This window comes from Podarcis melisellensis (assembly GCF_964234715.1).
Source record: "Podarcis melisellensis genome assembly, chromosome: 13".
Taxonomy (NCBI): Eukaryota; Metazoa; Chordata; class Lepidosauria; order Squamata; family Lacertidae; genus Podarcis; species Podarcis melisellensis.
In genome coordinates, this window is record NC_138545.1 from 4521063 (window position 1) to 4661761 (window position 140699).

A 140699-nucleotide genomic window follows, 5' to 3' on the forward strand; every position below is an offset into this window, starting at 1 on the left:
GAGGTGGACAAAGTCTTGGAGCCTCAGCTTCAGGATCTGTCCTTCCAGTGAGCATTCAGGGCTGATTTCCTCAAGAATGGAGAGGTTTAATCTTCTTGCAGTCCATGGGACTCTCCAGAGTCTCCTCCAGCACCAGAATTCAAAAGCATCCATTCTTCAGCGATCAGCCTTCTTTATGGTCCAGCTCTCACCTCCATACATCACTCCTGGGAAAACCAGAGCTTTAACTATACGGACCTTTGTTGGCAAGGTAATGTCTCTGCTCGTTTTACTCGTGAACAATCCCCATTGAAACCAAATGGCACTCCCGCCCTCCCCGGGGAAACATGCAAGGCCTCTAAGAGCACAAACTAAAAACAGGCGATCTATCGATTTGGCAAAGGCGAACAGCCAGCCAATTCACCCAACGCCTTTTATCTCTTTCTCCCCCCCCCTTTTACTCAATTGGTATGGCCGCACCCCCACCAATTGCGGCGCCTCCCTGCTCGCTTTTCCCTTCTCCCAACCCCTTCGCTCTAGCCACGCCCCCTTCCGCCTCTCCTCCGCTCGGAGGGGGACGCAGGCCGCGGCGCCGCCCACTTCCGCGTCCTCGCCCTTGCCGTTCTGCTCCTGTAGCCCCGTGCAGGGGGGAGAGTCTATATAAGGCGGCGCCGGAGAGCCTGCTGGCTCAGTCGCGCTTTAGAGCGCGGAGGGAGAAGAAGGGAGGGAAGGGGATAGGCGGCCGGACGTGGTCGCGAGGGCGCGCGCGCGGGAGTGGGGCGGAGTTTGGGGGACGCGGCTGAGTCTGCCGGCACCTCCCCGACTCGCGGTCCGCGGGGCGGCGAGGGAGACCCAGTCCCTGAACCCCTCGGCGAGCTCGGTAGGCCTCGGTGGAAACCGGAGCGTGTGGGGGAGGGGCCGCGGCTGCTTCCTGGCTGAGGCGGAGGCGGCGCCGCGGCTGCGTCACGTGACACCCCAAAAGGCGGAGAGAGGCGGAAAAAAAAAAAGTGTGCAAAGATGCACGGGGGAGCGCCGTCCGGGGACAGCGCGTGCCCGCTGCGCACCATCAAGCGCGTGCAATTCGGCATCCTGAGCCCGGATGAGATGGTGGGTTCGCGCGCCGCTCTGTTTTAATCTCATTTTTTAAAAATGATTTAAAAGAAGGTGTGGTGGTGCGAAAAATAAGAGTGCCGGGTGGGTGGGTGGTGGGGTCTTTCAAAGAACTTTCTCCAGACTTCTCATCGCATTGGGATTTTGGAAGGGCAATTTTCCTGTGGGAGAAAGGGAGATGGGTTGCACCTTCCTGGGGGAGGGGGGAGCACAGTGTTCTCTCCCCCTACCCCCAAAAAATGCTGGTTTGCAAGAAGGCAGCCAGAAGCGTGCTCGCTCCTGCAAGACAAAATTTCCCCACCAGTTTGCAGATGTTAAAAGTGCCACAAAACTCTATTCTTTGGACACCCCCCGGGGTACGTAAGTGGGTTTCCTCCTCATTTTTTTCTTAATAATTGAATAATTCTGCTGCTGGGACTCTTATTACTAACTTGATTTTTATGCCACCTTTTAGCAAAAGATCCCGATTTGTTTTCAAAGGAATGGCAGCACAGTCCATGTTGGCATCTTTATGCTGAAGAATAGTACATGCATGCACACATTTGCTCCACTGACTCCAAAACTGCATTTTGATAGAACTTTGTGGTTTTTATTTGTTTCCATATCAAACACACAGCAAGAAAGTTTCGGTTGAGCTGGCCTTAGGCTCTCTCTCCTTCAAACTGGCTCACGGATCCTGCATTTTAAGTAGCATTTGTTGCTGGTCTCCCATTAAAATCTCAGAAAGCCCCTTCTGTGTGGGGAGAGAAAATCAATAAAATGGGTCTTGCTGTACGTAGTAGAGCTTTGCTGCCGTCTTTCATTTTTGCCTGTAATCTTGTTGATGTGGAGGGCTAGAGCAGGCTGTAAAGTTTGCGAAGCTGTTTTATCCCCGCAGTAAATTCTCTCCTGAATGGAAGGTGTCCTTCTGATAGTCTTCACTCACTTAAAAACGCTTTGTTTTCCTAGTAATCGTTTTTAGAGCACCATTAGGGAAGTGACATAACAATAATAAAACTCCCTTTGCGCTCCTGTTCCTTGTATCTCCCAACCTAGATATCATTTTTTTCTTCTTCTTCTAGAACTTCTGATGCTGTTTGGGTCCCCATTCTTGACGTCTGCCTTCCCCACACCCTGAAGACTTGGCTGATACTGATTCTGCTTTCATTTTTTTCTTCTAGAAACGGATGTCGGTGACAGAAGGGGGGATCAAATACCCTGAGACAACAGAAGGGGGCCGCCCCAAGCTGGGGGGCCTGATGGACCCTCGACAGGGTGTCATTGAAAGGACAGGACGGTGCCAGACCTGTGCAGGTGCGTTCTTAGGGCCATGCGCCAGGCGTTTCATACTACAACTCCCAGCAGCCCCAGCCACACGGTACCAGGCTGGGGGAGACTATCCTGGGGCCTCGCTAGGAAGACTGGTTCTTGGGAAGGGGGCTAGGGGGCCAGTCTCAGAATCCGGGAGTCGGAGGGGGTCATGATTTCCCCATCCTTCTGTTCTCTGGCAGGCAACATGACAGAATGCCCCGGCCATTTCGGACACATTGAGCTGGCCAAGCCTGTCTTCCACGTCGGCTTCTTGGGCAAGACGATGAAGGTTCTCCGCTGCGTCTGCTTTTTCTGCTCCAAGCTGCTGGTTGACTCTGTGAGTAATGGCTGAAGCTATTGGCTTTTCACTAAGTCCCCCGTGATATTCTCACAAGGAAGCTGGTGGAATGTGGGCTGGACGAGGGAACTGTAAAGTGGATTTGTAGCCTTTGGGTGACGGAACCCAAAGAGTACTCATTAATGGTCATTTCCTGGTCATTCTTGGGGGGTGGGGGAGTGGCAAGTGGGGTGCTGCAGGGTTCTGTCCCAGACCTGTTGTTGTTCATCATCAATATAAATGATGAAGGAATTGAGGGGATGCTCATCAGATTTGCAGATGACACTACACTAGTAGCTAACGTTGCAGAAGGCTGAATCAGATTGGAGAACTGCGCCCAAAGTAACAAAATGAATTTCAGCTGGAAACATTTCAGGTTATGCACTTAGGAAAAACTAGCTTCACACATATAGGATGGGGGGGGGACACCTGGCTTACTAGCGGTACATGTGAAAAGGATCCAGGGGTCTGATTGGACCGCAAACTAAACATGAGTCCACTGTGTGATGCAGCAGCAAAAAAAGCTAACGCTATTCCAGGCTGCATCAACAGAAGTCTAGTCCAAATGAAGGGAAGTAATAGTCCCACTCTATTCTGCTTTGGTCAGACCACACTGGGAATACTTTGTCCAGTTCTGGGCACCACAGCTTTCCTGGCTGTGCTCCCCTGTGGCTTTTCAAAGAAGAGAAATAATCTAATTTTCTGTCCACAATTTCCTGTCTTGTTGGCTCTTGGTTACCTGCCACAGGTGACCAGGTGAGTGCCTGTTGACAAGCCTGTATGTTGACCAATATATTTTTCTTCTAACTCTACATTCTGCTCTTAGCGATACCTGCCTGTGAGTCAAAGCCTTGTGTGGCTTCTTTGTGGGCAATCATCCATTTTTGTTTTTAATCTCACCTTTCAGTGTATAATTCTTAAGCTGCCTCACAGCACCAACCTACAATTCAAAAAGCAATTCCATCAGCTACCGAAATCTTAAGGGTTACTTGAAATAATCAGTTTTAGTAGCCAACGAGAACCAGAACTAGGGGGGAATAAAAACATTTTTTACTTAGTTCTGAAAAATGAGCCATTATGGCACAAAGTGAATAGGTGCCACCCCCAAGAAGGCCCTGTTTGTGTCAGCCCTCTGCTCCCCTTTGTTCAGCTTGAGTTCAAAGGTCTTGTTTCCCCCGATTCTGACTCCAAACACTTTGGGTGTACGAACCCCCACACTGAACTGCTCAGGAAACCAGAATAATATGGGTTCATCCTAAGAGAACAGAATACTGGTATCTGTGGAGTGTTCTTGTCATTGCAGCAAGAAAGGCCCATAGCATCCCTTCCCAGCCTGCCCATGTCCCCTCCGATGTGAGGCCTACTTCCCAAGAGCTATAGTGAATAGTGGGATATTCTCACATTTGCTGGTAGTCGTGGATAATGGGAGTTATAGTCCAATTTACAATTTCACTAGGTATAAAATGACTTTTTCTGTTGCCCCGTAGTATTGAGGATGTTGGGGGTGGGGTGGTCAAATCTGGCACAGTTAATCACACCCTTTATTATTTGGGGGGAATGCCCCGTTCTTCTTTTCGCCGCAGAACAACCCGAAGATCAAAGACATCCTGGCCAAATCCAAAGGGCAACCGAAGAAGCGTTTGACCCACGTCTACGACCTTTGCAAAGGCAAGAACATCTGCGAAGGTGGGGAGGAGATGGACAACAAGTTTGGAGTGGAGCAGGCCGAAGGCGACGAGGACATCACGAAGGAAAAGGTCAGGACCGCAAATCGGTTGCGCAAGCCCAGTGGGGTTATAATAATAATAATAATAATAATAATAATTTATTACTTATACCCCGCCCATCTGGCTGGGCTTCCCCAGCCACTCTGGGCGGCTTCCAACAAAATATTAAAATACAGTAATACATCAAACATTAAGAGCTTCCCTAAACAGGGCTGCCTTCAGATGTCTTCTAAAAGTCTGGTAGTTGTTGTTCTCTTTGACATCTGGTGAGAAGGTGTTCCACAGGGAGGGCACCACCACCGAGAAGGCCCTCTGCCTGGTTCCCTATAACCTCACATCTCGCAGCGAGGGAACCGCCAGAAGGCCCTCGGTGCTGGACCTCAGTGTCCGGGTAAAACGATAGGGGTGGAGACGCTCCTTCAGATATCCTGGACCAAGGCCGTTTAGGGCTTTAAAAGTCAGCACCAACAGTTTGGTTGGTTGAGTTTGTAAGATGTTGCATCTTATCTTAACGCTCGCTGTTCTTCTCTGCCTTCTGGACCATTGTGGACGCTCTCCCAGATCATAGAATCCCAGAACTGTAGAGTCGGAAGGGACCACCTCCGACAGTTCCTTAAGAGTTTCAAATGTGCCACTAGGGCAGTGGGTCTCCTGCTGTTGTTCAACTACAGCTCCCAGCACCCCTGACCACTAGTCCTGCTAGCCAGGGATGATGGGAGTTCTGGTCCGACAACGGCAAGAGACCCAGTTTTGAGGAATACTGCCCTAGGCCCACGGCAGTTGGAGGGGACCCCTGTTCGACCTGACAGCCTTGCCGCGTTGCTGCCTCTTTATCCAGGGTCATGGCGGCTGCGGGCGCTACCAGCCGAGGATCCGGCGCTCGGGCCTGGAGCTCTACGCCGAGTGGAAGCACGTGAACGAGGACTCTCAGGAGAAGAAGATCCTGCTCAGCCCGGAGCGGGTGCACGAGATCTTCAAGCGCATCTCGGACGAGGAGTGCTTCATCCTGGGCATGGACCCCAAGTTCGCAAGGCCCGAGTGGATGATCTGCACGGTGCTCCCGGTCCCGCCACTGTCTGTCCGCCCCGCTGTCGTCATGCAGGGCTCTGCCAGGAATCAGGTATGGGCCAAGGGTGGACTTGTTCCAACTCAAAACTCACACCGCTAGAGGCAGAAATGCAACGTTTCCCAAACTTTGGGTCCTCAGCTCTTCCTCCCATCATCCCTGATGACTGGTCCCGCTAGCTAGGCATTAGGGGATATGTGGTCCAGCAATAGCTGGGGACCTAAGTTTGGGAAATCTGCAGTAATTCTTCCAAATACTGCTTGCCCGAAACCACAGGAGCGGGAGAGGGCTCCTGTGTTCGAATCCTGCATGCAGGTCTCTCACAGGCATCTGGCAATTGAAAGAACAGGATGCTGGACTAGATAGGCCATTGGCCTGATCCTGCAGGGTTCCTTTTTCGTATGTCATATGCAGCCATTCAAATGACAATTTGCCAGTGGCTTGCAACGAGAACGTATCAAAGGGCCAGCTTCCCTCTGCTTTCGTCTTTGCCAATTATTAGTTACTCTTTTTTTAAACGAAGTAGCTCTTAAGCAATGTGAAATGTTAGCAAACAAAAACAGCCAGATTTATTAAAACTGGGGGAAAGAAAAGAAAAAGACAATTCTATTGTTTAAAAAGCTGGATTAAAACATCCAACTCACTTATAAGAGACTGTATACGAAAGCCAAAGGTCTAGCACAAAGAAATGTTTTTGCCGGGCACCTGCAGATAACGTAATGATCACGCTGGGTGAGCCTCCCTGGGGGAGAGCGTTCAATAAGCAGGGCGCCACCACTGAAAAGGCCTGCTGTTGTGTGGCCACCTTCCAGAATTCCTGTGGAGGGAGCACACGATTGCAGGGTCCAGGTAGGCTGATTTTGTCTGCCCTGACAGGCTGCTTCCTTCCTCTCCCCACTCAGGACGACTTGACTCACAAGCTGGCCGACATTGTGAAGATCAACAACCAGCTGCGGAGGAACGAGCAGAATGGAGCAGCCGCCCACGTCATCGCCGAAGACGTCAAGCTGCTGCAGTTCCACGTGGCCACCATGGTGGACAACGAGCTGCCCGGGCTGCCCCGCGTAAGTGCTCAGGGGGCCTCTGTCTGTCCCTAGCAGGGTAGAAATCTGCAGCCGCCCTCTTTCGCAGAGGAGTCAGCGAGCCATAGGTAGGCTGCGACGCCTCCTCCCTCCACGGGAAAACCCCTCTAGGTGAGTGGAGGCAGTTAAGTTTCTCTTGGAGGAGGTCTCCCCAAGTCTGTTGGTCTGGAGTGATATTTGCCTTCATTCTGGTTACAAGAGACTTTCTGCCCCCACCCCTTCCGTGGTTTGGACCAAAATGGGCAGTGGGAACCCCAAAGTCGTCTTAATTTGGTGGTTGTTACTGATTCACATTTATAAGAAGCAAATAGTCTCTGTTAGAGCAGCCGTCACCTGATTGGCTGCCCTCCTAGCACTCCGGACTACAACTCCCATCAGCCCCGACGACACAGTTGTGCTGAGTGTGGCTGATGGGAGTTCTTGTCCAAAGCAGCTGGAGGGCAGCCCGGTTGATGATCGTTGACGTGGAATATATGTAGCGCATAAGCCAGGGATGGCCCATGCAGACTACAGCTCTCATCAGCCCCTGTCGGCATGGAGTTGCAGCTCAGCAGCGCTGTAACTCTCCAAAGGTTTGTCTTCACCCCTGGAGGCAGAACCCTTCCATTGTCTCCTGTGACACAAAGACACATAGAGTGGGCTTGGAGAGATATTGATACACACACGCAAAATCACATTTCTATTGGACAGGATAGCAGAGTTTCACTCGGCTCTTAATCCATCGGATTGTCCTGCCTTGAATTAGATTAGAAAGTCGACCAGTTTCCCTTACTTAGGCGTCTTTAAGAGCGCTTGCCCGATAATAAATGTTGGAAATGTAAAGAAAATGAAGCTACATTCTTTCACCTTTGGTGGACGTGCCCAAGGATCAAGGCTTTCTGGGAAATGATCTATAATGAAATGAAAAAGGTATTTAAATATACCTTTCTGAAGAAACCAGAGGCCTTTCTTCTGGGCATTGTCGGCCAATTGGTGTCAAAGAAGGATAGAAGTATTCTTGCTACAACAGCAGCAAGAATACTTATTGCAAAGTATTGGAAGACACAAGATCTACCCACTTTGGAAGAATGGCAGACGAAGGTGATGGACTATATGTGATTGGCAGAAATGACTGGCAGAATCCGAGACCAGGGAGAAGAGTCGGTGGAAGAAGATTGGAAGAAATTTAAAGACTATCTACAGAAATATTGTAAAATTAATGAATGTTAGAATGATGTTGGATAGAAATTAAGTGGTCTCCAGCTGTAATGCTTTAAGAGAATATGAAAAAAGGTTTTGAAACAGGTAAATATCTAATGGTAAGGATTTGCTGAACCAACAAGTTGAAGTGGAATACAAAAAAGGGAGGTATGGGGAGGTCCGGGAAATAAGCTAAAGGAAAATTAGCAATGGAAAATTTGTGTGTTTTTAACTATTTTTATTTTGTATTTTTGTTTTTTTTTTTTTTCTTTTTCATTTTTATTGTAATACTATAAAAAATCTTAATAAATATTCTATTAAAAAAAAAAGTGCTTCCCAGTCGGCGGAGGGCGAATGTCCAGAATGGGACGCTCCTCCTTGCTCCATAGGCAAAAGCAAGCCATTCTTTGCACTTTCGTGTTCCCCACCAGCATTTGCAAGAGAGTAATGCTTTGCTTCCTCCAACCTCTTGATTTCCAGGCCATGCAGAAATCGGGGAGGCCTCTGAAGTCCCTGAAGCAGAGGCTGAAGGGGAAAGAGGGGCGCGTGCGAGGGAACCTGATGGGCAAGCGAGTGGACTTCTCGGCCCGGACGGTCATCACCCCGGACCCCAACCTCTCCATCGACCAGGTGGGCGTGCCCCGCTCCATCGCGGCCAACATGACCTTCGCCGAGATAGTGACGCCCTTCAACATCGACAGGTGAGTCCCCTTTCCCCACCCCGCGTCTGGTGTGCTCAGGTGCCTTGCGCCCCGAATGCTGGCTAACCCCTCTCCGCCTCCGCTAGGCTGCAGGAGCTGGTGCGCAGAGGGAACAGCCAGTACCCCGGAGCCAAGTACATTATCCGGGACAACGGCGACAGGATTGACCTCCGCTTCCACCCAAAGCCCAGCGACCTCCACCTGCAGATAGGGTACAAGGTCAGTTCCGCTGGGGGCGGGACAGGACACAAAGTTGGGTAGGAGAATCACAGCCCCTTCCCACCCTGGAGTAAGCACACAGTGGTGCTGTACCAAAGGAGCATTTGGGGAGCCCTCTTCCTTGTTCCAGGACGCGGGTGGCGCTGTGGGTTAAACCACAGAGCCTAGGACTTGCCGAGAAAGACGTTTGGCAGCAGCTTGGCTTGGAGTTGCCGGAAGGAGGTGTACAAGGCCTCATCCAACCGCCTTAGGGACTCCGCTTTGGATTTGTGTAGGGTTTGCTTTACGTGGGTGATGCTGTGGTCTAAACCACAGCCTAGGGCTTGCCGATCGGAAGGTCGGTGGTTCAAATCCCCACAACGGGGTGAGCTCCCGTTGCTCGGTCCCAGCCCCTGCCAACCTAGCAGTTCAAAAGCACGTCAAAGTGCAAGTAGATAAATAGGTACCGCTCCGGCGGGAAGGTAAACGGCGTTTCCGTGCGCTGCTCTGGTTTGCCAGAAGCGGCTTAGTCCTGCTGGCCACATGACCCGGAAGCTGTACGCCGGCTCCCTCGGCCAGTAAAGCGAGATGAGCGCCGCAACCCCAGAGTCGTCCACGACTGGACCTAATGGTCAGGGGTCCTTTTACCTTGCTTGTTCCGCCAGCAGAACCCTAGAATTCCTTGATTCATCCACTAGCATTAAAAGGAAGGCCTTGTGTGAGCTTCAGGTCTTGTAGCCTCTTCCATTCCAGTAGACTCCGGTGGCCTTTTTTGTAAGTGACCATGCCAAGCGTTCCTTTAAAGTTGGGCAAATTTGAGCAAATGGGACAGCTGGGAAATGCCAGAGGAAGAGGAAGAGAGAGACCAAAGGTTTGGTGGGGGGCGTATCGCTCTTTGCAAACCTTCCCACGTGGGGCAGGCCGGGTAAGATAATGCTCCCCCCTAGGGAGGCTCATCTGGTGACTTAATTAACATTAAGCGCCTGGCAAAAACATCCCTTTTCAACCAGACCTTTGGCTGATTAACATCCGATGCCCTTTTAAATGAGAGGGGGGGTTACTGGTTTTTGTTACCTTTTGGTCATTATGAACGTTGTGTTTTTATTTTGTTAGTTTGTTTGTACCCCACCCATCTGGCTGGGTCTCCCCAGCCACTCTGGGCGGCTTCCAACAAAAATAAAAAATACGTTAAAATGTCACACACTTAAAAGCTTCCCTGAACAGGGCTGCCTCCAGATGTCTTCTAAATGTCAGGTAGTTGTTTATCTCTTTGACATCTGATATTGTATTTTTATGTTTTGCAAACCACCCTGCGGTCTACGCATAGTAGCCAACTCCCAGGAGCTGATATTCCTTTGGCCCCTTCTCTAATAAAATATTAGACCCCCCCCCCCAAAAAGCTGATATAGGGCTTGCCATTCAAATGGTGCTGTGATCAGTTATGCAGGGCGGGGCTTCCCTGGGCCCTCCCAATATTATATTCAGGTTTGCACTCCTGGATCTACTTATTAAAGGCGGAATGCAAATTATTACTGTTCTTGTTGGTTGTTGTTGTTATTTTATTAATAAGCATTGGTTGGATACTATGAGAACAGACTGCTCAGCTGGGGTGGTACTTGGCCTGATCCAGAATCCCGGCTTTCCTTAACATTATTACGTAGTAAGCTAGAAATCATTGCAGCAAGCAGAGCGGGCATTCAGGTGTCTCGCACTCGGGACTCTGCACAGGCCACCCCTGTCACTGACCTTCCGTCTCACACTTCTTGGGTCTTTTTGCCTTGCTGGGATGCTGCCCTTGAGCTCTGATAATGCCTCTTTCTTGCCTGGAGAGAGGATAAAGAGGGATGAGTGAGTGAGCATAGAAACTAGCATAGCCTAAAAGAGATAAATACTTAAATTTGTTGCCTTGCCAGCTTTTCTCTGGCCCTGCCTGCCCCGGCATGCGGCCCCTGGGAGTTTCCCCTAAAGGAATATGGCCCTCAGTCTGAAAAAATATCTTCCCTTCGCTCCATTATATAATAAATATGCAGGCTTCTTGAAGCTGGGTTGTGTCCTATTTCACTGGTGCGTCAACGTGCATCTGTGCAAACGATAAAAGTTTTCAGAATTGGTGCTGATGCGGATTCAGTACTTGAATAAGTTTGGCTGCGGAAAATTCCACGTGCATTTTGCAGTCTTCCTTCCCCGGCTCCCTCCAGTCTTCCTGCCCATCCTTCGAGGCAGCAAACCAACAGCTCTCCTGCTTGATCTCCCCTTCCAGGTGGAACGGCACATGTGCGACGGCGACATCGTCATTTTCAATCGACAGCCGACCCTGCACAAGATGTCCATGATGGGGCACAGAGTGCGAATCCTGCCGTGGTCCACCTTTCGCCTCAATCTCAGGTGAGGAAGAAGGCGCTGTTCTCTGTGTGCGTTTGACTGAGAGTGTGGGTAAGGGGCAGGCTTGAAAAAGAGGGGAAGAGGTTCGGCTTACTTTTTGGAAAGAGATATTATTATTATTATTATTATTATTATTATTATTATTATTATTATTATTATTGTTTTATTATTATTATTATTTATACCCCGCCCATCTGGCTGGGTCCCCCCAGCCACTCTGGGCAGCTTCCAACAAAACGCTAAAATACAATAACCTATTAAACATTAAAAGTTTCCCTAAACAGGGCTGCCTTCAGATGTCTTCTAAAAGTTTGGTAGTTATTTTTCTCTTTGACATCTGGTGGGAGAGCGTTCCACAGGGCGGGCGCCACCACCGAGAAGGCCCTCTGCCTGGTTCCCTGTAACTTGGCTTCTCGCAGTGAGGGAACCGCCAGGAGGCCCTCGGTGCTGGACCTCAGTGTCTGGGCAGAACGATGGAGATGGAGGTGCTCTTTCAGGTATACTGGACCGAGGCTGTTTAGGGCTTTCATGGTCAGCACCAACACTTTGAATTGTGCTCAGAAATGTATTGGGAGCCAGTGTAGGTCTTTCAAGACCTGTGTTATATGGTCTCAGCGGCTTCAACCAGTCACCAGTCCAGCTGCCGCATTCTGGATTAGTTGCAGTTTCCAGATCACCTTCAAAGGTAGCCCCACGTAGAGTGCATTGCAGTGCTCCAAGCAGGAGATAACCCGAGCATGCACCACTCTGGCGAGACAGTCTGCAGGCAGATAGGGTCTCAGCCTGCGTACCAGATGGAGCTGATAAACAGCTGCCCTGAACACAGAACTGACCTGTGCCTCCACGAACAGCTGTGAGTCCAGAATGACTCCCAGGCTGCGCACCTGGTCCTTCAGGGACACAGTTGCCCCATTCAGGACCAGGGAGTCCCCCACACCTGCCCACCTCCTGTCCCCCCAAAACAGTACTTCTGTCTTGTCAGGATTCAACCTCAATTCCCAGCATCGCTGTCAACTTTCCCCTTGTGAGGAATCCTATTTGGAACAAGGGAATTTCCCTTTAAAAAGGGGAAACGTTGACAGCTATGATTCCAAGGCCGCCTGACCCAGCTGCTCCCCATCCCTGGTTTTTCCTCTCTCCAAACTCAGGCAGGCATCTTACAGTTTCCTTCCTGGCACTCGGCCTGAGCGCTGCCCTCCGTTGTTCTCAATCTCTCTCTCTCTCTTCCTCTCCACCAGTGTGACCACCCCATACAATGCCGACTTTGACGGCGATGAGATGAACCTGCACCTTCCCCAGTCCCTGGAGACGCGGGCTGAGATCCAAGAGCTGGCTATGGTGCCCCGTATGATTGTCACGCCTCAGTCCAACAGGCCCGTCATGGGCATCGTGCAGGACACCCTCACGGCCGTCCGCAAGTTCACCAAGAGAGACGTCTTCCTAGAGAGGGTGAGGGCAGGTTCTGCAGAGACAGCCTTATTTATGCATGGCTTCAGAGCCAATCCTGCACCAGACCACCTTCACCTCCAGCAACAGGCCTTCAGAAGCATTGCTGCCTCTTTCATTTTTAATATAATTTTTATTAGTTTTTTAACATACCATTTTCAACATTAATTAAACATACTTTTACATCTTACTCATTTTTTTTGACTTCCATCAGTCCTGTCTGAAAATTTTCCTATCTAATCTCTCAGTATGCATTTCTTATTTTCCCTGTTACATTTCAAACTCATAACCAGTATCTCTTATCTTTTTCTACTTTGTAACACTTTGTATATTTCTCCTTACAAAACTTCTAGCGTAATTTGTTGGTTACAGTTGCTCTTCAAATAATTCATACACCTCTTCCAATCTTCTGTAAATCTCTGGTCCCGCAGGTTTCGAATCCTTCCTGTCATTTTGTCCATTTCTGCATAGTCCATTCATTTCATCTGCCGTTCTTCTTTTGTCGGAACTTCTTCTTGCTTCCATTTCTGGGCTAACAATACTCTTGCCGCTGTTGTAGAAGCATTGGTGCCTCTGATGGTGGAGAGCAGTCTTCAATAACCCTCTGTGAATTTGTCTAATCCTATTTTAAAGGCATCCAAGTTGGCCATCACTGCCCCACTGTGGCAGGGAGTTCCATAGTTTGACTTTGCACTGTGTAAAGCAGGGGGTTTTTTTTACCTGTCCTGAATCTTCCGGCGGGTTTTAGTGTCGGAACCAGAACCATACCATGTTTTATCAGATTTTTCTGCACAAAAAGGGGCAATTTCGCTCTCCCCTTTTCCTGTACTTGTAGTGAGTCCTGCTTTAGTAAGGCTTGATGGTTTGAGGGAGGGAGACGTCGGGTTCTAAGCATGAAATGTTCCCTTTTCATGGGGAAAGCCCGGGCAATAACCGCTTACCTTTTCCTGATCTCCCCTTCAGGGCGAGGTGATGAACCTGTTGATGTTTCTTTCCACCTGGGACGGCAAAGTGCCCCAGCCGGCCATCCTCAAGCCTCGTCCGCTGTGGACTGGGAAGCAGATCTTCTCCCTCATCATCCCAGGACACATTAACTGCATCCGTACGCACAGCACCCACCCGGACGATGAGGACAGCGGGCCCTACAAGCACATCTCTCCTGGAGACACCAAGGTACTGTTGGTGGGCAGCTTCTCTGGGGGAGAAGGGAGAAGGCAGACTTCACCAGTGTGGTGTAGTGGTTAAGAGCAGTGGACTCGTAATCTGGTAATCCACCTGCAGCTGCTGGGTGACCTTGGGCCAGTCACACTTCTCTGAAGTCTCTCAGCCCCACTCACCTCACAGAGTGCTTGTTGTGGGGGAGGAAGGGAAAGGAGAATGTTAGCCGCTTTGAGACTCCTTCGGGTAGTGATAAAGCGGGATATCAAATCCAAAACTCTTCTTCTTCCTCTTCTTCTTCACCAGCCTGGCCTGTTGCGTTCCAAAGGCCAAGGAAGGATCGGACCCTGATTAATACACATGAGGCTTGGCCAGCAAGACTCTGGGAGGAAGTGCGAATAATAATTTGTTACTCCCTGACCCAGGTCCCTTTTATTAACAAAAGAACTCTTAACACAGTGCTTGTAAGAGCCAATCAGTTGTCCTCTGAGCATTAAAGAAAACAAACCCCCCGTAGGACAAAGTTAGATAAGAGAAATCCTTTCAACTACAAAGACTACTTTGAGCATGCATACATGTTTTTTAGGGTAAATAAAACAGGAATTGAGGAGGAATGCATTTAGCAAATCCCGGAGTTCATAAACAGGCAGTAAACAGGAAAGGAAGGATGGCAAGGAAAGCTAGTATTTTCCATCTTGTGAACGCTCTTGCTGGCCCTTAAGATCTACCTAAAGATTAACAAAATCTACATCAAAGTTACCTCCTAGCTTTATGGCCTAGGATATGCTGCCTTCAGATGTCTTCTAAATGTCAGGTAGTTGTTTATCTTTTTGACATCTGATGGGAGGGCATTCCACAGGGTGGGTGCCACCACCCAGAAGGCCCTCTGCCTGGTTCCCTGTAACCTCACTTCTCGCAATGAGGGAACCGCCAGAAGGCCCTCGGCGCTGGACCTCAGCGTCCGGGCAGAATGATGGGGGTGGAGACCTAAAACCTCCCCACCTGATCCTCAATTGCCCTCTTGCACTAGCTGGGACTAACAGAGACAAGAAGGGAGGAGGCGAGGGATGGAAGGTTTGCAGAGCAACACACTGAGCGAAGCAGAAGATCCCACTCTTGCTGCAAGTCAAAAATCACACGGCTCAAAGGGTTCCAGGCTTGTGGGTGGAGATGCAAGGCTGCAGCACACACACACACACACACACACACACACACACACACACACCGGTCTCTACAGCTGGGCTTACCTAGTTTCCTGCCTGCAGCCAGATTTGCTAGCCGTCCCCACCAGCCTCACGCTCTTCTGTCGCTCTCCTTTCCCCTCTCTTCCTCAGGTCATCGTGGAGAACGGGGAGCTGATCATGGGCATCCTCTGCAAGAAGTCGCTGGGCACCTCTGCCGGCTCCCTGGTCCACATCTCCTACCTGGAGATGGGCCACGATGTCACCCGCCTCTTTTACAGCAACATCCAGACGGTTATCAACAACTGGCTGCTGATTGAAGGTGAGATTGATGGTGAAACTTGGTCTGTTTTGGTGGGGCGTATTCCCCCACCATGGTTTCTTCTTCCTCCAAAGGAGTCTGGCAGTTGCAGCGTTGGGGTTCTGATTTAACTCATTACAGTGGTACCTGGGGTTACAGACGCTTCAGGTTACAGACTCCGCTAACCCAGAAATAGTGCTTCAGGTTAAGAACTTTGCTTCAGGATGAGAACAGAAATTGTGCTCCGGCGGCAGCAGGAGACCCCATTAGCTAAAGTGGTGCTTCAGATTAAGAACAGTTTCAGGTTAAGAACGGACCTCCAGAACGAATTAAGTACTTAACCCGAGGTACCACTGTACTTGTTCGACTAGACCCACCTTGGGCCTCCTCAGTTAGGCACGAACTTCTTCCCTGCATTGCCATTACAGCGGTACCTTGGTTTGCAAACAGTCTGGTTTGCATACGTTTTGGATTACAAACACATCAAACCCGGAAGTGCATGTTTCCCGGTTTGCAAACCTTTTTGGGATTACAATCAATTTTTTTGGATTGCAACCAAATACTTTTTGGAGGTCCATTGGCAAAAGTGCGCCCTGGGTTACAACCTGTTTTGGCTTACAAACAGATCTCCGGAATGGATAATGGTTGTAAACCAAGGTACCACTGTATTTATTTTGTTGCATTTCCAAAGTCACACACAAGGACTGTGCTCCGGCTCCAGTGCCAGAGGCTAAAATGCAGTATTTCTCAAACTTGGGTCTCCAATTGATTTTGGACTACAATTCCCATCATCCCTGACTGCTGCTCCTGCTAGCTAGGGATGATGGGAGTTGTATTCCAAGAGCAGATGAAGGCCCGAGTTTGGGAAGCCCCGATTTATTGCCCATATAACCTCTCTGCTTCTCTGAGGGGCCTACTTGGTACTCCTCCCTCATTTAATCCCCACAGGTAGGTTAGGCTGTGAGTCGCCCTGTGAGCTTCATGGCCGGGCAGGGATTTGAACCCTCGTCTCCCAGGCTGCAGCCCGACGCTAACCACTAGGCCACGCCGGCTTTCTTGTTCTCCCTTTCTGGTGTTGAGCCTCTTCGCCCCCTCTTTGGCAGGCCACACCATTGGGATCGGAGACTCCATTGCTGATGCCAAGACCTACCAAGACATTCAGAACACCATCAAGAAGGCCAAGCAGGATGTCATAGAGGTAAGGAAGGGAGCAGAACTCTGCACCCAAAGCGACGCGCGCATGGCGAGGGGGCTAGGCGCTCTTGGGGAAAGAGGGCAGAGTGGGTGGGGGCTCATCATTATTCCGCCATAGCAGTTAAGGACCTGAGCTCAAGGCCACGGCGTGCTTCCTTCTGAATCCGCCAGCAGTGCTTCAGGCTGGTTGCCCTTGGCCTGTAGATCGGGAGCCGGGGGGGAATCGACACCAGAGGTTCCCAAACTGTGGTCCGCAGGTTTCATTGCAGCGCATGTGTTAGAAAGCAAGGTGGTTAAAAGCCGCACAGCACCTAGCAGAGCACACACACACAGTAGATAGAAAAACTGCCAGGTGGTTCACAAGACCATTGGCAATTTTCAAGGGGTACGTCGGGGTGGAGTTAGGGGGGATACTGTCTGTTTAGGGAAGTTTTTAATGTTTGGTGCATTACTGTATTTTAATATTTTGTTGGAAGCCACCCAGAATGGCTGGGGAGGCCCAGCCAGATGAGAGGGGTATAAATAATAAATTGTTGTTGTTATTATTTATTATTCCTTATAGAGATGGTTTTCACAGAGCTCTGTGGGATCCAGCAGAGATGGGTTTGTTTATTCATTGTATCTATAGCCCACCTTTCCTCAAAGGACCTCAGGGTGGCTTGCCTCGCCCTCCTCTCTCCCTCGCAACAACCCTCTGAGGTAGGTTAGGTTGAGAGAGGCAGTGACAGGCCCAAGGCCCACCCTGCGAGCTTCGCACCCGAGTGGAGATTTGAACCCTGGACTGACACTCTAAACGCTACACCACACTGGCGAGGGAAGGGAGGGTTGCGTTTGGGTAGGATGGAGAGGAAAGGGGAGAGCAATCCCATAGGCTTGGGTGGGCTTGCCTTGTCCTGGGGGAAGGCGCCTGTTCTGAGACTCTTCCCCCCCCCCCTTTTTTTCTCACCTGACTCCAGGTGATCGAGAAGGCCCACAACAATGAACTGGAGCCCACCCCTGGCAACACGCTGAGGCAGACCTTTGAGAACCAGGTCAACAGGATCCTGAATGATGCCCGAGACAAGACCGGCTCGTCCGCCCAGAAGTCCCTCTCTGAGTACAACAACTTCAAGTCCATGGTGGTGTCGGGAGCCAAAGGCTCCAAGATTAACATCTCGCAGGTAGGCCTCACCCTCCAGGAACATGGTGGGTGGGTGGACGGATGGACCCCAGACATGGCAGCCGGCCTTCCTGTTCCGCCGGACGCCAGGCACTTTGGGTGACTGCCCTGCCTCTCCGCCCTTCTCCCCACAGGTCATTGCTGTGGTGGGGCAGCAGAACGTGGAAGGGAAGCGCATCCCCTTTGGCTTCAAGCATCGGACGCTGCCCCACTTCATCAAGGACGACTACGGCCCCGAGAGCAGGGGCTTCGTGGAGAATTCCTACCTGGCCGGTCTCACCCCGACGGAGTTCTTCTTCCATGCCATGGGGGGCCGAGAGGGGCTGATCGACACGGCTGTCAAAACAGCTGAAACAGGTGGGTTTGGAGGGAGGGGCGGGGGGGGGAGAAGAGAGAGGGCTACATGGCTCCAGTTGGTGGTTTAGTGCTGTTCTTTCAGCAACCGGGATTCATCCTCCCATCCTGCGTGGGAAAATCAGGTTCAATCCAGGAATTCAGAAAACCTTACCCCTAAATCCAGGCCAGTGTTTCCTTGGTGGTTTAGACGGGGCACCAGCACCCAGGGGGTAAAAGCAACCCTGTTAGGTAGGACACCACTCTTCTTTTGCTTGTCCAGTGTGAGCCAGGAGATCTCAGGCTGTGCTCCAGATGCCCCCCAAACCCCCCAAGGTAAAAGGTAAAGGGACCCCTGACCATTAGGTCTGGTCACGGACGACTCTGGGGTTGTGGTGCTCATCTCGCTTTACCGGCCGAGGGAGCCAGTGTACAGTTTCCGGGTCATGTGGCCAGCATGACTAAGCCGCTTCTGGCGAACCAGAGCAGCGCACGGAAATGCTGTTTAACTTCCTGCCAGAGTGGTACCTATTTATCTACTTGCACTTTGACCTGCTTTCGAACTGCTAGGTTGGCAGGAGCAGAGACCAAGCAACGGGAGCTCACCCCGTCGTGGTGATTCGAACCGCCGACCTTCTGATCAGCAAGTCCTAGACTCTGTGGTTTAACCCACAGCGCCACCTGCGTCCCAAGGAGCAAGAGTTAAATTGCCTCTCTCTGCTTCTGGGGCGTCAAGGCAGACAAACTGTACAGTCACAGATGTGACCAAAAATGTGTCCGAGACACTGGTTTAGAACCAAGGCTTTAACCCACATCAGAATTCTAGAGGTGGGAGGGACCCCTAGGGTCATCTAGTCCAAACACCCCCCTGCAATGCAATTATTCTCCCCACGGCCATCCCTGGGTGTGCTCCAACCACGAACCTTCTGGTTAACAGCGAAATGCACTGACCTGTTTCACCACAGGAGGCCCCCAAACATGCAGACCCAAAATGAAGAAGTAGATGGATTAATGATTGGGTAGAATGAAAGCCATTTAGGAAAGGAAAATACTGTTAGCAAAATGGGACCCCTTGGGAACTCGAGAAGCGGGACCCAAGAACCCTTACCATTGCCAATGATTACACTGCCCCATGAAGATGCAGCACGGGTGCCAGTTAGTGAGATAAAGACTAGAGGTCATCACACACAGAGCAATCTCGGTAACTTAAAACACTTTTGCTTGGTAACTGGCCTCAACCGGGAGATGTCCAGGCATTCGTTTTCCAGAGATGGGACTCTCTGGCTCTTGGACAGATATTGTAGCCCAGGTGTGGTCCATGAGAGCACTGGCAAAAAACAGCTCCCCTCTTCACCCAGAAGTCAGAAGGACTTGTGTGGACTTGAATGTGGTGGTCTTGTAAAAGCATATTGGGAAATAATCCATAATGAATTGGAAAAAAAAATGTTTAAAAGTACATTTCCAAAAGAAACCCCGAGTCCTTTTTCTTGGGGATAATTCAGACAGCAATTCCCAGCTGTCAAAAAAGGTTATTTATGTACGCCACTACTGCGGCCTGTGTTTTGTCAGCCCCAAAATGGAAAGCGAGCGAGGTCCCAACCAAAGAAGAATGGCAACTTAAGCTGACGGAATGTGCGCAGCTTGCACACTTAACGTATAGAATAGGAGAACAAGGTGAACAAATGTTTAGAGGAGGTTGGAAAACATTTATTGAATACATGGGAAATTGTCAAAACAAAAAAAATTCCTTCCAGTAGCACCTTAAAGACCAACTAAGTTAGTTCTTGGTATGAGCTTTCGTGTGCATGCACACTTCTTCAGAAATTCTTGGGAAATTGTGTACACTTGAAAACGTGGGCAGCATTAAGATAAATTCAACAGTGTAAACAAGTTTTGATGAATGCAGTAATGGAACACTGAATGGTATAGTTTTTGCAGGGATTTTATGGTATGCAAAATGAGCCATGGAAAGAGAAGGGAAGTCGTCAATATTCTAAGGATGTTTAAATGAGTCTTTTGAATTGTAAAACAGAAAATTTAATAAAAAAGATGATAGATAGATAGATAGATAGATAGATAGATAGATAGATAGATATGGAGGATCTGTGGGGCGCACCGGGGTTCTTGCTAATCTCCTCCTCTGCCCCACGGCCAGGTTACATCCAGCGGCGGCTGATCAAGTCCATGGAGTCCGTGATGGTGAAGTACGACGCCACGGTCCGCAATTCCATCAACCAGGTGGTGCAGCTGCGCTACGGCGAGGACGGGCTGGCGGGGGAGAGTGTGGAATTCCAGAACCTGGCCACGCTCAAGCCTTCCAACAAGGCCTTTGAGAAGAAGTGAGTCTTGCCTCGGGGGTTTCCTTCTGCGTGCATGGATGAGTCCTCCCCCCGCCACCCCCAAACTTTTATTCCATTGCTCCCACGTTGCACAGGATTTGCGCTCTCTCCCCCCTGTTTATGGGCCTGGGGAATCCTGATGTGCGCTGGGCAACGCGGGAGCTCAGCGCAAACAGCTTCTATGTCAGTAGAGTCGCCTGTAAAGGAGAAGAACTGAGGTTGGGGAAGGCCAAGCTATAGGATGCCTCTCGAAATTCTGTCTTTTCTTACTGCGGTCTCAGATGGGCTGCAACAGCCAGACACATGCAAGGAATTACCGTATTTTTTGCTCTATAAGACTCACTTTTTCCCTCCTAAAAAGTAAGGGGAAATGTGTGTGCGTCTTACGGAGCGAATGCAGGCTGCGCAGCTATCCCAGAAGCCAGAACAGCAAGAGGGATTGCTGCTTTCACTGTGCAGCGATCCCTCTTGCTGTTCTGGCTTCTGAGATTCAGAATATTTTTTTTTCTTGTTTTCCTCCTCCAAAAACTAGGTGCGTCTTGTGGTCTGGTGCATCTTATAGAGCGAAAAATACGGTATTTTCAGCTGGCAAAACAAACACACCGCCCCTCTATTGCAGCAGGAGCCCCTGTTCCCAGTAGCAGACCGTGGCTTTGCTTTGTTGCTCGGTCCAGGCTTTGGGTGTCCTGGAAATATCCAGAGCATCGCAGCGGTCCTCTTGAAGGTCTCTTCTCCTCCATCTTCCCCCCTCCCCAGGTTCAAATTCGACTACACCAATGAGCGGGCTCTGCGGCGCACCCTGCAGGAGGAGATGGTGAAGGACATTCTCAGCAACGCCCACATCCAGAATGAGCTGGAGAGGGAGTTCGAGAAGATGAAGGCCGATCGGGAGGTGCTGAGGGTCATCTTCCCTACGGGAGACAGCAAGGTGAGGCTAGTCCGGCCTTGTCTTGACCCCCAGGTGGCCGGCTGGGCAGGAAGAGACCCTTGGTAACTCCTAGTGCAGATGGTGTTTCTGGTCTGGTTCAGCAGGGTGGTTTTTTATGCCCCCACCCCCCAAAAAACCCCAACCCCGCATGTGTGGACATTCCTTCTCCGCTTCCTGGATGCGCTAGTTCCGCGGTTCTCAAAGGGTGTGGTCTTTCACCTTGGCGTGGCAGGAAGATTCAAGGGCAATCAGTGGCGTAGCGTGGGGGATGCAGGTGGGGCCGGGCGCAACATTTGGGGGCGCGCGCTCGCACTTGCAGCTCTCTGCCCCTACCTGGCTCACTCACTCACTCTCTCACTGCAGTGCTGGCTGTGCGAATCCGATCCGAGCAGCCAGGTCGCCGACCACTGTGGAGGGGGTGGGTGCCAGGCGTGCGGTGCGGAGAGAGAGCGAGGGACTATCTGGGGGAGGGACAGTGCAGCGGCGGCCCAGCACAGCGCTGAGCGCGGGAGAGAACCACACCAGACCAACCCAGGCAGCAGCAAGAAGAAGCTGGCAGCGGCGGCAGGTTAGGGGTTAGGGGGCGCAAATTACTTGCCTTGCCCCGGGTGCTGACAACGCACGCTACGCCACTGAGCGCAATCAAAGCAGCATTTGAACATTTCAGTGTCATGTAGCATAGCATCAAGATAATTTCATTTATTTGCATAATACAGATAGATACCTTTTCAAAATAAGAGCTAGAGCGTCAAGGGATAGCGAGGACCACCTTAGTTGTGTTTTCCAATATATTTCTTACCAGTAAAAAAAAAACTAGGTGTGGCACGAGCAAATCTTGATTTTGAAAGCAAGAAAAATGTTGGAGCAGTAATTTTAAGTTGCTTCAAGCTGTTTTTAATAATTGTCTTTCAATGCTGCGATTTAATGGCTGTGACCTACCCCAGGAGCTTAGGGTGAAGGCATGTAATAAGTTGTAATATGCAAAGATGCAGGGATTACTGGACCGAATTAGGGTTTTCTAACTCATGCCTCTCTCCTCGCCCCCCAAACCACCCTCTTTACATAAATCCATAGCAAAATTAATCAACCCATTTTGTTGTTCTGCTTCGCCTTGCCTTGGACTATTTATTACTCAGTTTTTTTAAAAAAAAAAGGAATATAAAATTTATTTTTAAAAAAACATTTAGGGTATGGTGTACAGCAATCACACATAGAAAACCATACAACGAAAACCGTAGAGAAAAATAAAATTGGAGATCAAGTTACATATTGGCAGTGCAGTCGTACCTTGGAAGTCAAACAGAATCTGTTCCAGAGGTCCATTCAACTTCCAAAACATTTGGAAACCAAAGCGTGGCTTCTGATTGGCTGCAGGAGCTTCCTGCAGCCAATCGGAAACTGCTGAAGCCCCACTGGACGTTCAGATTCCAAAAGAACATTCAAAAACTGAAACACTTCTGGTTTTTGATCGTTCGGGAGCTGGAACGTTCGTCTCCCAAGGCGTTCGGGAGCTGAGGTACAACTGTACGATATTTCCATTGTTACCTGTTTGTTTAATATATGAAATGCCGTCATAAGCTTGGTGGTATAGGATACGCCCTGCTGGAAAAGCAGTGAGAGGTTAAAAGGAGGAGTCTGGCTGGTGGTGGAGGGGGCAGCATTGGGCGATGGCCGCACCTGGTAGTGCCCAGTTCCTAACTCTCTATTCCCACATAGGTGGTTCTCCCATGCAACTTGCTGCGCATGATTTGGAATGCACAGAAGATCTTCCACATCAACACACGCCTGCCGTCCGACCTGCATCCTATCAAAGTGGTGGATGGTGAGTTTGGCAGGGAGGGGCAGAAACCGGTGGCGAGAGCAGGGGAGGGGAGGACGACACACACACACACACACCAGCCTGCCAGGGGAAATCTGCAGCCGGGCTCCTCCGTTGGGCTTCCTTGCCACGCTGCCGAATCCAGTGACTCTTTTCCGACGTGAATAATTCAGCCGGGTCTCCCGGGAGGGGGGAAAAGATGTAGAACGCGGCTGGAACAAGGCCGGGATATATTAACTTGCCGAGAACAAGCGAGCCACAATCTCCCAGCTCAGCCCCTCCTGCCTTTCTCTGCTTCCTGCGACAGGCGTCAAGGAGCTCAGCAAGAAACTGGTGATTGTGAACGGGGACGACCCCCTCAGCAAACAGGCGCAGGAGAACGCCACACTCCTCTTCAACATCCACCTGCGCTCCACACTCTGCAGCCGGCGCATGATTGAGGAGTTCCGCCTCAGCGGGGAAGCCTTCGACTGGCTGCTGGGCGAGATCGAGTCCAAATTCAACCAGGCCATTGTGAGTACCTGGCTGGGTTCCGTCCTGGAGGTTTGGCTCCCTCCAGGGGGAAAATTAAAAAGTTTTTAAGGGACTCTTGAGAGACATAACCCAAACCAGTTGAACAAGATCGTTTTCAAATTTATAGCCAAGCTATGTTTGAAATTCAAGGCTTTGCAGCCGGGTGGGTTTGATTTAAATCACTCGTCAGCAAGACTTGATTTAAATCTTTTTTTTTTTACAGCAAGACTCATTGTATAATCTTAATATTTGCAACCAGACGGTTTCGTTTTTGGAATGATAAATTTTCAGAGTAGTTTTGTAGCAAAAATTACTGATTTGCTTATGCTATTAGAAATACATAGACAGTGAAATTATTGTGAGGTTTAATAAGTTAACTGTTTATATTCGGACAACTTTTCTGCTGTACTTTATTGGAAGGAGAAAAATAATCATTCCCTTAATAACAATTTAAATAATTTATTTAACTAAAACAGTAACATTATGGCATACGTATCCATGTTTGCTAACTGATGTGGTTAAACATTAAAAAAAAACACTTAAGACTGAGTTTTTAGCACACATGAAAAACTTAAAACAAATCCTTATTTCCTGACGAATAGCCTTTGGACTATAATGTAACTTAAATAGAAAACTGTCTTTAGGAAAAAAAATTCCCTCCAAAAATATTTAATTTAAATTTTTAAAAATCCATTTTTTCATATATATAGTTTTAAAAATCATTGATTTTTATCCACCCTGCTTTGCAGCTTGTTTGAACATAGTTTAGGTTAAGCATGGTTTAGACGTAACACTAAACTGTGGTTAATGAAAAATGAGCAAAATGGGTCTCCATGTGGCTGCACCATAAGAATATCGCTGATAGGTTCTCCTCTCCATTTTAACTGCACAACAACCCTAGAAGATAGGTTAAGCTGAGAGTGAGTGAATGACTGGCCCAAGTCCACCCAATGGGCTTCTTGGCTGGGCGGGGATTGGAACCCTGGTCTGCCAGGGTCCAGACTGGCTTACTGTATAAAGCCATGGCTGGGCGGCCCCTCATTCCCTCTTTGCCCATCCTCCCGCAGGCTCACCCTGGCGAGATGGTGGGGGCGCTGGCTGCCCAGTCCCTGGGCGAGCCGGCCACTCAGATGACCCTGAACACCTTCCACTACGCCGGTGTCTCAGCCAAGAACGTGACGCTGGGCGTGCCCCGACTCAAGGAGCTGATCAACATCTCCAAGAAGCCCAAGACCCCCTCGCTGACCGTCTTCCTGCTGGGGCAGTCCGCCCGAGATGCCGAGAGGGCCAAGGTAAGGATCCAGAGGAGGAGAAAAGGCAGGAAAGGAGTGGGGTGGGGTGGAGCAAAAGGAGACTCTGCCTGTTGGCTGAAAATTTTTCACATCCCTTGTAGCCTCCAAAGGCCTTTTTCTCAAACGACTCCACACTCACAGTCATGGTCTTTTCCTTCTGCTTCTGGGTCCCTTTCCAGCAGAAGCTGCAAACCTTCCTGTTCATTTAGTAGTTGCTGAAACTTTTTAGTACCACCGTGTCATCAAAAAAATAGTTTTTTAATGGTCTACATCAATAAAAGTGGGACGCAGGTGGTGCTGTGGGTTAAACCACAGAGCCTAGGACTTGCCGATCAGAAGGTCGGCGGTTCGAATCCCCGCGACGGAGTGAGCTCCCGTTGCTCGGTCCCAGCTCCTGCCAACCTAGCAGTTCGAAAGCACGTCAAAGTGCAAGTAGATAAATAGGTACCGCTCCAGCGGGAAGGTAAACGGCGTTTCCGTGCGCTGCTGTGGTTCGCCAGAAGCAGCTTAGTCATGCTGGCCACATGACCCAGAAGCTGTACGCCGGCTCCCTCAGCCAATAAAGCGAGATGAGTGCCACAACCCCAGAGTTGGCCACGACTGGACCTAATGGTCAGGGGCCCATTTACCCTTTACCTTTACATCAATAAAAACGTACTCCTACAGGGTTAAATCCACATTACAGGTGGAAATACATTGTATCATAAGCAGAGAAAGAAGCAAGCGCTGGGGGAATCATTCCAAAACGACCCAATAAAATAGAATGTGTTTTTATTACTGATACAAGTTTATTTCTGTGGATGCTCATCTTAAACACAAAAGGATTTCGAAGCATCGCTAAGCTCTGTGCGGTCCCCTTTATCCATTTGCTGTTTCGTGGGCAGCGAGGTTTCCCTGTGTGCCTGATCCCCGCAGGTTAACTGATGAATTGCAGGAGACGGCCCAAGTTTAGCTTGTTACGCACAGAACTTGCTTCCCTCCCCCCCCCCCAAAAAAATGAATTGAGTGGAAAGGGGCAGCTTTGTGGTTGGCAGGAGGGTAAGGCTAGGTGCTCTCGAGGCCAGGAGTCTTCACCCCATTCTCTCCCCTACCCCCTACTTTCCCGGGGGTCCGTCTTCTTCCCAGGACATCCTTTGCCGCCTGGAGCACACGACCCTCCGCAAGGTGACTGCCAACACCGCCATCTACTACGACCCCAACCCGCAGAACACGGTGGTGGCCGAGGACCAGGATTGGGTGAACGTCTACTACGAGATGCCCGACTTTGACGTCACCCGCATCTCCCCCTGGCTGCTGCGCGTGGAGCTGGACCGCAAGCATATGACTGACCGCAAGCTCACCATGGAGCAGATCGCCGAGAAGATCAATGCTGGTGAGAAGGAGGGGCAGGGTTGGGATTAGCCCCCCCCCAAAACCCATTCTAGAGAAGGTGTTGCGGTCTGCTCTTCAGCCCAGGAGCTCAACCTTCCTTCCCTCCTCCCTTTGCAGGCTTTGGGGACGACCTCAACTGCATTTTCAACGATGACAACGCAGAGAAGTTGGTGCTGCGGATCCGGATCATGAACAGCGACGAAAACAAGATGCAAGAGGTGAGCGGGGGGGGGGGTGGTCCGGTCTTTGAATGAAGCCTTTTAAATCTACTTTATTAAAGGTTTTCAACCTTCCATACTTCCATACAACTCAAACTGAGCTAATTAGACTAATGAAAAATAATATATCAAACAGGGGAAAGACAAAAAGGTGTATAATAGTACTAATATGAGAATGATGTGCGTGATGGAAAGAGGACAAATATACCGGGGGGGGGAGGGGAGTCGCGACTCGGCAGAGTCAAAGGGAATGTATGGTGCTATTACAATTTGTTGGAAAAGAATATATAAGGCAAACAACAGGGCTGACACTTTCTGCCTCCTCCCCTCCCTCTCGCGCGGCTTACAGGAGGAGGAAGTTGTGGACAAGATGGACGACGACGTCTTCCTCCGCTGCATTGAGTCCAACATGCTGACGGACATGACGCTTCAGGGCATCGAACAGATCAGCAAGGTGAGCCTGGGCGGCAGGCAGCATTCGCACTCTGCAGAACCCAGCTGGCTCCCACAATCGCCTCCCTACCTGAGCATGATAGGGGCTCCCTCCGAGCGCACTCTGACCCCACTTTTTGCCCTCTATCTCCCCCCCTAGGTCTACATGCACCTGCCCCAGACGGACAACAAGAAGAAGATCATAATCACGGAGGATGGGGAGTTTAAGGCCTTGCAGGAGTGGATTCTGGAGACAGACGGCGTCAGCCTCATGCGGGTGCTGAGCGAGAAGGATGTGGACCCCGTGCGCACGACCTCCAACGACATTGTGGAGATCTTCACGGTGGGTATCTACGGCCAGGAGGGGGCACATTCTGGGGTTTCGTGGGAGGGGAGCAGCCCCTCCATCTGCGATAGGGCATGTTCATTCGTTTATTAATTTTATATGATGCATACAGCGTGTTACAAGGGAAAAAACTGCTTCTTTTCCCTTATGGGGTATTCTGGAGCCTGTAAAGAGTCCTTGAGGGTTGCCTGTCGGTAGGAGGAAATAACAGAGACCAACCAAAGTATATTTGAGAAGCAAAGCGGCTAGTAAGACTGATAGAACTGAGTGCAGTTATTTATTCTTGTTATAAGAAAAACTGCCCCCTTTCCCTTATGGTGTATCCCAAGAGTCCTTAAGTGGGTTCCCTATCGGTAGGAGAATACAACAGAGGCCAACCAGAGTATATTGAGAAGCAAAGCAGCTAGTAAGCCTGATCTTTATTGAACTGTTGCAACAGGGTCCCCACTCTCCACACGCAGGAGGGAGGAGGAACCCTGAACAATGGTGCGCAAGCCCTTATATTGACGCTTGAAGCCCTTATATTACCCACCCTGTAGCCCAAGACCACCCCCCAAAACATCATGCATACATCACAGAAGGAGGCGGTCTACAGCAGAAATCTTGTCTGCCAGGAGACCTGATAATGGTCACTGATTGAATTACCTAGGCAGCCTGGCCATTCTTTTGTGATGGTTAATACTTTAGCTCCTGAGTCCAGGTCACAGGCTCACCCTATTCCTACGCAAATACGCCCTTAAGACAGGATTTGTGAACCAAAAAGACAATGGGAAGGCTTTCCCCCATTTGCCTCCCTTACTGCAGAGGAATATCTGAGGTCACTGGGAGAAATCAAAATGGTTTCAGGATTATTCTTCCATACTATTTCTGACACATGGTTCATATATTTAGATGCGTGTGCATTTATGAATATTTATTATATATTTGAGACTATTTACTGAGAATATATTATATTAAAATTCTTATAACAACCACTTGACTGCAAAAGCAACAATAACAACTTCAAAAGCGGTTTACAGAAAAGATGCAACGATGACATTATTGCCGAGCAAAATTAACAGTAATTTAAGGTATTTAAAATAACAGTGGACCGAAAGCAGATTTGCGCTCGCATCAGCTTTCTGGCTAGGCTTGTCTAAACTTTGGAAAGCAGTGCGGTGAGAGGCTTCAACAGGCAGGGAGTTCCAAAGCGCACTAAAAGATGGTTCTCTTGCGCATGTGGAACGGGTATCAGGTGCCACCTGCACAGTGCCAATTCCACCAATTGAAGTGGCCAAGTTGGCTCATAATGGGGCAAGGCGATCTCGTGTTTGTGTGAGAGAGAGAAAGGGAGAAGGCGCTCCCTCCGAGGTGAAGATTTAAGGGAGGGGATCTGGTAGCGCAGTTTTTTGGGGGGGCCCTCTTTGCAACTGTGGCAGCCTGCCTCTCCTCGCCCTTGCAGGTGCTGGGCATCGAGGCCGTCAGGAAAGCCCTGGAGAGGGAGCTCTACCACGTCATCTCCTTTGACGGCTCCTACGTCAACTACCGCCACTTGGCGCTGCTCTGCGACACCATGACTTGCCGCGGCCACTTGATGGCCATCACCCGGCACGGCGTCAACCGCCAGGACACGGGGCCCCTCATGAAGTGCTCCTTCGAAGAGACGGTGAGTTTTCGGGGGGGGGAAGGGCCAGGAATTTGTCAGGAGCTCAGCCTACACTCGAGTAGGACCCTGGCAGAGACAAATGCCTGACTGGCACGTTTTCTCCCTCCTGGTCGATTGCTTCAAAAGCTTTCTTCAGCCCGAACATCACAGCGACCGATGCCAACAGGCATCGGCACACTTAGGGATCCACAGAGTCTGTTCATCTTGCGTGACTGACCTCAGCATTTTGGCTAATCTACTTTATTTACATATAAACACACAGGGAGCACTGCTACATGGCTCCCTCTCTCTCTAGCATCAGACAGCAAAGAGAAAGAACAAAGGACAATAGTCCTACTTCACGGAACACAGTACAGTGGTACCTCGTGTTAAGTACTTAATTCGTTCCGGAGGTCCGTTCTTAACCTGAAACTGTTCTTAACCCGAAGCAACACTTTAGCTAATGGGGCCTCCTGCTACCACCGCGCTGCCGGATCACAATTTCTGTTCTCACCCTGAAGCAAAGTTCTTAACCTGAAGCACCATTTCTGGGTTAGCAGAGTCTGTAACCTGAAGCGTATGTAACCAGAGGTACCACTGTAACACAAACATCCTGTCTCCGTCCCTTCCCACTTTGTGGAGTCAAAACATACACCGTCATGTGATAGACAACAATCCCATGACTGCAATCACGGAGCAGGAATTCTAACAGAATGTCCCTCTCCCGCCACTTGGGGGAGCTAGCGTGCCACCCTTTGACTCGCCCTGCCCTCCGCTGCCCCCTGCAGGTTGACGTGCTCATGGAAGCGGCTGCCCACGGCGAAAGCGACCCCATGAAGGGCGTCTCGGAGAACATCATGCTGGGCCAGCTGGCCCCGGCGGGCACCGGCTGCTTCGACCTCCTCTTGGACGCCGAGAAGTGCAAATACGGCATGGAGATCCCCACCAACATCCCGGGACTTGGCGTGGGCGGACGTAAGTCAACCTGCTGCGCTTGCTGGTCCGGGAGCAAGGAAATCTGGGGTTCTCTTGAGAAGAAAGAGGCAGGTTTCATGTGGGCGGTGCAGGGGATTCTGGGAGTTGGCACAACAGGGCATGCGCAAGCAAGCGCCCACCACAGAGGACTTAAGTAGAGAGGAGCGAGGCGGGCATGGGCGGGTGACTCCAAGCGACCGTTTCCTCCCTTGAAGGAATTTTTCGCTTCTCTGAAACAGACGCCCGCGTATCGGCAGCTTAAAAGCGTGCAACGTTTTGCTTCACAGCCGTTTCCTTGGGGGCGAGGGAGGTGTGCTCCGGCTCGTGAGGCTGAATATCAAGGAAAGCAGGGCATCTTCCTTTTAGAAATGTGTGTTTCAGAGGGCAGGATAAAAGCGAGAGTTTAGGGCAGTAGATTTAGGTAAGTGGACGCAAGAGGGTCTCTGTAGACACCAATTTCCAATCCTCTCTAACTCCATTCCATTCCTTAACAGCTACCGGCATGTTCTTTGGGTCAGCTCCCAGCCCCATGGGGGGAATGTCGCCCGCCATGACCCCCTGGAACCAAGGCGCAACACCAGCCTATGGGGCATGGTCTCCTAGTGTTGGTACGTATCGGAGAGGGGGGTCTTCCGCCTACACAAATGCCCCCTCTTGGAATTATTAGTTGCAGGTTTGAGCTTGACCCAGATGGTTGGAATATTGCATTCTGTTCCAAGTTGCTCCACAACAACATGCATTTGTTTTTGACGTGCACCAGTTTTAACCTCCCAACGTCCCTGTTGTGTAGGCCGGGCCATTGGCCAGTAAGCTTTCATGGCTTGAATTGGGGATTTGAACCTGGGTGTCTCTGGCCCTCGTCCAGTGCTCCCAACCCATGATGCGAAATCTTCCCTGCTTTGGGATCTCTCCTTCCCAGGATCTCTGGGACCGTGCCGTGGGAAATCACAAATTCGGGGAAGTAAGGAGACCTGCATAGTCTCCCAAGAGGTTTTGTGGGTTTCTTGCGACGTTCTTTCTCCTGCCAAACGAAAAGAAAAAAAGCACATAGATGAACTCCGTGTGTTTGACCTTTCATTGCTTTGCAAACATTGGCTGGGCTCCTAAACGGGAGATTCGGTTCCTCAGCTGCGTACGTGCCTCGTGTGGCCTTGCACCCCCGACTGCAAAAGGCAGGGAAATAACTTGCAGGAAACGTCATGTGTGTACGGGCTGTTGGGGGTGTTATGCACAGCAAATGATCGATCCACAGACAACCACACACTGCAGTTTGGCCTTTGTCAAAACCCAGGCGGTGGGGGGACCACGTGGCTCCTTATTTATTATTTCTGTTTATAGGCTGCAATAGTTGCCACCGCAGCCAGCAATTACCGTATTTTTTGCTCTATAAGACTCACTTTTTCCCTCCCAAAAATTAAGGGGAAATGTGTGTGCGTCTTGTGGAGCGAATGCAGGCTGCGCAGCTATCCCAGAAGCCAGAACAGCAAGAGGGATTGCTGCTTTCACTGCGCAGCGATCCCTCTTGCTGTTCTGGCTTCTGAGATTCAGAATACTTTTTTTCTTGTTTTCCTCCTCCAAAAACGAGATGCGTCTTGTGGTCTGGTGCGTCTTATATAGGGAAAAATATGGTGCTCAGGACTCTTGCAGTACTACAAGTTGTCCCAGACCTGAACGTTTTGGTGCAACTCTTTTCTCCAACATGGGGCCTGTTTCTTAATCCCTTTTTCCTTCCTCGGTTGTGCAGGTAGCGGAATGACTCCGGGGGCAGCCGGCTTTTCACCCAGCGCCGCCTCCGACGCCAGCGGCTTCAGCCCCGGCTATTCTCCAGCCTGGTCGCCCACCCCGGGCTCGCCTGGCTCTCCAGGACCCTCCAGCCCGTACATCCCATCGCCAGGTGAGCGAGAGAATTCATTATTCCAGTGCGCTGTCGGGAAAACAAACAGACCGGGAACCTGGACTGACGGCTGTTCCTCTTCCCTTCCTCTAGGTGGCGCTATGTCTCCCAGCTACTCCCCGACCTCTCCTGCCTACGAGCCTCGTTCCCCTGGAGCGTACACACCGCAGAGCCCCAGCTACAGCCCCACGTCGCCTTCCTACAGCCCGACCTCTCCGTCGTACTCCCCCACCAGCCCCAATTATAGCCCTACCAGCCCCAGCTACAGCCCCACGTCCCCCAGTTACTCTCCAACCAGCCCCAGCTACAGCCCCACATCGCCCAGCTACAGCCCTACCAGCCCCAGCTACAGTCCTACGTCCCCTAGCTATTCTCCAACCAGCCCCAGCTACAGCCCCACATCGCCCAGCTACTCTCCAACCAGCCCCAGCTACAGTCCCACGTCCCCCAGTTACTCTCCGACCAGCCCCAGCTACAGCCCCACGTCCCCCAGTTACTCTCCGACAAGCCCCAGCTACAGCCCCACATCGCCCAGCTACAGCCCCACATCGCCCAGTTACTCTCCAACCAGCCCCAACTACAGCCCGACGTCTCCGAACTACACCCCGACTTCGCCCAGCTACAGCCCCACCTCGCCCAGCTACAGCCCGACGTCGCCGAACTACACCCCGACGTCTCCCAACTACAGCCCCACCTCGCCCAGCTACTCCCCGACCAGCCCCTCCTACAGCCCCACCTCGCCCAGCTACTCCCCCTCTAGCCCCCGCTACACCCCGCAGTCGCCCACATACACCCCCTCCTCGCCCAGCTACAGCCCCAGCTCGCCCAGCTACAGCCCCACCAGCCCCAAGTACACCCCGACCAGCCCCTCCTACAGTCCCAGCTCCCCAGAGTACACCCCGACCAGCCCCAAGTACAGCCCGACGTCGCCCAAGTACAGCCCGACGTCGCCGAAATACAGCCCGACGTCGCCCACCTACAGCCCCACCACCCCCAAGTACAGCCCGACCAGCCCCACCTACTCGCCCACCTCGCCCGTCTACACCCCGACCTCCCCCAAGTACAGCCCGACCAGCCCCACCTACTCGCCCACCTCCCCGAAGTACAGCCCCACCTCGCCCACCTACTCGCCCACCTCTCCAAAGGGCTCCACCTACTCGCCCACCTCCCCCGGCTACAGCCCCACCTCGCCCACCTACAGCCTCACCAGCCCGGCCATCAGCCCGGACGACAGCGACGAGGACAACTGAGAGCGGGCGGCGCCTGTCACCACGGAGACCGGTGGGCGGGTGACCTCCGAGTGGCGCGATTGGATGAAACGTTGGGAACCTTTGGGGAGGCGGCGAAACCTCCGGTAGCTCCCGGCACCCTCCTATTTGCAAGGGGCCTGGAAAAAAACACCGGCGCAGAAGGAAATTCTGCAATGCTCATACCTATCTCTATTTCTCTCTCTCTCTCTCTCTTCATCCCGCAAACCCACAGAGAACGTTTTGATCTCCGTTCTCTTGTCGTTTTTATCTTTAAAAAAGGAAATACTGTAAATAATCGCATAGACTACCTAGTGAAATCAGCAAACACGGACCCTGTTTCGGGGGGGGGAGAGTAGCTCACATGTGAAGGGGGGTTTGGGGGCGCAGCGAGATGGAGCCCCTCTCACGACCTCTCGCAAACCGTGCTTCGGGAGAGGCGAAAACGCGAGATTTGGAAGCTGCGGCGACTCCCGTCAGCTTTGACGATAATAGTACCTTTTCCCGTACGTGTCCGTCAGGAATTATTTATGTTTAAAAACCTTAGAGAAAGTTTTTTGGTTAAGGTGCATTGCATTAACGTGTTCACTTTTCTGCGGGGGGGGGGGTCGAGGGGAGGGGAAGATCCGATGATTAAGAACCTCGGGAGAGAAGTTGTTTTTAAGTCTTCTACTTTTGTCGGGGGGCTGATACTTGCCTCCCTTTTTTCAAAGCATGTTTGGAAGTTCAGAACTGTTCCCTGGCTCTCGTCGCGTATGCCTCTGGAGCGGGGCCACGGCAATTAAACCGTTGTCATTTTGTTGGGTGTTTTGGAATCCTTGCTTTATCTTGTGAGCTCAAAAACTCTAACTTTCTGAAAGAAAAAAAAAATAAAATAATTTTTAAAAACTCCCAGCCCTTGTGCCTTTGTCAGATTCTTTTTAAGTTGCGTGCGTCTTCGCGGCTTCTTCACACGTAGAGCTGAACGGTGTATGGGATATTGGGGAAGAATTATTGTAAGCTCGAGGATCTGATGCAGTCAGCTTCCATCTCTGGTCTTCTCGGTGGTGGCACCCGCCCTGTTGAACGCCCTCCCACCAGATGTCAAAGAGAAAAACAACTACCAGACTTGTAGAAGACATCTGAAGGCAGCCCTGTTTAGGGAAGCTTTTAATGTTTGACAGACTATTGTATTTTAATATTTTGTTGGAAGCTGCCCAGAGTGGCTGGGGAAACCCAGCCAGATGGGCGGGGTATAAATATATTATTGTCATTGTTGTTATAATTTTATTAATTATCTGGTTGGGATGCGGGTGGCGCTGTTGGTTAAACCACAGAGCCTAGGACTTGCCGATCAGAAGGTCGGCGGTTCGAATCCCCGCATGGGTGAGCTCCCGTTGCTCGGTCCCTGCTCCTGCCAACCTAGCAGTTCGAAAGCACGTCAAAGTGCAAGTAGATAAAGAGGTACCACTCTGGTGGGAAGGTAAACGGCGTTTCCGTGCGCTGCTCTGGTTTGCCAGAAGCGGCTTAGTCATGCTGGCCACATGACCCGGAAGCTGTACACCGGCTCCCTCAGCCAATAAAGCGAGATGAGCGCCGCAACCCCAGAGTCGGCCACGACTGGACCTAATGGTCAGGGGTCCCTTTACCTTTACCTTTAATTATCTGGTTATCCCTTCCTGACACTGGTTTCTGTGTTTTATTGCTTTCAATATCCCTTGTGAAAAGGCCTTTGATGTGTTGATGACGCTGTTCAGCAAAGCCTTCAATATATGGCCTGGCATTTTTTGTTGCTGGATGTAGAATAGCTGTGGTTGAGCCTGTGTTAGTCCCGTAAGACTAACTACGCAAAAATAGTTATGCAACAATAGCTGCCAGGATGCTCATAGCAAAAAACTGGAAGGGGGGGGGGAGTGGAAATCCCATCAATAAAAGAACTGCAGATTAAACTTTGTGAATATATAAATTTGGCAATATTCACAGCATTCGTAAGGGGGCAATCAAACCAAAAATTAGCAAAAGAATGGGATTGTGTTAAAGAATATACGGAAAAAACATTGTTCTGTAGTAAGTAAATTAAACGAATGAAGCTTTGCAGGGTTAAAGAAATTCAGAATCGGTGCAAAAGGTATATAGACACAATTCAGAAAGAATAAAAATGTTGAGGTCTCAAAACAGGAAGGAAGTCAATATGTATATATGTACGTAAAGATTATTATGATGGCATGGTTTTCTCTGTAGGTGTGTGGGGTTTTTTCTTTGTTTTTGTTTTGTTTATTTTATTTTTGTAATTTTTGTTGTAATTTTGCACTGGGGGAAAAAATTGTTTTTTAAAAAAAGGACACAGGTCTATAAAAAAATCTCGCTTTGGAGCGTGCCAAGCAAAGCGCTCCACATAGACCGTTTGGCCGCAGTGCTGTGGACCGAGACTATCTGGGGGATAGTCTCCCTGAGGCAGATTGAGGTTTGGTACTGTATATACTGCTTGCTGTTTGGAATAAATCCTGTAATATTCTCACCACTTGCGTTAGTATTGCTTCTGAATCTTAATTTTAAAAGAACCATCTTGCATTCGGCAAGACACATGGCAGTCCCGGCTACAAGTTGGTGTGACAGCCACCAAGTTAAGGCAGATTTTTAAAGGGGAGGTTATTCGCCTGCTGCAAGACTTGCCTGTGTTTTGCCTCGCTGGTCACAGCGACTCTTAAATCGGCGTCCAGGATCAAATGCACCGTTCCTCTAGATTCCAGTTGTTAGAATATCACGGAAATTCAGTGAAGCGTGGAAAGATTTAGGATGGAAAGGAAGGAAAGACTTCTTCACGTTGTTGAGTCATTTAGTGGTGTCTGCCTCTCCATGGCCCCCTGGACCAGAGCACGCCAGGCCCTCCTGTCTTCCACTGCCTCCCGCAGTTTGGTCAAACTCATGCTGGTAGCTTCAAGAACCCTGTCCCACCATCTCGTCCTCTGTCGTCCCCTTCTCCTTGTGCCCTCCATCTTTCCCAACATCAGGGTCTTTCCCAGGGAGTCTTCTCTTCTCATGAGGTGGCCAAAGTCTTGGAGCCTCAGCTTCAGGATCTGTCCTTCCAGTGAGTACTCAGGGCTGATTTCCTTCAGAATGGAGAGGTTGGATCTTCTCGCCGTCCATGGGACTCTCAAGAGTCTCCTCCAGCACCAGAATTCAAAAGCATCCATTCTTCAGCGATCAGCCTTCTTTATGGTCCAGCTCTCACTTCCATACATCACTACTGGGGAAACCAGAGCTTTAACTATATGGACCTTTGTTGGCAAGGTGGTGTATCTGCTTTTTAAGATGCTGTCTAGGTTTGTCATTGCTTTTCTCCCAAGAAGCAGCCGTCTTTTAATTGTGTGACTGCTGTCACCATCTGCAGTGATTATGGAGCCCAAGAAAGTAAAATCTCTTACTGCCTCCATTTCTCCCCCTTCTATTTGCCAGTAGGTGATGGGACCAGTGGCCACGATCTTCGTTTTTTTGATGTTGAACTTCAGACCATATTTTGCGCTCTCCTCTTTCACCCTCATTAAAAGGTTCTTTAATTCCTCCTCACTTTCTGCCATCAAGGTTGTGTCATCTGCATATCTGAGGTTGTTGATACAGTATTTCTTCCGGCAATCTTAATTCCAGCTAGGGATTCATCCAGTCCAACTTTTCGCATAGCAAATAGTTAAAACAAGAGGCAGGGATGGCCACCCAACTTTGACAGCTTTAAAAGAGGAAGAAGCAATTCTGGGCGTATGGTAACCCTTAAAAAACAAACCCATAGTCCTTTTGGTTGGGGAGAATTCAGAATGAAATCCCCAGGTGTCGGGAAAGGTTATTTATGTATGCAACAACTGCGGCCTGTGTTTTGTTGGCCAAAAATGGAAAACGAGCGAGTTCCCAATAGCAGCTGAAGTTGACCGAATAGGCACAACTCGCAGACTTAACATATAGAATAGAGAACAAGAAGAACATATGGGATATCTGTACAATCTCGCCTCTCTGATCATATCTTGCAATAACCTTCCATATTTTTCTAGTTGTGTATTAAGGTTACCAGTTGTTTCTTTCAATGAATCCAGGGACACTTTTCCACTTCTTATTAAATAGATAGATTTTGTAAATCTGGGGACTGTCCCCCGGGAAACGGGGACGTCTGGTAACCTTATTGCATATCCACTAATCCCAGCAGGGAGAGTTCTAGTTTCCATTGAACATTAACCTTCAAAATCTCCTGTGTCAATGTATTTGCGTCCAATATTTTATATATTTTTTATCCTTCTACCAAGTGTTATAAAATGACCGTGTGGCTTACCTGGTGCCACTGGACTCCCAGTCCCATCAACCCCGGCCAACAGGGGCCCGTGACCGACGATGATGGGAGTTGTAGTTTTCCAACACCTGAAGAACCACAGATTCCCTCTCTCCCACTTCTGCACTTTGAATAGAGGAGGGGAAACTGTTACAGTCCAAAATATGATTGCAGACCTACCTGCTGTGGCATATAGGATATTTTTTAGGTTTTAGCATTCCAGTTGAGTTGTGTGTGTGGGGGTTTGGGGGGGGTGTCCTCAGCTCCTGTTCTCCTGTGATTTTATGTATGTATATATGTATGTATGTATGTATGTATGTATGTGTACCATACCCATCTAGCTTGGTTTCCCCAGCCACTCTGGGCGGCTTCCAACAAAGATTAAAAATACATAAAAATGTCACACATTAAAAACTTCCCTGAATAATGTGCCCCCCCCAAAAAAAACCAGGCTGTTGCAAAACGCACAGCTGGCATTTCTCTAGTCTTTTTCCGACGATTTGCTTCCACAATGTCCTATTTTAAGGCTCCCGGCTCGAGAGGTCAGTGTACGCAACAGTTAACTCGTGATCGGCCTAAAAGTAGAGAGGGGGCGCATATGCGCTGCATCTCTTGAGATCATCTCTGTTCCAAGGAAGAGGGAAGTGTTTTGGGGAAAGCATATTGCTGACCTGGCAACCAAGAAGCGGAACTATCTCTCGTGTTCTGGAGGAGGACGGTCAAGTCTTCCCCGTTTTCCTAGAAATGTCTCCCTGGAGTGCTGTACAGTGGTACCTTGGGTTAAGAACTTCATTTGTTCCAGAGGTCTTGATATGTGATATTTGTTATAATTGTGGAAAACCCAATAAATTAAAATAAATAATTAAAAAAGAAGAATAATTCAGGTCCAGAAGTAACATAGAAGAACTGGAGGCGGCTGCAGGTTCTTTTTGAGAAAAGGATGAGACATGAATGTTAGAATGATGTCGGATAGAAATTAAGTGGTTTCCAGCTGTAATGCTTTAAGAGAATATGGAGGGGAAAAAAGGTTTAGAAATAGGTTTAAAATTTTTAATAAGGACTTGCTGAACTAATAATTTGAATTGGAATACAAAAAAGGGAGGTATGAGGAGGTCTGGGAAATAAGTTAATGAAAAATAAGTAATGGAAACTTTATGTGTTTTTAATTATTTTTATTTTTGTTATTTTTTTCTTTTTTCTTTTTGATTTTTATTGTACTATTATTGAGAACCTTAATAAATATTCTTGGAAAAAAAGAGAGAAAAGGATGAGACGAACTCAAGTATGGGGTATAAAGCAGGCGAGGCAATCATTCTAAATGCAGGATGGTTTCTATGAGGTCAAAGGGCCCACAAAAGGAAGAGGCTGCTTGTTGCCTCTCTGTGTGAGTCTCTGCTCCTTCCCATCAGCCTGGGCCGCTGAGCGTGGCAAATTTCCCTTCATCCCTATGCTGGGGGAGACTAGAGCATCTCTTTAACTCCTGACCCAGAGAGGCAGAGTCGTGCGCTTTCTAAGGAGGGTGCTTGTCGCACCTCTTTGCAAGCCGATTCCTCTGGGCTTTTTTTTTGTTGTTGTTCTGTTAGAATCATAGAGTTGGAAGAGACCACAAGGGCCATGGAGTCCAACCCCCTGCCAAGCAGGAAACCCCATCAGAGCACTCCTGACATATGGTTGTCAAGCCTCTGCTTCAAGACCTCCAAAGAAGGAGACTCCACCACACTCCTGGGCAGCAAATTCCACTGTCAAACAGCTCTTACTGTCAGGAAGTTCTTCCTAATGTTTAGGTGGAATCTTCTTTCTTGTAGTTTGGATCCATTGCTCCGTGTCCGCTTCTCTGGAGCAGCAGAAAACAACCTTTCTCCCTCCTCTATGTGACATCCTTTGATATATTTGAACATGGCTATCATATCACCCCTTCACCTCCTCTTCTCCAGGCTAAACATGCCCAGCTCCCTTAGCCGTTCCTCATAAGGCATCGTTTCCAGGCCTTTGACCATTTTGGTTGCTCTCCTCTGGACACGTTCCAGAGGTTCCTAGGCCGTGAAGGGCTTTAAAGGTCAAGACCAGCACCTTGAACCTGACCCGATAATCCACCGGGAGCCAGTGCAACTGGTAAAGCACTGGGTGAACATGCTCCCATGGCAGGGACCCCATGAGGAGCCTCGCTGCAGCATTCTGCACCCGCTGGAGTTTCTGGGACAGCATCAAGGGCAGCCCCACGTAGAGCGAATTACAGTAGTCAAGCCTGGAGGTGACCGTCACATGGATCACTGTGGCCAGGTCGGGGAGGGAAAGGGACTTGTGGACATCCATGGGCAACAACTCACTAACCATTGAGCATTCTGGTTGCGGCTGGTGGCTGCAGAAGTCCATCAAATGGTCTATCACTCCGGCCGGTTCGCGATCGATCCCTGCTCTGCAGCCTCCCCTGTTGAACTGCGGATTGTAAGCTCCGGAGGGCAGAGTCCTTTTGTACTCTGAAATGCTCTCGTGCCCAATGATCTCCTTTCTCCATTCAGGTTGCAAGAAAGGCGACTGAATGACAGGAAGACCTTTGACTCAATGTGACTAAATGACAGGAATGGATTTGTAAACTAAATGAATATTCAATATCGGCAAAATCAACTGCTGTAATAAGAAATCAGTCGAATCCAAAATGTAAAAAGGAGTGGATATGTTTTGATGAATATGTGGCAAAATATTGCTTTAAAAAAGATACGCTAATATGCCTAGATTAAAATGTGAAGTGATGGATGGAAGAACAATTAGTACGGAAAGATAATAAGAATATATAGATGATTTGAGAAGGTTGTAGAATGCAAAGATTATTGTAAATTTTATAGTGTAGAGAAAATTGAGTGGAGGTGGAGGGAAGTGGGAGGAAGGAGAAAAGAATAATATGATAATAATAATAATAATAATTAATAATAATAATAATTAATAAATTATTATTTGTACCCCGCCCATCTGGCTGGGTTTCCCCAGCCACTCTGGGCGGCTTCCATAGAAACCAAGAATACACTAAAATATCACACATTAAAAACTTCCCTGAACAGGGAAGTTTTTAATGTGTTAATGCAATATGTGAAAACCAATTTTTAAAAATTGGGGGGGGGGGGAATCAGCACTAAAAAAAAAGGGAACACCTGAAAGACCTTTTCTGCCAGTTAAGAACTCCTGGACAGTGGAGCAAATGGTCTTTGGAGGTTTTTAAGCAGAGGCTGTCTGCCCATCTGTCATGGATGGTCCAGTTGAGATTCCTGCATTGCAGGGGGTTGGACTAGATGACCCTGGGTGTCCCAACTCTGTGCAATCATAATACTGGGCTGCATGGCCTGCCTTTTTTGCAAGTTGCATCCTGGGCCAAATGAGCTTAGTCCTGATAGATCAGGGGGTCTGTGGGTGCGATGGGAAGAGATTTTTGTTTTTGCATTTCCTTAACAATAAATAAGCACTTCTTGTTGTTTAGTCGTGTCCGCCTCTTTGTGACCCCCTGGACCAGAGCACGCCAGGCACTCCTGTCTTCCACTGCCTCCCGCAGTTTGGTGAAACTCATGCTGGTCCCTTCGAGAACACTGTCCCCCCATCTCGTCCTCCATCGTCCCCTTCTCCTTGCGCCCTCCATCTTTCCCAGCATCAGGGTCTTTTCCAGGGAGTCTTCTTTTCTCATGAGGTGGCCAAAGTCTTGGAGCCTCAGCTTCAGGATCTGTCCTTCCAGTGAGCACTCAGGGCTGATTTCCTTCAGAATGGAGAGGTTTGATCTTCTTGCAGTCCAGGGGACTCTCCAGAGTCTCCTCCCCACCAGAATTCAAAAGCATCCATTCTTGGGCGATCAGCCTTCTTTATGGTCCAGCTCTCACTTTCATACATCACTGCTGGGAAAACCTGAGATTTAACTATACGGACCTTTGTTGGCAAGGTGATGTCTCTGCTTTTTAAGATGCTGTCTAGGTTTGTCATTGCTTTTCTCCCAAGAAGCAGGCGTCTTTTAATTTCGCGGCTGCTGTCACCATCTGCAGTGATCATGGAGCCCAAGAAAGTAAAATCTCTCACTGCCTCCATTTCTTCCCCTTCTATTTGCCAGGTGGTGATGGGACCAGTGGCCACGATCTTCGGGGTTTTTTAATAAATAAGCAACCCCCCCCCCCAATTATTGGATTGAAGCATGTGGGGAGCGTTGGAGAAAACCTCGACCGTCCTTGTTTGCATCTCGGGGGTGTTTGCATTTTGCAAAAAACCAACATCAAGGTTACGGGAGCAGTGGAATTAAAAAAAACCTAAAATAAAAATTTAAAAATCTGCTGCGTTGGCCGGGAATCGAACCCGGGTCAACTGCTTGGAAGGCAGCTATGCTCACCACTATACCACCAACGCTTGCTGGGATTAAGCAAGCTGCCGGGAGCCAGAAATGGAAGCATCGCCTGTGCTTTTCTCCTTTCCTTTTTTCCCTTTTGCAGAAAGGGAAAAGAATGCGGCAGGGGGTGGAGGGAGGAGGAGCTAGCCAGGAAAACAGCGAGCTGCCTTTTTTCCCCCATCCCAAGCCTGGGAAGCGCCGCCGACTCAGCAAAAACCCTGCGAAAAACATCTGGCAGCGGTGGGATTCGAACCCACGTCCCCGGAGAGACTGGAGCCTAAATCCAGCGCCTTAGACCGCTCGGCCACGCTACCTTAAGTGGTGGGTGGGGGGAGGGCAAAGGGAGACGAAACCACAAAAGCGGTTTTTAAAAAAGGAGGAGATGCACCCAAGCACGTGTGAACCCCCCAACACGTGTCGACCGCAGATGCCCCCGCTCTTTGCAGACAGGGATGCCGTGCGAGGAAAGCGGACTCACTTCCTTCTGGTTTGCACGCTGAGCAAAGTAGAAGCTGCGGGGTTTTTTTTTGTTAAATAACCGTTTGCAACATCCGGAGCAAAAGACATTTTTTTGCAAGCTCCCTTTGCACGGGATGTCGCCGTCTTTTTGCTGGAGTTGGGCAGAAGTGAAAGCAAGAAATCGCCTGCTTTATTTTATTTTATTTTGCCCCTTTTCAAACTGGGATCTCTCTCCTGGGTTGATGGTCGTCTGAACGGAGCCGCTGCATGACCCCGGTTCGGTTCCTGCTAGCGCAGGAATTGTGCATAAAAAATAATCCCGAAATAAAAGCATTTTTTAAAAATGAATTATTTTTTTCCACGCTGTCCGCCCGCAGAGAAAGATTAAACCGAGAAGTAGGTTAATTTGTAACATTTGCAACTCCAAATCCTCACTTCGCAGGATGTATAGGAAAGTGACGTAATCGGGTTCCGATGACATTTCATTCCCCTCTGACATCACTGTTGACATCCTCCCCCCAATGCAACACACGTGTGTGTGTGTACACACGTGATGACACAGGATAACACTTCCCGCATGGGACGGACTGTATTCCACGAAAGTCACTTAACAATGTTAATCAGTGTAATTTTCAATAAGGCTATGATTTATGTTTGTTTGTCTTATATGTTTGTTTACAATAAAAACTTTTTTGGGGGGGGAAAGAGGGCGACACTCGCGCGCGCGCTCTCCTTCTTCGGGACGCGTTAACCTGCGGAACTCCCTGCTGCGTGGTCCCCTGCAGATCATTCCAGCCCGGCAGCTTCGGCTATCCAAAAGCTGCCAAGCTGGGTGGGGAAAGCAGCCAGGCAAGCAGTCAATAGTTCTCCCCCAGCATCACCGGCCCCTGGGCTTCGTCTCCATTCCCTAAGATAGACTGCCACCGAAGCTGGAGGCTCTACTTTGCGCGCTTGGAACTGTAGGCGGCGGCCGCCGCGGCTTCCTGTGCCGGCGCCCCCGGCCGGGCCTGCTCCGCCCTCGGCGCGCCGCAGCTCCGGCGGGCGTTTCCTGTCCGGATGCTGCTGTTTTGGTCTGCTGCTCCGCCTCGGCCTCTCGCCGCCGGGGCTGCTGCTGGCAGGCGGCCGAGCGCGGCCTCCCCTCGACGGCCTCGCTGTTGCTGCCGCCGCCGCTGCCGCCTCCTGCTCGTTCTCCGGCGCCGCCTCTCCGCGCCCGGTCGCTTCCGCGCTTGGAGTCGCCGTTCGCCATCGCCGCCGCCGGCCTGGTCCGCCCTCTCCTGCCCCGGCCATGGGGAGGCGCCGCCGGGCCAGGGAGCCGCCCGCCCGCCTAGTGCTGCTGGCGCTGGCGCTGGCCTCCGGCTCGGCGTTGCTGCTGGCCTCGCTCAGCCTCCTGCTGGCCGCCTGGCCCCGATCCAGCGCCCGCGCCGCCCAGCAAGAAGCGCCGCCCGCCGCTGCCGCCGCGGTGCCACAGGTGAGGGGCGCACGGCCAGCGCGCAAGGCTCCAAGCCGCGCGTAATGCCAGCGAGGCGCACGGAAAGGTCCTTGGGGAGGAGGAGGGGGGACCCAACTCGCGACCCCCCAGATCGCAGAGTTGCAAAGGGATTCGCACCGAGGACGGCGAGGCGGACGGGCGGGGAGTAGCGGAAGGGAAGGCACCCTTAGGTGCCGCCACCAGCACCCATCAGGCGCAGCCAGGGCTGGGCGAAAGCAGCGCAGGGCGTGCGTCCGGGAGGGCTGAGGAATGCGCTCCGCTGTGCGCACTTTAAATCGGCGATAATCCGGCCACCTGCTGTAAACGCAGGAAACCCGAGGCAGAGGGGAGGGGCGCCTGCCTTGCAAGATGCGTATCTGCCACCAACACAACACACACACACGTGTGTGACTCTTTGAAGGTGAACAGATTTATGGTTGCAGGAAGTTAATCAAAGAGTGATTCTGAATGGCATTGCAGAGGGTTGAGCTGAATGATCTTTGGAAGTCCCTTCCAGCTCTACAGTCCTGTATATAAATAAATGGAAGGGAGGAGGGAGATTGTAAACAGTGAGGCCAAGAGGCCAGACCAGGCAAGAGCTCAAATGCAAAGCTCAAATATGCCCAAGATAAGCATTTGACAGCGAGCGATAAGGCACAATCTTCTTAGTTTTGCCCTGCTGTTTCCAATCCTGTCGTGGGAGAGGAAGAAATTAACTCACTGGGTACCAAACTTTTGGGGGTACCATTGCCCCGCCCAACTCTGCAATTCTCAGATTCCAAACAGCAACGATTAATTGCAACCCAATTAAAACTCTTGAACTGCGGTGATTAATTTGACCCAGCGATTCCAGGTTGTGGAAGTCATTTATAACTCCGGCGCCCCACGCCTGCCCCCTTTGCCCCTTGGCAATCCCACTGCCCGGGTGATGCTGCCCATTTTGGGAGCCCCGGCACTAACTGATCCCTCTGGAAATGGTGTAGGAGGCTGCCTCCAGGGTCAGAACAGAGCGATGGGCATAAGATCTAGACCAGCCTTTGGCAACTGGGTGCCCTCCAGATGGGTTGGGGCTACAACTCCCCTCTGGAGGGTGCCCGGTTGGCAGAGCGGGCTGGTCTGTACCCAGCCAGTAAAGAGTGCAAAGATCTGCATTGCTGGGAAACATTCCTAGACCCCTGAGGCAAAGCACACTGTTTGCCGCCTTGCGGGCATGCAACGCTCGACCACAAACCGCCACATGCCTGCCAACCCCTGCTGAGCCCTGGGCTGTGGGAAGCAGCCCAGTAGTTATTATGGTCTGCAGAGTGGGCACAACACTTCCTCCAAGTCCTTTAAATAGCTCTAAGTGGGTCATGTTCCCGCACCTTTCAGCAATCGCGGCGCGGCAGGCGGGAATTCAACCGGTGTAGCCTCTTCTCAGCATGCTGGTGCGTTGGGGAGAGAAACTGGGTGAAAGCAGGGGACCCCCCTTAACATACCATGCTTGAAACAACAGATGCATTTACTTAGAGAGGCAGGGTGGGGTAGTGGTTAGAGTACTGGACTAGGGCCTGGGAGAGACCAGGGTTCCAGATGCTAATCTTGACGCCTCTCATTTGTCTTTCCCTGTGCAAATGGCTCTGTTTTAACGCTGCCTTTCTCGCTCCTGCATGGCTGCGCTCAGGAGGGGTTTGAGGATGGGATCGGATTCGGGTGGGGAGAGGTCACCCGAGAGAGATCTCCCCGGCCCCAGCCCGCCTTTCAGGTGGGGAAAGCGGAGAGCCTTCACAGCTTGGCCAAGCCCACCCAAGTGACTCAGTCGTTGGCCCGAGATTCGAACCTGGATCTTGCCAGAACTGCATGCTCTGAAAACCGAGTAAATCTCTTTGAGGCAGCCTGGATCCTTTGACGACCTTGTGCCCTCCAGATGGTTCTGCCATGTACTAGTAATAAAACAGCCAGGCTGGGTTGGAGCAGCGGTTTTGTGGAAATGGACCCTTTTGTTTGGAGCCGAAACCCCCAAACGAGTGGGGTGTGACGTGTGGTTCAGCGGTGAAGCCTCTGGTGCACCTTTTTCCCACCCCACCCGCTGGACCCACACGCCCAACAGCTGGGCTGGCCCCCCTGAGGCTGGAGGCCGGCCTGTCCTGGCTGCCTCTCCTAGCAACCTCCCGATCTTTCCCTTCCCAGGCCTTTGCAAATAAAAACAAAAAGCCATCGCTGAGTGCTCACATCTGTTAGATGCGAACAAGGCCCAGCAGAGTCCTTGAAAATGCAGAGGCCGTGCTGACGCCCTTTGCAGCCCTCCCACCTGTCTCCACATGCAAATAGCCTGGCTGCAGGATCAGACCCGTCTGGTCCAGCCCCCTGCTCTCACAGCGGCCAACCAGATGCCCGTTGTGGGAAACCCACAAAGCAGGATTCGAACTCTCTTCCCTCCTGTGGTTTCCAGCAACTAGTATGCAAAACGATTGCTGCCTTCCACGGTGGGGCCCAGAAGCCCCCCAACCCACCCCATAGCCTTCCCCTCCTCCATGAATCTGCCCGATCCTCTTTTTAAATCCATCCAAGTTGCAAGAACTGAGATTCCGACGAAACATCAGGAAGAACTTTGGGACAGCAAGAGCCATTTAACGGTGGGATGGATTCACTCGCAATGTGGTGGGCTCTCTCCTTCCTTGGCGGTTTTTAAGCAGAGGTTGGAGGGCCGTCTGTTATGGATGCTTTTGTTGATATTCCTGCATCGCAGGGGGTTGGACTTGTAATAAACGAAAATCTGCCCTTATTCCCTTATGGGGGACACAAGAGCCCTTATAGAGTCCTTTGCAGGTTCTCCATCAGTCGGAGAAAATAACAGAGGCCAACCAGAGAATATTGAGAAGCAAAGCAGCTAGTAAGCCTGATCTTTATTGATCTCTTGCAACAGGGTGCCCCCTTCACACACAGGAAAGGAGGAGGACCCCGAACCAAGGTGTACCTGCCCTTATATAGACATTTTAAATTGCCCGTCCTGGAGTCCAAGACCACCCCCAGAAATATACCTACATCACAGAAGAGGCGGTCTACAACAGAAATCTGAGCGCGTTGTTTACCTCCTGTCTGGCAGGTTACCTATTAATGCTTCCTTGATTGGATACCCTGGGGAGCCTGGCCAGTCTTTTGTAATGATAAATACTCAGTTCCTGAGCCAGGTCACAGGCTCACTCTATTCATACGCAGACATACCCTTCAGACAGGATTTGTGAAGGAAAAGACAATGGGGAGGCTTTTCCATTTTCCTTGACCTTGCAGAGAAATCATTTGGTCAGTTTGGGTTTACAGGGCAGGGCAGACATGTGGTTTATATATTTATGTACGTGTTTGCTTGGTACATTTATGAACATTTATTATATATATATATAAGACCTTAATTTTTATATTTCAGACTAGATGACCCTCGGGGTCCCTTTTTAACTCTCCGATTCTCCCGATTCTAAGTTGGTGGCCATCCCTGCCTCTTGGAATCCCAAAAGTTTAACTGTCCTGATGATAAAAGGAACACTTCAATGCATTGTTTCATGTTTTCCCTTCTGTATGCTTGATGGTAAAAGAGAGAGAGCTTCTAAGCATGCACAGAGTTGATTTACTTTAAAATGGAGCAATTGCATCTTGCTCATCCTCCGCCCATGAGATGGGGAAGGACAGACGGACAGGCTTCTCCAGGTCAAAGGTCACATCCTACGAAGCCACATCTGGGAGTACTTTGCAAGAATGACCTCTTGAGTCGATGCAGTTGCCTAGTTCTTTGGAAACTTTTCCTTTTCCTAATGGGATGAAGATGAATCTACATTCTGGAAATTAAGAGACAGGTTTGGGTGGATGCGATAAGAAAACATACATTTCACACAGTGCTTGTCTTTTCTGTGGTTTTTTTCTAGCCATACTGGACCAGAAATGTTCTCACTGACTGATGAAGGACACTGCTGCTTTTGGCCCTGAGATTCCCTCGGGCAAATTGTGGCATTGGCACTTGCAAGGGTATCTCTGAGCATGCTCTGAGTGCTGCGTGGCGACAGGTGTGGGCTGTGCACAACCCCGCTTCAGAAATTTGGCGTGCCGCCAAAGCTAGCCCTAATCAAAGTAAAATTAAAAGGCCTTCCTGAGTTGTTGTTGTTGTTGTTGTTTAGTCGTGTCCCATTCGTTGTGACCCCCTGGACCAGAGCACGCCAGGCCCTCCTGTCCTCCACTGCCTCCCACAGTTTGGTCAAATTCATGCTGGTCTCTTCGAGAACACTGTCCCACCATCTCGTCCTCCGTCGTCCCCTTCTCCTTGTGCCCTCCATCTTTCCCAACATCAGGGTCTTTTCCAGGGAGTCTTCTCTTCTCATGAGGTGGCCAAAGTCTTGGAGCCTCAGCTTCAGGATCTGTCCTTCCAGTGAGCACTCAGGGCTGATTTCCTTCAGAATGGAGAGGTTGGATCTTCTTGCAGTCCCTGGGACTCTCAAGAGTCTCCTCCAGCACCAGAATTCAAAAGCATCCATTCTTCGGCGATCAGCCTTCTTGATGGTCCAGCTCTCACTGCCATACATCACTACTGGGAAAACCATGGCTTTAACTATACAGACCTTTGTTGGCAAGGTGATGTCTCTGCTTTTTAAGATGCTGTCTAGGTTTGTCATTGTTTTTCTCCCAAGAAGCAGGTGCCTTTTAATTTCATGACTGCTGTCACCATCTGTAATGATCATGGAGCCCAAGAAAGTAAAATCTCTCACTGCCTCCATTTCTTCCCCTTCTATTTGCCAGGAGGTGATGGGACCAGTGGCCATGATCTTCATTTTTTGATGTTGAGCTTCAGACCATATTTTGCGCTCTCCTCTTTCACCCTCATTAAAAGGTTCTTTAATTCCTCCTCACTTTCTGCCATCAAAGTTGTGTCATCTGCATATCTGAGGTTGTTGATATTTCTTCCGGCAATCTTAATTCCGGCTTGGGATTCATCCAGCCCAGCCTTTTGCATGATGAATTCTGCATATAAGTTAAATAAGCAGGGAGACAATATACAGCCTTGTCGTACTCCTTTCCCAATTTTGAACCAATCAGTTGTTCCATATCCGGTTCTAACTGTAGCTTCTTGTTCCACATAGAGATTTCTCAGGAGACAGATGAGGTGATCAGGCACTCCCATTTCTTTAAATTTGAGCGTGACAACGCTGAGCTCAATATCAGATGGTTTCCTATGTTCCTGAAATGGTGACTGGCCATTCTCACACCTCCTCTCCCCCAAATTTACTCCCCACCCCGCTGTTTCCCCCCTTCCTGATGTTCCCCTTGACAGCAGAGAGGAGGATCAAAAATGCTACTTTTAAGAAAGGCGTTAGCAGCCGGGATGTTGGGAGAGACGTGTTTTCTGAGTTTCCGGGGCAACCATCTCCAGGCTGAACTCCCTGCTCTCCAAAAAAAAAAAAAAGTACATCTCAGGGCTGCATTTTTGAACCCTTCCCAGATCCGTCCTCTCCCACAGGTACGGAGCAATAAATCAGCCTCGAACTTTGCATCGCTGTCTTCTTAACATCCCTGAGTTAAATCTGCAGGGTTATATATTGAAATAAAAAATTGTAATGTTCATAAATGTACCAAAAAAGCACGTGCATAGATATGGGGACCACATGTCTGGAGCAGCACAGGAAGACCGCCCTGAAACCATTTTGACTCCCCAACTGATCAAATGTTTTCTCTGCAAGGAGGGAGGGGGTGAGGGGACCTTCCCATTGTCTCAGGAATGGGGTAATCACCATCTCAAAGGAATGGGCAGACTAGCAGGAAAGGCAGTCAGGTAAGGCATTATCAGATAACCTGGCAGATAGGAAAAACAACGACACTCAAATTTCTGTTGTAGACCACCTTTTCTGTGATGTAGGTATGATGGATCTGGGGGGTGGTCTTGGGTTACACCCCTTCTGAGATGTATGTATGATGTATGTATGGAGGGGGTGGTCTTGAGCTCCAGGGCGGGCAATTTAAAATGTCTATATAAGGGCGGGCACACCTTGGTTCTGGGTCCTCCTCCGTTCCTGTGTGTGAGGGGAGCAACAGTTCAATAAAGATCAGGCTTACGAACTGCTTTGCTTCTCAATATTCTCTGATTGGCCTCCATTCTTTTCTCCGACCGATGGAGAACCTGCAAAGGACTCACCCCCCAGACACATCATACCTACATCACAGAAAGGGCAGTCTACAACAGAAATCTGAGTGTGTTGTTTACCTCCTGTCTGGTAGGTTACCTGTTAATGGTCACTTGATTGGATACCCTGGGAAGCCTGGCCAGTCTTTTGCAATGACAAATACTCAGTTCCTGAGCCAGGTCACAGGGTCACCCTATTCATACACAGACATACCCTTAAGACAGGATTTTTGAAGGAGAAGACAATGGGGAGGCTCCCCCACCTTCTCCCTCCTTGCAGAGAAATAATTTGGTCAGTTTGGAAGTGAAAATGGTTTCAAGGTGGTTGGTACATTTATGAACAATTTATTTATATATATGTAAAGGGATATACAGTGGTGCCTCGCAAGACGAAATTAATTCGTTCCGCAAGTCTTTTCGTCTTGCGAGTTTTCCGTCTTGCGAAGCACAGTTCCCCATAGGAATGCATTAAAAATCAATTAATGCGTTCCTATGGAGACCGCTTGCCAGGCTGGCGGTGCGGAGAAGGGCTTTTCTCCCCACCGCAAGCCTTCAGCACAGGTACGGGAACAGAGGGGAAGGCGCGCAGCGCTTCTCCTCTGTTCCCGGGGCTTGCGGTGGGAGGAGGGTTTTTCCTCCCCACCGCCAACATTCAGAACAGCATTCTGAATGTTGGCGGTGGGAAGGAAAAACCCTCCTTCCACCGCAAGTCTTCAGGACAGCCATCCGAAGCCTGGCGTGGGGAGAAGGTCTCTCCGCCCCACCGCCAGCCTTCGGAGGAGGTCCGAGGACAGTGGGGAAGAGGCGCTGCGCTTCCCTGCTGTCCCGGAGATTTCCCTATGGGCTTTTGTCTTGCGAAGGAAGCCCATAGGGAAATTCGTTTTGCGAAGCGCCTCCAAAATGGAAAACCCTTTCGTCTAGCGGGTTTTCCGTCTTGCGAGGCGTTTGTCTTGCGGGGCACCACTGTATATATAAAGGTAAAGGAAACCCTAACCGTTAGGTCCAGTCATGGCTGACTCTGGGGTTGCGGCACTCATCTCACTTTATTGGCCGAGGGAGCTGGAGTACAGCTTCCGGGTCATGTGGCCAGCAGGACTAAGCCGCTTCTGGCGAACCAGAGCAGCGCACGGAAACGCCGTTTACCTTCCCGCTGGAGTGGTACCTATTGATCTACTTGCACTTTGACATGCTTTCGAACTGCTAGGTTGGCAGGAGCAGGGACTGAGCAACGGGAGCTCACCCCGCCGCGGGGATTCGAACCGCCGACCTTCTGATCAGCAAGCCCAAGAAGCTCCGTGGTTTAACCCACAGTGCCACATATGACCTTAAATTTTTTTATTTCACTTTTCTATCAGGAGCTGCTGTCTGAGGATGACGCCGAAGAGCTGGACCCGGTATGTAGCTCTCTCTCCCCGGTTCTGACCCGGTTGAACTGCTGCCTGCACGAGGGGTGTATGTTTGTCCGTTTTGTTTTGGAACAGCTCTGGAGCAGGGTTTCCAGAAAAACCCTTCTCCTCTGCAGCAGTTTCTGCAGGAAAACAGATTGTCTAAGGCCACGGGGAGGAACCAGGAGCCCTTTTTTGTATGTTTTCTGGAAAAGACTCCAGCTCCCATCACCCTCCACCATGGGCCACGCCAACTGGGGATAATGGGAACTGGAGTCCAAGAACATCTGGGGATTCCTGGTACAAGGGAACAGAGCCTGGCTGGATCAGGCCATGGTCCCACTTAGTCCAGCATCCCATTCTCACAGCGGCCACCCGATGCCCAAATGGGAAACCCACCAGCAGGATCTGACCCAAGAGCCCTCTCCCCTCTTGCAATTCCCAGAAATTGGTATTCAGAGATATAATAATAATAATAATAATGCTGCCATCCATTTGGGCGGCTTCCAGGAAAATATAAAAACACAAGAGAACATCAAACATTAAATACTTAATATCTCCGACCGTGGGGTCAGATAACAGCCATCCTGGCTAGTAATAATAATAATAATATTTTTTTATTTATACCCCGCCCTTCCCTGTTCAGGAAACCAGGCTCAGGGCATCTAACAACAAATTTAAAACACTTAATTGATGCTACAAAAAAAAACACCAGCATAAAATACGGTATAAAGCGTAAATAGCAATAAAATAAAAAATCAATTTAGTAGCTCCTTCTTCCGCCGTGAATTTATTTAAACCTCTTTTTGCTGCCTCCTGTGGCAGGGAGTTCCATAGTTCATCTACACCTGAATCTTTCAATGTTCTGGTGTTCACGAATTCTCACGTTATAAACTGTTGTGTCTCCCATTCCTTGCCTTTCCTGCAAGCTGAAAATCCCCAAACTCTGTAACCTTTATTTGTGGGACAGCTGCTCCAACCCCTCTGTCATTTTGGATGCCCCTTTCCCTGCTTCTCTCCCAACTCTACAATAGCAGGTGGATGAATGGATTGCGCTGGGGGTGGGGGTGCTGATTTTGGAAAAGAAAATGTTTGATCCAAATATTACCTGGTAATGGGACAGCAGGCTCATGTCCCAGGTGAGCAGTGGTACCTTGGTTCTCAAACTTCATCCATTCCAAAACCAAAGCGTTCCAAAACCAAGGCACGCTTTCCCGTAGAAAGTAACGCAAAACGGATTAATCCGCTCCAGACTTTTAAAAACAACCCCTGAGACAGCAATTTAACATGAATTTTACTATCTAATGAGACCATCAATCCATAAAACGAAAGCAGTAATCTATGTACAGTACAGTGGTGCCCCGCAAGACGAATGCCTCGCAAGACGAAAAACCCGCTAGACGAAAGGGTTTTCCGTTTTGGAGGCGCTTCGTAAAACAAATTCCCCTATGGGGTTGCTTCGCAAGACGAAAAAAATCTTGCATCCCCCCGCGGGTTTTTTTCGCTTTTTTCTTCCTTTTTTAAAGCCGCTAAGCCGCTTATCAGCTGTTCCGCTGATAAGCCGCTTAACACCTGATCGCTGGAAGCCGCTTGACAGTTGTAGCGCTAATCCGCTAAGCTGTCAATGGGCTTGCTTCGCAAGACGAAAAAACCGCTATACGAAGAGCCTCACGGAACGGATTAATTTCGTCTTGCGAGGCACCACTGTACTATAAAATAAATAAGACAGCATTGTAGGTGATAAATATTTAAATGATTTTGTTCCCCTTACCTGCACTGATGATGGTCATTGTTTGGACGGGGGGCTTTTATCCATTTCTGCAGTCACACAAACAGTCAATCAGTAGCTGAACTGGGTTCCACACAGTCACAAAAAACAAATTACCGTAACCAAAAAAGCCTCAAAAACGCAAAATAAATAGCACAAACAAAAGCGCCAAACTTAATCCATTCCGGAAGTCCATTTGACTTCCGAAATGTTTGAAAACCAAGGCGTGGCTTCTGATTGGTGCAGGCGCCCCGGAAACGATAGCCGACAGCCACATCGGATGTTCGGCTTCTGAAAAATGTTCGAAAACCGGAACACTTACTTCCGGGTTTTCGGAGTTTGAGAACCAAAGCTTTTGAGAACCAAGGTACCTGCAATTTTGCCTGCCCTCTGTGTCTTGTATTGTCCCTCTCTCCCTCTAGGTGGTGCTGTCTACTGGCTGGAGCAGCCAAGGCAAGTTCCTGCACCATTTTGCCCAGCAGGGGGCGCTGCGGCAGAGGAGACAGGGTGAGTGTCGCCGCCTCCCTCAATGGAGTGGACGGGGAGGGGAGCAGGCGAGGCCCCTGATAGGCCAGGGAATGTGGGAGTTGTACAGGTGAAACTCGAAAAATTAGAATATTGTGGGAAAGTTTGTTTATTTCAGTAATTCAACTTCAAAGGCGAAACTAATATATGAGATAGACTCGTGACATGCAAAGCGAGGTATGTCAAGCCTTCATTTGTTACAATTGTGATGTTTATGGCGTACAGCTGATGAAAACCCCAAATTTACAATCTCAGAAAATTAGAATATTACATGAAATCAGCAAAACGAGGGCTGCAATTAGAGCAATATTGGACCTCTGAGAAGTAGAAGCATGCACATGTACTCAGTGCTTGGTTTGAGCCCCTTTTGCATCAATTACTGCCTCAATGCGGCGTGGCATGGATGCTCTCAGCCTGTGGGACTGCTGAGGTGTTATGGAAGACCAGGAAGCTTCAATAGCAGCCTTCAGCTCTTCTGCGTTGCTCGGTCTCATGTCTCTCATCTTTCTCTTGGCGATGCCCCATAGATTCTCTATGGGGTTCAGGTCAGGCGAGTTTGCTTGGCCAATCAAGCACAGTAATCCCATGGGCATTGAACCAGGTTTTGGTACTTTTGGCGGTGTGGGCAGGTGCCAAAGTCCTGCTGGAAAATGAAGTCAGCATCCCTATAAAACTCATCTGCGGAAGGAAGCATGAAGTGCTCCAAAATCTCCTGGTGGACGGCTGCGTTGACCCTGGACTTAATGAAGCACAGTGGACGAACATCAGCTGATGACATGGCTCCCCAAATCTCTTTTCTGATGAGAGCAGCTTTTGCATCTCATTTGGAAACCAAGGACCCAGAGTCTGGAGGAAGAATGGGAAGGCACACAACTAATCCAGAATGCGGCAGCTAGACTGGTGACTGGGAGCGGCCGCCAGGACCACATAACACCGGTCTTGAAAGACCTACACTGGCTCCCAGTACGTTTCCGAGCACAATTCAAAGTGTTGGTGTTGACCTTTAAAGCCCTAAATGGCCTCAAAGGCCCAGCATATCTGAAGGAGCGTCTCCACCCCCATCGTTCAGCCTGGAACCGCCAGAAAGCCCTCCAGCTCCGAGGGCTTTCTGGCGGTTCCCTCATTGCAAGAAGCCAGGTTACAGGGAACCAGGCAGAGGGCCTTCTCGGTGGTGGCGCCCGCCCTGTGGAACGCCCTCCCACCAGATGTCAAAGAGAAAAACAACTACCAGACTTTTAGAAGACATCTGAAGGCAGCCCTGTTTAGGGAAGCTTCTAATGTTTAATAGGTTATTGTATTTTAGTATTTTGTTGGAAGCTGCCCAGAGTGGCTGGGGAAACCCAGCCAGATGGGCGGGGTATTAATTATTATTATTAGTATTATTATTATTATTATTTCTCCCCATTACACAGCTGCCAAAGGCAAGCGCTCCCGGCCTCGGAGACCCAGCACTGTTTCAGCTGCGCACTACGAAGGTGAGAGGAAATGTGACATGCTCCCTTGCGCCTTGCGCCCAGATCTGGCCCCACCCAGCCAACCTGTTGGGGGAAGAAAGTGGGGACCCTTTCCACAGCCCCCCTGCTTTTATTTGGAAGGGACTGCTTTGGTTTTTTTTTGGGGGGGGGTCTTCTTTCTCGCCAAACAGTGCTTCTCACGTCCTCAGGAACCCTCTCGCGATCCCCTAGAGGACCCAGGAGTCCTGCCTGACCCCCATCTTTTATTTTTATTATTTCAGTGCAGCCCACCGAAGGACGAGCTGGGATCCAGGCAGGTAACACTTCTTGGGCTGGGGCTTCTTTAATGGCTGGGTGGGGAGAAGAGGGGAAGGCTTCTGAGACCCTGTCTGAATAATAATAAAAATAATAATAATTTTTTATACCCCACCCTCCCTGGTTCAAAAACCAGGCTCAGGGTGGCTAACAACAACTTTTAAACACTTAATTATAAAAGCAACATAAAATACAGTATAAAAACATGAATTAACAATAAAATTCAAAAATCAGTTAAATAATCCCCAGGGCTAGCTGGCTGAATTGGTCCTATTTGGGCCAGTGAGGAGGCCAGGGGAGAATTAGCTGTGGGGTCTCAGAGTGGGTGATCTTCATAAAAGGGGAAGGGGAGGGAAGAGAAGAGAAATAAAAGATCAGGCTGAATTCAAATTAAAGGCCAGGCGGAATAGCTCTGTCTTAGAGGCCGACAGAAGGAGGTTAAATTGGACATGCTATGTGATCTGATGGTGAATTTGGGGTGACCCAGTGCAAAAATCCTGAGGATCCACGTGGGTCCGTTCTTATTTTTTATATATGCAGTTGTTAAAAAAGGTAAAGGGACCCCTGACCATTAGGTCCAGTCGTGGCTGACTCTGAGGTTGCGGCGTTCATCTCGCTTTATTGGCCGAGGGAGCCGGCGTACAGCTTCCAGATCATGTGGCCACTATGACTAAGTCGCTTCAGGCGAAACCAGAGCAGTGCACGGAAACGCTGTTTACCTTCCCGCCGGAGTGGTACCTACTTATCTACTTGCACTTTGACGTGCTTTCGAACTGCTAGGTTGGCAGGAGCAGGGACTGAGCAACGGGAGCTCACCCCGTCATTGCGGGGATTCGAACCGCCGACCTTCTGATCGGCAAGTCCTGGTCTCAGTGGTTTAACCCACAGCGCCACCCGCGTCCCTATATGCAGTTGTTACATAAATACATATACACGTGTGTGTGTGTGTGTGTATGGCACTATTCACATAACAAACACTACTGTAGATATTTTATCTAAATTTTCAAAAGCGGGACCCCTCTGGGTAATCGAACTGGGGTAGCTAGGCAAAGGGGGGTAATTTGGAGAGATACTTTTCCAGCCACAAACTCCTCAACCGTTTCCTTCTCCCCCCACCCTGCCCCATAGATGCCGACGGGACCATCCGCGGGTGGGTGGAAGCTAAACTCAACACGACAAGCCCCCTCCGTTACGACAGCAGCCGGGGCGAGTTCAGGGTGACCAAGAGGGGTCTGTATTACCTGTACTGCCAGGTGAGGGCTTGAAAAGGTAATCTGGGGCCAGGGAGGGCCCAGGTGTTTTTTTTGATTCTTTGGGGGGGGAGTAGGAAGCGGAGACTTGTGGGTAAAAAGAGCAAGGCATCCTGGGAAATGATTAACTTTGGGGTGGGGAGAGGGAGAAAGAACATTTCCCAAAGTTTTCGGTATTGATCTCCCAGAGTTGGTGGGGCTGCGTAGGGGTGAATAAAGGTCTAGAGGCCAAAAGGGGGTTCAGCAATAAAGGGAACGAGCATGTACAGAGTGCCCCTGTCTGGCCAACAAGGACCTTCCATACCCCATCTCTTTAGGTGAGATAAAAAAAAAATACAGCGTCATTTTGACCTATTGCACTTCCTTTTTTAAATAGACATTTTATTATTGCTAGCTAACAGCAACGGGTGATTAATGTGAATTTGTAAATACTGACATTTATTGACTTCTTTCTAGTTGCGAGTTCGTGAGGATTTGGGTTGGGGCGGGTGACAGGTTTAGGTTACACCGATGGAGGGGCAGCTGAACTCAGAGGTTTGGGAAACAATACAGTGGTACCTCGGGTTACAGACGCTTCAGGTTACAGACTCCGCTAACCGAGAAATAGTACCTCGGGTTAAGAACTTTGCTTCAGGATGAGAACAGAAATCATGCTCCTGCGGCGTGGAGCTTCAGTTTCAGGTTAAGAACGGACCTCCAGAACGAATTGAGTACGTAACCAGAGGTACCACTGTAATAATAATAATAATAATAATTTATTATTTATACCCCGCCCATCTGGCCGAGTTTCCCCAGCCACTCTGGGCAGCTCCCAATTGAATGTTAAAAGCAATACAGAATTAAATTTCAAAAACTTCCCTAAACAGGGCTGCCTTCAGATGTCTTTTAAAGATAAGATAGTTGTTTATTGCCTTGACATCTGCTGGGAGGGTGGGAGGGTGTTCCACAGGGTGGGCACCACCACCGAGAAGGCCCTCTGCCTGGTTCCCTGCAACCTCACTTCTCACAATGATGGAACCGCCAGGAGGCCCTCGGAGCTGGACCTCAGTGTCCAGGCTGAATGATGGGGGTGGAGACGCTCCTTCAGGTCTACTGGGCCTTTGAGGCTGTTTAGGGCTTTAAAGGTCAACACCAACACTTGGAATTGTGCTCGGAAACGTACTGGGAGCCAATGTAGGTCTTTCAAGACCGGTGTTTTATGGTCTTGGCGGCTGCTCCCAGTCACCAGACTGGCTGCCACATTCTGGATTAATTGCAGTTTCCGGGTCACCTTCAAGGTAGCCCCACGTAGAGCGCATGGCAGTAGTCCCAAGTGAGAGATAACCAGAGCATGCACCACTCTGGTGAGACAGTCTGCGGGCAGGGAGGGTCTTATCCTGCGTACCAGATGGAGCTGATAAACAGCTGCCCTGGACACAGAGTTGACCTCCGCCTCCATGGACAGCGGTGAGTCCAAAATGACTCCCAGGCTGCGCACCTAGTCCTTCAGGGGCACAGTTGCCCCATTCAGGACCAGGGAGTCCTCCACACCCGCCTGCCTCCTGTCCCCCAAGAAGAGTACTTCTGTCTTGTCAGGATTCAACCTCAATTTTATTTCCAAGGAGGAGATAACCAGAGCATGCACTGAGCTTATTCTCCGTGTCACCCCTTGCCAGGTCCATTTCAACGAAGGGAAGACCATCTACATGAAGCTGGACATCATGTTAGACGGCGAGCTGGCCCTGCGCTGCCTGGAGCAGTTCCCCCCCACCAGCTCTGGGCCCCAGGACCCCGAACTTCGCGTCTGCCAGGTCTCCGGCCTGGTCCTTCTCCGGCCCGACGAATCCATCCGGGTCCGCACCATTGCCAACGTCCGCCTCAAGGCTGACCGTTACCTCACCTACTTTGGTCTCTTCCAAGTTCACTGAGACGAGGGGCGCTGGGGATCCGTCGAGAGGGAGGAGTTGGTGGGCCGCCCGCGCCCTTCGGGGAGCTGGATGTGGGGGTTCGGAGAGGAAGGGGGCAGGAGCCGCTACGGACTCAATTCCTGCGTTTCACGGGGCTGGACTAGATGACCCTCAGGGTCCCTTTCACCTCTACGGTTCTAGGACTCCCTGCGTTCAGTTTTTCGGCCTTCCCGGCTCCCAGATCGGACCAGCGCCGACGATTCGTTCCCCCTCCGCTCCCGACCTGGAACTTCCCGTTAAAGACGCCTTGGTCCATTTTTGCGGCGGGGAAAAACTGCTCGCCCCGCTGCGGCCAGAAGCCGCCTTGCCACCCGTCCCAGGCTTGGCATCCCGTCGTTGCGAACGGGTGGGCCTCAGCTGTTGCGATTTGAGATTCCTGCGTCGCATTGCAGGGGGTTGGTTTGGATGACCCTTGGGGGTCCCTCCCAACTCGATGAAAACAGAAGCCACAAACCAAAAAGAGAGAGAAAGGAAAGAGGAACTGGGTCATCTGCATGGGCTCCCTAGACGGTCGCTGCCTTTCCTTCTGGGAATTGTATTTTTCGCTGCTACACTTCTGCCACTGCCGGGATCTGTGCCTTCCTAAATTTTACGACGCCTCGTGTTTCCTACGTTATTTTGCTTTGTTTTCCGTTTTTGTTTCTTGGAAGCTGCTGGATGTTTGCCGTGGGCTGGGCTGGACGACGCCCCCCGAAAACTCTGCAATTCTACGATTGTTTCAAAAGCCGTCCTGCTAGCACGGAGAGAAATAGACGCTGCTGAGGACCCTGCCAGCTTCAGCCCTCCTGCTGACATATATACTGCTTCATGCCATGCGCAGTATATAACGCAAAGTTTAGAGGCACATCTTGTACATAGAGACTGCAATTCGGGCAGCGGCCAGCAGGAGGCGACATAGACACCCACAGGAACAGGAAGTGGATCCCGCCCATTCCATCCAGTTGAGGGCCAATGGGATTCAAAGAAGCTTCCCATTGGCCACGGAGGGCAAAAGGGGATTTTTCAAAGGACAACACATAGGCTGACGTCTCTGTCCCTGCAGATAGATAGATATACAGTATAATCTCTGCTAGCCAGTGCCGGACTTGGATAGGGGAGGAGGGTCTGATCCTGATGGATGGGAAGAGATGCTGCTGTTACATTACCTGTTCATACCTGGGGCAGTGGGAGGGGCTGGGGTTTTAATGACCTGTTAATTACAGAAGAAAAGCCTTCTTAAAAAAAAAAAACATGAACATGTTTATTTCCTTTTCAGTCGTGAAGTGGGGTACACAGACATACAGAGCTTAGTTCTCAGACCTCACCCCCCAGGCCAAAGTCCGTTTCGGGGGCCTAATCCGGCCCCTGTGGCTGTTTATTTCCTGGGGTAAAACCCTAAAAAAAAAGCTCAGGAGCTCCAATCCTCAAAAAAAGGCCAACAACTTTGGTCGGCCCTCACAGCCCTTCACTTCATCAAATCTGGCCCTCTTTGAAAGAAGTTTGGACACCACTCAGATAGGATGGGGTTGTTCCAAATGCCTCAGACCCACACGATTTGGAGCTTCCGAGTGCTATGGAGCATGGGCAGAGGGCATTGCAAGGGGTTGGACTCATTACAGAGCCCCACATTTTAGGGGCGCAACAGGGGGCAATGGCTGGTTGTCTCCAGTCGTCCGCAAGGGATTCCCATGCAGCGGGGCTGATGTTTCCGGCCTTGGTTGTCCCATTTGCAGGCATCTTCGGAATGCGGAGTTGGTCTGGCAACAGACCTGGTGTCTGAAGCCAGCTCTCCATAGAGTGCATTGGTGGGGATCTTGCCGTCTTCCATTCTGTAGGAACATGCTGAGAACATGAGCTCGGAGAACACACTGAAATAAAAAATTTAAGGTCATATATAAACCGCATGTCTGAAGTAGCACAGGAAAACAGCCCGGAAACCATTTTGACTCCCAAACTGACCAAATGTTTTCTCTGCAAGGTTAGGGAAAATGGAAAAGCCTTCCCATTGTCTTTCCCTTCACAAATCCTGTCTTAAGGGTATGTCTCTGTATGAATAGGGTAAACCTGTGACCTGGCTCAGGAACTAAGTATTTGTCATTACCAAAGACAGGCCAGGCTCCCCAGGGTATCCAATCAAGTGAGCATTAACAGGTAACCTGCCAGACAGGAGGTAAACAACGCACTCAGATTTCTGTTGTAGACCGCCCTTTCTGTGATGTAGGGATGATGTGTCTGGGGGTGGTCTTGGACTCCAGGGCCCGCAATTTACAACACCTTTCTTTGAGACTCTTTGTTTGAGACACTGTCCTGCCAGGTGACGCCTTTTTGCTTTGTCGTTAAACTGCCCCGATGGTAATGGCAGTTTGGAGGATGGCGAAGGGGTGGAATACCCTATCTTTGTTCCACAAGTGGGGGGAAAGGAACTCTTCCGGATAAACCTGAGTGCGTTATTTACTCTTGTTAAAAGAAAAAACTGCCCCTTTCCCTTATGGGGTATTCCGGAGCCCATATAGAGTCCTTCAGTGGGTTACCTATCAGTAGGAGAAAATAACAGACGCCAACCAGAGTATATTGAGAAGCAAAGCGGCTAGGAAGACTGATCTTTATTCAAGGAACTGTTGCAACAGGGGCCTCACTCAGGAGGAGAACCCAGAACAATGGTGCACAAGCCTTTATATAGACTCTAGAAATTGCCCACCCTGTAGCCCAAGACATCATGCATACATCACAGAAGGAGGCCGCCTACAGCAGAAATCTTGTCTGCCGGGATACCTGATAATGGTCACTGACTGCATTACCAGGGCAGCCTGGCCATTCTTTTGTGGCGGTTAATATTTTAGTTCCTGAGTCCAGGTCACAGGCTCACCCTATTCCTACACAAATACGCCCTTAAGACAGGATTTGAAAGCAAAAAGACAATGGGAAGGCTTTCCCCATTTGCCTCTCTTACTGCAGAGGAATGTCTGAGGTCACTGGGAGTGTCCAAATGGCTTCAGGATTGCTTCCCCGTGCCATTTCAACCACATGGTTCATATATTTAGATATGTGCGCATTTATGAATATTTATTCTATATATGAGACCTTATAATTCTTGTAACACTCTACAGCCAGCTCAGCCGTCTTGTTGTTTGTTGTTGTTGAGTCATTTAGTCGTGCCGGACTCTTTGTGACCCCCTGGACCAAAACACGCCAGGCACTCCTGCCTTCCACTGCCTCCCACAGTTTGGTCAAACTCATGCTGGTAGCTTCGAGAACACTGTCCCACCATCTCGTCCTCCGTCGTCCCCTTCTCCTTGTGCCCTCCATCTTTCCCAACATCAGGGTCTTTTCCAGGGAGTCTTCTCTTCTCAGGAGGTGGCCAAAGTCTTGGAGCCTCAGCTTCAGGATCTGTCCTTCCAGTGAGCACTCAGGGCTGATTTCCTTCAGAATGGAGAGGTTTGATCTTCTTGCAGTCCCTGGGACTCTCAAGAGTCTCCCCCAGGACCAGAATTCAAAAGCATCCATTCTTCAGCGATCAGCCTTCTTGATGGTCCAGCTCTCACTTCCATACATCACTACTGGGAAAACCAGAGCTTTAACTATAGGGACCTTGGTTGGCAAGGTGATGTCTCTGCTTTTTAAGCGCTCTACTCACCTGTAAAGGATGTGAGGAGACTTACGCACAGCACAACAGCCTTGCAAGGAAGGCCAGCTGCTTCCCAAACCATGGCAATTGCTGTCATCACCACCACCCTGATTAAGTTCTACAACTCCCTGCCCCGGGTACATTCTGGGAGGCCAAAGCAATCATTCCTGAAGGGGCCGCCTTGCAAGGGGTTGGAGCAGAGGGCCCCAATCCTTTCCAACTCTACCGTGCTGTGAAACCAAGACACCTCGCTCACTCTGCCCTTATCAGCCGGGTTCCTCTCAGTTCATCAGGGACCAGAAGGCTTAGCAGCTTCCCCACTCCTGGGGTCCATCGCAGCCCTCCAAAGCCCCCCTCTTCCACCCCAAAAGGATGCCCCCCGGAGATTGCAAGGATCCAGACCCTGACAGCCAAATGGCAACGGTGTTTTATTAAGAACAGAAAAGGGAAGGCAAAGAAAGGAGAGAACAAAGCGGCAAAGCAGGATCTTCAAAAAGAAAAAGGGCTCTCCAACTCAAGTCTTATCTTAAACAAACAGACTTCCTCATGAGTAATGCAGGGTAGGTAGGTGATGAGTCGCTGGGTTTATTTTATTATTTTTCTAATAATTTTTATTAATTTTAACACATAAATTATAATACATACCACAAAACTTCACCACTTATACATTTACGTATTTTTTGGACTTCCATCAGCACCTCTGATGATCCACCGTTTTAACCACTTCTTATGCATTTCTTAAATTCACATTGCCTTTAATTATCTTAACTAACCATCCTCCCCTTTATCCATTTTTGCAATAGTTCCAATAATTCACCTCGCAAAACTTCTTGCAAACCTACAAACGTAGTTTGATCATCACCATTACTTTTCAAATAGTCTGTAAATTTACACCAGTCTTCTGTGAATTTCTGGTCCCGCAGATTTCGAATCCTTCCTGTTAGTTTATCTAGTTCTGCATAGTCCAGAGTTGCTGGGTTTTTTAATGGTTGATAAGGGACTGCTGGACTTCTTAAAGGTTTCCTGCCCAGCTGGGTTGAGTGGCAATGGCTTTGCAGGAATTGGGCAACGTTGCGGTCCAAGCTTGGCGATCTGGGAGCGCAGGGGACTGAGATTTCTTGGCAAACCACCCCTGTAATCTCGCAAACCTGAGCCAGGGGGAAGCAGCCCACCCCCTGCCTTGCCAGAACCAAGCCCACCATTTATCCTGTAACAAAGAACCAAGCGCCTGGGTCCCAGATTCGGTGCCAAGTTGATTCCCAGAAGCCAGACCAGGATAAACGTTTTATTGAGGAGGTTGAAAAGGTAAGAACTCGCTGCCAAGCTCGTTCACATCCGTCTCGAGAGACAATGGAGTGCGCCTCTGGGGGTGAAGTCGATGAAGCAGCCCCAAAGTGACTTTCCGGGCATTGTGGCTGGAGATCCTGGGATGCCCAGCTGGCAAGACCCCCATCTCTGCCCTACTGATGGCGTCCAAAGGAAAGCAGAGCAAGACGTTTGGCACCAGCTTGGCTTGGAGTTGCCGGAAGGAGGTGTACAAGGCCTCATCCCTAAGCCTTTTGTGGCTCAGGGGCCTCGTATTTATGGGACTGCCAATCCTGGTATGCCTGCAAAGGACCTTAAGGCCCATGAATAATTATAGTTTAGAGGTCCCGGGCCCTAAGGAAGTCAGATTATCCTCCACCAGGGCCAGGGCCTTCTCAATGGTGGCTCCGGCCTGGTGGAATGCTCTGTCCCATGAGACCAGGGCCCTGCAGGATTTAACTTCCTTCCGCCGGGCCTGTAAGACAGAGCTATTCCGCCTGGCTTTCAATTTGAACTTAGCCTGATCTTTATTCCCCTTCCTTCCCTCCCCCTCCCCTCTTTATGAAGATTACCCGCTCTGGGATCCCACAGCTAATTCTCCCCTGGTCTCCTCGCTGGCCCAAATAGGACTAACGTAGCCAGCTAGCCCGGGTGATCATCTAATGTTTATTGGATGGTTTTTACCCCCTAAATTGATTTTTGAATTCTGAATCTCCCAGCATCCTTCACAGCAAAGGAACTCCTTGGGGTGAAGATAAGATTGTTTCCGGTCAAAGGAGCTGTCCCGGGAGAATCCTTTACAGCTGCACAGGCACTCTAAATTTCAAGCACGCTCCACACAGAAAATACTGGGAGCTGTAGTTTAAGGTACTGGGAATCATAGCTCTGCAAGGAGTCAAGTGAAGTGCCCGCAATTCTTTGCAGGCGAGTGTGTGCTCTTAAGCAGTGGCATCTACGCAGCAAATTCAGAAGCCTTCATTAGGCATCCTGGCTGGGTCCATGAGTAGAAGGAAAAGGTTGAGCATCTCAGGGGTCAAAGGCCAAGATGGAAAGATGGGTGCCTTCAGCCTTTGCCAAATCCTGAGCAGCGATGGTGCTAGGCGCACCTCTGAGGGGAGGGAGTTTCGAAGCTGAGGGGCCACCACTGAGAAGGCCCTGTCTTGGAATGCCGTACACTTAAGGAGAATGTTATGAAAATGGCATACAGGTGGTATTTAACACCAGTTAAATTGGCCAAAATATATAGAACAAAAAATGAATGTTGGAAATGTAAGGAAAAGGAAGATACTTTTGTGGTGGACACACACAGAGATAAAAGCTTTCTGGGAAATATATATAATATAATGAGCTAAAGAAAACACTTTTGTTAAAAAAGCCAGAAGCTTTTTTACTGGGGATAGTAGGTAGAGAGGTACTGGCAAACTGGCGAAACTGACCGGAAGAATCCGGAATCAGCGAGACCAAGCATTCCAAAAGGACTGGAACAAATTTATATTATATATTTTTTCTTTTTTTTATTAAAGTTTTCTTTCTTTCTTTATATTATATTATATTTGAAAGACTACTGTCAGCAATTAACATCACTATCAGATTTGTAAGATGAAATTGCTACCAATCCAGGGTTGAGTAATACAGTATTTTCGGTAGCGATATAACAAGGATAGGAAACAAAGCGAAATGTAAAGATGCCAAGTTTAATTTTGTAAACTGTCAGACGGGAGTTAGGGAGGGAAGCCGCCAGGCTCAGTTGAGCCAAAAAGATAAAATAAGAGGAGACGGTGTTACATAATGTGCTTACAGTATATGTAAAACCAATAATTTTTTATTTTTTAAGAGAAGGCCCTGTTCTGAGCTGCATCTACCAACTACTGATCTTTGCACCCAGTGGGTCTGGAGGGTCTTGCCGCCCCAGAAGCTCCATCAAGTAAAACCGCCTTTGTCACAACTTCCCACCTTGACTGCTCTCCTCTCCCTTTCCTTTCACTCTCCTCTTTCATCGCCACAGGATTTTCTGCCCGCCTAATAATAGGTTTTATTAATTGCGTCTGTGCCCAACCCTTCACGGGGCAACGTTCACCCTGCCCCTCCCCACCCACCTTATCCCTTACACTGAGCCTCTCACTCTCTCGTAGTTTGCATTCAAACCCCACATTCAGTGCCTTTAAATGCCACAAAGAATTGTGGGAGTCGTAGTTTAATGAGGGTGCTGAGAATTGGGAGAAAACCCTTTCTCTCCCCACCCCCAGCTCCTAGAGTTCCCTGGGAATTGACTGTTAAAACAGCCATGGCTTCCCCCCACCCCAAGGTGTTAAGTTGTGGGCGAACATATCAGACGACACAGCAATTCTTTAAACAGCTCTTCTTTATTCAGATGCCAGAACTAAGCTGAGGAGCTCAGTCAGCCTGCTTATATAGAGCTCCAGAATAATGCAACTGTTGCCATTTCCTAAAACTATCCAATCACTGAACGTCACTTTTCGATCCTTCATTTGCATACAAAACTATCCAATCACTGAACGTCACTTTTCGATCCTTCATTTGCATAACTATCTACAGTATCCCCCTGCTGGCCCAGGGTGAGAACTTCAGTACATGACACAAGGAATCCTGGGAGTCGTAGTTTTGCTGAGGGCGCCAGAGTTTTTCGGAGACCCCCGTCGTTCCCCCTCACAGTTCCTGGAGAAGAGGGACTTGTTGTCAAACCGCTCTGGGAATTGTAGCTCTGTGAGGGGAATCTGGGGGTGCCCATGTAGTCTTATGAGGCTTTGCCCTCGGGTGGGAAAAATATTGCGACGGGGAAAGGGAGATGGGAGCAGTGGCGTAGCGTGGGAGGTGCAGGGGGGGCCGGCCGCACCGGGCGCAACATCTGGGGGTTAGGGTTAGGGGGCGCAAATCCACGGGTTAGGGGGTGCAAATTACTTGCCTTGCACCGGGTGCTGACAACCCACGCTACCCCACTGGATGGGAGTCAACAGACACTCAAGGAACAGTTTCGGAGGAAAAGCGTTTATTTCTACCGTCCATGAACTGGTAGAAGGAGCAAGTGTGAGAACTCACAAAAGGCATGCACGAGTTCACAGCCATGTGCACAAGCATATACCGTATTTTTCGCTCTATAACACGCACCCGACCATAACACGCACGTAGTTTTTAGAGGAGGAAAACAAGAAAAAAAATATTCTAAACGAAACAGTGGATGTATGATTTTTGTGGTTCATGCTGTGGCCACAGACATGTGATCTGACGGTGAGTTTGGAGTAGCCCAATGCAAAAATCCTGAGGATCCATGTGGATCCATGCTTTGTAACCACGGAGGAGGGATGGAAGGGGAACCATGGATCCTCTGCTCACGACAGCAGCAGATCCCCCCCCCCCGCCACCCGCAGGCATTCGCTCCGTAACACGCACAGACATTTCCCCTTACTTTCTAGGAGGAAAAAAGTGAGTGTTATGGTGCAAAAAAATACGGTATACGCTTCCAGTTCCCTCCCCCTTTCTCCTCCTTCTTCCAGAGTCCTGCCTCGAGTTCCTCTGAGCATGAACAGAACTCTTGGACTCTTGGCGCCATTGCCAAGAAGGGGGAATGAAAGCGGTTCAGCCTGTCCAGAGATGTTGCAACTAGAATGAGATAAGATTCGTTTCTCAGGCCTGAGTATTCTTGGCATTGACAGAGGCTATTCATTAGCCTTTAAAAGTAACATTTTGCCTACGCACAGCATCTTGTGATAGAGCAGAGAAAAGCTGTTTTGGATTTTTAGAAGACAAAAAGGTGTGATTATTGAAGCCTGGGGTGATTTCACAGACAGGATTTGGGTATCCTGTCCCTTCACCCTCTAACTTCAGGAAACTACAGTTCCCAGAACTAGCCGTGACGGCTTCAGGTGGCACCACAGCGCTTTAAAGGCATAGTGGTAATGTGGCCTACCTTGCAGGTTTGCCATGAGGCTCCTTGCAAAGAAAACGAGTCCCTTTGAGAAACTGGCATGGGAGGGTGCCAAGCAGTGCCAACACGCTACCCTACTCTGAGATCTGGGAGCCGGACGGCCCAGAGAGAGCTGCCTCTTGGCCTCTCTCCACGCTGGACGCCGAAGGCAGCAGTCTGTGAGCCTGCTTCCTCAAAATCTTACACAACCCTCTCGGCTGTTCTTGGCACAGGTTCAGATCCCGCCTGGCGGAACAAGAGGCAGAGACGGCCAAAGCCAGATGCATGCCAGCGCTGCCGGAGGTAGGGAGACTGGGTGTCGGTGTGAAGGATTGGCACCCCGCCGCCTTGAGCACCCAGTGGACGCCGGGCACAGGGAGGGCTGGCTTTTGAGGGTGCCCAGAATTTGGGTATCAGATGGGCAAAGGCTGAGTTTCAGCTGAACTGGCAGCAGGTGTCCTTTGGGGACAAAGAAGCTAGGGCAGACCAGGGGGGTATATTGCGCTTGGAGGGCACGCAATGGGGATGTTTTCGTGCCCAGGGGACCCTGGCAAGCAAAAAGGGTCTCCTTAAGAGGAGGGGTGGTTTTTGTGTGTTTTTCCCCAAAGTCCAGTCCAGGAAGGAAGCAGATTTCCTGGGTTCTGCCCCTGAGAATCTGGGCACAGGAATCCTGCGGCTCTGGGGCACCTGAAGTCAAGGGGGTCACCAATTTTGGACCTGCCAGGCCATTTTTGGAGAGCAGGGACGGTCCGGCTGTATTTCCAGGCCCCCCCATATGGCAAAGACAAGGTCGCAGCGAGGGTCCTCTGAACAGCACCCCTCTCTGCCCGCCGCAGTCTGGGTGGGTGGGTGCTTCCTGGGCGTGGGCTTCCTGGCCTGCCTGCTCGCTTTGATCTGCACCCAATGGCACCTGGAAACTCTGCGCGGAGAACTGTCACAGCTGCAAGGGGAGGTGCGATCTGCCATTCACGGGACAGTGGGGGGCCAGGATGCCCCCAGGCCATGCCAGGTAAGCGGGAGTCGAGACGGGCGTAGGGGGGAGCCTGAAAGGGGCACAGCAAGAATGGAGGTGCTGGGTGGGTACTGCCATGAGGGGAAATGGACTCTGATGGAAGGGACCCTTTCAATGCAGGGATCTTTTTGCCCAATGCGAGATTCGAACCCACAACCTGTCCTGTGCTCCACCGAGCGAGCTCTCCTCCCTGGGATATGTTCATATTTTCAGCTTGAGGAGCAAACTTCTCAGTGCCTGGGAAACCGCCAAGGAGCAAAGAGTTCTTCTGAGCATGGGCAGAGTGCTTTCCCCACACCATGGTTTGGTTTTGTCTGTTTGTTTCTGACCTAAATGTCTGGGCGAGAGGCGAGGCCCACGGAAGGCCAGAAGCGATGTGATATTGGAATTCTGGAGAGCTCTGTTGTTTCGAGCGTGTTGCCAAGGTTGTGGGTTCGATTCCTGCGTATTCCTGCCTGGCAGGGGGTTGGGCTAGATGACCGCCAGGGTCCCCTTCCAACTCTACAATTCGGTGATTTCTGCCGGAATTGGTTAAGGCAGAGCATCTTAAAAGGATGAGGGCAAGAGGAATTCCTGCTAGAGGAAGGAGAGTGAAAAGAGCTTGGCAAATGTTTATTGAATATATGAGGGGGAATTGTGTAGACCAGAAAAACGTTGGCAGCATTAAATCCAACAGCGTAATTAAATTTAGGTGGCTCTAATAATGGAATACTGAATGGTTTACTTTTTGTAAAATATGCAGGGGTTTATGATATGCAAAACGAACCACGAAAAGAGAAGAAGGGAAGTCGTTGATATTATCAGGATGTTAACATGAGTGTTGTGAATTTAATAACATTTTAATATAATAAAAGAGAGAATGGAAAAGCTCTGTGTTACAATGGCCTTGTGAAATTTTGGGAACTTCGGAGTTCCCCGGCTTCGAAGAACCAACTTTCCAACCCAACCCTGCAAAATGGTGTGGATTTATTGAATTGGGGTTTTAAAAATGGAAACCTTCCCCAAAACATTCTTTTCCCTCCTGTTCTCTCCCCCCCCCCCCCGCAAACCAGATTTCTTTCTTTTTCCCAGCAAAAGCTTACATTTTATTCTGGTGGGGGTTTCCCCAAATCCCAGCTGGGCGCAAATCCAGTCTGGGCAGGAATGAAGGCAGAGATTCCCAGAAACTGCGCAATTTCAAAAAATCCAAACTTTTTTCAAAGAGGCCCAAATTTGATGAAGTGAAGGGCCGTGAGGGCCGACCAAAGTTGTTAACCTTTTTTTTTGGATTGAAGTTGTTCTTGAGCTTTTTTTAGGCTTTCACCCCAAAGTTCTAGTTCTTAAGCTTTTTTTTAGGATTGAAGCTGTTCTTGGGTTTTTTTAGGATTTTAGGTTTTTTAGGATTTTGCAAAATCCTAAAAAACCTCGAGAACAGCTTCAATCCTAAAAAAAGCTTAAGAACTAGAACTTTGGGGTGAAAGCCTAAAAAAAGCTCAAGAACAACTTCAATCCTTAAAAAAGTTGTTTAAGTTTTTTTAGGATTTTAACCCAGGAAACAAACTGCTGCAATGGCTGGATTAAATCGACTGGCAGGCCGATTTAAGCCCCCAAAACGGACTTTGGACATGCCTGATTCTGGGGAAAGGAAGAGAGAAGATAGAATAATCCTCCAGGAATATGTCAATTACAGGAACAGCTCTTAATGTCAGAAGTAAATAAAAGAGGGAAAGATCCCTCTGAGCATGTGCAGAGTGAGGCCTTCAGTTCTTTCTTCCAAGCTGCTTTCCTCACAAGCTGTAGGTGGCCTGTCTCCTAATATGTGTGCGTGGGTGAGGAGAATGCACTCTGCACGCGCTCGAGGGCACTGTTGTTGTTCTGTCACATATTTCAGGATTAGGTTTGGGGCTTGGCCTCCGTGTCTGACACTGACTGCATATTGCGGAGAGGACCCAGGAGTCCTGTCTTCCAGTCACCTCCCCACTCCCCCACTAGATTCTCGAGGCAGAGATGAGGAATTTTATCCATTCTGTTTCTCTCAGTTTTTCACGTTTCAAGTCTTAAGTTCCATTCCCACATCCGTCTGCGACTTATTTATTTTAGTCCTCGTGGAGATTCATCAAGAATTACAACTATGCTGTTGTTATTATTATCGTTATTCCTATAATTTATTCCTATTATTAACGAGCTGCCCTTCACCTTAAGGTCCCAGGGCGGCTCACAACATTAGAAACAGTTTAAATAATCGCAAAAATAAGGTGGACACCTCAAGTGCCAAGAGAAGTCCGGACAAAGGGGTCTAAATTTCTCCCGATATTCTTCCATGCATTTTTTGCTTGTGATTCTCACCAAATTATACCTGTTTTTACGCACCCTTTACCCCAGCAGATGCATTTTTGCAAAGATTCCCTTGGGCTGGAGAACTGCAAAATTTGGAGAGGCCCGAATTTCAGAGAGTTTGCATATTGTTGCAGAAAGTACAGATGGGGTAGGCCTGCCTTCTCACCCCATCCCTTATCACATCTTACCTCATTCTTTTTTGAACTTCCTGTTCCCTAGTTCGCTGGAAAAAGGGGGAATAAACACACATAGAAAACATTGTCTGTGTGAAGACGGAAGCAGGTGTTCCCGTAACCTGAAGGCTACAAGTCCCTGGTTGCCTCTCCCTCCATCCTGAGACCAGGAAACTGCTCTTAGGTGTGCCTCCTCTAAAGCAGGTTGCCAACTTCCCCCGACTGGTCCTGCTGCTGCGCTCTTGTCCAAACCCTGACATGCAGAAATTAAGCTGATTCACCTGCCTTTCCATCAGCAGCACGCTTGGGAAAATTGCACCAGCTCATTTCTTTTCCACGTCAGAGAGTGCTGCTAAAAGCACAGGAGCATACCCAGAATGGGAAGCTGGCACCCCTTCTCTCAAGCGAGTCTGCAGACTTAGGATTGCCAAATGTCCTCTTTTTCACGACGAGCGTTGTTGCTGCAATCCATAGTTAAAAGTAGAAGTTGGCAAATGTGTCCTCTTTTTTGCTCTTCGAAACATGGCGGCCGCTTTTTTAAAATGTGCTTTTAAAAGCCTTGTTTTGTTGCTGTGGGGAAGGAAGAAAGAAAAGACGCAGACAGACAGAGGCTTATTGTAGGATCAGCGTTGCTCATGCACAGGGTTTTGCTTTCGTTTTGCCTTTGTTGCTCTCAAGATGCCAGCCTGTGCTTTTTATTTACCATCCTCCGGATTTCCTCTTGCTGCGGGAAAACCCTTTATGAAAAAAACAATAGGTTACACATCCACAGTCACCGCCGATGTGGAAGCAGTAATGTTGGCGCTTTTGTGGTGGGGACGAGTTGGGGCAGTTTGTCGTGTGTGTGGAGTAGGGTTGCCAGTTCAGGAGCATCGCAATACCTTGCGATGTCAGGTCCCTAAACTGCCCCTGGTGATATCATTGGGGGGGGGGTAGCCTTTGGAGACGGAGGTTAATTGGGAGAGAACTCCCGCAGAGTGTCTTTGTAAAAACTTTGTAAAAAGGCTATGGTTCGGTTTCTTAAAGCCAGTTTTTAAGACCTGTTTTAAAATTAGAAAGGGTTTGCTTTCTCTCGCCTGGGTATTTTATTTTATTTTTGTGCGGGGGAACGGATGGACTGCCAAAAAAGGCCAACAAGTCAGGACGGAGCATTCCAGACCCTGAGATTTCAGGGCTCCAAACTGATCAAAAGTGCAGGTCCTGGAGATGGAGGTTAATTGGGAAGGAGGGCAGACCTGCCCAGAATGTCTGTACAGTGGTACCTCGGTTTAAGAACAGTCCTGTTTACGCACTATTTGGTTTACAAACTCTGCAAAACCGGAAGTAGTGAGAACTTTACCTCGGTCTAAGAATGGAAGCCGAACGGTCGAAGGGCACCGGCGGCTGGAGGCCTCATTAGGGAAAGCGTGCCTCGGTTTAAAAACAGTTTCAGTTTGAGAACGGACTTCCAGAACAGATTAAGTTTGTAAACCGAGGTACCACTGTATAGTGGTACCTCTGGCTGCAAACGGGATCCATTCTGGAGGCCCGTTCTCAACATGAAAAGAACACAACCCGCAGCGGCACGTCTGCGCACGCGCTGGTTGTGATACGCCTCTTCTGCGCATGCGCATGACGTCATTTTGCGCGTCTGCACATGCGCAAGCAGCAAAACCCAGAACATTACATGAAGCGGACGTAACATGAGGTATGACTGTAGTATAATTTCATGCCTGGCTGAAACTTGCAAGATGTGTGCATGTTGTTGTTGTTGTTTAGTCATTTCATCGTGTCCGCCTCTTCGTGACCCCCTGGACCAGAGCACGCCAGGCCCTCCTGTCTTCCACTGCCTCCTGCAGTTTGGTCAAACTCATGCCAGTAGCTTCGAGAACACTATCCCACCATCTCATCCTCCGTTGTCCCCTTCTCCTTGTGCCCTCCATCTTTCTCAACATCAGGGTCTTTTCCAGGGAGTCTTCTTCTCTTCTCAGGAGGTGGCCAAAGTCTTGGAGCCTCAGCTTCAGGATCTGTCCTTCCAGTGAGCACTCAGGGCTGATTTCCTTCAGAATGGAGAGGTTTGATCTTCTTGCAGTCCATGGGACTCTCAAGAGTCTCCTCCAGCACCAGAATTCAAAAGCATCCATTCTTCGGCGATCAGCCTTCTTGATGGTCCAGCTCTCACTTCCATACATCACTACTGGGAAAACCAGAGCTTCAACTATACAGTGGTACCTCTGGTTACGTACTTAATTCAGTTCTTAACCTGAAACGGTTCTTAACCTGAAGCACCACTTTCACTAATGGGGCCTCCTGCTGCCGCTGTGCCGCCGGAGCACGATTTCTGTTCTCATCCTGAAGCAAAGTTCTTAACCTGAGGTACTATTTCTGGGTTAGTGGAGTCTGTAACCTGAAGTGTATGTAACCTGAAGCATATGTAACACGAGGTACCACTGTACAGACCTTTGTTGGCAAGGTGATGTCTCTGATTATTATTATTATTATTATTATTATTATTATTATTACCACCACACATCTGGAGACTGAAGCCTGCCCCCTGGAGGCAGCCAGGCAAACCTGGTGATATCATGTCAGACTTGGAGGTCCCTATTGTGGTGACACCTGAACACAACCACACCGAAAAGGACATGGCTGTGGGAACTGACAGGATGGTTGAAGGCAAAACAGCACTCTTTTTAAGCCAAACACCCAAGTTAACGCCATTCCTATCTGGTCTGGTTTCAGAGTCCTGGAGATCTTCCGGAGAGGTCTCCCACACATCTGGAAAGGAGGAGGAGGAGGAGAAGGGATACTGGGAGAACCCCCCAGGACTCGCCATGTCCCCGCAGTAAGTAGGCCATTGTGAGATTTGGCCGTTGTTTTGTGATGGTTAATACTTTGGTTCCTGAGTCCAGTTCACAGGCTCACCCTATACGTCCTTCAGACAGGATTTGCAAGTGAAAAGGCAATGGGAAGGCTTTCCCCCATTTGTCTCCCTTACCGCAGAGGAATATTTGAGTTCAATTTGGGAGAGTCCAAATGGCTTCAGGATTGCTCTCCTGTACTCTTTCAGACAAGGGATGCAGGTGGCGCTGTGGGTACAACCTCGGTGCCTAGGACTTGCCGATCGTAGGGTCAGCGGTTCGAATCCCCGCGGCGGGGTGCGCTCCCGTCGTTCGGTCCCAGCTCCTGCCCACCTAGCAGTTCGAAAGCAACCCTAAGTGCAAGTAGATAAATAGGTACCGCTTTATAGCAGGAAGGTAAACGGCGTTTCCGTGTGCTGCGCTGGTGCTGGCTCGCCAGAGCAGCTTCATCACGCTGGCCACGTGACCCAGAAGTATCTGCGGACAGCGCTGGCTCCCGGCCTCTTAAGCGAGATGAGCGCGCAACCCCAGAGTCGGTCACGACTGGCCCGTACGGGCAGGGATACCTTTACCTTTTACTCTTTCAGACACATGGTTCGTATATTTAGATATGTGTGCATTTATGAATATTTACTCTATATTTGATGAATATTTATTCTATATTCGGGCGCACAGCGCACTCTCCCAGCTTTACAGACACCTGTGCGCAACGACACAGTGAGGGTCACAGCTGGCTAGACAGGTGGCCAAGTCGGGTCTCCCCCTTCCTGTTTCTTGTTTTCGGCCCCACAGAGCGAGGAGAGGAAGGCTGGAGAGGAAGCACAAGTGAAGCTGGAGGGGAAGTGAAAGTGATACCGTATTTAAATAATCCGGAGCTCCCTCCTGAGGATACATGGCTGAGCAGAGAGAGGGCCTTCCTGGCTACAGGGCCCTGGATGTTGTGCAGAGATTTCCACCCAATGCCAAATTTGGTGTATTTTTGGCCCCAGCTGCGATAGCATGGCAGCGTTCGCACTTTGGAACTCCCTGCCACTTGACATCAAGCGCTCTGTTTGGCGCCTGCTAAAAACATTCATCATCTAGATAAGCTTGCCCAGATGCTTAGAAGGCAGAGGTGGTTTTAATCTGTTTTAGCATTATGACTTCTGTGTCCTTTAAAGCGGTTGCAATCTTTTCGTAAACCGCTTCAACTTATGTGGTTATTTTTCCTTACAATCAAGCGGTGTGTTCATTTTGCCCTGTATACCTGAAAGAGTGTCTCCGCCTCCATCGTTCAGCCTGGACACTGAGGTCCAGCTCCGAGGGCCTTCTGGCGGTTCCCTCCCTGCGAGAAGTGAAGTTACGGGGAACCAGGCAGAGGGCCTTCTCGGTGGTGGCGCCCTCCCATCAGATATCAAGGAGATAAACAGACCTTCCGTAGACATTTGAAGGCAGCCTTGTACGGAGAAGATTTTAATTTTTGATGCTTTATTGTGTTTTTAAAGTTTGCTGGAAGCTGCCCGGAATGGCTGGGGAAACCCAGTCAGATGGGCGGCATATAAATAGTAAAAATGTTTATTATTATTATTATTATTATTATTATTATTATTATTATTATTATTATCTGCCAGGAAAGCAGTCTGTCCTGCATTTGGCTCCCCTCCGACAGTCCAACAGTGGTGAGTTTTGGTCTCTTTCTTCCATGGAGCTGTGTGGCTTTGTCATTCAGTCTTCCGACTGTTAAGATCTGCGTGGTTGTTCTGCCGCTGTGTATTGTTGTAAACAAAATCAATCTGTCCTTTTTCCCTTATGGGGTATCCAAGAGCTCATATAGAGTCCTTACCTGGGTTCCCTATTGGTAGGAGAAAATAACAGAGGCCAACCAGAGAATATTGAGAAGCAAAGCGGCTAGTAAGCTTGATCTTTATTGATCTGTTGCAACAGGGTGCTCCCCTCACCCGCAGGAGAGAGGAGGAACCCAGAACAATGGCGCGCAAGGCCTTATATAGACATTTTAAATTGCCCGCCCTGGAGCTCCAGACCACCCCTCCATACATCATACGTACATCACAGAAAAGGCGGTCTACAGCAGAAATCTGAGTGCGTTGTTTATCTCGTCTGACAGATTACCTATTAATGCTCACTTGATTGGATACCCTGGGGAGCCTGGCCAGTCTTTTGTAATGATAAATACTTTGTTCCTGAGCCAGGTCACAGGCACACCCTATTCAAACACAGACAGACATACCCTTAAGACAGGATTTGTGAAGGAAAAGGCAATGGGGAGGCTTTTCCAGTTTGACCTTGCAGAGAAAACATTTGGTCAGTTTGGGAGTCAAAAATGGTTCCAGGTCGGTCTTCCTGTGCTGATCTATGTACGTGCTTGGTTGGTACATTTATGAACGTTTATTATATATCTAAGACTTTAAAATTCTTATCACAGTATAAAACTGTGCAGTCCTCTCCAATTCCTTCCTCTCTCGTTTTCTTTTAACGACATGAGACTGCAGAAATCCGCCATCCTTAACTTTTAAAATCCCACGAAAATGCATTCTCTATCGCCATCACCCTTTGGTCTCACAGTTCAAAAACACTGATCCGTTGTTTATAATTATTTCCTGGCTCAGCTGCTGCAATTCTCCTTCCAGGTTTCTTATTTGTTGCAATCGTGATCGTTTTGTGATTGTGCGCTGTTCCGCTTCCAAGACTCTTTGTTGTTGTTTTTTTAAAAAAGATTTTTATTAAAATTTCAACAGATTTATAGTAACAAACAAAACAAAATAACACAACAATAAACAATAAAAGAAAGCACACCATCCAAACAAAAAATATATAAGCTCAGCTCTTAATTTCATATAGCTTACTTTCCTGACTTCCTCACATCTCCCTTATCTGTATTCAAATTTCCAATTTAGTATCAGCAAATTCTTCCTTTATTTTGACTAATTTTAATATTTCTTAATTTCTTTTAAATTAACCATTCCCACTCCTATCCACTTATCTTCTAATCCCCCAACATTTGATTAATTTAACTATGTTTCTTTACTTGTTACTCATAAGCCATCTTTACACATTCCTTTCCGTTTTGTCACTAATGCCACATTGTCTCACTATCCTGCATCACTTTAACATTCAAATATAGCTTCCAAGACTCTTTGAACCTGCAAAAGATTTGGGGTGGACTGGCTGCTTCGTTTACGACCAGCACATGCTGAAATTCCTTTAAGTTTTCATGCCATTTTTGTTAGAGCATCGCGCAAGAGTTGCTCTCTAAACGGCACTCACGTGGTATCCCAGAACAATTAATAAATTTGAATAATGTATGGATGGTCCTGCATAAATCCACCACAGATGCACGGAGGCACTGCAAAAGATAGCGGTGGCAAGAGACGAAGTTCTAGGTGGAACAGACAAAATAAAAACTGTCAAATCATTGGGTTTGGGCAGCAATAAAAGACCTCAAACGTGAAATTGCTGATCTTCTAACAAAAAAGATGTAACGTCTCCCTCTGATTAGCCTGGAAGTAGCTAATGTAACACCAAATAATAATAATAATAATAATAATAATAATAATAATAATAATTTATACCCCACCCATCTGGCTGGGTTTCCCCAGCCACTCCGGGCAGCTTCCAACAAAATACAATAGTCCTTCAGATATTAAAAGCTTCCCTAAAAAAAGATCGAGGGGCAAATTACAGGCGAGTTAGCGTAACATGGTGGAAAGTACTGTATTGTTAAATATCTTACTGATTAGCTGCTTCCTTTCAACACTCCCTTCCCTCTTGTTTGCCTTAGTGTCTGTTCCTTAGCTGGAGCAGTTTTTTGGTCCTCCTTTTCTTCCAATTTCTCTCCTTGTTGCTTTAGTCTTCCTGTCTCCTCTCCTTGCAAGTTCACTGTCTTTATGGCCCCCTCCCAGGCAGCCTCCTTTATTGCTAGCATCCCTTATCTCGCTCCCGATCACTTGTCGATCAGTGGCTTCCTTTCAACACCCCCTTCCCTCTTTCTAAAAAAAAAACATGATCTGCTTTTCGCCCCTGGGCAATTCGGCTCCAGGGACCACACATTTGCTCCATAAGACGTACAGACATTTCCCCTTACTTTTTAGGAAGAAAAAAGTGTATCTTATGGAGCGAAAAATACGGTATTTTGTGTGGAGGGGAAAGCTTTCCCAATAGTCCTTTTCACTTGCAAAACCCTTCAAATCCTGTGTAAATAGATGAATGAGGTAGGTCTGTCGAGAAATACTTATTTACCTTTTCAAAAGAATGGCTAGGATAAAGCAATCGGCACTCATGATCAAGTATCTCTCAAATTTATTGTTGTAGACCATTTCTTTTCTGTGATCTTTAGCTAAGGGGTTGGGGCAATTTCTGAAGCTTTTAAAGGTGGTTACACAGCTTTTGTTCTGTGTTAAGTTGTGGGCGAACATATCAGACGACACAGCGATTCTTCAAACAGCTCTTGTTTATTCAAAGGCCAGAACAGGACAACGTAACTGTAGCAACTTTCTAAAACTATCGAATCACTGAACGTCACTTTTCGATCCTTCATTTGCATACAAACTATCCAATCACTGAACGTCACTTTCGATCCTTCATTTGCATAACTATCTACAGTATCCCCCTGCTGGCCCAGGGTGAGAACTTCAGTACATAACATTCTGGGTCCTTGCAAAGAGGGGGGGGGGGACTCTGTTGCAACAGAAAACAAAAATATGCCTCATATTTTACTAGTTCCTGCCTCCAGCTATTCTTCTCTGATTGACAACCAACAGGGGATCTCCTTGATGGAGAGATGGGCTATAAAAACCAACCCCATTCCCCCCCCCCACCTAATTTCAGAGGATGGGGCAAGGGAACGACCAGACAGGGGTAATGCCCCACTTGGAAAAGGAGGGGTGGTGCGCTTGTGTTAACTCAAAGATTTAGTTTATGGGGACAGCTTTACCCTTTGAATGTCTGCCTGCTTGGGAAGCGACCCAGGAGTCGTGCGTAAAGGAAAACAAAAGGTTGGCAACTCATTGGGGGGGGGGGATGGACTGCCACGGGTGAGTTTTAAATGGGACGGCAGTGTAATAATCTTTTTTCCTGTCGCCCGCATTTTAGAAGATGGATTTGCCACAGAAATATGGTGGGAGCCTTTCCTCCAGCAAGGCCGAGCCCTAGAGCTCAGCGGACGGGACGTGGTGGTGAGGCACACGGGGCTTTACTTCGTTTACAGCCAGGTAAGAGGGCAGGGCAGGATCCTGACCCTACTTTGCCAGTGGTGGGGGCCGCCGGATTAGGTAGGGCTGGGAAGGAGGAGGCCTCATCACAACACACAAATGCACTCTCTTCAACTGGGCTGTGGTACGTAGCTCAGTGACCGAACCATCATTTCAGTCCCTGGTGGCATTTCATAGAATCGTAGACTTGCAACGAGACTCATCCAGTCCAACCCCCTGCCATGCAGGAATATTTTGCCCAATGTGGGATTCAAACCCACGACCTTGAGATTCAGAGTCTCAAACTCTAAGGACTGAGCTATCTACTGACTGAGCTGCAACCCTGGAGAGTCGCTGCCATCCAGTCAGTTTAGACCAGGAGCAGGGTTCAGATCCCTGCGTAGCCATGAAGCTTCCGGGGTGGTCTTGGGCCAGTTGCCAATTCTTTGTCATTTAGTCGTGTCCGCCTCTTTTTGACCCCTGGACCAGAGCACGCCAGGCCCTCCTGTCTTCCACTGCCTCCCACAGTTTAGTCAAACTCATGCTGGTAGCTTCGAGAACACTGTCCCACCATCTCGTCCTCTGTTGTCCCCTTCTCCTTGCGCCCTCCATCTTTCCCAACATCAGGGTCTTTTCCAGGGAGTCTTCTCTTCTCATGAGGTGGCCCAAGTATTGGAGCCTCAGCTTCAGGATCTGTCCTTCCAGTGAGCACTCAGGGCTGATTTCCTTCAGAATGGAGAGGTTGGATCTTCTTGCAGTCCATGGGACTCTCAAGAGTCTCCTCCAGCACCAGAATTCAAAAGCATCAATTCTTCGGCAATCAGCCTTCTTGATGGTCCAACTCTCACTTTCGTACATTGCTACTGGGAAAACCAGAGCTTTAACTATACGGACCTTTGTTGCCAGAGCTTTCCAAACTTTTCATGCTGGTGGCACACTTTTTAGACATGCATCATTTTGCAACATAGTAATTCAGTTTCACTAGCAAACCAGAGGTTAGACGAACCCCTTTCCATTTTTTTTAAAATGATATTTTATTAAGTTTTAAGAATAACAACAAACAGAAAAAGGAAAAAACACATACACAAAAATATAAAGTTATAGAATACAAAAGTACAAAAATTTAACTTAGGAAAAAAAGAAAAAAGAAAACACCAAAAAAGAAAAGAAAGAGCACATTAAAACAACAACAACACAAAAATCCCTCTTTTTAATTTCTCATTTTTGATTCACTTATTTTCCTGACTTCCTCACATCTCCCTTTTTTGTATCCCTTTTGAAAATTAGTTCAGCAAATTCATATCCAATTTAGTTTATCTATTATTAATCCAATCTTATTTTTTACCTTGTTGCTAGAGCCCCTTCAGTTCATTTCAATGCCATTAACATTCAAACATTTTACAATGTTTCTGTAGATAAATTTTAAATTTCCTCCAATCTTCTTCCACCAACTCTTCTCCCTGGTCTCGGATTCTGCCAGTCATTTCCGCCAGTTCCATGTAGACCATCACCTTCATCTGCCATTCTTCCAGAGTGGGTAGGTCTTGTGTCTTCCAATGCTTTGCGTAGACGAACCCCTTTCTAGCCCCGGGAGGAATGCAGGGAAGTTGGTGCGACAGGTCCACACCCTAGAGCCGACACACAGATTTGGAAAGCACTGTGTTAGCCCAACTTTCTTCGCAAGGTTGTTGTGAGGGGGAACTCGGGGGGGGGGAGAACCAGGTACCCCACCTTGGAAGATAAAGGTGTTCTATAAATGAAATCCATAAGGAAATCGATACATTTTTTCTTCTTCTTCTTTGGCGATCACTCGTAGCCGAGTAAGATTGTCTTCCATAAACACGGTTTTCACAATGACATGATTTTCACCGCTCGACAGCTTCAAGAAAAATGCAGAGAGCAAAACCAACCCCTGTGTACGGCGTTAATTGACCTGACGAAGGCTTTCGACACTGTATATCGTAATGCCCTTCTGTCCTTCTGAAAACTGGATAAAAATTGTACACATGTGTTGGGAAGACATTTTTTTAAAAAATCATTTTTATTGATTTTCCAGTAAAAACAGCCAATCAACATATCCACATCATAATCCAATTAAAAACAAGAAACTAAAATTTAAAAAGACCAATTGTAATTATTAATTTTTCTGGACTCCTGATAGTCTGGACCTCTGAAGCATATCTCCAAATCTTCAGTCCTGCCTCTTCTCATTGTTTTCGTATTTTCCGCCTTCTGGTCTTAACACTTTAAAGTTCTCCTTCGCTGGCTATGCGATTCTCAATCGTGTCAAAACAGTGGCGAAGCGTGGGTTGTCAGCACCCGGGGCAAGGCAAGTAATTTGCGCCCCCTAACCCGTGGATTTGCGCCCCCTAACCCTAACCCCCAGATGTTGCGCCCGGTGCGGCCGGCCCCTCCTGCACCCCCCACGCTACGCCACTGTGTCAAAGATCATATGTCCTTTCATCCACCGAACACAGCTTTATTTGTAAATATATGTGTGTTGGGAAGAAATTTGGCCCAGCCTTTTAAGGCTGATGGCACCACACAGACGCTGCGGGAAATATTTGTGTGTGGGGAAAGCGATGTTGAGCACCCTTCAGGAAGTGTCCGGATTACACCCCGCTGCCTTTTGCCCTTCTTCGCCGCTGGGCCAGCGAAACCGACCCACACACCCCTTTTCTTCCCCCTAGGTACTGTTCCATGACCCCACCTTTACTATGGGGCAGGTGCTGTGGCGGAAAGCTCCTGGGAAGCCCGGCCAAATCCTGTTCCGCTGCGTCCAGAGCATGCCCCCAAACCCAGAAAAGGCCTTCAACAGCTGCTATAGTGGAGGTGAGAAGAGAATCAGACCTGGCTGGCGGGAGGAGGGGCTGCTATCCAGGACTCCTGGGTTCCCTTGAAAGGGGAGCGGGATTTGGGTTGGGGTGTTGGCGTCAAATGGTCTTGGTTGCCACCTCTCTCCTGGGCAGAAATCCCCCCCCCCGGCATTTTCTGGTGCTTCACCTGTTGAACCTCGACAAGTCAGTCAGCTGTCAAAGGCCAGACTGGGGACAGGGGGGCAACCTTTGTGTATTCCACAGGGCTTTATGGTACTCAAGAACATTGTTATAGGGGGAAAACTGCTCCCTTTCATTTATGGGGTACTTCGGAGCCCTCCTATTGGTAGGAGGAAATAACAGAGGCCAACCAGAGTATATTGGGAAGCAAAGCGGCTAGTAAGCCTGATCTTTTTTAACTGTTGCAAAGGGGTCCCCACTCACCACACGCAGAAGGGAGGAGGGACCCCGAACAATGGTGTGCAAGCACTTATATAGACTTTTGAAATTGCCCACCCTGTAGCCCAAGACCACCCCACAAAACATCATATATGCATCACAGAAGGAGGCGGTCTTCAGCAGAAATCCTGTCTGACAGGGTACCTGATAATGGGCCCTGATTGCTTTACCTTTATTCTTTTGTGACGGTTAAAACTTTAGCTCCTGAGTCCAGGTCACAGGCTCAACCTTATTAATACACAAATATGCCCTTAAGACAGGATTTGTGAGCCAAAAAGACAATGGGAAGGCTTTCCCCATTTGCCTCCCTTACTGCAGAGGAATATTTGAGGTCATTGGGAGAGTCAAAATGGCTTCAGGATTGCTCTCTAGTATATAAACCAGACACATGGTTTAGATACTTATGTATGTGTTTGCCTCGTACATTTATGAACATTTAATTTATATTTGAGACCTTAGAGTTCTTATAACAAAGGGGAGTGGGATTTGGTGAGGACACACGGGGTGTTGGCGTTGAACGGTTTCAAGTTGCCCCCTCTCTCCTGGGCAGAAACCCCACCCGGCATCTTCTTGCTGGGCCGGAGCTTCACCTGTTGAACCTCGGCAAGTTAGCTGTCAAAGGCCAGACTGGGGATGGGGTGTGGAGCAGGGCCAACCTTTGTATATTCCACGGGAATTAATGACGCTCAATAACACCTACTGCCCGCGGACTGCCTCGCCAGAGTGGCGCATGCTCTGGTTATCTCCCACTTGGACTACTGCCATGCGCTCTACGTGGGGCTACCTTTGAAGGTGACCCGGAAACTACAACTAATCCAGAATGCGGCAGCCAGACTGGGGACTGAGAGTGGCCGCCAAGACCACATAACACCGGTCCTGAAAGACCTACATTGGCTCCCAGTACGTTTCTGAGCACAATTCAAAGTGTTGGTGCTGACCTTTAAAGCCCTTAAGCGGCCCAGCAGACCTGAAGGAGCGTCTCCACCCCCACCATTCTGCCCGGACGCTGAGGTCCAGCGCCAAGGGCCTTCTGGCGGTTCCCTCGCTGTGAGAAGCAAAGCTACAGGGAATCAGGCAGAGGGCCTTCTCGGTGGTGGCACCCGCCCTGTGGAACGCCCTCCCATCAGATGTCAAAGAGATAAACAACTACCGTACTTGACATTTAGAAGACATCTGAAGGCAGCCCTGTTCAGGGAAGTTTTTAATGTGTGACATTTTAATGTATTTGTAATCTCTGTTGGAAGTGTTGGTGCTGACATTTAAAACCAGGGTACAAATAATAAATTATTATTATTATTATTAATGGTGAGGCCCCAGCGTGTCTGAGCCAAGGGGGTGGTCTCCTGTATCCTGTATTATTATTATTTTATTAATAATATTATTATTATCATTATTATTACTGAAATTGAAATACTCCAAAGCCCCTATTCCTACCAATCCTGCAAGACAATTTGCTAGCGTCAAATTCAGCAGGATGAGGCCCTGTCAGGCGCCAGGGGAACCAGAGGCCCTTGAGAGGAAGGGGTTTCCGCCCCGCTGTGTTTCTGCCTGACCCTCCTCCTTCTCCTTCTCTTAGGGGTTTTCCACCTGCAGCCTGGAGACCGGCTAAATCTCCGCATCCCTCGTTTCAACGCATCCTTTGACCTGACTGCCCACGGGACCTTCCTGGGGTTTCTCCGTCTATAGTGGTCTTCTCGGGGGACCCCACCGTGAGAGACTTCGGGGCCAGAGTGTCAGTCAGCCAGAGTCAAAGACTTCTACGTTCTGCTCCGAACTTTGAGGGTCTGATGGGGAAGACGCTCTGGGGACCAGCGGGATGAGCTGGTATTTGCTGCAGGAAGCAAGGTAAAGAGCTTAGGCCAAGCTGAGCTGCTTGAGAACGTCTCTGACCCTCCTTTTTCCAAGATGCCAGAGTCTTTCCTGGCCCGCAGTGAAAGCACACAAGCCCCCCGGGATTATAAGAGCAACAGCATGTTTTTCCGTGGCCGGGAAGGGTTTGCCATCCTGGCGTCCGCCAAGGACAAAAATGGATTTTCCCGAGCCCTTATGGTCGCTACTTCGAGCTTGGGAGGATAAAATACCCAGTACAGTGGTACATACGCTTCAAGTTACATACGCTTCAGGTTACTGACTCTGCATACCCAGAAATAGTACCTCGGGTTAAGAACTTTGCTTCAGGATGAGAACAGAAATCGTGCTCTGGCGGCGCAGCGGCAGCAGGAGGCCCCATTAGCTAAAGTGGTGCTTCAGGTTATGAACAGTTTCGGGTTAAGAACGGACCTCCGGAACGAATTATGTACTTAACCAGAGGTACCACTGTATCTATTACACAGCAGCATAAACACCTTAACGCCTTGGCTCCACTGGAACGCACTTTCTATAAACACCGTTTTCATTGGGACACCTTTTCAGACATTTGGACGGCGTATACTGTCTTGTAAACTAAGATGGATATACAGTCATACCTCGGGTTACAGATTTCAGGTTGCACGCCGTGCTGAACCCGGAAGTACTGGAACGGGTTACTTCTGGGTTTTGGTGCTTGTGCAGAAGTGCTGAATCGCAACCCGCGCGTGTGCAGACGTGGCACTGCAGGTTGCGGACGCTGCGGGTTGCGCACATGCTTCCCACACAGATCATGTTCGCAACCTGAGCGTCCACTGTACTGCAATGTTGGTTAAAAAGGTAAAGGTACCCCTGCCCGTACAGGCCAGTCTTGCCAGACTCTAGGGTTGTGCGCTCATCTCACTCTATAGGCCGGGAGCCAGCGCTGTCTGCAGACACTTCCGGGTCACGTGGCCAGCGTGACAAAGCTGCATCTGGCGAGCCAGCGCAGCACACGGAACACTGTTTACCTTCCCGCTGGTAAGAGGTCCCTATTTATCTACTTGCACCCGAGGGAGATTTCGAACTGCTAGGTTGGCAGGCGCTGGGACCGAACGACGGGAGCGCACCCCGCCGCGGGGATTTGAACCGCCGACCATGCGATCGGCAAGTCCCAGGCACTGAGGTTTTACCCACAGCGCCACCAGCGTCCCTTGCAATGTTGGTTATTGTTCTGTTAAAAGTAAGCTTACAGAGGGTTGTTTTTCCCCTCCCTGCCCCCCCGTCCCCTGCCAAATAATTTTTTCAATTAAAGTTCGATTTCAAAGCACATGCAAACGGCGTCCTCCGTGTTTTGGACTACAATTCCCATCATCCTGAGCGAGCGCAGCCCAACTCCCTGGCTCGGATGGGTTTTGTAGTCCAAAACATGGCAGGCACCAGTTTGGTGAAGGCTGATTTAAGAACATAAGACTGCTGGATGAGTCAGTGCAGGACCTGAACACAGGAGCCGCTCTCCCTTCCTGTGGCTTCCAGCTGATACGGAGGGGGGGGCATGTCTTCTTTACCCCTTCCGCCAGTCACCAGAGGGTCCGAGACGATGACCTCAAGGGCACCCGGCCCTACATGGACCCCTCAGCCCCCACACTGTTACACCAGCACCACATTTAACCCCAAGCCCCATAAATAAAAGTGCCTTTCTCCCTTCCCTATGCCCATTCGCTCCACTGGTAAACCGTGTGTACTAATGTTTGGTATCTCTTGAATGGGAATGTTCTACCCAATCAGAACCATGCACTCGACCCTGCAGAGGACTAAAATCTATAAAAATCCATAGAAAATAAACCGTAGCACCAATTTTCTTGCTTTTGGTGCCAATCTGCTTAATTTCCCTAGGACTCCATGACACCTGCACTGTCCACCATAATCCCTCAAGCGAGGTGTCATGGACACACAGGGAGACCCTAATCCCGTCAAATCACTCTGCCAAGCCTTTCCTCCGGGCAGGGCCAGGTGGCAGACTATGCATACCTGACTATTGTCTACTGAGAGCCAGTGTGGCGTAGTGGTTAAGAGCGGTAGTCTTGTAATCTGGAGAACCGGGTTCGAGTCTCCGCTCCTCCACATGCAGCTGCTGGGTGACCTTGGGCCAGTCACACTTCTTTGAAGTCTCTCAGCCCCACTCACCTCACAGAGTGTTTGTTGTGGGGGAGGAAGGGAAAGGAGAATGTTAGCCGCTTTGAGACTCCTTAAAGGGAGTGAAAGGCGGGATATCAAATCCAAACTCTTCTTCTTCTTCTTCTTCTTCTTCTTCTTCTTCTTTCATGGTACTGTACTCAGGATGTGCTTATCTGCGCATATCTCCAGCTCTGCATATTCCCCCTCCCTCCTCCATATGTTAATCCTGTGTAACCCAACCTCTCCTTAATGTATTCATGATGTAACCGTGATGTATTTTGCACTGTATTCTGGGACATGGAGGGAAGTTTTAAAAGTTCATGTCACCCCTTCCTCGGGGTTCAATCTCGCCTTGAACCTGTTGCGCAATAAACTTGGATCTTCTGCAGCTTGCTCCTGTCTCCGGCTGAGCTCATTTTCCTCCGCAGGGACCCTCGGACTTAGTCCGACGAGCTGGGTGGCAGAGCAGCCTCGCACCCAGATTTTACCGTCACACAGCAATTGATATTCAGACGCGACTGCAGAGAACATAGGCATGTTGGCTAGTTGCCAGCCATAGCTCTCTCCTCCTCCAGGAATTTGTCCCATCCTCTTTCAAAGCTGCAGCAGGGAGTTCCACAATTCTGCTACGCACTGCATTTAAGGCCAAAGCACTGTCCTTTTAAGACGTACACTCGTTAGCCAAAATTGTGGAAACCCATTTGGAGAAAGTGTATTTCCGACGTTTGATGGCTCATAACGCCACTTTCTTTTGGAGTAATACCATCAAATGATATATCAGTGGAAAGATAATTTAATGAAGAGTGTAATGCAGCAAAGTTTGTTCAGTTATCTGTTATCCTATCAAACGTTATAGCCAAATAACCAGAAAAAGGAGAGTTTAGAGAGCCAATCAGGTGTAATCTTGTTTTGGCAATCATGGCTCATAACACCACTTTTTTTGGAGCAATACCATAAAATTCTATATCAACGGAAAGATAATTTAATGAAGAATGTAATGCAGCATCTTTTATGATGGATTATTTATTACAACAGGTTTGCTACTCTGTCCTCCCCCCACCCCAGCAGTTCCTTGTATTTGGAACAGCAATGAGGAGTTGAAGATTTCCCAACGCTTTGTTTTCTGTTTCGCAAGTACACTGGTAACCACAAACAGCTGCCAATTGCAAATAGGCAAAAACTTGGCAGTTTCAGCAATATTTTTTTTGCTTTGTTTACTAAATACAGTGCTAGATTAAGCCGCTCTCTAGGGCACCAGACAATTTTTGTGATTTGCATAGGAACATTTTATGGGGGGGAATATAATTCAGAGTTTTCAAGAAAGCCCACATCACTGATCATGAGCTAGTGGTGCAGCCCTTTCTCCTAGCACAGAAATAGAAAGGGCCGTAACAGGTGAGTTTTACCTGCCACACACCTGGGGGGGGGGGAGAGGAAGGCAGGGATTGCAACTTTGCCTCTGCTTCTTGTAATGCAATTGCCCTTGCAGAAAAATGCTGTCGAGTTGCTTCTTCTCCCCAGTTTGGACTATTCTTCTGCATGAAACAACATTCTTGTAAGCTGAGAAGGTGTCCGTGTAATTGTACTATTGTGAAATAGTATTTTATAAGGCCGTTTTTTGCCAGAATCCAATTTTGGAGGGAGCTGTTTCCAGTCTGTTGTAGAATCATAGAATCATAGAGTTAAAAGAGACCACCAGGGCCATCGAGTCCAACCCCCTGCCAAGCAGGAAACACCATCAGAGCACTCCTGACATATGGTTGTCAAGCCTCTGCTTAAAGACCTCCAAAGAAGGAGACTCCACCACACTCCTGGGCAGCAAATTCCACTGTCAAACAGCTCTTACTGTCAGGAAGTTCTTCCTAATGTTTAGGTGGAATCTTCTTTCTTGTAATTTGGATCCATTGCTCCGTGTCCGCTTCTCTGAAGCAGCAGAAAACAACCTTTCTCCCTCCTCTATGTGACATCCTTTTATATATTTGAACATGGCTATCATATCACCCCTTAACCTCCTCTTCTCCAGGCTAAACATGCCCAGCTCCCTTAGCCGTTCCTCATAAGGCATCGTTTCCAGGCCTTTGACCATTTTGGTTGCCCTCCTCTGGACACGTTCCAGTTTGTCAGTGTCCGTCTTGAACTGTGGTGCCCAGAACTGGACACAGTACTCCAGGTGAGGTCTGACCAGAGCAGAATACAGTGGCACTATTACTTCCCTTGGTCTAGATGCTATACTCCTATATGCAGCCCAGAATTGCATTGGCTTTTTTAGCTGCCGCGTCACACTGTTGGCTCATGTCAAGTTTGTGGTCAACCAAGACTCCTAGATCCTTTTCACATGTACTGCTCTCAAGCCAGGTGTCACCCGTCTTGAATTTGTGCCTCTCATTTTTTTTGCCCAAGTGCAATACTTTACATTTCTCCCTGTTAAAATTCATCTTGTTTGTTTTGGCCCAGTTCTCTAATCTGTCAAGGTCGTTTTGAAGTGTGATCCTGTCCTCTGGGGTGTTAGCCACCCCTCCCAGTTTGGTGTCATCTGCAAATTTGATCAGGATGCCCTTGAGTCCATCATCCAAGTCGTTGATAAAGATGTTGAATAAGACCGGGCCCAAGACAGAACCCTGTGGCACCCCACTAGTCACTCTTCTCCAGGATGAAGAGGAACCATTGATGAGCACCCTTTGGGTTTGGTCAGTTAGCCAGTTACAAATCCACTGAGTGGTAGCATAGTCAAGACCGCATTTTACCAGCTTCTTTACAAGAATATCATTGTATCTTTAGATAGATATCATTGTATCTTTAGATAGCCACCCTGGCTTCTTTAGGCACCTTCCATGTTTCCGTCTCATTGGTATTGCCTGAAGTTGTGCTTTTACTATCTCCCTCTTAACAAACTCCCAGCCATCATGAACTCCCTTTCCTCTTAGTATTACTGTCCATGGGATCTCACCCAGCACTTCCCTAAGTTTTATGAAGTTGGCTTTCTTAAAGTCAAGAAATTGAGTCCTAGTATGCTTGGCTGCTCCTTTCCGCTGTATAGTAAACTTCAGAAGAGCATGATCACTCGCGCCTAATGATCCTTCCACTTCTACCCCACTAACCAGGTCATCAACATTGGTTAGGACCAGATCTAAAATGGCTGTTCCTCTTGTTGCTTCTCCTACTTTCTGGACAATGAAGTTGTCTGCAAGGCCAGTGAGGAATCTGTTTGACCTTATGCTCTTGGCTGAGTTTGACATCCAACAAATATCCGGGTAATTGAAGTCCCCCATTACTACTATCTCCCTTCCTTTTGCATGCTTGGCCATCTGTTCCAGGAAGGCATCATCTATGTTCTCCGTTTGGCTTGGGGATCTATAGTAAACTCCCACAATGAGGTCACTGTTATTCTTCTCTCCCTTAATTTTGACCCAAATGCTCTCACTTTGGCTTTGAGGTTCTAAATCTTGGATCTCTTCACAGGTATACACATCCCTGACATATAACGCCACTCCTCCTCCTTTCTTGTCTGGTCTGTTTCTCTGAAATAGATTGTATCCCTCCATTATTACATTCCAATCGTGGGACTTATCCCACCAGGTTTCAGTTATGCCTATTATGTCATATTTAGTTTGCTGTACCAAGAGCTCAAGCTCATCTTGTTTATTTCCCATGCTTTGCGCATTAGTGTACAGACATTGAAGTCCATTAATCATTCCCCTGTGTCTCTTATTTAAGGATTTTTTCCTCCCACCAATAGGTCTGCGTGCTGTTTGCTCCATTTGGTATATGACATTTGGATGATCATCTTCATCAATTGATAGACTCCTACCTTCAGGAGCACTGTCTCCCTCCTCCACATTAGTCAGTTTAAAGCCTAATGTGGTTTAAACTATTGTAATATTCTATTTTATTAAATCTTTTATTGTAGGCCTCCTTGGGAACATATTTGTGGGACGGGGGGCAACTTTTAAAATATAAGAAATGCTGGATGAAGCAGAGAGGTACGGTCTTGAACCCAGACTCTGTGGCTTTAGAGCAGGAAGCTCTAAGTAATAGGGAACAGCACTTGGTGCACGCTCAGATATGCTCTCGCTTTGTTGCGCCAGTGGAGGAAAGTCTATAATGATGATGATGATGATTTATTTATACCCCGTCCATCTGGCTGGGTTCCCCCAGCCACTCTGGGCGGCTTCCAGCAAAATATTAAAATACTTTCGTTCTCTAAATGCTAAATGTCATCCAAAGAAACGGACAGGCTGTAGACTCAGGGCAAACAAAGGGAATATTATTCGAGGCACAATCGACTCAATGAATCTGTTGTCCTAAGATGCGGTTATGGCTTTCAGTGCAAATCAGCTTCAAGCAAAGGCTTCACATTCATGGGTGGCTATTAGCTTTGACAGATTAAGGCTCTTCATCCCGGGTTAACGTTCCCACTTGGCAGAGACCTTGCTGACCCCAGAAAAGAGGATTGATCTGCAGAGGAGAACCCCACGCCCCTTCTGAGTAGCGGAGGCTATTCTGCTTGTGGGTATGCAGCCATAAAAAGAAAAGGCAGGCCTGGTGGATCTGGCCCATCTAGTCCAGAATCCTGTCCCTGCAGGATACCCCAAAAGGGAAACCCGCAAGCAGTGCTGGATTTCTGTATAGGCTAAGTAGGCTGAAGGGACGCGGGTGGCGCTGTGGGTTAAACCACAGAGCCTAAGACTTGCCGATCAGAAGGTCGGCGGTTCAAATCCCCGTGACGGGGTGAGCTCCCTTTGCTCAGTCCCTGATCCTGCCAACCTAGCAGTTCGAAAGCACAAAGTACAAGTAGATAAATAGGTACCGCTCTGGCAAGAAGGTAAATGGTGTTTCCGTGCGCTGCTCTGGTTCGCCAGAAGCGGCTTAATCCTGCTGGCCACATGACCTGGAAGCTGTACGCCGGCTCCCTCGGCCAGTAAAGCGAGATGAGCGCCGCAACCCCAGAGTCGGCCACGACTGGACCTAACGGTCAGGGGTCCCTTTACCTTTAAGTAGGCTGAGGCCTAGGGCCTTAGATGCACTTTCTTCAAGAGATAAGTTTAGGATAAAATCCTTTATTCCTATATTAGATGCACGTGAAGCCAATTGAAAAAGAAGTGCTGTGTACAGTGATGTTTCACAATTGTTTTTCCATTTTTGGCATCTAAGCAAGAAATTCAGCAAGGTGTTGTTGAACTGTTGACGGAAGCATTCCCAGAAGATATTGACCTGAAACTTATTGATGAACTTTTGCACTTTCACCTGTATGTGAGACAAAGCCATAGGCTCACAGCAAAGCACTCTCTGTCTCCTACAGAACTTTATCAAATGATATACAAGGGGAAAATTCAGATGGCCTTTCCTAATGTGGAAGCAATCTTGCGGCTGTTTCTTAGCTTTATGGTCACCAACTGCTCAGGAGAGAGGAGTTTTTCAAGACTCAAATGAATAAAAAATGAATTAAGCGCCACAATGTCTCAAGAGAGGTTGTCTGCACTGAGCATTGTGTACAGTGGTACCTTGGTTTACAACCATAATCCGTTCCGGAGGTCCAGTTGTAAACCAAAACAGGTTGTAACCCAAGGTGCGCTTTCGCCAATGGGGCCTAAAAAAAATAATCAGGGTTTTAATAAAAAAAGAGGGTTTTAATCCAAAAAAAGGGACACACACTTCCAGGTTTGATGTGGTTGTTATCCAAAATGGTTGCAAACCAAGGTATCACTGTACAGTGAAAGTGACAAACTTAAGACAAAGAAATTTTGATGAAGTTGTCCGATGTCCTTTAGAGGAGAAATTGGGAATTGCAGAATTTTAAATATCTGTTGTCATCCTTGGCTTCACTCAATTTTGTTTATAACTGTTAAGTTGTGGGTGAACATATCAGACGACACAGCGATTCTCCAAACAGCTCTTGTTTATTCACAGGTCAGAACAGAACTGAACTGAAGGATTCAGCCAGCCTGCTTATACAGAGCTCCAGTAGAACGTAACTGTAACAACTTTCTGTAACTATCCAATCACTGAACGTCACTTTTCGATCCCTTATTTGCATATGTGGACCTGAGTGAAAACTATCTACAGTATCCCCTGCTGGCCCAGGGTGAGAACTTCAGTACATAAGAATAACACTCTTCCATTTTCTTCTAGTCGTGAGGGTGGGGGGTTGGGAGGGGCCTCACAAGTGGAGTAGCCAAGGGCCTCTCTTCATCAAAATCCGGCCCTGCCCCGAGCACAAGAGCCCTCTGCCCTCCTGTGGTTGCCAGCAATTGGTGTTCAGATGCATTTGGTGTTCAGATAATGCCAAAGCATAGCCATTGTGGCTGGAAACCGTTTTCCTCCACGAATTCCTCCACTGCTCTTTTAAAGCCACCCAGGTTGCTGGCCATCGCTCCGTTCTCTCCTGAGGCGGGGAGTTCCGTAGTTCTAACCACATGCTGCTCAAATAAGCACATCCTTCCGTTTATCTGCCCTGAACCTTCCAACATTCAGCTTCGCCGGCTGTCTGCATGTTGCGAGAGACGGAGGAGAAACTTTTCTCTAAACACTTCCTCTGTGTCGGGTACAATTTTATGAACTACTTTCTAGAATAAAAGGAGCTCAGGGATTTTAAATATATATATGGTTTTCCAGGAGTGATGTATGGAAGTGTGAGCTGGACCATAAAGAAGGCTGATCGCCAAAGAATGGATGCTTTTGAATTCTGGTGCTGGAGGAGACTCTGGAGAGTCCCATGGACTGCAAGAAGATCAAACCTCTCCATTCTGAAGGAAATCAGCCCTGAGTGCTCACTGGAAGGACAGATCCTGAAGCTGAGGCTCCAAGACTTTGGCCACCTCATGAGAAGAGAAGACTCCCTGGAAAAGACCCTGATGTTGGGAAAGATGGAGGGCACAAGGAGAAGGGGACGACGGAGGACGAGATGGTGGGACAGTGTTCTCGAAGCGACCAGCATGAGTTTGACCAAACTGCGGGAGGCAGTGGAAGACAGGAGGGCCTGGCATGCTCTGGTCCAGGGGGCAACGAAGAGGCGGACACGACTAAACAACAACACACACACACACACACACACACACACACATATATATATATATATATATATATAATGTGTGTGTGCGTGTGCGTGCGTGCGTCTTTTGTTTCTCAATTTGATCCTTTTTACTGGCTTGTTTTAATGTGCTGCAAACCGCTTTGAGATTTTATTTTCTGAAAAATATAAAGAAATGAATTGAACCACAGAAACATTACTAATTATTTGCACCCGGTTTCTCGTTGCCAGCTCCAACCCAGTGCAATGTTTAGGGAAGCTTTTAATGTCTGATGTATTACGGTTTTTAAATATTTTGTTGGAAGCTGCCCACAGTGGCTGGGGAAGCCCGGCCAGATGGGCGGGGTAAAAATAAATAATTATTATTATTATTATTATTATTATTATTAATAATAATAATAATAATAATGTACTAAGCAGTATTTAAAGCAAAGGGCTGTAAACAAAACACAAAACCAATTTGAACACAAAATACCCCCAAACAGAAAGAAAATAGAGCCCCATTTAAAAAATAACCCCTTTCCAGCAAAGGGGTGAGGAACCACAATGGCTGACCCCTGTTGGAGACAGAATACTGGGCTGCGCATGAATCTTTGCCCTAGGTCTCCAAAGGAGGCGTCTGAAACAGGATCTCGCGGGACTTGAGGCTATAATATCGCGCGACTGGAGGCAGGCGTGAAGCGTTCGGCGAGATCGGACGTCGCGGTCTCGCGAGATCCGAGCGGAAGCAAGCGGAGAGGTCCGCCGCGGGATAAGAACATAGAGTTACAAAAAGTGTAGAGCAGAGTCCTTGCTTTTTTAATCGGGGCTTCCGGGTTCCTTCCGACCCTGTTTTGATTTTGTGTTAAGAAAGAAACCTTGGAAGAAGGACCATACAAGAAGAGTTTGGAAAACAGGACTGGACGGGATTCAGACGTTTATTTGGGTCGTTCCAGAAGTAGAAGGGGGGAGGGCGCACCCCAACAAAATCATGATTGTGTCAAAGTTGTACTGCAAAGATCAACACAAATTTTGTGGGCATCAGTGAACAGAATAATTGGGAATAAGGTTTCAGATTTACGCCCTGCAAATTCCTTGCTTTGACAGGGCAAGGAGAACCGTAGTTTTATGATAGATCTCGTGGAAACTCTCAACACCCTTAGCAAACTACAGTTCCCAGGATCCTTTAGGGGGAGCTGCGACTCTCAAAGTGGGGCAAGAGTGTTTCAAATGCATGGTGCGGATGGGACCTTAAAGGTAAAGGTAAAGGAACCCCGACCATTAGGTCCAGTCGTGGCCGACTCTGGGGTTGCGGCGCTCATCTCGCTTTATTGGCCAAGGGATCCGGCATACAGCTTCTGGATCATGTGGCCAGCACGACTAAGCCGCTTCTGGCGAACCAGAGCAGCGCATGGAAACGCCGTTTACCTTCCCTCCAGAGTGATACCTATTTATCTACTTGCACTTTGACATGCTTTCGAACTGCTAGGTTGGCAGGAGCAGGGACCGAGCAACGGGAGCTCACCTGTCGCGGGGATTCGAACCGCCGACCTTCTGAACGGCAAGTCCTAGGCTCTGTGGTTTAACCCACAGCGCCACCCGCGTCCCCAGATGGGACCTTAGGGCTCAGGAAATACATTTGGTTCCTCTAAGATGGCGGGGAGGAATGCCATTTGAAGTAACAGAGGGGACTTCCTTTCACATGTGGTGGGATTGTAAAATTATAAAGAAATATTGGGAAATGATTTACAGTGAAATGAAGATGGTGTTTAAAATAGCCTTAGTTAAAAAAAACCCAGAAGCTTTCCTATTAGGTATTACAGGAACGGACATACCAAGATCACGAAAGAACTTATTTATGTGTGCAACTACGGCCGCACGGACACTGTTGGCACAACATTGGAAAGAAGAAGGCGTCCCATTCAAAGAAGATTGGTAAGTTAAATTAATGGAATATGCTGAAATGGCAAAACTGACAATGAAACTAAGAGGAAGAGCCGACAACGAATTTAAAGAATAATGGGAGATGTTTATTGCATATACGATACGATAATCTTTATTGTCATTGTCCCATACAGAACAACGAAATTGAAAAAAATCTACACCAAACATTCAAAAACCAACAAGCCTGCTATCCCAGCCTGGGTAACCCCCTAAAAACTCTGATACCCCATAATTAAATACAATATACTCCCATAGAGACTACCTTACACTGCGTTTAAAACCAAAATCGCATTTAGATAGAAACTTTTTCTCAGGCGGCTAGTTCTAGACTTTATAACCCTGTCCCTTCTTCCAGAAGGCAGAAGCTGAAAGAGATCATTTCCGGGGTGCGCACTATCCTGCGCTATCTCTGCAGCTTTCTTACGGCACCTGGAAGCGTAGATTTGATCCAAGGTGGGAAGAGTGCACCCAATTATCTCTCTCTCTCTATATATATATATCTACAAATCTATATATTTATCTATATCTATATCTATACACAGAAGCATTGTACCAGGTTAATACATTAGCACGGTGTTAGGACTAATTGTAATTTGGATATGAATGGACAACAGGTACGTAATTTATATGGTTTTTAAATCTAGCAATGAACATGCGGTATGTTGAGTAATAATGGAGCCAAGGAAGGGACTGGGGGAAGCCAGCTTGATTTGTTTTGGATTTGTATTGTTGTTGTTTTTATAAATGTTATTTTTAGAAAATCAATAAAATATTATCAAGAAAAGCAGGATTTGCAGGGACAGAAGAAAGCCTAAGGAACCAGGACTCCGGGGTTCCTGGGAGAGACAGACAGGGGTTCGGGGTATAGCACAACCTTCGTCCACCAGGCGCCCTCCAGATGCTTTGGACTACAACTCCCATTATCCTGAGTGTTATGTACTGAGTTGAATAGGATCCAAAATGCAGCAGTCTGATTGGTCCTAGAACAATAGGATCCAAAATGCAGCAGTCTGATTGGTCCTAGAACAATAGGATCCAAAATGCAGCAGTCTGATTGGTCCTAGAACAATAGGATCCAAAATGCAGCAGTCTGATTGCTCCTAGAACAATAGGATTCAGAATGCAGCAGTCTGATTGGTCCTAGAATGCAGCAGTATGATTGGTCTGCAGGAGCCACCCAATCCAGCTCCAGATGGAAGTGAATCCACAACCTGATTGGCCTACAGGAGAATTCCGGAATTAGCCAATCATGTGCAGCCCATTGTGTAAATAATGTATATAAAGCAGATACCTTGGGGGAACTTTCATTCCTCCACCCACCAAGAGATGAATAAAGAGCATGAAATCCACTCTCGACTCTGAGTATATTTCACTGAGCAAGCACAGCCAAGCTCCCTGGGTCTGATGGGAGCTGTAGTCCAAAATTTCCAGAGGGTACCGGGTTTGATGAAGGTCTGTCCAGCAGGAGTGGGCCTAAACCTTTGCCAAAATGGCCTCTAGGGCTTGGAGCCAGGGGCATGAAAAGGAATCCTGAATAATTTTCTGGGCCAAACAACTACGGCCATTATATCTCGGCTGCTATTTCCTCGCTTGCTGCGCTAGCTTCTGGACATGTGCTCCTTCGATGTGGCAGAGGTGCCAGTGGTCCCGAATCGTGACGTTCACGGCTCCCAATTTGGCGTAGAAATCCATCGCCGGTTGGTTCCACCGGGCACAGATGAAGCGGAATTCGGAGCACCCTTTCTCCAACGCAATCTGAGGGGATAGGGGCGGAATTGGAGGCCGTTATTTATTAATTTTATTTCATAAAATTTTTCCATACCTCTTCATTGGGGGGGGGGGGGCTGAAAGCGGTTTAGAAAGAAAAAAAAAGGATAAAAGCAAGAAAAACAAGTGAAATCTGCAACTCAACTTTAAAACACATGGCAGTTAAAATCCTAAAAGCAGATTAGCATCATCTCAGCCTTCTAAGCATCTGAGTGGGTGGGTCTAAACAGGAATAAAACTGCCCTTTATCAAAAGATCTTAGGCAACGTACAACCTTAAGAACATCTGCCTCAAAGAATTTTGGGTACCGTAGTTACAATTCCTAGGAACCTTTACGATACGATAACCTTTATTGTCATTGTCCCATACAGAACAACGAAATTGAAAAAATCTACATCAGACATTCAAAAACCAACAAGCCTGCTATCCCAGCTATCCCAGCCTGGTTAACCCCCTAAAAACTCTGATACCCCACAATTAAATACAATATACTCCCATAGAGACTACCTTACACTGTGTTTAAAACCAAAATCGCATTTGGGTAGAAACTGTTTCTCAGACGGCTAGTCCTAGTCTTTATAACCCTGTCCCTTCTTCCAGAAGGCAGAAGCTGAAAGAGATCATTTCTGGGGTGCGCACTATCCTGTGCTATCTCTGCAGCTTTCTTATGGCACCTGGAAGCGTAGATTTGATCCAAAGTGGGAAGAGTGCACCCATTTATTCTCTCCGCAGTCTTTACAACCCTGGACAGCATTGTTTTGTCCCTGACCGTGAGGCTTCCAACACATAGACCATAAGTTAATACACTCTCCACAGTACAATGGTAAAATGCCATCAGACGACAGCGGCTAAATAATTCTTTCAGCAGAGAAATGGGCTTTGAATAATAATAATAATAATAATAATAATAATAATTTATTTATACCCCAGCCACTCTGGGCAGCTTCCAATAAAACACTAAAATACAATAACCTATTAAACATTAAAAGCTTCCCTAAACAGGACTGCCTTCAGGTGTTTTCTAAAATTTTGGTAGTTATTTTTCTCTTTGACATCTGGAGGGAGGGCGTTCCACAGGGCGGGTGCCACCACCGAGAAGGCCCTCTGCATGGTTCCCTGTAACTTGGCTTCCCGCAGTGAGGGAACCGCCAGAAGGCCCTTGGAGCTGGACCTCAGTGTCCGGGCTGGAAGATGGGGGTGGAGACGCTCCTTCAGGTCTACTGGGCCTTCGAGGGCTTTAAAAGTCAACACCAACACTTTGAATTGTGCTCGGAAACGTACTGGGATGGTCTCAGCCTGACCTACTTCGCAGGGTTGCTGCAAGGATATGATGAAGAGGAGGGGGGAACTATGTACACCACCTTGAGCTCCTTGGACGAGGAGGCAGCAGCGTAGCGTGGGTTATCAGCACCCAGGGCAAGGCAAGTAATTTGCGCCCCTAACGCCTAACCTGCCGCCTCTGCCAGCTTCTTCTTGCTGCTGCCTGGTCTGGTCTGGTGTGGTTCTCTCCCGCGCTCATTGCTGCGCTGGGCGGCCGCTGCACTGTCCCTCCCCCAGATAGTCCCTCCCTTGCTCTCTCTCCGCTCCGCACCGCACGCCTGGCACCCTCCCCCTCCACAGTGGGCAGCGACCCGGCAGCTCGGCAGCTCGGATTGGATCAGATTCGCACAGCCAGCACTGCAGTGAGAGAGAGTGAGTGAGCCAGGCAGTGGCGTAGCGTGGGTTGTCAGCACCCGAGGCAAGGCAAGTAATTTGCGCCCCCTAACCCTGAATTTGCGCCACCTAACCCTATCCCTAACCCTAACCCCCAGATGTTGCGCCCGGTGCGGCCGGCCCCCCCTGCACCCCCCACACTACGCCACTGGAGCCAGGAAGGGGCAGAGAGCTGAGAGTGCGAGCGCCCCCCCCAAATGTTGCGCCCGGTGCGGCTGGCCCCCCCCTGCACCCCCCACGCTACACCACTGCGAGGAGGTGTGGTATAAATGCAAGAAACGGATAAATAGTCCATTCACACTGCTCCTTCACAACAACACACAGACACACCCACACCCACCCCTGTTCAGCCTCACCTTTGCCACTTTATTCATTAAACTCGTGCCAATGCCTTTGCCTGGTTGGGGAAAACGGGGAAAAATGAATGAACAAGTTAATCACACTTCATTTTTAGCTGTGGACATTCTGAACTAGGCTTTGAGCGTTTTCTCGGTTTAAAAAGATCTGCTTGTGTGATGGCCTGGGACTCGGGCTTGGACGTGGAGCCAAAGGCGTCTCAGTCTGCACCGGATCCTTTGCCTGAACCTAGTCTGGGGCCTGATTCTGAAGAGCCCCAGTCTGCCCAGGTTCCCCTGCAACAAGCACCAGCTGGGCCGAGTCAGGGGCCTGATCCTGCCCTGGCTCCAGATACGGGGATGACCTCGTTGCCTCCAGCTGGGCCATCACTTACAGCTGCTCCACTACCGGTTGGGTCAGGGGAGGCTGAGGCGGCCTCTGGGTCTAGTAACCCACCAACGTCTCCCAAGCTGCAGAGACTGAGGTCGGAGGAGAAGGAGAGACCTGAGTACTTGCAGGAGGAGTGCTCGCCTTCGGGCGAGACAGGGAGGCGAATCACCGGGGGATCAGGACCGGCCGTTACCCCGACAGAGATAAAAGGCTGTTGGACCCCACCCCAGGTTGCGGGAGCAACGTTGCTGTATGCTAGATCCTGCCTGAGATCCTGTACCTGTCCTTGCCTGGTCTCCTGCCTTGGCCCTGTCGGACTGACTCCCAGTGCAACCTTCGGATTCTGGATTGGTCCTGGACTGCATTTCACGGGTTACCGTTGGGTCCAGTGGTGGCTGACTCTGGGGTTGTGGCGCTCATCTCGCTTTACTGGCTTCTGGGTCATGTGGCCAGCATGACTAAGCCGCTTCTGGCAAACCAGAGCAGCGCACGGAAACGCCGTTTACCTTCCCGCCAGAGCGGTACCTATTTATCTACTTGCACTTTGACGTGCTTTCGAACTGCTAGGTTGGCAGGAGCAGGGACCGAGCAACGGGAGCTCACCCCGTCACGGGGATTTGAACTGCCGACCTTCTGATTGGCAAGTCCTAGGCTCTGTGGTTTAACCCACAGCGCCACCTGCGTCCACACACACACACACACAGAAGCACTGTACCCAGGTTAATACATTAGCAGGGTGTTAGGACTACAGTCATACCTCGGGGTAAATACGCTTCGAGATGAATATTTTTGGGTTGTGCTCCGCAGCGGCCCGGAAGTAATGGAGCACGTTACTTCTGGGTTTCGCCATGCACGCATGCGCAGACGCTCAAAATGACGTCACACGCAGGCGTGGAAGCACCAAAAAGCAACCCGCAGACGCACGGACACATGTTGCATTCCATTCAGGACTTTTAAAAAAAATGCAGTTGCAGTGTGAGCCCTTTTTTTAGTCTGAGGGCCGGATTCCCATGGGCACAACCTTCTGGGGGCCACTTACCAGAGAAGGGCAGGGCCAGAGGCAAAACTGGGTGAAAAAACTGTTGCAGGAATTTATGTATGAGGACCCTGTTGCAACAGCTTTAATAAAGATCAGGCTCACTAGCTGCTTTGCTTCTCAATATTCTCTGGTTGGCCTCTGTTATTTTCTCCTACCGATAGGGAACCCAAGTAAGGACTCTATACAGGCTCTTGGATACCCCATAAGGGAAGAAGGACAGATTTTGTTTACAACAGAACTGACTCTTATCTTGACAGTATGGCAGGCAACTATCCAGACACTTTATTGCAACTGCAACAACCACATCCCCAACAGTCAGACCATAGCTGTCAACTTACATATTTGAAAATAAGGGACCAGCAGCCTCGAAAATAAGGGATCAGCAGCCAAAATAAGGGATTTTCTGGGCAAAGGTATGTTCAACTTCTGAGCCAAAGGCAGAAAGCCCAGCCAGCAGCCAAACGAAGCCTCAAGCGGTGGTTCCCACAGCGCAGCAACCTGGCAAAGGGAAACCACCATCCCCTCTCCGCTGGGAAGCGCTGAGCAAAGGCGAGTCCCCAGGCAACGTGGCCGATTTGATCGGCACAAGGCATGCAAGCTCCACCCCCCAGTCGTTCTCAGACTCCTTATTGGATGAGCAAAGCAGCCAAGCAACACAGTTGGAGCCTCCCTCCTCCCTGGCCAGCAGGGAGGGAGGGAGAGGAGCTGCTTCCTTTGAAACCTGGGAAATTTAAGGGACACCATCAATAAGGGACAGCAGCGGGACACGGCGCTGGGATAAGGGACTTTCCCGCCAAATAAGGGACGGTTGACAGCTATGTGTCAGACCCATCCAGCAAACCCATAAAATGGACCCAAAAAAGGCTATGAAGTTTTTCCCGCTTATCTGCCCTCCGATCCTTCACTATTCCTCATCCTAGTTTACTGATTATGGTCTGTGCGCTCAGTGAGAAGGGAGAGGGTGCACTCTGCACATGCTCAGAGGCACCCAACTTCCAGAGTACCTCGGAATTCCGGCACAACGTAGAGATCTTCGCCGAAGAGGATTCCGCCGTGCCACGTGCAGTAGGACAGGTAATGGAACTGGTACCCGACTATTGTGCGACCTGAAGAGCAAGGAGGAGGAGCAAAATTAAAAAGCATATTCAAAGGGAATGGGCTGGGTGATAATTCCCAACACTAGCGGAAGCCCAAATTCAGCATCAGTTCACCTCCAGTTTTATGATTACCGTATTTTTCCGTCTATAAGACACCCCCTGTTTTTTGGGATCCTGATTTAAGAAAATGGGATGGCCCTGTGTATAAGACGCCCCCAAATTTTGGACATTATTTTTTTTTGGGGAAAACCTAGTCTTATACAGTGGACACTCGGGTTGCGAACGTGATCCGATGCACGTTCGCAACCCACAGCGCCCACAACCTGCAGTGGCGCATATGTGCAAATGGGGGTTGTGATTTGGTATTTCTGCGCATGCGCGGGGGCCGAAACCCGGAAGTAACCCGTTCCAGTACTTCCGGGTTTCGGTGGTCTGCAGCCTGATAAAACGCAACTTGAAGTGTCTGTAACCCGAGGTATGGCTGTATACGGAAAAATAAAGTAGTTTTTATTTTTATTTATTAATTAAATTTGTATACCACCATTCATCTGTAGATCTCAGGGCATCAAAATACAAGATAAAAACACAAAATACATACATAAGAAAAACAAGAACAAACCAAACCAATAATCTAAACCTCCTACAAACCTATTTAAAAGGATATTATAGGATGTTAACCAGCCAAACGCCCGGTTGTCTTAAAAACTAGATCAAAACACAACATTAAAATGCAGCCTCATTTCAGTAGAAACTCAAATCAAAAACTTTTTGGGGATGAAAACGTCAAATCTTCAACAATGGCCCTCTCTTCCTCTACGAATTTGCCTAATTCTCTTTTAAAGGCATCCGGCATAGCGGCTGTCTCCACCTCCATTCACCCCGCAGCGTATCGCGTAATAAATCGACAACCCCAATAATCATTCCTCATCCTGATAATTTTGTATTTCTGTCCCTTACCTTCTGAGCTATATATATATATAGCCAGTTTCCTTTGCTTTCCCCACCCACTAGGCAACGCTGCTCCACTCTCCCGCCCACGCCAAAAAGAAGTTTGGCAGTTTCCCTTGCAAGGCTCAGTCCGCCTCTTTTGCTTACCGTCTTTGCTCTTCTGTTCCGGGGGTAGCTCAGCTACGAGGCACCCAAAAGTGGAATCTTTCTCAAACCCATCTTTTCTGAGAACTAGAAAGAAAAGGACAGATTTGTTTAAAACACTGTTATGATTCATTGGGCTATAGACATTGGTCATAATATACAAAAAATTATGGAACAGGGAATAAAATTTACTGCATGTAGTGCACTGAAAGAAAACATTATGAAAATGATGGTGGTATATAGAAGGATAGATAGTAAAGAAAAGGAAGGAACTTTTTATCACATGTGGTGGGAATGTAAAAAAGTGAAAAGCTTCTGGGAAATGATATATAATGAGATGAAAAAGATGTTGAAATATACATTTATTAAGAAACCAGAAGCATTTTACTTGGCATTGTAGGAGATGATATTAATAGACTGACAAAAGAAGAATGGAGGATGAAGTTGATGGACTATGCAGAATTACAGTAGATAAATTAACAGGAAGGATTTGAAACCTGCGGGATCAGAGATTCTTAGAAGACTGGAGTAAATATATGAACTTTTTGAAAAGTAATTGTGATGAGCAGACTACGCTAGTAGGACTGCAAGGCGTTTTGAAAGGTGGGCAATTTGTAATACTGCAAGAATGACTGTGAAAAGAATTATTAGTTAAGGACAATTAAATGTAATATAGAAATTAAGAACTGCAGAATAAGTGATAATGAACGGAAAATCACCAGAGGTGTTGACGGAAGTCTAAAATATTGTATAAGATGAGAAGATATGTTGTATGACTGTGGGAACTGATATGTTTAAAAATGAATAAAAATAAAATAAAATGATGAACACCAGCGAAATTAGGCAGAACGTATAAAATAGATAATAAATGTTGGAAATGTAAAGAAAAAGAAGGTACCTTTTACCATATGTGGCGGGAATGTAAGAAAGTGAAGGACTCCTGGGAAATGATTTATAATGAGAAGGAAAAAATGTTGAAATATACATTTGTTTAAAAAAAAAGAAGGCCTTCTATTGTGTATTGTGGGTACAGAAATTCATAAGAATGATTAAAAAAACCCTGTTTTTATATGCGATAACTGCAGCAAGGACACTATTAGCCCAAAGATGGAAACAATAAGAAATACCAACTAAAGAAGAGGGGCAAGAGAAATTGATGAACTATGCCAGGATGGCGAGACTAACAGGGAAAATTCAGAACCAGCAGGACCAGACTTTCCTAAAGGAATGGAAGAAGTTTTTGACATAGCCGGAAAGCAATGGTAATCATCGCTTGTTGGGTTATAAGAAGTTTTGTAAGGAGTAATTTATAAATTATTGTGAAGAGAATTAAGAATAGATGTATTGGAAATTTGAGTTTATAGCAATAACTATAGTAACCAAATGCATAATTTGTTGTTGTTTAGTCGTTTAGTTGTATCTGCCTCTTCGTTGCCCCCTGGACCAGAACACGCCAGGCACTCCTGTCTTCCACTGCCTCCCGCAGTTTGGTCAAACTCATGCTGGTAGCTTCAAGAACCCTGTCCCACCATCTCGTCCTCTGTCCTCCCCTTCTCCTTGCGCCCTCCATCTTTCCCAACATCAGGGTCTTTTCCAGGGAGTCTTCTCTTCTCATGAGGTGGCCAAAGTATTGGAGCCTCAGCTTCAGGATCTGTCCTTCCAGTGAGCCCTCAGGGCTGATTTCCTTCAGAATGGAGAGGTTTGATCTTCTTGCAGTCCATGGGACTCTCCAGAGTCTCCTCCAGCACCAGAATTCAAAAGCATCCATTCTTCGGCCATCAGCCTTCTTGATGGTCCAGCTCTCACTTCCATACATCACTACTGGGAAAACCAGAGCTTTAACTTTTACTTCGGTCTAAGAACAGAATCTGAACGGTGGAAGGGCACCAGCAGCGGGAGGCCTCATTAGGGAAAGCGTGCCTCGGTTTAAGAACGGTTTCGGTTTAAGAACAGACTTTCGGAACGGATTAAGTTCATAAACTGAGGTACCACTGTAGACAGACAGACAGACGATAGATAGATAGATCAATAGATCGATAGATTGATATTTGTTATGGAGATCGGGGTGAACCACATCCCAGTTTGTGAGAGCCATTTTGCTTTCTACTAGAATCCAAAGGTCTTGCAAAAGGCAGAATTCAGAAACAGGGGGAAGGCTGAGAATACTCTTATTCTACAGGCATCCCATTTATAGAGCATTTATCTTGATTTGTTGGCAGGGAGGTTAGACGGCGGTTCATCAAAGCGAATCTTATCTCATTCTTTCCCACTGCACTTTCCTTATTGCAAAAAAACCACCCCTCTGATCTTTCGGGGGGAATCCCCACCCAAAAAGAGGTGACAGTCTGGAAGCACCCAGGGCTGCTGTCAAGCAGGGTGTGGGGAGAGATGCCAGCCCTCAAGGTTACAGGGCAGTGTGCCAGCTGCTATCCGTTTAAATAGGAAACGTTGCCATCATCAGTTCCCATCCTTCCTGACCACTGGTCCTGTTAGCTAGGGATGATGGGAGTTGTAGGCCAAAAGCGGCTGGAGAACCAAGTTTGGAAAACCCTGGGCTAAATAATGACTCACTGCTGAAAACCCGAGTGGTCTCTTTTGGCAGAAAATGGAACCCGAGAACTCAGCGGAGCGATGGATTACTTGGTATCTTTGTAAGCTTTATTTTCAACTCTTTGAAGACTGTTCTGCAGTAAAGCTTTGAAAAGAAAAGAAAAGAAAAGAAAACGCTGCCGTCGCCGCAGAATTTTCCTTACGTTCTGGGGTGGTTGTCAGCTGGTCCAAAGCTTTGTGGAAGGCTGCAGATTCCTGGAAGAAGCAAAATGTTGTGTATGAGTCCTGCAAGGCCCTTGGATTACAATGCCAGCCGCATCGTAGGGACATAGGAAACTGACTTCTACCGACTCCGACCATTGGTCCATCCAGCTCAGCACTGCCTACACTGAATGGCAACAGCATCTCTCCAGGATTTCAGACCCGAGGAGCCACGCCTGCCCATCAGAGTGCGGCATAGTGGTTACTGCATCGGCCTAGGACCCGGGAGAGCAGGGTTCAAATCCTCCGCTCAGCCAGTCGCTGTCTCCTTAGCCTAGCCCAGGCATAGGCAAACTCCGGCCCGCCAGAGGTTTTGGGACTACAACTCCCATCAGCCCTAGCTAACAGGACCAGTGGTCAGGGATGATGGGAGTTGTAGTCCCAAAACATCTAGAGTTTGCCTGTGCCTGGCCTAGTCTACCTCACACGGTTGTTGTGAGGCTGAAATGGGGGTGGGGAGAGAACTATCTACAATGCCTTGAGATCTTGGGAAGATCAAAGCGGTCAGTAAATGTGATGCATGAATAAATAACAAATGTTCGCCACCTTGATCGGGTGGAATGCAAAGTTAATAAATGAATGGTTTGTTTATCTTGAGAGACAATGGAGTGTGCCTCCAGGGGTTGCTGGAAGGAGGTGTACAAGGCCTCATCCAACCCTCTTAGGGACTCCGCTCCAGATTTGTGTAGGGTTTAGACCTGAGCCTTTTTTTCTCCTGTGTGATGGCCTGGGACTCGAACTCGGAGCCAGAGGAGTCTCAGTCCGCACTGGATCCTTTGCCCCAGGCGGCATCTGAACCTAGTCTGGGGCCTGATTCTGAAGAGCCCCAGTCTGCCCAGGTTCCCCTGCAACAAGCACCAGCTGGGCCGAGTCAGGGGCCGGAGCCTGCCCTGGCTCCAGATGCGGGGATGACCTCGTTGCCTCCAGCTGGGCCATCACTTACAGCTGCTCCACTACCGGTTGGGTCAGGGGAGGCTGAGGCAGCTTCTGGGTCTAGTAACCCACCGACGTCTCCTGAGCTTCAGAGGCTGAGGTCTGAGAGAAGGAGAGACCTGAGTACTTGCAGGAGGAGTGCTTGCCTTCGGGCGAAACAGGGAGGTGAGTCGCGGGGGGTTCAGGACCGGCCGTTACCCCGACAGAGATAAAAGGCTGTCGGACCCCACCCCAGGTTGCGGGAGCAACGTTGCTGTTTGCCAGAACCTGCCTGAGACCCTGTGCCTGTCCTTGCCTGGTTTCCTGCCTTGGCTCTGTTGGACTGACTCCTCGCAGAACCCTTGGATACGGGACTGGACCTGGACCGTGTTACTCAGGTTACCCCTGGGCCCAGCGCATCCTGAAGATGTCCGGCAAGGCAGAGGAAGTTGAGGGTCAGTTTTCCTTCTCCAAGATGGGCTCCCTTCCCAGGTGGACGAGTCCCATTTGCCCCCCATTCCCTCTTGACCATTAGACCCACTCCTGGTCTCGTCTGCTCCATCTTCTAGAGTCTGTCCTCAGAGGCAGAGGATGTCCCAACTCCCCGAGGCTTTGAGACCCACTGGCTCCCCTCGCCTGGTTCAGTCGGCCGGTTGAAGCCGTTCTCGGTGTGTGGCCGCTGTCGCACGCCGACAGCTTCTCGGAGCCGCAGGTGAGAGCAGAGCGCAGGATGGGGTCCAGAGTGGACAAACCACCCCAGAAGGAGCATGATGTGTCCCTCAACAGAGGTATTGTATTTTTTTCTCTATAAGACTCACTTTTTCCCTCCTAAGAATGGAGCGAATGCAGGCTGCGCAGCTATCCCAGAAGCCAGAACAGCAAGAGGGATTGCAGTTTTCACTGCGCAGCGATCCCTCTTGCTGTTCTGGCTTCTGAGATTCAGAATATTTTTTTCCTTGTTTTCCTCCTCCAAAAACTAGGTGCGTCTTGTGGTCTGGTGCGTCTTATACAGCGAAAAATACGGTGATTTCCCTTTCCCGAATGCCCCGTACACCCCAACCATAAATGGGGTGGGGAGAAATCCAGCTCTGGGTCTAAGGCACTCCCTGTACCCAAATCCCCTGCTTTCTAGGTGCTCTCCTGCCCCCCCAGCCCCAAATCTCTTACCCTAATAAGTCGCGTGATGGCCTTAAGGTCTCCTGCGACCCAGGGGCGTATAATGTAACTCATGCTGGCTCCTCCGAGATCCTTGCTCTCTGCTCTCCTGTCCTGGACTCTGATCTACTGAAGCGATGGTCTCTCTTTTTTTTCTGCTTCGCTGGATTTGACAATGGGAGGGGTCCCTCCCTCCCCCCAAGGCTATGGGTCACTAGGCCATCTCAATTTGCTAACGCTCAGCTGTTTCCTTGGGGAGCCCTGCCAGTTTGCAAACCCTGACCCATAAACAGGCAACAAGGTTCTTTCCCCCCCTGGTGAAAATTAACTTCTTTTGGCATGAGTTTGCATCACTTTCACCTCCTCGAAGCAGTCTTGACCCAAGCAGGGCTGAGCTATGAGCAAGCAACCCAGGAGGTCACTTGGGGTGAGGGTTTCAGTGGCCCCCTTTAGATGGGAGGGGGCATCGCATACCAGCCACGGGCAGGGACAGATGGGAAAGTGGGCAGAGGTTACATTCCGGACATGCAAAAGGCAGAGATTTCTGGACATCCTGTTAACGGAAAAATCCGAGGGCTCCCTTGGACAAAAAACAAAGACACCAACCAGGATTACTTGGAGCAAAACAGCAGCCTGTAGGCTTGGCCTTTATTGATCTGTTGCAACAGGGTGCTCCCCTCACCTGCAAGAGAGAGGAGAGACCCATAAAAATGGGGTGCAAGGCCTTATAAAGACTTTTGAAATTGCCACCCTGTAGATCAAGACCACCCCCAGAAACATCATACATACGTCACAGAAAAGGCGGTCTAAAACAGAAATTTTAATATTGTTTTTCTTCTGTTGTTGTTTATCTCCTGTCTGGCAGATTACTTGATCAGATTTCCTGGGGAGCCCTGCCAGTCTTTTGTAAGGATAAATACTTAGTTCCTGGGCCAGGTCACAGGCTCACACCCTATTCAAACACAGACATACCCTTAAGACAGGATTTGTGAAGGAAAAGACAATGGGGAGGCTTTTCCAGTTTGACCCTGCAGAGAAAACATTGGCTCAGTTTAGGAATCAAAATGGTTCCGGGTTGGCCTTCCTGTGCTGATCTACGTATGTGCTTGGTTGGTACACTTATGAACATTACCATATATCCAAGACCATAAAATTCCTGTTACAATCCCACAACCCTCTCCAGCCATGCAATTAAGAGGTGTTTTCTCAGCATTCGAAAAGAGCAAGTTGTGTTGCTTTACAGGTGGAAATGGCACTTCTGCCAGGAAACCTCTTTGGCAAGCCGGCAAAATGGGGCATCATAAAATCGAGTTTTAGAGTTGGAAGGGATAAAACATCAAACATTTAAAAATTCCCTAAATGGCTCAGTCGCATCTCCTAATCCGAAGTAAGAACAGCGTACTACTGTGTTGTAAACAAAAATTGCCCTTTTTCCCCCTTATGGAGTATCCAAGAGCCCATATAGAGTCCTTATGTAGGTTCCCTATTGGTAGAAGAAAATTACAGAGGCCAACCAGAGAATATAGAGAAGCAAAGCAGCTAGTAAGCTTGATCTTTATTGATCTGTTGCAACAGGGTGCTCCCCTCACACACAGGAAAGAAGGAGGACCCAGAACAATGGCACGCAAGGCCTTATGAAGACTTTTGAAAATGCCACCCTGTAGATCAAGACCACCCCCAGAAACATCATACATACATCACAGAAGGGGTGTAGCTCAAGACCACCACCCCAGATACATCATACCTATCACAGAAAAGGCGGTCTAAAACAGAAATTTGAATGTTTTCCAGGTTATCTGATTGCCCTTCCTGATAGTCTGTCACCCATTAAAATGCTGATTACTCAATTCCTGAGACAATGGGAAGGCTCCCCGACCCCCTCCCTCCTTGCAGGGAAAACATTTGGTCAGTTTGGGAATCAAAAATGGTTCCAGGTCAGTCTTCCTGGGCTGATGTATGTACGTGCTTGGTTGGTACACTTATGAACATTGTTGTTGTTGTTTAGTCATTTAGTCATGTCCGCCTCTTCGTGGCCCCCTGGACCAGAGCACGCCGGGCACTCCTGTCTTCCACTGCCTCCCGCAGTTTGGTCAAGCTCATGCTGGTAGCTTCAAGAACACTGTCCCACCATCTCGTCCTCTGTCATCCCCTTCCCCTTGTGCCTCCATCTTTCCCAACATCAGGGTCTTTTCCAGGGAGTCTTCTCTTCTCATGAGGTGGCCAAAGTCTTGGAGCCTCAGCTTCAGGATCTGTCCTTCCAGTGAGCACTCAGGGCTGATTTCCTTCAGAATGGAGAGGTTGGATCTTCTTGCAGTCCATGGGACTCTCAAGAGTCTCCTCCAGCACCAGAATTCAAAAGCATCCATTCTTGGGCGATCAGCCTTCTTTATGGTCCAGCTCTCACTTCCATACATCACTACTGGGAAAACCAGAGCTTTACGGACCTGGCAAGGTGATGTCTCTGCTCTTTAAGATGCTGTCTAGGTTTGTCATCGCTTTTCTCCCAAGAAGCAGGCGTCTTTTAATTTCGTGGCTGCTGTCACCATCTGCAGTGATCATGGAGCCCAAGAAAGTAAAATCTCTCACTGCCTCCATTTCTTCCCCTTCTATTTGCCAGGAGGTGATGGGACCAGTGGCCATGATCTTCAGTTTTTTGATGTTGAGCTTCAGGTCATATTTTGCGCTCTCCTCTTTCACCCTCAATAAAAGGTTCTTTAATTCCTCCTCACTTTCTGCCATCAAGGTTGTGTCATCTGCATATCTGAGGTTGTTGATATTTCTTCTGGCAATCTTAATTCCGGCTAGGGATTCATCCAGCCCAGCCTTTTGCATGATAAATTCTGCATAATATAATATATATTATGAACATTACCATATATCTAAGACCTCAAAATTGCTATCACAACTGCAAGGTTGTTGTAAGCCGCCCTGTTAGCCACAGACTTCCTTTTTTCATTTTCCATTTCGCATTGCCCTTGGGCCGACCTCGGCATCCTCCTCCTCCCGCCACCTTTTATGTTCGGGACGGGGAGAGCGGACACGCGACTGCCCATTCACACGCCTCTGGCAAAACTCGCGGGTTCCATTCCCACCCACCCCGTTGCAAACCCGGAACCTCCCCCTCCAAACACCGAGGCGCTGCGCGCTGCTCTAAGAGCTTTTCCTATCTCTATGGGTAGGATGGGGGGAAGCGTCTCGCGAGAGGGAGCCCGAGCCTTCCAGCTCTCGCGAGACGCGAGTGGGCGGAGCCGGCGGGGTGTCATGGCCGCCTCCAGTGGCTGCCCATGAGTTGCTGTTGGGGAGCTGCTGGGAGGTAAACGGGGCGCTCCTGTTCTCTGGCCGGGGGGAGATGGGGGGGCTTTTTCTGTGCTTGCAGCCCCCACCCTCCAGCCCCTCCCCTTAAAATAGGTAATTTATTTACTTTTATTTATTGCGCCTGCACTTGGTATTTGTTTTTTTTTTAATATATTTTTTATTAATTTTCCATTTTATAATATATAATCACATCATTATTCTCCACTTTCTGGCTCCCTAGAGCCTCTCGACTTCCTTCCCTCCCGCCTCGTGGCTTCCAAAATTGTCATTTTATCATAGCATTTAATACGTTTTAATTAAACTCTAATTAATTTTATTTAAACTCGTTACAAGGTACCTCAAGATTTAAATAAACGTGAAAAGGAAGATGGTTTCTCATCACAAGGCTTCAGGCAACCTTACTGGTGACGTTGATGGCTTACAATGTTCTTTCAAATACTGTATAAATTTTATCCAGTCTTTTTGGATTACTAGATCGTGCTGGTTTCGGATTTTTTTCCCGTCAGCTTTGCCAGTTTTGCAAAGTCCATCATTTTCGTCTGCTTCTCTCATATTGCGCCTGCACTTTGGAACTCCCTGCCTGTTGACATCTAGAGTTTGCTCTTCTCTTTTTAAAAAAGCCCAAAACATTCTTGTTTACACAAGGCTGCTTGGAAAGTTGGCGTGAATCTTGATTTCCTTTAATGTTTTCACTTTCTTATGTTTTAAAGTACGTCTGCGATCTTTCCTTCCCACAATTTTATTGCTCTTTTTGTGAAGCAATTTGAGGTTTGTTCTTTCTTGGATTTTATCACTTTTTGTGAATGGCTTTGAAGTTTGTTTTCTTTCATTACAATCGATACATCATTATTATTCGTTTCCTTTCAACGCCACTTTCTCTTTTTATGTGTGTGTGTGGGGGGGAGAATCTCAGAGCGGTTTGCTAGCCTTTTATATATTAAATTTGTATACCGCCTCAGGGTGGGTCAGAACATAAAAAATACAAAATAAAAACACAAAGCCCACATTAAAAAATCCATGTAAAACAACCCAGAATAAAACATCACAGAAGAAAGTCAAATATAAAGTAAGCAACATAATTAGCGGAAAACTGAAATATTCTCTTGAAAGATTTCAAAATAAAACATGCAGCACAGTTAACAAAAAAAGTTATCATAAAAACATTACAAAGGAGGTCAAGTACAGAATGCGCATTTAATGCAGCAAAGTTAACAAAAAAATTATCATAAATGTTTCAAAAGAAAACATTACTAAAGGAAGTCTAATATAAAATGCACATTTAAAACAGCATATGTAGCAGAAAAATGAAAAATTAATATTATGAATATTATGAAATAAATAATATTCCAGCTTTTCTGCTCGGAATATGTAGTTCTCCATGTCATTTAATCCCCAACAACAACCCTGGGGGGGGGGTAAGTTAGGAGGAGTGACTCAGTGAGGTGCTTCATGTAGCTGAGTGGGGGAATTTGAACCCTGGTCTCTCTCCTAGGTCCTAGTTCAGCACTCTTAACAACTAGCCCACCACTGGCTTTCTTTGCAGTTATTATTTACAGCACCCTCAGTGGGCCTGGGGAGCAACAGGAGTACAGGGAGGCAGGTCTCCCCCACCCCCAAGTAGCTTAAATGCCAAAACTTAGCATACGGTGACTTTAAAATACCTGCGGGAAACTGTTCTGTTCCTTTAATCTTACTGCAGCAATTAAGAGTACATCTTCCACAATACAGCTATCTGATTCCGATGTTTTTTGTTTGCCTTTATGTGTAAATCTTGTAACCCAGCCTGGTATTTTTTCTATGAATAGAGGTATGTGCTAATTCACAGCTAATTCTCCCCTGGTCTCGCTGGCCCAAATAGGACTAATTCATCCAGCTAGCCCTGGTGATCATCTAATGTTTATTGGATGGATTTCCCCCCTAAATTGATTTTTGAATTCTGAATTTAGTATTCACGTTTTATAATGTATTTTATGCTGGTTTTTTGTTGCACCAATTAAGTGCTTTAAATCTGTGGTTAGCCGCCCAGAACTGGGAAGGACGGGGTATAAATAAAAATTTATTATGATTATTAATTCTTATTTTTATCCATAAAATAACAAAAAGCACCTTGAGCTTGGCCCAGCAGCAAATTGATTCCTGAGTGCTAGAAGTCTACTCCCACCCCTCGCCGAAAAAGCTTTGCCCACCCCCAGATTCATTCCCCTGAGGACGTGCTTGTTTTTCTCTTAGTCATGAGGTGGGTAAAAAAAAAATTAAAGTGCCTGGCAGGGCACCTGTGCCAATGGGAAATCCTACTCAACAGTTCCCTTTCATGTGGACTAGCAACTTGATTTTGTTTTGTTACTTTTGAAAAAAAGCTGAGACTGGCAGGCTACCGTATTCTGTGGTTGCTGCAGAATACGTTCAGACCTAATGATGGCTGGAATATTTGGGTATCAGTCTGGGCTATAGCTGTCAACCGTCCCTTATTTGGCAGGAAACTCCCTTATCCCAGCGCCGTGTCCCGCTGCTGTCCCTTATTGATGATGTCCCTTAAATTTCCCGGGTTTCAAAGGAAGCAGCTCCTCTCCCTCCCTCCCTGCCGGCCAGGGAGGAGGGAGGCTCCAACTGGGTTGCTTGGCTGCATTGCTCACCCAATAAGGAGTCTGAGAACAACTGGGGGGTGGAGCTTGCATGCCTTGTGCCAATCAAATCAGCCGCGTTGCCTGGGGACTCGCCTTTGCTCAGCGCTTCCCAGCGGAGAGGGGACGGTGGTTTTCCTTGCTGCCTCCCCTTTGCCGGGTTGCTGCGCTGTGGGAACCACCGCTTGAGGCTTCATTTGGCTGCTGGTTGACTAAAATCCCTTATTTTGGCTGCTGATCCCTTATTTTCAAATCTGTAAGTTGATAGCTATGGTCTGGGCATTCTTATTTATTTTGCAACTTTTTCCTTTCCGTGCAGAATCCTTCCTCCCTCTCGGCAACCTCCACCTCCTTACGCTGGGATGAATGAAGCACCCGGCGCTGCGGTACACTCGAGCTTTCCCTGGTGGTCTGGCTTACATAAACACTGTCCTCTTAGTATTAGTAGTAGCGGTGGTGCCTCTTAGGAGCAGGGCTTAAGGAGACACTCCAAGGTTTGTGGGATGGATGCCCAGCCGACCCTTGACCATCAGGTTGTGCTGGAGCTGGGGCAGCCAGACGACAGCAAGGTGGACCCTGGGGCCATCTCTGGACCTGCGGCGAAGGTGCCAAGGCTAAATGGCAGCCAGGAAGACGAGGGGGCTGCTGCAGAGGCAGTTCCTGGGCCCAAACCCCCGAAGGAAGAACCTGAGATCGGGGACACAGCGCATCACCTCAAGGAAGAAAAGGAGGAAGACGCGATTGATGGAGGAGAAATGTTGGCAGAGGAAGGAGAGTACTAGTGAGTGTCTGGTGTTGCCTTGCAGGCAGATAGGGGGAGGTCCAGCTCAGATGGGTCCTTTGCCCAGTTCAGAAAGGGGAAAGATGATTTTTTAAATTACTGATTTAATATTTGGGTTCCGCTTTCCCACCAACAAATGTTGAGCTCAAAGCGTCTCACAATAATCACAATAGCTTTATTTTTTTAATGCAGTGGCGCTGTGGGTTAAACCACAGAGCCTAGGACTTGCCGATCAGAAGGTCGGCGGCTCAAATCCCCGCGATGGGGTGAGCTCCTGTTGCTTGGTCCCTGCTCCTGCCAACCTAGCAGTTCAAAAGCACATCAAAGTGCAAGTAGATAAATAGGTACCACTCCGGCGGGAAGATAAACGGCGTTTCCGTGCGCTGGCCACATGACCCGGAAGCTGTACGCCGGCTCCCTCGGCCAATAAACCAAGATGTTCATCGCAACCCCAGCGTCGGCCACGACTGGACCTAATGGTCAGGGGTCCCTTTACCTTTATACATTCATACCTCATGTTACATTTTCTTCAGATCGCGCATTTTCAGGTTGCGTCCCACAGCGACCCGGAAGTACTGGAAAGGGTTACTTCTGGGTTTCGCCGCTTGCGCGTGCGCACACGTACAAAATGACGTCACACGCATGTGCAGAAGCGGCGAATCATGATGTGCAGACGCGGGTTGTGTTCTTTTCAGGTTGCAAACGGGTCTCCGGGGCGGATCCCGTTCGCAACCAGAGGTACCACTGTACTATTAAAGAGAGCATTGGCTAAAAGCACTTAAAGGCATGAGCTGCCAGTGTGGCTCATCTCACCAAAATTGCTTAGAAAGGTGCCTGCACATTTTGTTTCGTAACTTTCTTTGTGGTAGGGTTGGAGTTTTACTTGAAAAAAAGAAGTAAACTTAGCCTTTGCCTTCTTGCAGGCATGAGCCTGGTGCATTTGCTCCTTTTGCACTGTTACAAATTTGGTCGTGCAAATAAAAGCAAGTTCAGTTGCATAATCCAAGATCACTTGTCTACTCTTAAGAATTTGCACAGTTCGGGCTTGCAGGCTCTCACTCCTTAACATTACAAACAGGTTTGCTTAACTTCAGTTTATTTGTGCTCAGTTAGCCACACCAGTTGTGGTGTTTAACGCACAAGGCCAGAACAATAGCGGCTACTGGGAAACCACAGAAGCCAGTTTCACAGAGGTAAAGCCTTGAGTGAAAACAAGGCCATAGATTCATCTATCAGTGCTAGAAAAATCCCCCACTCATCTTCACAGGCAGGTTGAAACCCTTACACCATCCTTTCATTCACTGTTCTCTTCAAACTTGCTCTTACTGCTTATTCCACTGTGTTTATCGATACTTTGATCCACCACAAATTGCAGGGAGGCTGGATTTCAGAGTTCTCTTTTTGAGGGTGAGGCCCCAGCGTGTCTGAGCGAAGGGGGTGGTCTCCTGTCTCCAGTATCATCATCATCATTATTATTATTATAAATAGGGGTAGAAGTTTGAGATAGGGATTGGATTTAGGGTTAGGGATAGGGTTATTATTATTATTATTAGGGATTAGGGAGCAGCCCAGAGTGGCTGGGGAAACCCAGCCAGATGGGCGGGGTATAAATAATAAATTATTATTGTTGTTGTTGTTATTGCAGTATTCCTATAGAAGCTCCTGCCCTTCCTTTCGGGCTGGATCCTGGGAGGGGAATGGGATGTTAACAAGCTTTGTAAGGGGGTGGTTGGGTGTTCCTGGCTTAGCACAGCGTGACTTTCCTTTTCCTTCCCCTTCTAGCTTCCCGATCTACGATTTCTCGCAGGCCCCCAAACCTCTGACAGGCTCCTGGGTGGAGTACAGCCACGTACCGGAGAATTTCCTTAAAGGCTGCAAATGGTGAGTGGACTGGAATCGTAGAACTGTAGACTTGGGAGGGACCCCTAGGGTCATCTAGTCCAACCCCCTGAATCGCAGCTGAAGAACCCCTGACCGATGGCCGTCCAACCTCTGCTTAAAAACCTCCAAGTAAGGAGAGTCCACAACCTCCAGGGGGAGACCGTTTTCACTGTTGAGCAGCTCTCATGGTCAGAAAGTTCTTCCTGGTGTTCGAGTCGGAATTTCCATTTCTTGCCACCCAGTTCTTCTGATTTCCTCGCTTTTGTAAGGAGCAAAAACATGCGCTGCTCCCTTTGCTCTCCGCCTTCGTCACTGGCAAATGTTGAAGCTGAACTATAGTTGTCCAGAATAGTGGGATTTTGGGACACTCCCACCACGTGTGGAGGTAGGTGCCTGTGGAGGTGCACCCTCTCCAGCATTTTGGTGAGGTTCCTGGGCGTATTAGCGCTAGTTTCCTTGGTGTTAGGTACCACCTGTAGGTGATTTTCAGAGTGAGTTTTTTTCTTTTTTGTTGCTATGGATTTAAAGGGGGGTTTAGACCACATTCTGGCCCATTGAGTGGGGTTAATCTCGTAGCCTATGTCATCCTCCCGTTGTTTTTTGATTGTGTCTAGGGAGTTTGTGGGATTTTGTAGTCATATTTTGTATATTGCGGATACCATCCCTTTACCGTGTCCTTTTGTTGTTAGGAGGTTTTCGAAGGTTGTCAGGGGCCTAGTTGCTGCTGATTTTACTACTGGATTGTTTTGTTGTTGTTGTTGAGTCGTTTAGTCATGTCCGACTCTTCGTGACCCCATGGACCAGAGCACGCCAGGCACCTCTGTCCTCCACTACCTCCCGCAGTATGGTCAAACTCATGCTGGTAGCTTCGAGAACACTGTCCCACCATCTCGTCCTCTGTTGCCCCCTTCTCCTTGTGCCCTCCATCTTTCCCAGCATCAGTGTCCAAAGTACTGGAGCCTCAGCTTCACGATCTGTCCTTCCAGTGAGCACTCAGGGCTGATTTCCTTAAGAATGGATGCGTTTGATCTTCTTGCAGTCCATGGGACTCTCCAGAGTCTCCTCCAGCACCAGAATTCAAAAGCATCCATTCTTCGGCGATCAGCCTTCTTGATGGTCCAGCTCTCACTTCCACACATCACTACTGGGAAAACCATGGATTGTTTTAGAGGGCATGTAATTGGTGATGTGTTAACCAGGACATTTGGGTGTCTTCTAGTTTGTCTTGAATTTCTTGTGTTGACAAAGGTTTGTTATTTTTATAGAAGTCTATTAGATGATATAGACGCGGGTGGCACTGTGGGTTAAACCACTGAACCTAGGACTTGCTGATCAGAAGGTCAACGGTTCGAATCCCTGTGACGGGGTAAGCTCCTGTTGCTCGGTCCTAGCTCCTGACAACCTAGGAGTTTGAAAGCACATCAGAGTGCAAGTATATCAATAGGTACCGCTCCAGCGGGAAGGTAAAAGGCGTTTCCGTGCGCTGCTCTGGTTCGCCAGAAGCGGCTTAATCATGCTGGCCACGTGACCCACAAGCTGTACGCCGGCTCCCTTGGCCAATAAAGCAAGATGAGCGCCGCAACCCCAGAGTCAGTCACAACTGGACCTAATGGTCAGGGGTCCCTTTACCTATTAGATGATATAAGCCTTTGGTTTGCCAGGTTTTTATCTGGAGGTTTTGTGCTGCATGATGGAATAATGGGTGGTTCGCCAGGGGAATTAGTGGGGATGGGGTTGGGGAAGCTGAACTATAGTTGAACTGTGGAACTCCCTTCCACAGGAGCCTGTGATAGGCTTTTAAAGGTCTGGACAAATTCATGGAAGGGGAGAGGGCTATCGATGGCTCCTAGTCAGGATGGCTGTGTTCTGTCTCCCCAGTCAGAGGCAGCGAAGCTCCCAGTTTCTGGAAACCGCAGGAGGGGAGAGTTGCTCTTGGGCTCAGATCTCGTTTGCAGTTTTCCCCGCAGGCATCTGGTTGCTCACTGTGAGAACAGGACACTGGACTAAATGGGTGATGGGGCTGATCCAGCCATCTCTTCTTATGGTGTTCTCTTCAACCTTTTCAGAGCTTATGAAAAGGCCCCTTCCTTCTAATAATTTGTTCGCTTGTTGGTTTCTGACTTCTCGAGTAGAGTCTGAGAACTCTTTTTAAAAATATTTTTTATTAATTTTACAATTCAGAATACTCATTTAAACATCCTTAAAATATCAGTGACTTCCCCTCTTCTCTTTCCGTGGTTCGCTTTGCATATCATAAATCCCTGCATGTTTTACATAAACTATACCAATCAGTATTCCATTATTACATCCATCAAAACTTATTTACACTGTTGAATTTATCTTAATGCTGCCATTGTTTTCAAGTGTACACAGTTTCCCCCCATATATTCAATAAACATTTTCCAATCTTCTTTAAACATATGTTCTTGTTCTCTTATTCTGTATGTTAAGTCTGCAAACTGCGCATATTCTGTCAACTTAAGTTGCCATTCTTTGGTTGAGACCTCGCTTGTTTTCCATTTTTGGGCTACCAAAACACGGGCCGCAGTAGTGGCGTACATAAATAACCTTTTTTGACACCTGGGAATTTCCATCTGAATTATCCCCAACAAAAAAGACTATGGGTTGTTGTTTGTTTTGGAAAGGTACTTTTAAATGTTTTTTTTCCATTCATTATGAATTATTTTCCAATACTCTTTTACCCTTTTACAGGTCCACACATATGAAAGAAAGTTCCCGAGTTTGGGAACTTTTTTTATTATAAAAAAATTATTAATTTTTACAAAATTATAAACAAAACAAACAAATAAACAAACATAGATCATAACCTTATTAACATTACACTTATTAATATTGTTAAATGACTTCCTCGCTTCCCCTTGGTTGAATTTCCATGCACAACCTTTTAACAGTTTTCCAAATCAAAATTCTTATGAAATTTGATTTAAACATTAACATCCTTATATCTTTTAATTTTAAAATTAGACATATTAATTCATCACGTAACTTATATGAAATCCTAAGGCAATTAAGTGTCTGCAAGCTATTTCCAATTACCGGTAATTTAACTTTGGGAACTCTTGATGGACATCAATGGGCCATTCCTTTGGAAGGGGGTGGTGGAACAGGGAAAGATGGGAATGGGGTAACTATTGTTTGGGCCCCGTGACCTATCATAGTCTGGACCATGGGTAGACAAACTAAGGTCCGGGGGCCAGATCCGGCTCAATTGCCTTCTAAATCTGGCCTGGCAGATGGTCCGGATCTGGCCCGCGAATGGTTTTTACATGAGTAGAATGTGTGCTTTTATTTAAAATGCATCTCTGGATTATTTGCGGGGCATAGGAATTAGTTCATTTCCCCCCAAAAAATATAGTCTGGCCCCCCACAAGGTCTGAGGGTCAGTGGACCGGCCGCCCGCTGAAAAAGTTTGCTGACCCCTGGTCTGGACAAACAAGGGAACCAGTTGCCACTCTGCTCACCAACAGTGTGCTCTCTCCCCAGGGCTCCTGACGGGACTTGCCTGCTCACCAACAGTGCTGACAACACCCTGCGGATCTACAACCTCCCTGCTGAGCTGTACGCGGAGGAATGGGGGACCATCTCTGAAATGGTTGGTAGTAGTATGAGCGCTGAGTGTGCGTCTTGCCTGCCTGCCAGCGCATGTTTGCGTGGGGAGGGGAAGAGGCAAATTCTCTTGTGGCAGGAATCGGGGGGCCTCTGTCCCTCCCAAAGTTGCTGGACTCCCCATCCCATCATCCCAAACCATTGGCCATGCTGGGGGCCGGTGCGGTGGCGATGGGGAATTGCAGCCCCAGAAATACCTGGAGGGCTGTAGGTGTCAGGAGCAGGAGCTTGTCCCTATACTCGAGTAGGACCCTGGCAGAGACACATGCCCGACTGGCATGTTCTCTCCCTCCTGGTCGATCGTTCGGGAGCTTCAAAAGCTTTATTCAGCCCGAACATCACAGCGACCGATGCCAACCGACACCGGCACACTTAGGGATCCACAGAGTCTTCGTATTTTGCGTGATAGACCTCAGCAACTCAGCATTTTGGCTAATCTAGTTTATTTGCATATAAACACACACGGAGCACTGCAACATGGCTCCCTCTCTCTAGCAGCAGATAGCAAAGAGAAATAACAATTTTATTATTATTATTATTATTAATAATAATAATAATAATAATAATAATAATAATAATAATTTATACCCCGCCCATCTGGCTGGGTTTCCCCAGCCACTCTGGGCGGCTTCCAACAAAACACTAAAGTACAGTAACCTATTAAACATTAAAAGCTTCCCTAAACAGGGCTGCCTTTAGATGTCTTCTAAAAGTTTGGTAGTTATTTGACATCTGCTGGGAGGGCGTTCCACAGGGTGGGCGCCACCACCGAGAAGGCCCTCTGCCTGGTTCCCTGTAACTTGGCTTCTGGCAGCGAGGGAACCGCCAGAAGGCCCTCGGAGCTGGACCTCAGTGTCCGGGCAGAACAGTTCCACTTCACAGTAACACAAACATCCTGTTTCCGTCACATCCCACTTTGTGGAGCCAAAACATATACCGTCATGTGAAAGACAAAAATCCCATGACTGCAATCATGGATCAGGAATACTAACAGTAGGTTCCACGTTGGGGGTGTGCGGTGAGATTCCAGAGTTTGCTGGCGATGCTAAATGGTTCGGGGTCCTCAAAACGAGATGGGGTTGAGCTCCGAAAGGACCTCTCCAAAGTTAGCAAATGGCGTGGTAAAAAGGGACATAGGCAGTTCAGCGAGAGCAGGTGCAAATCGGTGCGTGCAGGGGCAGACATATTCCTAACATCCATGGGTCTGAACTGGCATGATTGGCTGGGAATGAGGCCTCGGGCAGGTAGCAGATCACTCAATGAAGACATAGACCCAGAATGCAGCAGGGTGGAAGCTGTGAAAATAAGGCAGATTCTGTGACCATGAGGGAAGGAACTGGAAACAAAATTGCTGATAGCGTAAAGCTGTTACACAAATTATTATTATTATTATTATTATTATTATTATTATTATTATTAGGAAGTGTGTGGAACAGGTCTCGGTATTTCAATTTCTGGGAATGGAGTTGAGAGATGACCTAACCTGGGGAAAAAACAGTAAAGACCTGATGAAGAGAGCAAAGCAGAGGCTATATTTTCTGAGAATCCTCCAGAAAAACAATCTCTCAAAGGACCTTTTGATGGCATTTTACCATCGTACTGTGGAGAGAGTGTTAACTTATGGTCTGTGTGTGTGGTTTGGGACTTGCACGGTCAGGGGAAAAAACAATGCTGTCCAGGGTTGTAAAGACTGTGGAGAGAATAATTGGGTGCACTCTTCCCACCTTGGATCACATCTACACTTCCAGGTGCCATAAGAAAGCTGCAGAGATAGCGCAGGATACTGCGTACACTGGAAATGATCTCTTTCAGCTTCTGCCTTCTGGAAGAAGGTACAGGGTTATAAAGACCAGGACTAAACTCCTGAGAAACAGTTTCTATCCATATGTGATTTTGGTTTTAAACACAGTGTAAGGTAGTCTCTGTGGGCGTATATTGTATTTAATTGTGGGGTATCAGAGTTTTTAGGGGGCTAACCAGGCTGGGATAGCAGGCTTGTTGGCTTTTGAATGTCTGATATAGATTTTTTCAATTTCGTTGTTCTGCATGGGACAATGACAATAAAGATTATCGTATCGTATTATTATTATTATTATTATTATTATTATTATTATTAAGATTTATATACCACCCTTCATCTGAAGATCTCGGGGCGGTTCACAGGATAAAATCTCAGGATAAAAGCACAAGATAAATAGTTAAAACAAAACACTTTGTTTGGAACATGGTTCTGGTCGCCTTGCCTCAAAAAAGGATTTTGTGGAGCTGCGAAAGGTCTCACCGACCTTGCTCTTCCCTAAAGCGCAGAACAGAGGGGGGACGTCAAAGAGTGTGGGGGCAGGAAAGACTGGGTGGGGGCCAGTCTTCCAGATTAACGCAGGGAATATTCCTGTGTAGGTGGCAACCTTGGTCGAAATCTCTGCTCCAGACAGGGTGCTCATTTCTCTCTCTCTCTCTCTCTCTCTCTCTCTCTCTCTCTCTCCCTCCCTCCCTTTCTCTCCAGAGTCCCGTCTTGCGCATGACCGAAGGAGACACCGTCTACGATTACTGCTGGTTCCCGCTGATGAACTCCTCCGACCCGCAGACTTGTTTGTAAATCCATCTTTCCCCTCTTTCCCCCCCTGCCTTCCTCTTCTTCCCCAGTTGCTGGTGGGAATAAAAAAAGAAAGAAAACATTTTGCCAAGTAGCAGGAAGAGGCTCGAGCTTTGAACAGCCCCAGGAGAGGCGTCCGGAAAAGCCAATTGCCGAAATAATTGAACACTGCCTTAATTAAATTAACTGAATTGAAATTAACCACCGCCTAATTAGAAAGGTGGGGCTTTGGAAAGGGAGCTGGAATCTATACGTCCCCTGCCTTGCCATTGTGGTTTGACAGGTGGGCGGGTAATAGACAATTTACACTTATCAGTTACAATAATGAATTAATCATCTATAATTGATTAAAATAACAGCAAATCACAATGCATGAAATACCGCAAATCATACTAAAGGATGTAAAAGGATTAAATTAAGAAACAAACACACACAACTTATAAAATTATTTTCAAAACAAAACAAAACAAACTATCCCTGAACTCTCCTCTCAACTGCCTCTGCTGTTCTCAAAGTCATGGTCCGGGAAAGGCTCCTGGGGGGGCGGGAGGGCGGACAAGGCTGGTGGAAGCCATTGCCTGCAGACAGTGGCCCACTCCTCGTCCCGTTCTTGCAGCTGCCAGACAGATGTCCCAGTGGGAGGCCTCTTTGTTAGCTGTGGCCAGCAAAATTCTTGCAAGGATCTTAGCAAACCGTCTCTTAACAATATCCGAGTTGACCCTTCCTGAATCCCAAAATGGTTTTCGGCCTTCTAGGGGGACAGTGGACGAGATTTTCACCGCTCAACAGCTTCAAAAACATGCAGAGAGCAAAACCAACCTCTGTATATGGTGCTTATTGATTTGACTAAGGCTTTCGACACTGTAATAATACTAATAATTTATTATTTGTTCCCCAGCCACTCTGGGTGACTTCCAACAAAGATTAAAAATACATTAAAATGTCACACATTAAAAACTTCCCTGAACAGGGCTGCCTTCAGATGTCTTCTAAATGGCAGGTAGTTGTTTATCTCTTTGACATCTGGTGGGAGGGCGTTCCACAGGGCGGGCGCCACCACCGAGAAGGCCCTCTGCCTGGTTCCCTGTAACTTGGCTTCTCGCAGTAAGGGAACCGCCAGAAGGCCCTCGGAGCTGGACCTCAGTGTCCGGGCTGAATGATGGGGGTGGAGACGCTCCTTCAGGTCTACTGGGCCTTTGAGGCCATTTAGGGCTTTCAAGGTCAGCACCAACACTTTGAATTGTGCTCGGAAATGTACTGGGAGCCAATGTAGGTCTTTCAAGACTGGTGTTATGTGGTCTCAGCGGCCACCCCAAATCACCAGTCTAGCTGCCGCATTCTGGATCAGTTGTAGTTTCTCAGTCACCTTCAAAGGTAGCCCCACATAGAGCGCATTGCAGTAGTCCAAGCGGGTGATAACTAGAGCATGCACCACTCTGGCGAGACAGTCTGCGGACAGGGAGGGTCTCATCCTGCGTACCAGATGGAGCTGGTAGACAGCTGCCCTGGACATAGAACTGACCTGTGCCTCCATGGACAGCGGTGAGTCCAGAATGACTCCCAGGCTGCGTATCTGGTCCTTCGGGGGCACAGTTGCCCCATTCAGGACCAGGGAGTCCCCCACACCAGCTCCCCATGTCCCCCAAAAACAGTACTTCTGTCTTGTACTCTAGATCGTAATGCCCTGTGGACTGTCCTCCTGAAAATTGGCTGCCCGGATAAATTTGTGAAACTCATTCGGCTCCCCCATGATAATACGAAAGCAGCCATTGCAGATAACAATGGCTCTCAAAGTGAACCATTCACAGTGGGATCAGGTGCTAAACCTCTGAGCAGGATCCCCCAGCACAAGAGCACACTCCCCCCTCACTATTAATTCAGAAGTATTGCTCCCTCCAGTTCCCGAGGCAGGGCACAGCCGCCATCGCTAGCCCTCTCCACCACAAATTTGCCAGGGCTCATTCAGGGTGTGTCTCTGGCATTTATGCCCAGGTGTGAGGTGGCGCTGGGAAGTGATCAAGCACTGCCCACCCTTTTGCCTGCCCCCTCCTTTCTAGTTCACTCGGCCCCCCGGCTGCTCCTCACTGGCCCTCCTTCTGCTTCTCTCCCCCTTGCAGTGTTGCCAGCAGCAGCCGGGACAACCCTATCCACATATGGGATGCTTTCTACGGAGATCTGCGCGCCACCTTTCGGCCCTACAATCACCTGGTGAGCATGTGCCCGGGGTGTGGGTATGTCGCTGGCTTTGCCCGGCAGACGTGGTGTGGGCAGTGTGGTAAATTGTGGTCCGAGTGTCAGACTGGGAGTGGCCAGGGTTCAAATCGTCCCACTGGAGCACAAAGCCCGCTGGGTGACCTTGAGGCTAGACACTGCCTCTCTCGGCCTCAACTCCCTCGCAGGGTTGTTGTTTAGTCATGTCCGACTCTTCGTGGCCCCCTGGACCAGAGCACGCCAGGTACTCCTGTCTTCCACTGCCTCCCGCAGTTTGGTCAAACTCATGCTGGTAGCTTTGAGAACACTGTCCCACCATCTCGTCCTCCATCGTCCCCTTCTCCTTGTGCCCTCCATCTTTCCCAACATCAGGGTCTTTTCCAGGGAGTCTTCTCTTCTCATGAGGTGGCCAAAGTCTTGGAGCCTCAGTTTCAGGATCTGTCCTTCCAGTGAGCACTCAGGGCTGATTTCCTTCAGAATGGAGAGGTTTGATCTTCTTGCAGTCCATGGGACTCTCAAGAGTCTCCTCTACACCATAATTCAAAAGAATCAATTCTTTGGCGATCAGCCTTTGTTATGGTCCAGCTCTCACTTCCATACATCACTACTGGGAAAACCAGAGCTTTAACTATACGGACCTTTGTCGGCAAGGTGATGTCTCTGCTTTTTAAGATGCTGTCTAGGTTTGTCATTGCTTTTCTCCCACAAAGCAGGCGTCTTTTAATTTCATGACTGCTGTCACCATCTGCAGTGATCATGGAGCCCAAGAAAGTGAAATCTCTCACTGCCTCCTTCTATTTGCCAGGAGGTGATGGGACCAGTGGCCATGATCTTCGTTTTTTTGATGTTGATATTGAGCAGGGTTGTTCGGGGGGGGGGTGGATTAAATGAGGAAGAGGAGGGGGAGAAATATATGGGCGTGTTGGCTTTTCCAACTTTCAAATTCCATGAAATAAGAAGGGCTCTGAAATGTTGTAACGCGACTTGGGAATTCAAACAATATTTGGGCTAAATTAATTTATTTGAGTTTTGCGTTCTGAGTGAGTTGTGTGTAAAATGGCAAAGAAACCATTGGAAATGGTTGCCAAATCCTTGTGCTTGTATTCTATATTAATATTAATGCTATTTATTATTATTTAGCATTATCTGACATTTTCAGAAGGCAAAGTTTAAAATTCTTCGGTTATCCAAAAGCAATTAATTTGCTTCTTCATCAAATGTAGATGGAAATGTTGCCCAATTGCAAGAACAATAGCAGATTTGAATTCCTCACAGGCCAAAAGCACATTTTTAAGCTCCCCCCCCTTCCCCCCATTGAATGAATCTGCAAAAATTAAGTTTTGGTCCCTGAAATGGCACACCCTTGAGAACCATGTACAGAGGTACCTTGGTTCTCAAACGCCTTGGTACTCAAACAACTAGGAACCCAAACACTGCAAAACCAGAAGTAAGTGTTCCAGTTTGCGAACATTTTTCAGCAGCCGAACGTGCTCCGTTTTGAGTTTTATGCTTCCAATTTGAGTGCCACACTTCCGTTTTGAGCGTTACTCTGAGGTCTGTCTGTTTTTATTATTTATTTTGCGTTTTTGTGGCTTTTTTGTTTTGTTTTTGTGACTGCATGGAACCCAGTTCAGCTACTGCTTGATTGTGTGACCACAGTACATTGTTTATTGCTTTCATCTTATGGATACGTGGTCTCGTTAGATAGTAAAATCCATGTTAAATTGCTGTTTTAGGGGTTGCTTTTAAAAGTCTGGAACGGATTAATCCGTTTCCCATTACTTTCTGTGGGAAAGCGTGCCTTGGTTTTGGAACGCTTTGGTTTTGGAACGGGCTTCCGGAACGGATTAAGTTTGAGAACCAAGGTAACGCCGTACACCACTTGGAACTGGGTCCAGGTCCCCCTGCAAAGATGGTCTGGCACCTCCCTTCTCCCTTCTAGGGGTAGCAGTAGCAAAGCAAAACAGGGAGGAGACGATAGCCAAAGTTTAGCCTTCTTTGCAGTTGTCTCAGCTGCTGTTGCTCCCCGGCTGCCGGCTGCGTTGGCACCACTGAACATGACACAATCCCACGGCCTAGGACCCTCGTACCTACGGGACCGCCTCTCCTGATATGCCCCCGGAGGACCTTAAGGTCCATAAATAGCAGCACCCTAGAGGTACCAGGCCCTAAGGAAGTCAGATTAGCCTCAACCAGAGCCAGGGCCTTTTCAACACTGGCCCCGACCTGGTGGAACGCTCTCTCTCATGAGACCAGGGCCCTGCGGGATCTGATTTCTTTCCACAGGGCCTGTAAGACAGAGTTGTTCCACCCGGCCTTTGGCTTGGAATCCACTTGATCCCCTCCCCCTTTCCTTTTTCTTTCTGTGATGGAACTCCTATTTGGCGACTTCCCTGGCTTTTTTCTGGCCCATGTAGGACCAGTCTGGATAGTTGGCCTTGGTGAAGACTTGACGTTTTCATCCCCAAAAAAGTTTTGAGTTCCACTGAAATGAGGCTGCATGTTAATGTTGTATTTTAATCTTGTTTTTTAAGCTGTATTCTAATCAATTGTTTTTATATTTGGTGTTGGCCGCCCTGAGCCCGGTCTTGGCTGGGGAGGGCGGGGTATAAATAAAAATTATTATTGTTACTATTCTCCTGGAGTTGGTTCCCGCTGACCCTCCCATTTTCTCGCCAGGATGAGCTGACGGCTGCCCACTCCTTGTGCTTCACCCCGGACGGCTCACAGCTCTTCTGCGGCTTCGACAAGATCGTGAGGGTGTTTGACACGTCGCGGCCTGGGCGCATGTGCGAAAACAGGCCCACCCTCGGTGAGTCGGCCTCAGATCCGTCCAGGGAGTTTCTGGGCAAAGCGACATCTCCCCTTCTTGGGTTTTTTGGGGCTGAGGGACCCGTTGGCGTGTCTCGATGGGCCCAGGAGCAAAACGGCGGAGGCAGGGATCTGGGCAGTGTGGTCGAAGAGTTTGGACTGCGCCCCGTGAGACCAGAGTTCAAATTTCCCTCGACCCATAAAGATCTCTGCCCTTGTCAGCCTTGCCAACCTCACTGGGCTGTCGTTGGGATTAAATGAGGAGGGGGTGTACCATGAACTCCTTCGCAGAAAGAAGCTGGGATACTAATAAGTCCCAGTGCCAACAGCAGCCAGTCATAACCTTAGAAAGGTAAAGGGACCCCTGACCATTAGGTCCAGTTGTGGCCGACTCTAGGGTTGCGGTGCTCATCTCGCTTTACTGGCCGAGGGAGCATGACTAAGCCACTTCTGGCGAACCAGAGCAGCGCACGGAAACGCCATTTATCTTCCCGCCGGAGTGGTACCTATTTATCTACTTGCACTTTGACGTGCTTTCGAACTGCTAGGTTGGCAGGAGCAGGGACCGAGCAACGGGAGCTCACCCTGTCATGGGGATTCGAACCGCCGACCTTCCGGGATTCGAACCGCCGACCTTCTGATCGGCAAGCCCTAGGCTCTGCGGTTTAACCCACAGCACCACCCGCGTCCCCCATAAGCTTAGAAACCTTGGCTCAGATCAGATGTGTGTCTTTTTAAATGAGGTAAACGGCTGTTGCACCGCTTTGGGAAGCCTAACAATTGTGTGTTGGTGTTGTTATAAGAAAAAATCTGCTCCCTTTCCCTTATGGGGTATTCTGGAGCCCATACAGAGCCCTTAAGTGGGTTCCCTATCGGTTGGAGGAAATAACAGACTCCGACCAGAGAAGCAAATCAGCTAGTAAGCCTGATCTTTATTAAACTGTTGCAACAGGGTCCCCCACTCACTGCGTGCAGGAGGGAGGAGAGAACCCAGAACAAGCTTCTATATAGACTTTTGAAATTGCCCACCCTGTAGCCCAAGACCACCCCCCAAAGCATCATACATACATCACAGAAGGAGGCGGTCTACAGCAGAAATCCTGTCTGCCGGGATACCTGATAATGGTCCCTGATTGCTTTACCTGGGCAGCCTGGCCATTCTTTTGTGATGGTTAATACTTTACTTCCTGAGTCCAGGTCACAAGCTCACCCTATTCCTACACAAATACGCCCTTAAGACAGGATTTGTAGGCAAAAGACAATGGAAAGGCTTTCTCTATTTCCTCCCTCCTTGCAGAGAAATACATTGAGGTCAGTTTGGGAGAGTCAAAACAACTTCTCCTGTACTATTTCAGACACGTGGTTTATATTCTTACGTATGTATGTGTTTGCCTTGTACATTTATGAACATTTATATTTGAGACCTTAGAATTCTTATAACAGAGTTGATGAGCCTCCTCTGGAAAGTTGTCCCATAACCTTGGGGGCAGTTGCAGAAAAGGCCCCGCTGCGTCCTGCATCTGTCCCTGCTCTCCCGAGCACAAGAGCAGCCTGCTGGATCAGGCTGACGGCTCACCTAGTCCCGGCATCCTGTTCTCGCAGTGCGACCAGCCTGTGGGAAACCCAATGAGCAGGATCTGAGCGCAAGAGCCCCTTCCCGCCCCAGCAACCAGGATCCAGAAGCATCTCTGCCTCGATAGCCCTCTTTGAATTTGTCCAGTCCTCTTTTGAAACCATCCAAGCCGGTGGCCACCGCTGTCTCCTGTGGGAGGGAGTTCCGCAGGTTAACGCTGCACAAAGAAGCCCTTTCTCTCCTCTAACCTCTCCTTCTCCGGTTTCCCAGTGAAGAAGCAGGGCCAGAGTGGGATTATTTCCTGCATTGCCTTCAGCCCGACGCAGCCCATCTACGCCTGCACCTCGTACTCTAAGACAGTGGGCCTCTACTCCCAGGCGGAGGGCGACCCCCTCACCATGCTGCACGGGCACCAGGGGGGTGTCACCCATGCCCTCTTCTCCCCGGACGGCTTCCACCTCTTCACCGGAGGGCGCAAGGTGAGAGCTTACCTGTGGGGGGGAAATTGAGGGCTGGGCGCAGGAGAGAGGGGCATTGTGGGTCCGGGCCCTTAAGAACCCATTGAGTCAAGCATCCTGTTCTCACAGTGACTAATAGCAGCAATAATAATAATAATAATAATAATAATAATAATAATAATAATAATAATTTATTACTTGTAACCCCGTCCATCTGGCCGGGCTTCCCCAGCCACTCTGAGCTGCTCCCAACAGGATATTAAAAACACAATACAGTGGCACCTCGGGTTAAGAACTTAATTCGTTCAGGAGGTCTGTTCTTAACCTGAGGTACCACTTTAGCTAATGGGGCCTCCCATGCCGCCGCACAATTTCTGTTCTCATCCTGAGGTAAAGTTCTTAACCCGAGGTACTATTCCTGGGTTAGTGGAGTCTGTAACCTGAAGCGTCTGTAACCCGAGGTACCACTGTAATATTAATAAATTTTATTTATACCCCGCCCTCCCCGGCCAGAGCCAGGCTCAGGCGGCTAACACCAGTTAAATTACAATAAAAACATAATTAGGGGGGGGCAATTTAAAATACAGGTTAAAATGCCATTTAAAATGCAGCCTCATTTTAAAAGTAGCCCATAAATCAGTCCTCTCATAATTTGCCTAATCCTTTTAAAGCCATCCGGGTTGGCCGTCCTGTGGGAGCGAGTTCCGCAGTTTAACACCCGCGCAAAATGCTTCATAATAATAATAATAAGTTTTTATTTATATCCCTCCCTTCCCAGTTCAAAAACTGGGCTCAGGGCGGCTAACAACAAATTTAAAACACTTTAAAACACTTAATTATAAAAACAGCATAAAATACGGTATAAAAACATGAATGACAATAAAAATAAAAAATCAGTTAGATAATCCGGAGGGCTAGCTGGCTGAATTGGTCCTACTTGGGCCAGCGAGGAGACCAGGGGAGAATTAGCTGTGGGTAATCTTCATAAAACAGGAAGGGGGAGGGAAGAGAAGGGGAATAAAAGATCAGGCTGAATTCAAATTAAAGGCCAGGCGGAATAGCTCTGTCTTACAGGCCCGACGGAAGGAAGTTAAATCCTGCAGGGCCCTGATCTCATGGGACAGAGCATTCCACCAGGTCGGAGCCACCACTGAGCAGGCCCTGGTGGAGGATAGTCTGACTTCCTTAGGGCCCGGGACCTCTAAACTATGATTATTCATGGACCTTAAGGTCCTCTGTGGGGCAGACCAGGAGTGGCGGTCCCGTAGATACGAGGGCCCTAAGCCACAACCTTCATTCGCCCAATCTTCGGTTATTTCTGTGGACTTTATCCTCACTTTCCTGGGAATATGTGGGGGAAGAGGAGCGAGACTTCAGGTTCCCCCATCTCCCTCGAGGTCTGGGGCAGCATTCCCCAACCCGGTGCTCCCAAGCTGTTTTTGCCTATCGGTCCCATCAGCCCCAACCAACACAGACCAAAACCAGCTGGAGGGGTGCCACTTTGGGGGAGTCCAGCCTGGGGGAAGCGGCCTGTGATGGCGTTGTGCTGTTGCCTTTATTTTCCAGGACACTGAGATCCTCTGCTGGGACCTTCGACAGCCAGGCGAGGTCCTGTTTTCTGTGTCCCGGACAGTTGCCACCAACCAGAGGCTCTATTTTGACTTAGATCCGTGAGTCCACACACTCCCCTTACAAGATGATATCCTTTTCTTTGTTTATTTATTTTTGTTTAAATAATACAGGAAACAGCAGCAACAACAACAAGAAAGAAAGAAAGAAAGAAAGAAAGAAAGAAAGAAAGAAAGAAAGAAAGAAAGAAAAGATTGAAAACAATGCAAAAGCATTGAAAACAAATATTACACACTTATCACGTAATATCCATCCGCATCTTCCCTCCGCCACAATTCGACTTCTTTGAATCTCTGTTTCCACCTTTATCTTTGCATTCTCCAAATCTATCATTCTTTGTATTTATTTTATCTCGTCTCTTCTCCAATTCATAGATATACTTTACATTTTTATTCTAGGCATATCTTTCTTAGAACAATATTTTAACATATAATTTTTTGAAACTTTTCCCTTCCTTTTTTTAATTTTTGATTTGACCGACATTTTAGGATTGAGCTTAGCTTTGCCAGTTCTAAATATTCATTTCATTTGCAAATCCACTCCTCTTTTGAGGGCAAGGTTTGAGATTCCCATTTAGAAGCAATCGCTACCCTGGCTGCCGTAGTTGTATATAGAAAAATTCCTTTCCCCCCCACTTGCGGTAAATCTTTCCCTATCAAGCCTAGGAGATATGCCTCTGGTTTTTATTTAATAATTGGGATTTTCAACATTTTCTTTAATTCCTCATGCATTACTCCCCAAAATTTCTTAATCTCCTCACAACCCCACCACATACGTATTGTTGTTCCTGCTTTTTTCCCACTTTTCCAGCAGAGGTTGGATTTCAGTTTATAGATTTTGGCCCGCATAACTGGTGTAAAATACCACCTGTGGAATGTTTTAACAAAATTTTCTTTAACTTGAAGCCATGGGTTCGAGTCCTGCCCTCCAGAGTGGGAGAGAACAAACCCCCTTCCATGTGGCAGCCCTTCAGATATTTGAAGTTGACTGTCATATTTCCTCTCAGTCTCCTATATTTCAGGTTAAACATGCCCAGCTCCTTCAACTGTTCCTCATCAGGCTCGGTTTCCAGACCCTTTATTTTCTCGGCCGCCTTCCTCTGCACACCTTCCAGCTCGTAAATGCCCTTCTTAACTCGGATGTTTTCCTTTTGCTTCTTGCCACCTTTCCTGGAGTTGCTGGCACCTGCAGGTTTTCAAAAATGTGCTACAAGGAAAGGGCCATAGAAGGAGACTCCTGGGTTCACCCCCTTCTGGGATCAGGTGGGGCTTCCCGATGCCCTTTGGGGATACCCCCAGGCCTGTCCCACCAACTTTGTCTCCCCGGGACGACCTCCCAGCTTGGCCCGTGGTGCTTTAAGCAGTTGGTCCCTTACCTTTCCCTCCCCGACCTGGCCACAGTGATCCATGTGACGGTCACCTCCAGGCTTGACTACTGTAATTCGCTCTACGCAGGGCTGCCCTTGAAGCTGTCCCAGAAACTCCAGCGGGTGCAGAATGCTGCAGCGAGGCTCCTCACAGGGTCTCTGCCATGGGAGCATGTTCACCCAGTGATTTACCAGTTGCACTGGCTCCCGGTGGAGTATAGGCTCAGGTTTAAGGTGCTGGTTTTGACCTTTAAAGCCCTTTGTGGCTTAAAAGGTAAAGGGACCCCTGACCATTAGGTCCAGTCGTGACTGACTCTGGGGTTGCGGCGCTCATCTCGCTTTACTGGCTGAGGGAGCCGGTGTACAGCTTCTGGGTCATGTGGCCAGCAGGACTAAGCCGCTTCTGGCAAACCAGAGCAGCGCATGGAAACACCGTTTACCTTCCCGCCAGAGCGGTACCTATTTACCGTATCTACTTGCACTTTGACGTGCTTTCAAACTGCTAGGTTGGCAGGAGCAGGGACCGAGCAACGGGAGCTCACCCCGTGGCGGGGATTCGAACCGCTGACCTTCTGATCAGCAAGTCCTAGGCTCTGTGGTTTAACCCACAGCGCCACCCGTGTCGTTCACCTTTTGTGGCTTAGGGCCCTTGTATTTACGGGACCGCCACTCCTGGTCTGCCCCGCAGAGGACCTTAAGGTCCATGAATAATCATAGTTTAGAGGTCCCGGGCCCTAAGGAACTCAGACTATCCTCCACCAGGGCCAGGGCCTTCTCAGTGATGGCTCCGACCTGGTGGAATGCTCTGTCCCATGAGACAAGGGCCCTGCAGGATTTAACTTCCTTCTGCAGGGCCTGTAAGACAGAACTATTCCGCCTGGCCTTTAATTTGAACCCTGATCTTTCATTCTCCTTCCCTTCCCTCCCCTTCTCCTTTTTATGAAGATTACCCGCTCTGGGATCCCACAGCTAATGCTCCCCTGGTTTCCTTGCTGGCCCAAATAGGATTAATTTAGCCAGCTAGCCCTGGTGATCATATAATGTTTATTGGACGGATTTCCCCCCAAATTGATTTTTGAATTCTGAATTTATTGTTATTCACGTTTTATAATGTATTTAATGCTGTTTTTTGTTGCATCAATTAAGTGTTTTAAATTTGTTGTTAGCCGCCCTGAGCCCGGTTTTCTGAACCGGGAAGGGCGGGGTATAAATAAAAATCTATTATTATTATTTATTATTTTTCCTCCGCAGGAGTGGGAGGTTTCTCCTGAGCGGTGACACAGAAGGACTGGTCAGCGTCTGGGACACGGCTCAGGCCCCCAGTGGCAGCAACTACCTGGCCCACCCCCTTCTGGAGCCCACCTTGCAGTTCCAGGCTCTGAGCGACTGCGTCAACGGAATCAGGTACTTATTATGGGGTGTGTGTGTGTGTGTGTTGAGGCCCTGCCCTTAATTTGGAGGTGGAAATGGGGTTTCAGGACCCCTGAGGGTTGGGGTTATTGCAGATATTTGAAGATGGCCCTCATCTCTTGTCTTGGTCTCCTCTTCCCCAGGCTAAACATGCCCAAATCCGTCGGCCATTCCTCCTGAGGCCTGTTGAGGGACTGGCACTGAGGGTGGGTGGGTGAGTGGCCCTCCCCTCACCCTTACTTGCCCACCCGATGTCAGGGACTGAAATGGTGGAGACCGCCCCCCTGCACTTCCCGTGGAAGAGGGAGAAAGTGTAGATGTAGAACAGTGATTTGCAGAAATTCCAGTGGGTGCTGAATGCCGCGGCGAGACTCCTTACGGGGTCCTTGCCGCAGGATCACATTCATCCAGTGCTTTACCAACTGCACTGGCTCCCGGTGGAGTACAGGGTCAGGTTTAAGGTTCTGGTTTTGACCTTTAAAGTCCTATACAGCCTAGGACCCATGTACCTATGGGACCGCCTCTCCTGGTATGCCCCGCGGAGGACCTTACGGTCTTCAAACAAAAACATCTTGGAAGTCCCAGGTCACAAGGTGGTTAGATTGGTCTCAACTAGGGCCAGGCCTTTTCAGTACTGGCCCTGACGTGGTGGAACGCTCTGTCACAAGAGACCAGGGCCCTGCAGGACTTGACATCTTTCCGCAGGGCCTGATAGACAGAGCTGTTCCTCCTGGCCTTTGGTTTGGACTCAGTCTGACCCTTATGTTTCCCTCCCCTTATGGTTTTGATCTATGGGCTATTATTAAAATGAGGCTGCATTTTAAATTGTATTTTTAAGATGTATTTTAAATTGGTTTTTCCCCCTATTATGTTTTTATTGTAATTTTACCGGAGTTAGCCGCCCTGAGCCAGGCTCTGGCCAGGGAGGGTGGGGTATAAATAAAAATTTATTATTATTATTATTATTATTATTATTATTATTATTATTATTCAGAGGCTGCAGAGGGGAGAAGCTGAGAAATATTGAGAGGGGAGCAAGTGGAAGAAGAAGAATCACAGGGGAGAGACAGCTGACAGAGGGTGTCTTTAGAAAGCATTCCAGATCCCTCCCTTCTCCCAGAACCAGGCGAGCATTGAGAGTAGGAGAACAGAACCTTTATGCACATGTGGTGGGACTGTGCGAAGATAAGAGAATTTTGGCATATAATATATAATGAATTCAAAAAGATCTTAATAATAATAATAATAATAATAATAATAATAATAATAATAATAATAACAACAATTATTTGTAACCCGCCCATCTGGCTGGGTTTCCCCAGCCACTCTGGGCGGCTTCCAACAAAGATTAAAAATACATTAAAATGTCACACATTAAAAACTTCCCTAAACAGGGCTGCCTTCAGGTGTCTTCTAAAAGTCAGCTAGTTGCTTATTTCCTTGACATCTGTTGGGAGGGCGTTCTACAGGTAGGGCGCCACCACCGAGAAGGCCCTCTGCCTGGTTCCCTATAGCTTTGCTTCTCGCAATGAGGGAATAAAATACCATGGTGAGATCGTCTTGTTTTCCCAGCCGTGAGGGAGGGGGATCGGACACTGAGATCTAGCTCCGAGGGCCTTCTGGCGGTTCCCTCATTGCGAGAAGTGAGGTTACAGGGAACCAGGCAGAGGGCCTTCTCGGTGGTGGCGCCCGCCCTGTGGAACGCCCTCCCACCAGATGTGAAGGAAATAAGCAGCTATCTTTTTAAAAGACATCTGAAGGCAGCCCTGTTTAGGGAAGTTTTTTATATTTAATGCAGTATTAACACTTGATTGGAAGCCGCCCAGAGTGGCTGGGGAAACTCAGCCAGATGGGCGGGGTATAAATATATTATTATTATTATTAGGTTCCCTGAAGCCTGACCCCCCCCCTGACTTTCTGCCTCCTTCTCTTAGCCTCCACCCCAGCCTTCCCCTTCTGGCCACAGCTTCTGGCCAGCGCAAATTCCCTGACCTGTGGGACAGCGAAGACGACGACCAGGAGAAAGGGAGAAGGCCGTCCGCTCGCCACCAAGACCGCGGCGACAACTCTCTCCAACTCTGGTGGTGCTCCCCGGGCACCGGGGCGGAGGAGAAGCCCCAGGCCCACCCGTAGCCTCAGCCCCCTTCCTCGTGTCTGCCGGGGTTTGCCAGGGGGCCCAACGCCAACACTTGATACTGCCACAGGGCCGCGAGGGTGCGGGACCTGTGGCGTGCCACAGGTGCCCTCGGCCCATGAACGTCGCCGTGTTTATATGTTTCTACGCGTGGCGCTTTTGCACCAAAGAGAGAACGTGCGTCGTGCGAGGGGACGTTTGAAAACGCTGCGTTTTTTGAGAGAATGGAGCTGGGTGTTGCCGTGACTAGATTTTGTGCATGCTCTGACGGAGAGATGTGGGGTCAGGGCAGAATTGTCGCTGTGCCTCTATGGGTCGGGGGCACGAGGGTAAGGAATCTCTCCTGTCCCAAAAAAACCAGCATTTTCCTTCTCTCGGCCGGCTAGCGGAAGCGCTAGCTGCACGCGGGGAAAGATTTTGGTTCATCTGTTTGTCGATCTGAGTCTTGTGCTAGGGAACTGTATGTGTGTGTGTGTGCGCGCGCGTGTGTGTGTGTGTTTGCTTGCTTTTTTTATATAAGGGGAGTATAATTGCTTCTTTTTGGATTTTTCCATTGTCCCCCACTTTTCTGCGCTATGTAAATAGTTTTCCACCCCTCGCCCAACGGGTGGGCCGTGGTGCTGACTCGCTTGGGGGAGGGCAGGGCTGTTGTGGTGGCTTTTGTGAATCTTCGTCACCAGTTGCTGTTTCCTGGCGAAAGAATACGTCCTCTCATTGGCAAGTAAGTGATGCAGGTGATTAATAAAAGTTTATGGTGATTGTAGCTCTTGGTTTTTTTCTAAGTCTTTGCCTTTCTGGAGGGGGTGCGAATTCCGACACAGGATTACGAAAAGATGCAGAGAAGCTGCTGTTTCTGCGCATGCGTGCGGTGCGGTTTAGCGCTCTTGCGCATGCGCGCGCGACGAAAGCCAGAAAAACACTTCCGGGTTTGCCATGTACGTATCCCGAAGGATACGTAACCAGAGGTGAACGCAACTAGAGGTACCGCTGTACTTTAAAAGGTTTAAGACTTTGTTTTCCTGAAATTAGGATTTTTAATTATTTTTTAATCTTAAAAACAGAGAACCTGGTTTCGTGCAAACATAAGCTGTAAAAATGTATGTTAGTCCTGCAAGGTAAGTTAATGCAGAGAACTTGTGGTGTATTTTTAAATACAGGCTTTCAAGTTGCATGGGTTTCTGTTGGGGTGGTGAGAATTTGGGGCTTGTGATCGTTGCAAATCTTGGCCCTCACTTTTACATGGATATAGGTCAAACAAGGGGTGATGTTTGAAGCTTGTTGTTGTTTAGTCATTTAGTCACTCTTCGTGACCCCCTGGACCAGAGCACGCCAGGCCCTCCTGTCTTCCACTGCCTCCCACAGTTTGGTCAAACTCATGCTGGTAGCTTCGAGAACACTGTCCAGCCATCTCGTCCTCTGTCGTCCCCTTCTCCTTGGGCCCTCCGTCTTTCCCAACATCAGGGTCTTTTCCAGGGAGTCTTCTCCTGAGGTGGCCAAAGTCTTGGAGCCTCAGCTTCAGGATCTGTCCTTCCAGTGAGCGCTCAGGGCTGATTTCCTTCAGAATGGAGAGGTTGGATCTTCTTGCAGTCCATGGGACTCTCAAGAGTCTCCTCCAGCACCAGAATTCAAAAGCATCCATTCTTCGGCGACCAGCCTTCTTGATGGTCCAGCTCTCACTTCCATACATCACTACTGGGAAAACCAGAGCTTTAACTATAGGGACCTTTGTTGGCAAGGTGGTGTATCTGCTTTTTAAGATGCTGTTTGCAGCTACCCACATTTTAAAATGGCCATTGTGGATGAGATGAGGGGGGAATATTCTTGGTGCGCGAATACTTTCTAGTCCTTTATCTCAGATAAGCAGGAATCATTGTTTGAATTTCTTGTTTTATTGGCTGTTATGGGAAGGGTGCTGCAAGACTCGCTTAGTACCATAAGGGGGCAGCCTCTCCCCACAGATTTCTTGCTTCTGTAAATCTACGAGATTCCACAGTTGGGTATTGTGGTTGCAGTTGAGGAATTTGAAGAAAAAAATCTGTCTGTTCCCTTCCCGCCCCCCCCACCCGACATTATTTCTGAGCCGATCACCCAGTTCCCCCCTGTCTTTTTGCAGAATATATTAATGGGAGGTGGGGGCGAAGAAGGAAAGCAGTTCTGCGCATTTGGGGCAGCCTAGAAGGTCTTGCCTCAGGAAGGTTTTCCAGAAATTTTGAAAGGTAAACAATCCCAGTAAGCTTATTAGTCATTAAGTTTGTTAGTCCTTTATGGGATGGTTGTTTTTATTTTGATCTTGCATTTTGAGGTTTTATATTTTGATTTTATTCTGCGAACTGCCCTGGGACCTGCGGGTATAGGGCGGCAGATAAATTCAGTAAATAATAATAATAATAATAATAGGACGCGGGTGGCGCTGTGGGTTAAACCACAGAGCCTAGGACTTGCCAATCAGAAGGTCAGTGGTTCGAATCCCCGCAACGGGGTGAGCTCCCGTTGCTCGGTCCCTGCTCCTGCCCACCTAGCAGTTCAAAAGCACGTCAAAGCGCAAGTAGATAAATAGGTACCACTCCGGCGGGAAGGTAAACGGCGTTTCCGTGCGCTGCTCTGGTTCGCCAGAAGCGGCTTAGTCATGCTGGCCACATGACCCGGAAGCTGTTTGCCGGCTCCCTCGGCCAGTAAAGCGAGATGAGCGCCGCAACCCCAGAGTTGGCCACGACTGGACCTAATGGTCAGGGGTCCCTTAACTTTACCTTTAATAATAATAATAATAATAATAATAATAATAATAATAATAATAATACATTGCTCAGGGCAACCCAAAGTGACTTACAACCAAACAGACAGACGAAATCTTCCACTGAGAGATGTTAAAACCAACGGGGGGGGGGGGAAGCATCAGAAACATCCCTCCCACTTCTGAAAGTTGGGGAAAATATGGAAATAAGTGTCTGACTGGAGCATCATCCACCATTCCCTTTTACTTTGCATTTCTAGGCTCACAGCCATCTAAGTCCCTTCTCCAAGGCTTTTCCCAAGCAATCGGAGACTGCGGCTGCGTTCAGCCAACCTCCCCTCTGCCCTTTTCATGCCTCTCCTTGTCCTGGGTAAAAAGGTAAAGGACCCCTGGACAGTTACCTCCAGTCAAAGGCGACTCTGGCGTTGCGGCGCTCATCTCGCTTTCAGGCTGAGGGAGCCAGCCTTTGTCCACAGACAGGACTAAACTGCTTCTGGTGCAACGGGACACCGTGACGGAAACCAGAGTGCACAGAAACTCCGTTTACCTTCCTGCCACAGCAGTACCTATTTATCTACTTGCACTGGTGTGCTTTCGAACTGCTAGGTTGGCAGGAGCTGGGATAGAGCAACGGGAGCTCAATCCGTCGTGGGGATTCGAACCGCTGACCGTCCGATCGGCAAACCCAAGAGGGTTTAGACCACAGCTCCACCCGAGACAAGGTTGGAGGGAGGAGACCCCCCTGATTCTTCATCAGCCTCTCTCGGCCTCCCTCCTCTCCTGCTTTGTTCTACTGCCTCTCGATTCTGGACTGCTCTCTGCCACAGATTCCTCCTGCTCACTAAGCCCTGTTGCCCCTCAGCTTCCGACACCTCTTCCCAGTCTTCTCTCTCTCTCTCTCTCTCTCTCTCTCTCTCTCTCTCTCTCTCTCCTCGTCGTCCCCCCACCACCATTCCCTGACCTCTGAGCCTTCTATCTTTGGGGGTTCCCCAGCTGGTTTTCCCTCCAGCATTCCTCTGCGTTCAGCCAGTCCTTCACACGCAGTTGGCGATGGACCTGGGTATCTGTGTGCCAAGCAGATGATCGGATCTAAGGCTCCTTCCCCAGTGCCGTAGCCGGGTGATCTTGTGCCCCTGGCAGAACCATCCAGATTGCGCCCCTTGTTGTTGTTGTTTAGTCGTTTAGTTGTGTCCGACTCTTCGTGACCCCTTGGACCAGAGCACGCCAGGGACTCCTGTCTTCCACTGCCTCCCACAGTTGGTCAAACTCATGTTGGCTGCTTTGAAAACACTGTCCAACCGTCTGGTCCTCTCTCGTCCCCTTCTCCTTGTGCCCTCCATCTTTCCCAACATCAGGGTCTTTTCCAGGGAGTCTTCTCTTCTCATGAGGTGGCCAAAGTCTTGGAGCCTCAGCTTCAGGATCTGTCCTTCCAGTGAGCACTCAGGGCTGATTTCCTTCAGAATGAATAGGCCCCTAGCCACAGACAAATTACCGTATTTTTCTGTGCATAACACGCCCCCGGCGTATAAGACGCCCCCTATTTGGGGGGACTCCAAATTAAGAAAATGGGGGGAGATTGCCCAGAGTTACTGAGCTTTTGGGGGGAGGTTTGCCCGCCCAATTGCCGCAGCAGAAACCAATCAATAACAGCCCTTGCCACAGCAATGACCGATAGCCGATGACAATTTCCAGCTCACAGCAGCAACCAGTCCAACGTCCCTCCTCTGCACTATCCATCTATAAGACGACCCCCAATTTTTAACTTTTTTTTTTAAATTTTAAAAAAACCTCGTCTTATACACGGAAATGACGGTAGCTTCCTACCTCTCCTCCAACCCCCTCTACTCCACCCATTCAACTTCTCACACACTAATCAATATTTTTATTTATGGACATATTTATGGACACCCCCACTCGCCACCCCCTAGCTATGGCTCTGCCCCCAAAGAACCATTCCCTTTTCCAAATCACAGCTCTGAAGGATGAGTCTCTCAGGCTAGATTGGTGAGGCAGGGTTTTACTGGGGTCCTTGCTTTTGTAAATGAGTCGGACATGACGAATCCAGCAGCCCCTTTTTATCCCATCTTGGTAAATGACGGCAATGCGGTTTTGTCTCTGCATGGATCCAGTTCTCAATCTGGCCGAGGGGGCCCTTTCCAGGCAGGCAGATAGATAGATTTACAGTTTATTTTTCTGGCAATTTTTTCAAGGCCGCTCCCGTCCATGGGAGAGCGGACGAACACATAAATAGCAAAGTAAAAACGGCGAAAAGCTTTGAGCCGTAGCAAGCGTTCAAGAACTGGGACAAAACAGATAGGTGTGTCCCTTTGGATTTAGCAAACTGGGCTTCGTCAGGGTTTTCCAAAACGGATGAGGAGCCACCACGAAAAAGGCCGCCTCCTCGGATGTCTAAAGTCTGATGGTGGAAGCCACAGAAGATCTTCAGGTGATGTTCTTCACAGGTGAAGAGGTTCATATTAGGTCAG

At 48.5% G+C, this 140699-nt stretch overlaps 5 protein-coding genes across 8 annotated transcripts; 4 read left to right on the forward strand and 1 right to left on the reverse strand.

The window, feature by feature from the left end:
• Window positions 1-752: 752 nt before the first annotated feature.
• Window positions 753-33715, forward strand: POLR2A (RNA polymerase II subunit A). Its single transcript, XM_081886666.1, has 29 exons — window positions 753-1086; window positions 2250-2382; window positions 2580-2716; window positions 4300-4473; window positions 5282-5563; window positions 6412-6573; window positions 8251-8471; window positions 8558-8690; window positions 10930-11054; window positions 12290-12500; window positions 13461-13670; window positions 14990-15158; window positions 16241-16335; window positions 17288-17491; window positions 17625-17847; window positions 19979-20162; window positions 20919-21090; window positions 22807-22912; window positions 23217-23422; window positions 24490-24714; window positions 25840-26086; window positions 26203-26303; window positions 26653-26757; window positions 26896-27078; window positions 28523-28726; window positions 29494-29680; window positions 30175-30288; window positions 31425-31574; window positions 31668-33715. The coding sequence occupies exons 1-29, from the start codon at window positions 997-999 to the stop codon at window positions 32822-32824; spliced, it is 5910 nt and encodes a 1969-aa protein (XP_081742792.1). The 5' UTR covers window positions 753-996; the 3' UTR covers window positions 32825-33715.
• A 9255-nt stretch (window positions 33716-42970) lies between these two features.
• Window positions 42971-58786, forward strand: TNFSF12 (TNF superfamily member 12). The gene is made up of 7 exons (XM_081887020.1): window positions 42971-43393; window positions 50888-50926; window positions 53108-53192; window positions 54623-54685; window positions 54946-54981; window positions 56108-56232; window positions 57885-58786. Exons 1-7 carry the CDS (start codon window positions 43211-43213, stop codon window positions 58134-58136), a joined length of 783 nt encoding a protein of 260 aa, XP_081743146.1. The 5' UTR covers window positions 42971-43210; the 3' UTR covers window positions 58137-58786.
• Window positions 58787-66840: 8054 nt separating this feature from the next.
• Window positions 66841-84282, forward strand: TNFSF13 (TNF superfamily member 13). 3 transcript variants are annotated; one of them, XM_081887036.1, is made up of 7 exons: window positions 67633-68015; window positions 73229-73331; window positions 74958-75005; window positions 78436-78554; window positions 81224-81365; window positions 83385-83497; window positions 83528-84282. In XM_081887036.1, exons 1-6 carry the CDS (start codon window positions 67782-67784, stop codon window positions 83492-83494), a joined length of 756 nt encoding a protein of 251 aa, XP_081743162.1. In that variant the 5' UTR covers window positions 67633-67781; the 3' UTR covers window positions 83495-83497; window positions 83528-84282. The 3 variants fall into 3 exon arrangements, with proteins under 3 accessions (XP_081743163.1, XP_081743162.1, XP_081743161.1); XM_081887037.1 differs by lacking the exon at window positions 67633-68015 and adding an exon at window positions 66841-67309 and having other exon boundaries at window positions 83385-84282; XM_081887035.1 differs by having other exon boundaries at window positions 83385-84282.
• An 11628-nt stretch (window positions 84283-95910) lies between these two features.
• On the reverse strand, window positions 95911-107406 carry LOC309355872 (thialysine N-epsilon-acetyltransferase-like). Its single transcript, XM_081887091.1, has 6 exons — window positions 107085-107406; window positions 104948-104999; window positions 102198-102281; window positions 101010-101111; window positions 98597-98637; window positions 95911-96515 (listed from the first exon to the last, which is right to left on the reverse strand). Exons 1-6 carry the CDS (start codon window positions 107145-107147, stop codon window positions 96339-96341), a joined length of 519 nt encoding a protein of 172 aa, XP_081743217.1. The 5' UTR covers window positions 107148-107406; the 3' UTR covers window positions 95911-96338.
• A 2893-nt stretch (window positions 107407-110299) lies between these two features.
• Window positions 110300-136245, forward strand: WRAP53 (WD repeat containing antisense to TP53). Of its 2 annotated transcripts, none has more exons than XM_081886873.1 (11): window positions 110300-110385; window positions 113328-113789; window positions 115572-115670; window positions 119175-119283; window positions 121801-121889; window positions 124008-124098; window positions 126781-126913; window positions 128756-128964; window positions 130510-130613; window positions 133190-133342; window positions 135283-136245. In XM_081886873.1, the coding sequence occupies exons 2-11, from the start codon at window positions 113512-113514 to the stop codon at window positions 135479-135481; spliced, it is 1464 nt and encodes a 487-aa protein (XP_081742999.1). In that variant the 5' UTR covers window positions 110300-110385; window positions 113328-113511; the 3' UTR covers window positions 135482-136245. The 2 variants fall into 2 exon arrangements, with proteins under 2 accessions (XP_081742999.1, XP_081743000.1); XM_081886874.1 differs by having other exon boundaries at window positions 110329-110480.
• The last annotated feature ends 4454 nt before the right edge of the window (window positions 136246-140699 follow it).

Coding starts and splice junctions, on each gene's coding strand:
- POLR2A (XM_081886666.1), top strand. CDS start 997: ATGCACGGGGGAGCGCCGTCCGGGGACAGCGCGTGCCCGCTGCGCACC. Junction 8,691..10,929: donor ACCTGCAGATAGGGTACAAG/GTCAGTTCCGCT, acceptor CTCCCCTTCCAG/GTGGAACGGCACATGTGCGA. Junction 23,423..24,489: donor CCAAATTCAACCAGGCCATT/GTGAGTACCTGG, acceptor ATCCTCCCGCAG/GCTCACCCTGGCGAGATGGT.
- TNFSF12 (XM_081887020.1), top strand. CDS start 43,211: ATGGGGAGGCGCCGCCGGGCCAGGGAGCCGCCCGCCCGCCTAGTGCTG. Junction 43,394..50,887: donor CTGCCGCCGCGGTGCCACAG/GTGAGGGGCGCA, acceptor CTTTTCTATCAG/GAGCTGCTGTCTGAGGATGA. Junction 56,233..57,884: donor TGTATTACCTGTACTGCCAG/GTGAGGGCTTGA, acceptor ACCCCTTGCCAG/GTCCATTTCAACGAAGGGAA.
- TNFSF13 (XM_081887035.1), top strand. CDS start 67,782: ATGGCAAAGACAAGGTCGCAGCGAGGGTCCTCTGAACAGCACCCCTCT. Junction 75,006..78,435: donor CCTCCGACAGTCCAACAGTG/GTGAGTTTTGGT, acceptor CCCGCATTTTAG/AAGATGGATTTGCCACAGAA. Junction 81,366..83,384: donor CAACAGCTGCTATAGTGGAG/GTGAGAAGAGAA, acceptor TCCTTCTCTTAG/GGGTTTTCCACCTGCAGCCT.
- LOC309355872 (XM_081887091.1), bottom strand. CDS start 107,147: ATGAGTTACATTATACGCCCCTGGGTCGCAGGAGACCTTAAGGCCATC. Junction 102,282..104,947: donor GCTGACAACCACCCCAGAAC/GTAAGGAAAATT, acceptor TTTTCTTTCTAG/TTCTCAGAAAAGATGGGTTT. Junction 98,638..101,009: donor CGTTGTGCCGGAATTCCGAG/GTACTCTGGAAG, acceptor TTCCCCAACCAG/GCAAAGGCATTGGCACGAGT.
- WRAP53 (XM_081886873.1), top strand. CDS start 113,512: ATGGATGCCCAGCCGACCCTTGACCATCAGGTTGTGCTGGAGCTGGGG. Junction 121,890..124,007: donor TCCGACCCGCAGACTTGTTT/GTAAATCCATCT, acceptor TCCCCCTTGCAG/TGTTGCCAGCAGCAGCCGGG. Junction 124,099..126,780: donor TTCGGCCCTACAATCACCTG/GTGAGCATGTGC, acceptor TTTTCTCGCCAG/GATGAGCTGACGGCTGCCCA.